A 144179-nucleotide genomic window follows, 5' to 3' on the forward strand; every position below is an offset into this window, starting at 1 on the left:
TTTTGAGATAACTTGCAGCACAAGACACAAAAACTTGGGCGACAAGATTGACACAGAAACAAATTAGAAATTCGGAAAAGAATAGACTCCGATGAAGAACGACTGATGAAGAACAAAATAAGAAGAACAGATATAGATGAAGATAGATACTTACTTGATTCAAAACCTTGGCTTTGATAGCAAATGATATGAATTCTTAATGTATGGAAGGCAAAAACGATTATATTAAAATCGTACCCTCAATCCAATAACAAAAAAAAATCAATAAATTTTCCCAATCTTGAAAACAAGTAAAATTTTGGATTATTCCCCTCTAGTTACTTGAAACTAGCAACAAACAATAACGAAGAAAAAAAATTGATCACAACGGGACCTTCAAAAAACCTGTTTCTGACAACTCACGAGGATAATCAATCGACAAACGCCACAAAGTTGAAGAACTTTGATAAGTTTGATTTTGAATAAAGCACAAAGCTTCAATAAAATTCTAGAGAGAATTTTATGTATTGAGTAATCAATAATCTGAAAATCTTAATTGTTATTCAATAATGAATGTTTGTTGTATTTATAATACAACTGCAAAATAATAAAAGATATCGCGAAATAATTCAAAATATATCTAAAGATATCAAAGATATCTCCTAAAAGTTTCCTAGTAGGAATAAAAGACTCAAAATAAGAAAATCATGCCAAAAATATCAAAAAGTCTCGCACACACACAAACACGCCGAACTATGTGTAAAACAACGGGGCGCGGGTGCGCAAGACAGACGCGCGGGCGTGCATGAAGATGGCGCGGGCGCGCACAAGGTTCTGTCAAACAGTCGCTGGCGCGTGAGAACGAGGCGCGGGCACGGACAGCGTTCTGCCTCAAAGTATTCAAATCCGCAAAGACGCGCGGGCGCTCGTGGAACAAGGTGCGGGTGCGCATGCGTCTCGGGCTGTGTCACCTATTTTTGTGTTCTCTTTGACATTTTCTCCACTTTATTGGCTTCTTTGGACTTCAATAATATTGTAACATCCTTCAATGTGATCTTCAAGCATTCCAATGCCTTCTTGACAATTCATCATCAACGATTGAAGCGCATCTTTGAATTTCTTAGCTCGACCTCTCGTAATTGGTCCTCTTGCATCTCCAACGGATCCTTAGCCATGTGATCAACATGCGAGCTATCCATGATCGCATCAGGTTAGAACTTACTCCCTTCTTTGAACTGTTATCCTTCATTTGTACCGATAACCCAGGCCTTACATTACAAGCCAATTAAGTACTATTGACCGGGTCACAGTTGCCCAATATACTAGCGGAGAGGGGTTGCGAGAATTTAGCCTATGGATGATTGATTGACACATTTAATGAATATGAATTTTTGGCCGAAACACGCACACACTATTCTATGAAATAACCTGATTGTGAGTGTTTCCTTTCGTTGTTTGAATATCCTTAAAATTTTGATTCTTTGTTAACCTGAAAAAGAGCTCATGATCTATGAATGTGTGATTTGGACTTGGATAAAAGAGATTTGAAACATGAGTTGTGGAGTTGTTGAGCTTACAAGATTAACCAGTTACTTGAGTTGTTTTTAATGGTTGAAGGAGCATATGAGCTGATTTTAATAATTCTTCAAAGTAATTCTGAGGCCAGTTGATCCATAGTATTTCATGACTTTTTATTGATAATAGGAGTTGTTTTTTGTGAGACCCCGTTTTAAATCTTCTAATCTCGGATAATTAACCATAATCGAATACAAAGAGCCGAGGGAAAACGAATCAAAATTTTATTTTATTTTTTTAAATGTCTCGCGCCCGCGCGAGCTATCGCCTCGCACGCGCAGACAAAGAGGCCAGAGGACTCGTGAGTTGCCCACGCCTGCGCAATTGGAGTGCTCGCGCGCGCGCGGGTAAAAATTTCCGAGCCCTCCAGGCTTGCTCGCGCGCGCGTGGTCAAGCCTCGCCCATGCGCAGACCAAATGGGCAGAGAGAGCAGAAGCCTGGAAAAATCAATTCAAAGGAAAATCCAATAAATTCTAACTCAAGAACACATACAAATCAATATTTAGAACATGTCATATACAATGTTCTACTCAAAATACAATAACAAGTTCGACGATAGAGTTCGTTCGACTAATCAAAATAGTACAAGTCCAAAAGACACAACCCTACGACACACGGTGTCTCACTTCTATCATTCTCACCCCGAGCTAACCCAGACGACTCGATCCGGATCCTGATCCTCATGTTCTCAAGTACACATACAAACAAAACAACAGCCGGATAAAATCATATAAAATCCAAACTTTGTTCTTTTTTCGAACCAACTTCGAATACACTATCTATGCTAGCTCAAGAACAACATACTCGAAGATTATCAAATTCTGACGACCCAACAAAAATCAATTTTCGAGGATCGTAACAAAACTTACGTCAAAACGAAGCCTTCGTTGCGGTGATCGTGAATCTCAACTCGGAACTAAATCTGACGGTCGGATCGTGCGAATCAGACGAAAGAAAAGCTCGAAAAAGCTTCCATGGCTTCTCTAATCGGTACGCACGGATGGAGGGATAAGGAGAGGGATGGTGAAGTGATGTGAAGACTTGGTCAATTAGCCTTATAATATATAAAATTCAAGTTTTTGCACTTTAGTCCCTCAATTTCCCAAAGTTTGCAAATAACCCCTGCGAATTATCAAAACGGCCCTCAACTACTGAAAACTCTGATTATCTCAATTAAACTCAATTATAGTAAAATCAGGGCATTACAATTCTCCCCCTCTAAGATTCGATTTCGTCCTCGAAATCAGACAGATCACAACTGAAACAAGAAAGAATCATACTGAAAAAGAACTCACCTCAATCAAATAACTTTGGAAATCGCTACCTCATATCGGATTCGGTCTCCCAAGTTGCTTCTTCAACTCCGTGACGACTCCACTGAATCTTCACTAACAAAATCGACTTGTTTCTGAGCTGCTTCTCTTTTTTGTCAAGAATCTAAATCGGTCTCTCGAAGTAACTCAGAGTCTCATCTAGTTCGGCCTCATCTGGCTGAAGAACATGGGATGGATCCGGATGATATTTCCACAACATCAAAACGTGAAACACATCATGGATGCCTGAAAGAGACGGAGGAAGAGCAATCCTATAGGCAAGATTGCCTATCTTTTTCAGAATCTCATACGGACCAATGAATCTCGGCGACAACTTCCCTCTTTTCTCGAATCTGACAGTACCTTGGAACGGAGAAATCTTCAGGAACACTCGGTCTCCCTGATCAAAAAACAGTGGTCTGCGTCTGACATTCGCGTACCTGGCCTGTCGGTTTTGGGCTGTCTCCATTCTGGTTCGAATCAACTTCACCTGCTCTGCCATGTCGCGAATCATATCTGGACCCAACTCAGGTGATTCTGAAATCTCATCCCAAAACAACGGAGATCTGCATTTCTTACCGTACAAAGCTTCAAAAGGTGTCATGCCAATACTTGCTTGGAAGCTGTTATTGTACAAAAACTCCACTAGAGGCAAAGAATCATGCCATCCTGAGCCAAAATCAAGCACTACTGCTCGAAGCATATCCTCCAAAGTCTGGATCGTATGCTCGGACTGACCATCGGTCTGAGGGTGATACGCTGTGCTCAAGTGCAAACGAGTACTCAATGCCTCCTGTAAACTGTGCCAAAAGTGAGAAGTGAATCTTGGATCTCATTCTGATACTATCGACTTCGGCATGCCGTGCAATCTCACAACCTCTCTGACATACAACTCGGCCATCTGATCATGACGGTATGTCATTCGGTATGGAATGAAACAAGTAGATTTCGTCAACCGGTCAATCACAACCCAAATCGCATCGCAACCTCTGACTGAACGCGGTAGCTTCGTGACAAAATCCATCGAGATGTGATCCCATTTCCATTCCGGAACTGGCAAACTGTGCAATAATCCACCTGGTTTTTCCTCTCGGCTTTCACTTGTTGACAATTCAGACAAAGGGACACAAATCTCGTGACGTCTCCTTTCAACTTCTTCCAGCAGAACTGAGTCTTCAAGTCATTATACATCTTCCTACCTCCCGGATGAACAGTGAACCGACTGCAATGCGCCTCTAGAAGAATATGCTGTCTCAATTCAGAAACATGGGGCACAACAATACGGTTATTCACAAATAGAACATCATCCCTGACCTGAAACTCTGACTGGTGACCTGATCTGACCTTCTCTGTCGAACTCTGACTACTCGGATCGGATCTCTGAGCCTCTCTAATCAACTGAAACAACTCTGGCTCGGCCTGAATTGCAAAAACTCTGATGGATCTCCTATCGGTCTCAAACTCCAAACCAGAAGTACAACAATCTTCAATCAATTGAGAGACACCAATCGTAGTAAGATATAAGGAACAAAGCTTCCGACTAAGAGTGTCTGCAGCTGCATTCAACTTTCCAGGATAATACTTGATCTCACGGTCGAAGTCCTTAAGCAAATCCATCCATCTCCTCTGTCTCATGTTCAGCTCGAACTGGGAAACAACTATTTTAGGCTCTTGTGGTCAGAAAATATCTCAAACGACTCACCATAAAGGTAATGGCGCCAGATCTTCAAAGCAAAAACGATCGCAGCAAGTTCAAGATCATGGATCGGATAACGAGTCTCGTGCGGCTTCATCTGCCTCGAAGCATAAGCTATGACATGCTTCCTCTGCATAAGAATGCATCCAAGACCATGGTGAGAAGCATCACAGTAAACGGAAAAACCTCCCGTACCTGATGGAATAGACAAGATCGGAGCGTTGGTCAACCTCTTCTTCAGCTCAATGAAATTGGCCTCGCACTCCTCGGACCAAACAAACGGTGCATTCTTCTGGGTCAACTGGGTAATCGGATTTGCAATGGAAGAGAAACCCTCGATAAATCGGGGATAATACCCTGCTAAACCCATAAAACTTCGGATTTCTGGCACTGATATCGGTCTCGGCCAATTCATAACTGCCTCGATCTTACTGGGGTCAACAAAAATTCCATCTCCCGAGATAATGTGGCCTATAAAAACAACTCGGTCCAACCAGAACTCGCACTTCGATAGCTTAGCATACAAATTTTCGGCTCGCAAAATCTGCAATACAATCCTCAAATGTTCTGCATGATCTGAACGGTTCTTCGAATAGATCATAATATCGTCAATGAAGATAATGACAAACTCATCTAAATACCGCTGAAAATACGATTCATCAGATCCATAAAAAATGCTGGAGCATTGGTCAAACCAAACGGCATGACTATAAACTCGAAATGCCCATATCTAGTTCTGAAAGCTGTCTTAGGCACATCCTCGTCGCGAACTCTCAACTGATGATACCCTGATCTCAGATCTATCTTTGAATACACTGAAAACCCTGCAGTTGATCAAAAGGTCGTCAATCCTAGGTAGAGGATACTTGTTCTTGACCGTCGCTTGATTCAACTGGCGGTAGTCGATGTAGAGTCGCATAAAACCGTCTTTCTTCCTCACAAAAAGCACTGGAGAACCCCAAGGAAATATGATAGGTCGGATGTATCCCTTGGCAATCAAATCTTCTAACTGCTCCTTCAACTCCTTCAACTCTAACGGAGCCATTCGATAAGGCGCTTTCGAAATAGGCTGAGTACCTGGTGCAAGTTCGATGTTAAATTCGATCTCTCGAATAGGCGGCAAACCAGGAATCTCGTCTGGAAATACATCAGGAAACTCGCTAACCACCGATATCTCAGTCAACTCAGAACTAGACCTCTAAACATCTACTGCATAAATCAAGAATCCCTATGCTCCTCTCTGTAGGAAACGAGACATGGATAACACAGAAATCAAAAGAATTCTGGATCGAGAACCCTTACCGAAAAACTTCCAATCATTTGCCATCTTAGGTCTGAATTGAACCACTTTCTGAAAGCAATCTACTGTCGCCCTATACTTTGTCAGAGCATCAATCCCGACAATACAGTCAAAATCAGATAATCCAACACTACAAAAAAATGCACAATCACAACACTTAAAAGACAACGCTTTTAGTGAAAAATGTTGTTTTTTTTAAAAGACAATGCTTTTAGTGAAAAGCGTTGTGGTTATATGTTTTTTATTAATCAAAGACAACGCTTTTTTTTAAAAAGCGTTGTCATTCAGCGTTTTTTTGGGGTCAAAGACAACGCTTTTAAAAGTGTTGTCTATTAGCGTTTTTTTCTCCATGTAGCACAACACTTTTTAAAAAGTTTTGTAGAAAATATATTATTTTTATTTAAAATAAAACATAAAAAAATAATATTACCCAAATCCCCAAATCAGACCCCTAGCTTCTCGATTACTTCTCCCCCTTCTCGATTTCTTCTCTGTCCGATCCCTTTCTCTCCTTCTTTCAACGCCGACGCTCCCCAACATCGACACTCCCCAACACCGCCTATCCGGCAGCTCCTGTAGCTCCATCCGATCCCTTTCTCTCCTTCTTCTCTCTTTCAGTATTTTTTCTCCTATAGCTCCGTACTGATTTCAACTTTAAAATATAACGTATGGCAGGAGGAAGAAGGCGGTGAAGTACAAGATCAAACACAAACCCACCTCGAAACTGCTATTCTCACTCAAGCCGTCGGGAAGCCCACCTCGCATCTGCTGCTACGCTCTCATCGAACGACACTACAGGTGAATACCGGGAAAATATTGACTTCCTGTAGCTCTTGTAGTTGCCTGTCACGATTGAAAAAATAAACTTAAAAGGATTTGCGACAAGTTCTTTACAGTTTTCAGTGGGTGTTTACAGTCCACCAGTAACAGCAAGGGAGACAATTTGGTACCATTATTTTATTTATATGTTTGGTAGTGAAATTTAAGCTTTTCTGAGTTCAAGTTATCATTACCAGAGCAAATCAATTTACTTGGCCGTTATATTGAGCATAAAAAAATTAATGAATTGATTATTGAAATAAATGCAGAGCTTCTCCATTTTCAACTCGGTAGTTTGGAAAATGTGCTTGAATAAAAACTTTTGTTCAAATCAACGTTTTGGTCGATATATAATTAATATTTTTGAGTTCACAAATTAAATATTAATTTATATTTGTGATGTATATAGTAATATATAATTTTTAATTATGTATGTAGTTGCAACTTCCAGGGTAATGTGATATACTTGCTTCAATTGTTGAAATGAAATTAGCCCATTATTTTCATTGCGTGGTTGTGCAGAATGAAGAAGATGGTAAAAGGTTGAAGGCAGAGGTCGTTTCGAATGGAAATGGCGAAAATAAAGCTCGAATGGATGCATCACCTTTCTATTTAAGTAGTAACATTTAAAAGATTTAACATCATTTTTGTAGTTCTATGCTATTGATTGTTACCAATTATTGGTCAAGTTAGGGTGGATAAGAAGCTAGACGATGCCTATTAGTCAAGACGTCTATTATACTATTTAGTTAATATAAGCAGATTTTTTGGTAACAATTTTCTCCTGTATTATTATCATTCAGGTTTCATTTTTGTAATATTACCTTATCTCTGTTTTCTCTTTATAGATAATTAGAGTATTAGACATATTTATACTATTTTTGTCCCAGTACACAAAATCAAACCTGGGTTTTGGTATTTCGTATATGAATTTCTACTTTTATTTTATCAATGATATGTATATTAAGCAAACCATCTGGCTGGCTATGTTAATTCTGATCAATGGGAGCTACGTGTTATTTGTGTCATTTTGCATCTATGTGCATCTGGATTGCCTACTCTATTTCATGCTTTGTCTATGTGATTTGGTCGTCGAAGAATAACTTTTTATATGTTTTTTAATGCTACTGATTTGGAAATATATTTGACAATAATTTTTAATGTGGAAAAAAATCTTTTACAGAGAGATTTTTAATTTGGTTGATTGTTCACAAGATCGATGTTTTAATATTGATTGGATCTGTCAAAACTTTGGTCATTGAATTTCTCCTCTTTTTTGGCCTTTGGCCAAGCATATGGGACGAACCACTTGGCTTTTATTTTCAACATAAAACTATATATAGATGTCCCAATTTTTACAAGCTTGAGTTCAATCGGTTCGTGGATCTTAGTTAACTGTAGCCTTCTGTTTGTTCCAGCCAAATTCGGGACGTGTGGATGGAGGAACCGACATCAAGTACATGAATATGTTTGATGCATAGGTCATTAACTAGTACTATTTTATGCTTACATGTTATTTATAAGTTCTTACATAATCTTCGTCTTCTCGATTTCTTCTTTATTAGGACTGGATAATATACATCTGGGGTTACTCATGCCGCTTCCAGAGCCTTCTGTATCTCCATCTGTAACAAATGGTAAATATGAACAAAATTTAGATTTCAACTACATAACTAAGCAATTGATGCATAATTCCCCATCGAAAATGATCTGTCACTTGTTGTATTGCAGAGTCGAAGCAAGAATTATTTTAGCTCTATTTGAAAAGGAGAAGTTTTTGATGCGTATCGTTTGAAAATAAGCTACTGGCCAATTCCAAACCACATCCATTCCCTCTAAATTCCGTTGTTCCACCCTTCAAGTTCAATCGTTCTTTCCCCAAACTATCTCCTCCTGCTTGGTATGCTTTTATTCCTCCTACGGTGAAAGAATTAAGCTTTATTGATTTATGTTTGATAGTTTTTTTTGGGTTTTTTTGTTATTTGATTGGTTGTTCTTAGTCCTGTTCAACAATTTAAAGCATTGAGCTATATTTTTATGTGAATCCAGTGTTTTTCTTGGTTTATCTTTGCATTCTTGACTGTTGTCGGTTCAGTTCTGAAGTTGGATTTGTACAGCCGCTTTAGTTTGATTGTGTTTAAGGTTAACCCATTTACCATGCTAATTCTTGCTGAGTTTTAAGTAATTTTTCAGTAGGTTTTGAGGTTAAGAGGGATTTAATGATTTCCAGTATGTAAATTGTTCTTCTGATTGTATAAATGATTAACCTTACAAATAAAGGGAAATCACCGTCAGTTTTAAAACAACTTCTTCTGAAAAATGAGACCAGATTTTAGATTCCAATTTCATTGTCTGCTTTCTTTAAGTTTGAAAACAACTTCTGAAAAATTAAAATTTTTTTTTCGTATTATTAATTTACGTTACTTGTGTATTATATTGGTTTTATTGCAAATGATTCTCAAAGAAGCTGATCGAACAAGTAACAAGAAAGCACGAGCTAGTGATCAGTTCTTAATGACAGTAATCTTGTAGATAGATCCATGTGGTTCATTCACACTTTAGATCAGCACGATTTTATTGAAAATCATTTCATTTTTTTTTCTGTCTAGCTACTCTTTGATTGATTAATGTTGGTATATATGAAATAATTCTTACTTGTGTGATCTAGGAACCATAACACATTGTTACAGATGAAAATATGTAACTTTCTTTCCAGGTTTTGGAACTGCGTGCAGCCTCATTTTACATTGTTTACAGGAGACTTGATAGAAGGTTCGTATAAATAATTTTGGTTTCCTTATTTTATTCATAAGGTATTAATTCAGATAATTTTTTTACTGTGTCTTCCTTGCTTTAAAAACAAGTCTAGCTCTAGCTTATGTGTTTAGTAGTTCAAGGATCCAGTATTCCTCAGTGATCACTGATTGGTAAATGCGTTGTGCATAGTTTTCTCAAAGCATGGATAATGTTAAATGATTTCCACAAAGTTAAAATTTTTATGTTCAAGTTTCGAGGCTGGTCATTGTATATTATTTAATGGTTTGCTTGGATTTAATAGAGAATATGCTCGATATACATTACTTTACCAGCTGTGAGTTGTCAAGATGTCGATTAGTAGAAATCACTAACAAGTATCACTCCCAAAGTTATCTTTATTTTTTATTTTCTGTCCATTTCAGGATGATAGCTGTATTGAATCAGTTCTTAAATTTGTTAGAAACGTGTAGGCTATAAATTGTAATCTTGTTTCCAAATGATTGACAGAGCCTTGATTTATTCTACTTGTAGTAACCTATGCAATTATTTGTTTTCTATTTAAATGAATATGCTGCTCAATTAGTGAAATAGAAGATGGATTATTTGTTGTGCGTTCCTTGAAATTGCCAATGATATGTATAAAAATCAGAATCAGAAAGTACTAAAGCTCTTTAAGATGTTTTAAAGAGTACTAAAATGTTTTTCTTTTGTGCATAATCAAATATCGATGTTGATTATCATCAGCTTGAAAATATACATATTAACATTATATATTTTAGTCTCTATAGTGTTACATACTAAAAGAATGGACAGAGAATGGATGTCAAAGTCTTGGTTATCATCAGCTTGAAAATATACATATTAACATTATATATTTTATTCTCTATAGTGTTACTTACTAAAAGAATGGACAAAGAATGGATGTCAAAGTCTCGGTTATCAAGTGTGTTGGAAAAACTGGCGGTCAGATCAATCACGATTGATACCCGGTGCAGCGGAAGTTTAAAAATTTTGTTATGGAACAATTCCATAGTGTGGGTATCAACCGTTCAACGATTAAATTATTGTGTGTGTAAAATTTAAATAACAGTTATTAAATTTTACCTCCAATCTCGCAACGAGATTAATGGACACCAACAGATTTGATCTGCTCTTGTTGTCTCTCCCTGGAACCGATGAACTCCTTCAATCAGGTCCACGAACAGAGGTTTAATCCCTCTGATAGATTGCACTAGAAAATCTATCAGAAGTTTTCTGCGAAGAGAATAAACGAATCTGATTCGTTATTCCTTACTGCGATTCAAAATCACAGACCGGAAAATCTCGGGCAGAGTATGGGGAGGGTTCGGCCGAAACAATCTTTGAGAGGAACTAGGGTTTTCGATTTTTGCTCTCAAAAATTATGACCTGTTGTGTGTAATTTCTGTACTGAAATAACTTATTTATAATGCAGGCCACTAACACCTTAGGGCCCATTAGTCATAAGCTGGGGCCCGACAAGCAAAGCCCGCTCGTTCAGAAATTAATATAAAATTCATCGTGACTCCGATTGATGAACTGATTTCACCAATGTGCACAGAAACCATTTCTGCACATTTTAAAGTCAAAATAAATTTTCCTGAATCCGAATTCAGTGGTTTCCAAAAATGTCCATCCCTATGTCATTTTAGGAAATCCTACTCCCTTACTCTTATTTAAGAAGTCCAACTCCTTAGTTCATTAAATTTAACTCTTTAAATTTAACTATCTCAACGGGGATTAAAACTCCATTACACTGTGTGACCCTCAATGGTTCAGGGATACAGCTAGCCGTGGGCTCACAACTCCTTGTGACTCGGAACAACACTTTCCGACTTGCCCAACGAATCATGGTAAAGCGCCTAGCAACATCGCCCCATGATTCCCTAGGTATCACTGATAGTGCCTACAAGAACCAGTAGATTTTGGTTAGCGTACAGTACGGTCCCTTCATCCATATATCCCGATCGAATCAACAACCATTGGTATATCGAGAGTCGCTCAAGATTCGATAACTATGCAATACATCTTGAAGATCAAATTAGTGACATCGCATGTGCTACTAAGAAACCATTTCTTAAATCACATCAATTACTCTGGCCAGAGATTTATCACACTAATATCTCCTCAGATCGCATAGGATATCCACACTCGCAAGTATGTGGTGAATCCTTGACAACAATGCATTGACTCCTATATGTGTCGTAACTGTACCCAATCTCGACACCTGATGACCCCCATAGAGTCGGTAAACGAGTCAAAGCACAGCACTAGCATATAGAGTCTCCATGATGTTTCAAGTCGTAAGGACTAATGGTGTACAACCAAAATCGCGGACTTAATCCACTCGATAAGTGATAACCACTTGGAAAGTCCGGATAGGGTAGTTCGATTATTCATCCTATGAATATCCATTTGCATGCTTCGAACATCTCCATGTTCCCTACCAATGAAACGTGGTACTCCGCATCGCAAATGCTAGTCTCAAACTCGAGCGATCCTTATCCTTATTATCGGACGGCTCAATCGACTAGGAACGGTTTTTAGAATATACAGTGACTATAAGATGTATTTCATGATAGGCATCTCCATGTTCTACCACATCTTACATACACTATAGTATATTCAAGATCTTTATCAAAACAACAATAGTATATCACAATATAACAATATGAAGTAATATAAAGTCATTGCCATAAAAGTGTAAATAATATTAAACAAAAGATTGTTTATACAAAGAGTCATCAAAGCCCATAGCCACACAGTTGGCTCACTGGGCACCCACTCTTACAATCTCCCACTTGCCCTATAGCCAACTAGTCATACTACGTAGACCCATTGCTTCGCGATGTTTGTCAAACAATGGTCCTGGCAAGGGCTTAGTAAGCGGATCAGCGATATTGTCTGCAGAGGCCACTCGTTCGACAATGATGTCTCCTCTTTCCACAATCTCCCGGATTATGTGGTATTTCCTCAGTACGTGTTTGGATCTTTGATGAGACCTTGGTTCCTTTGCTTGAGCAACGGCACCCGTGTTGTCACAGTACACCGGGACTGGACCAACAAATTCAGGAATGACGCCCAACTCTTGGACGAACTTCCTCATCCAAACGGCCTCTTTAGCAGCAGCTGATGCTGCAATGTATTCAGCCTCAGTGGTGGAATCCGCTGTGGTGTCCTGCTTGGAACTCTTCCAAGAGACAGCACCGCCATTGAGCATGAACACAAATCCAGAGGTTGACTTCGAGTCATCCACATCACTTTGGAAGCTAGAGTCGGTATAGCCTTCCAATTTGAGTTCTCGTCCTCCATAAACCATGAACATATTCTTAGTCCTTCGCAAGTACTTAAGAATGTCCTTCACGGCTTTCCAATGCATTTGACCAGGATTAGACTGATATCTGCTCGTGACACTCAGAGCAAATGCTACATCCGGTCTGGTAGATATCATCCCATACATGATACTACCTATAGCTGACGCATATGGTACATGTGTCATATTCTCTATCTCTTCATCAGTCTTGGGACACATAGACTTGGATAGAGAAACTCCATGACACATGGGTAGATGTCCTCTTTTGGACCCATCCATTGAAAACCGTTTCAATATGGTATCGATGTAGGTTGATTGAGTGAGTCCTATCATTCTCTTAGACCTATCTCTATAGATCTGTATCCCAAGAATGTAGGATGCCTCTCCCAAATCCTTCATCGAAAATCTACCTGATAACCATATCTTTGTTGACTGCAACATCCCTACATCATTCCCAATGAGTAGGATGTCATCAACATAAAGTACTAAGAATGTCACAGCATCCTTAACTACTTTCTTGTACACGCACGGTTCCTCCGGGTTCTTGATGAAACCAAAATCTTTTATTGTTTCATCAAATTTCTGGTTCCAACTTCTTGATGCTTGTTTTAGACCATAAATTGATCTCTGAAGCTTGCATACCTTATGCTCGCTTCCCATGGATGTGAACCCCTCAGGCTGCTTCATATAGATTTCCTCCTTAATGTCTCCATTAAGAAAAGCAGTCTTCACATCCATTTGCCATATCTCATAGTCATACCATGCAGCTATGGCAATTAGGATTCTTATGGACTTGAACATTGCAACTGGTTCTTTTGTAGATCCATTTACACCCTATCGGAACAATTCCATCGGGAGGATCTACTAAAGACCAAACTTGGTTTGTATGCATCGAATCCAATTCAGACTGCATAGCTTCAAGCCATAAATTCGAATCCGCATCAGAAATTGCTTCCTTGAAGTTTCTTGGATCACATCCAATGTCGGGTTCATCTTGATCCTCTTCAAGAAGAAGACCATATCGAACTGGAGGTCTAGAAGTCCTTTCGGATCTTCTAGGTGCAGGCGTGTCCAGCAATGGTTCCTGGGGTGTAGGATCGTTATTTTTTATTTCGGGTTCTTCTCGAACTTCTTCGAGTTCCATCATCTCGCCTTTCTTATCCAATAAGAACTCCTTCTCCAAGAAGGTGGCATTCCTAGAAACAAACACCTTTGTTTCAGCAGGATAATAGAAATAATATCCGATTGAATTCTTCGGATACCCTACAAAATAACATAAGCTGGATCGACTATCCAACTTATCTCCCACTGTTCGCTTCACGTAAGCAGGACATCCCCAAATCCTCAAGTACGAATACTTAGGAGTTTTGCCATTCCATAACTCGTATGGTGTTTTGTCCACTGCTTTAGTGTGGACGTTGTTCAACAACAATACCGCCGTTTCAAGCGCATAGCCCCAAAACGAAGGTGGAAGCTCAGTGAAGCTCATCATAGATCGAACCATGTCCAACAAAGTTCGATTACGACGCTCCGATACACCATTAAGCTGTGGTGTCATAGGAGGAGTCCACTGAGAGAGAATCCCATTCTCTTTTAGATAGTCCAAAAACTCGGTACTCAAGTATTCTCCACCTCGATCCGATCGAAGTGCTTTAATACTTTTACCTAGCTTGTTTTCTACTTCAGCCTTGAATTCTTTGAACTTTTCAAATGCTTCAGACTTATATTTCATTAAATATAAATACCCATACCTTGAATAATCATCAGTAAAGGTAATGAAGTAGGTGTGGCCATGTTGAGTCCCTACTCTAAATGGACCACAAACATCTGTGTGGATCAAATCCAACAGATTCTGACTACGCTCAGGTTTCCCCTTAAAAGGAGATTTAGTCATTTTTCCTTTTAGACAAGATTCACAAGTAGGTAGAGAGTTAATATCAGACATATCAAACATGCCCTCTCCCACTAGCTTGTTCATCCTTCTTGAGAAAATATGACCTAGCCTAGCGTGCCAAAGGTTTGCCGGGTTTTGACCATCGTTTTTCCTTTTGTTTGTTGTAGCCGGTTTATCAACATAATTCATTGGAACGTCTTTTAGTTTTAAGTTGTATAGATCTTTTTCAAATTGTCCATTTCCAATTAAACATTCATTCTTGTAAATATTGCAAATCTCATTCACAAAATTGCAAGAATAACCATCTCTATCTAGCATAGAAACAGAAATAATGTTTTAATTAAATCTGGAACAAATAAAACATCTATCAAAAGTAACTTAAAACCGTTCTGCAAAAAATAAATATTTCCCATAGCTATGGATTTAACTCTGGAACCATTCCCGAGCCTTGACTGGGTCTCACCCATCCTTATCCTATTACTTCTTGTTATCATTTGCAACTCATTGCAAATATGAGATCTACATCTGGTATCCAATACCCAAGAAGTAGTATTAAGAAAAATATTTATTTCAATGTAAAACATACCCTTTGCAGTTCGCAACTGCTTGGGGTATTCCTTGCAGTTACGTTTCCAATTACCGGGTTTCTTGCAGTGATGGCAAACTTGTTTAGACTTGTCCAATTTTGCATGTAACATATGGCCTTGAGATCATGGTCCAACCATTTCTCTAATTCGGCCAACCTTTCGGCAGTTACATCAGCCGGGGCTGTTTTCGGAGAAGCCTTTTCTAACACTTAGAAAATCTTTTTCCGAACTTAGGACAATCTTAACTTATGGAATCATTCTGTATTGTTTGCGTCAATAAGTTTGTTTTGTTGGAGAACAGAAACATGTGGATTACTGAGATAAAACAGACAATTATCGATGATTGTTTAAATAATTTACTAAGACATAAAATAGGCGAATTTAATTTTATGAATCTCACTCCCACTATTTTAACGATTTCACCACCCTCTAGTGAAAACGGGAAACTTTTTCCTTAGTGAGAACATGGAGTCCAATTGACAAACTTATGGTCCCGAATAATATCAGCCAACCATAATTCTCAAAAGGTAGAGCCCAATTGCTTCCAAAGCAACCCCCATGTATTTACCTCATGTCCAATAAGGGCCCAATAATATGACGCCGTTTAAAGTGACATGTCAAGATGACCCATCAATATTAAGTTGTGATGGACGGTCGCCATGTGGATCCCCCAATAATATGAGCCGATCCCATGGGAGTTCCACCCAACTTACAACATTTGTCGATCCAATGTACAGCTTTCCGACGGACGGGCCCCCCCAATAATATGAGCCGGACCGTATCCGCGGGTAGCATCACATACATTGACCGTTGATGGAAGGTAGGAACATTTAAACAATATTTAAATTTCCTTTATTTATCTTGATATAAATTTTAAATCATATTTAAAATGAGGGATTTTATTTATAAAAATATTTGTCTCATCATATTTAATTTATTGCATGCATTGCCGGATTCACGCAATTTATGTCTAAACATGCATACAATCATAATATCACATATTATATAGGATGATCGATTCCATTTCTAATTGACCCGTGGTTGCCAATCACGGGTCTTAGTCCAATCCTAGGTAATATGCAGTATGCAAATGCAATCCTATTACATATGCTTCCAATTTACATTTCTTCAGTCTTCATTGTCTGCTGGGCCCACCATCTTCAAATCTTGATCTCCCACTAAATCTAATGTATTTACAATAAATAACAATGACAAGTAGGGGATACATTTTTAGGGGGTGGAAACGGGCTATAAACCAAGCCCACTTTTATTACATATGACATTCATATCGGGCCATAAACCAGGCCCATTAATAAAACCAACAATAATAAAGACAAAATGTAAATTCCTAACATACACCTACAAAATTGGTCATGGCAATCGATCATCCTTATCCAATAACATTTAATTCAAAATTAATTTATTGGATAACATGCTGTGGCAATTCAAATTTAAACAAGATAAAATCATATTTTATATATAAAATCTCATTTCACATATAAAATCATATTTTATCTCTATATCAAATAAAATCATATTTTATCTATAAAATCCAATTTTACAAATAAAATCATATTTTACTTAATATATCATAAGATCATATCTTATCATCAATTGTACCAAAATAATTGATTTCAAAATTCAATTTACGGATAAAATATTAAAATTTTCCAAAAATTCAAATTTATCCAAAATCAATTTTAAAATTTACGGACTCGAACAATTCGATCCGAAATCTCGTGAACCAATCAAAAACAATTTTTGACCGGACCAAAAATAAAATTTTAAATATTAAAATTAATTTTTAAATAAAAATATAATTTTTTCCGCGGGCCGCCCGGGACACTCCCGGGCCGGCCCGCACCCGGGGCGCGGGCCGGGGGCAGCCCGGCTGCCCCCTTAGGGCAGCGCCTGGCGCCGCCCCTGGGCGGCGCCGTGCGCTGCCCTGGGCGGCGCCGAGCGCCGCCCCTGGGCAGCGCCGAGCGCTGCCCTGCGCAGCGCCCAGCGCTGCGCTGGGCAGCGCACAGCGCTGCGCTGGGCAGCGCACAGCGCTGCCCTGGGCGGCGCCGTGCGCCGCCCTGGGCGGCGACGGTCGCCGCCTTGGGCGGCGCCGTGCGCCCCCTTTGGGCGGCGCCGTGCGCCGCCCGGGGCAGCAACAATTGCTGCCCCACCGGGCAGCGATCCAATCGCTGCCCGGGTTTTGCCCCGAAAAATTTTTTTTTATTTAAAAATATTTATTTTGTTTCAAAAACCGAGACTCAAAAATTTTGTACAATTGATTAATTTAATCGTTTGATCTGAGCAACCTGGCTCTGATACCACTGTTGGAAAAACTGGCGGTCAGATCAATCACGATTGATACCCGGTGCAGCGGAAGTTTAAAAATTTTGTTATGGAACAATTCCATAGTGTGGGTATCAACCGTTCAACGATTAAATTATTGTGTGTGTAAAATTTAAATAACAGTTATTAAATTTTACCTCCAATCTCGCAACGAGATTAATGGACACCAACAGATTTGATCTGCTCTTGTTGTCTCTCCCTGGAACCGATGAACTCCTTCAATCAGGTCCACGAACAGAGGTTTAATCCCTCTGATAGATTGCACTAGAAAATCTATCAGAAGTTTTCTGCGAAGAGAATAAACGAATCTGATTCGTTATTCCTTACTGCGATTCAAAATCACAGACCGGAAAATCTCGGGCAGAGTATGGGGAGGGTTTCGGCCGAAACAATCTTTGAGAGGAACTAGGGTTTTCGATTTTTGCTCTCAAAAATTATGACCTGTTGTGTGTAATTTCTGTACTGAAATAACTTATTTATAATGCAGGCCACTAACACCTTAGGGCCCATTAGTCATAAGCTGGGGCCCGACAAGCAAAGCCCGCTCGTTCAGAAATTAATATAAAATTCATCGTGACTCCGATTGATGAACTGATTTCACCAATGTGCACAGAAACCATTTCTGCACATTTTAAAGTCAAAATAAATTTTCCTGAATCCGAATTCAGTGGTTTCCAAAAATGTCCATCCCTATGTCATTTTAGGAAATCCTACTCCCTTACTCTTATTTAAGAAGTCCAACTCCTTAGTTCATTAAATTTAACTCTTTAAATTTAACTATCTCAACGGGGATTAAAACTCCATTACACTGTGTGACCCTCAATGGTTCAGGGATACAGCTAGCCGTGGGCTCACAACTCCTTGTGACTCGGAACAACACTTTCCGACTTGCCCAACGAATCATGGTAAAGCGCCTAGCAACATCGCCCCATGATTTCCTAGGTATCACTGATAGTGCCTACAAGAACCAGTAGATTTTGGTTAGCGTACAGTACGGTCCCTTCATCCATATATCCCGATCGAATCAACAACCATTGGTATATCGAGAGTCGCTCAAGATTCGATAACTATGCAATACATCTTGAAGATCAAATTAGTGACATCGCATGTGCTACTAAGAAACCATTTCTTAAATCACATCAATTACTCTGGCCAGAGATTTATCACACTAATATCTCCTCAGATCGCATAGGATATCCACACTCGCAAGTATGTGGTGAATCCTTGACAACAATGCATTGACTCCTATATGTGTCGTAACTGTACCCAATCTCGACACCTGATGACCCCCATAGAGTCGGTAAACGAGTCAAAGCACAGCACTAGCATATAGAGTCTCCATGATGTTTCAAGTCGTAAGGACTAATGGTGTACAACCAAAATCGCGGACTTAATCCACTCGATAAGTGATAACCACTTGGAAAGTCCGGATAGGGTAGTTCGATTATTCATCCTATGAATATCCATTTGCATGCTTCGAACATCTCCATGTTCCCTACCAATGAAACGTGGTACTCCGCATCGCAAATGCTAGTCTCAAACTCGAGCGATCCTTATCCTTATTATCGGACGGCTCAATCGACTAGGAACGGTTTTTAGAATATACAGTGACTATAAGATGTATTTCATGATAGGCATCTCCATGTTCTACCACATCTTACATACACTATAGTATATTCAAGGTCTTTATCAAAACAACAATAGTATATCACAATATAACAATATGAAGTAATATAAAGTCATTGCCATAAAAGTGTAAATAATATTAAACAAAAGATTGTTTATACAAAGAGTCATCAAAGCCCATAGCCACACAGTTGGCTCACTGGGCACCCACTCTTACAAAGTGAATATGATCATGGAGTAGAGTCTTTCTTGAAATTTGCAATAAAAAATGCCGAGGATCGGGAAGCAATATCTTGTCCATGTACAAAATGCGGTAATCTGAAGAAGAAAAAGGTACATACTATAAGGGCACACATGTATTCTAATGGTATAGATTTGACATATCATACTTGGATATGGCATGGTGAAAGGTCTGCGATGAAGAACTCAAATAATGATCGTGATCAAGAAAGGGAAGATGCACCAAAGTTTGACGCCGAGGAACCAATAGATATGGTACATGCTGCATTTGATAGTTATGCTGAGAATCCAACCACATTCAAAAATCTACTTGAAGATGCTGAGAAACCTTTATATCCTGGATGCAGTAAATTTACAAGGTTATCTGCAGTTGTAAAATTATTCAACTTGAAAGCCAAATATAGTTGGAGTGACAAAAGTTGCACCGACCTACTCAATTTGTTAGGAGAAATGCTTCCAGATGACAACGAATTGTCTTTATCTTTCTACGATGCAAAGAAAATCTTGTGTGCATTAGGGATTACTTATGAGAAAATCCATGCTTGCCCTAATGATTGCATCTTATACCGGAAGGAGTATGAGAATATGGACAGTTGTCCTACTTGTGGGATGTCAAGGTGGAAGATGGGCCAAAAAGATACGATAAAGGAAGGAGTTCCTGCAAAGGTTCTATGGTACTTCCCTCCAATTTCGAGATTTGTACGAATGTTTCGGAATAAGGAGTTTTCCAAGGAGATGACTTGGCATGCTGATAAAAGACTTAATGACGGATACTTACGCCATCCAGCTGATGCACCTTCTTGGAAATTAATAGATCACAAGTGGCCAAAATTTTCTACTGATTCAAGAAATCTTAGATTGGCCATTTCAGCTGACGGGATCAATCCCCATGGTATGATGAGTTCTATTAACTTCAATCTTGTTAAAACTTTTTGTTAGAATCACTCACTTTGCTAATGGCAGATTAAATTTTTTCCAGAATCAGATTAGTGAAGTTGGTTCTGCCTCTACAATTGCAAACAATAAATATTAGTGAAAGAAGCAAAAATGGGAAAGGGCAAAGAGAAAGTAGAATATGCTGCCACTATAGAAGACGCAAAGTTGGGCAAGGGTAAAGAGAAAGTAGAATATGCTGCCACTAGAGAGAGTTGGTGTGGTAACACTGGGTTGGATTCTGCTGACACCGACACCACTAGAACTCCTAGAGGTCGCACAAAAATGGATAGTCTTGCAATACAAAGAGTTAAAGGAATTAAAAAGGATGTTGCATTCAACAAACTGGGACAGCCAGTTGGAGAAGCTGCTATTGGAATGCAGAGTTACATTGGCATGGTTGCACGGGAAAAGGTTAAGATTTCTTACAAGACATGGAAGCAAGTTCAAATAGATGTTAAAGAATTGATATGGGATTCGGTTAATGTAAGTAATTTATCATGTATTAAAATATAGGATATATTTAATATTATTATGTTATTAAATCTTTCTAATGTATTCCCGCTTTTGTTATTTGTAGTTGTCATATAATGTTGACGCAAAGTGGAAGAAGGGTTGTTTGAGATCAACAAACAGTAAGTGGCGTCAATACAAAGCCCATCTTACTCAGACGTTTATTTTAGGCAAGCTTGATAAACCTGAGGAGTTGTATGAGCCACCTGCTGGTCATGGTATACCAAAAGATGATTGGAGTGCGTTTGTCATCAGTCGTATGTCTGGAGACTTCATTGTAAGATTCTTTATTATTTATAATTTGTACATAATCAACCAAAAGTCATTCTTTAACTATTATTCAAATTTGATTTATCACATATTTGAAATGACTAGAAACTAAGTGAGCAACAAAAAGATAGAAGAAAACAAAACGTATATCCTCATCGGCTTTCACGCAAGGGATATGCACGATTTGCGTCTGAAATAGTAAGTATTTCTTTACAAACCATCCAAATTATTCACATACAATTTATTCACATGTGTTACAGTATTTTTCTTGCTTGTAGGCGGCTGAATTAGGTGATGATGATGACATTAACAGGGCTATTATGTGGAAGAAAGGACGAGCCAACAAAGCAGGAGACTTTGAAGGGGAGGATTTGACGCAAAGAGTACAAAAGATTGTAAGTGAATTCACATTTTAGAAAATCAGCATGCTTTTTGAAATGACAATTGTTTTAGTAATTATTCTTTTAATTTGCATGACAGGATGATTATATCCAACAAAAAAGAGATGGTGTGCTGAGAATTGAAGGGACAAAAGAGGATATCCTTACAAAAGCACTTGAGACCAAAGAATATGATGGACGTGTGAGGGGGATTGGAGGTCATGTCACTCCAACCTTATATTTCAATGCTGGCAGAACATTGAAGAGCAGTGGAGTTCCCACAGATGTACTCGAGGAGCATGAAAGGAAGTTGATGGAAGCAAATAGAATAATTTCAGAACAAGGTGCACGTTTACAAAAACTTGAGGAAATGATGCATAACATGGGTGCACGCGACATTTTAATGGATGACAAAGGCAGTTGCTCAGTGAAAAATCAAGTTAACCAAGCCAAGATGGAAGACAATGATTATGAAGACGTGCTGATTTTGAGCAAACGTGCTGATTTTTAAATATCAATTTGGCTGCTTTATTTCGATTATTTATTGAATTAGAAGCACTAATTATGTTTTTTTTGCGTAGCTATCATTGGATTCTCACTGTTATTCAACCATACAAGGATGTTATTTATGTGTTGGATTCCTTACGTCACCGCATTCGTGATGATGATTGGAAATATGTAGTGGAAATGTGAGTTCATATTTATTTATTTTTATCAAATATTTATTTCACTCATACAAAAACTCACATATCAAGTATATTGAAGGGCCTTGCGATTGTTTAACTCAAACAAAGGAAGGAAGGGTAGAAAGAATGCTATGTGGGTAGCAGTACAGATATGCATAATTTATGTTTAATATATTATGTTTAAATATCTAAATTTGTCACCAAAAATTTTTCTCTACTACCATAGGGTCCTCGGCAGCCAGATGCAAAACAATGTGGTCTTTATGTGATGAGATATATGAGACAAATTATTCAAGAAGTTGAGAATATCGAGAACGTTTCACTACGATCATTAATAATATTTCTTAACTCAATTAATTACAACTAAATTGTTTTAAATTAGCAAAGTTATTGTTATATGATTTTTTATTAACATAATATATGTGACAGTTCTCAAAAGGTGAGTACTCGTTAGAAAAAATTAAAGAGGTGCTTTCAGAGTTGACAGAATGTATACAAGAACACGTTTATGAATAGGTATGCACATGTATTTTGTGTCTTGAATAATGCAACAACTATCATAATGCATGGATGCATTGAATTAATTAATGCAACTGCATATCCCCATATTTCCACAGAATCCAAAAACTTGACACTGATCACTCACAGCAGCCCACCTCATAGTTGAAGTTCCACTACCTGTTAGAAGCATTTGTTGCCAACTTGCCATGATTTTTGGTTCCACGATTAGTTCTAGACTTGGGAAGTTTCAGTCTTCCTTCTCTTTTTCCACGGAGAAAGGAATTACAAAGAGACCATGATGGATACTGAGATTTAAAGGCTGAACTACCCCATTAATTATAAAAGTCTTAATTTTTCTAACATAAATTGAAATGGATAATGTGTGATGAACTGTAAATTGTATGTTACCGTTTCTCGCCACATAAAGTTACTGTTAAAAAAATATATGTACAAGAATTTGGTATCCTAGGAAATAAAGGGAATTAGCTTTTTCAAATCAATCTGTGTGTAGGCTTAAGGTCAAAAAGTATATGTACAAGTGTTTATACACAGAAAGAAGAGACCGGGAGACATCATAATTTGAACTCGAATAACGATTTAATCTATAGTTTCAAGATATAACCAAAATTTATATGTTTATATATGTATCCTTGTTCGATCATGCTCGAGTATATATGTGCATGTGGAGTGGCTAGCTCTGAAATATAGAGAATTAATAATCATGAGTTGCTGCGCATGCATGATATACATATGATATATGATATATATGAACGGATGAATATGGGATATATGTGCTTTGCAAAGATTTATAATATTTGTTTGCAAAGGAAGTTAACATCATTAACAGCGTGAAAAACTTCATGTGACTTTGCTATAATTAATGTTCTAGCACCGGTTTTATATGTATATTTATATATTTGTGTATGATTTGAAGAACATGGTCTCTTTGGACAGGCTTGCAGCAGGCTTATCTTTTGAATCATCATTGAGTTTCTTTTTGTTCTTGGTCATGATTGACTAAAGGGTCCAATAATATTCCCAATAATAAAATGTAAAAATCTTATTAATGTGTGATGAACTGTAAATTTACATAAAAATGAAAGCAGCCCATGTTATGAGGTTTACATTTGTTAGTCTATTTTCTGTTTCATGATGTTTGATATGCTTCCACTGTGTTGTCATTTATAAATTTATGGTTAGATTTATATGGTTTGATATGATGTGTTATATTTAACATGTGTTATCTAATGTTGTATTTCAGAAGTCTGGTTCTTACTGGTGGCGGAGATCGTCTGGTTCTTACTGGTGGCGGAGATCGTCGCTAACTGTGGTCGCATTCAGAAAAATTGCATTGTTAGGAACAATTTTCTTTCAATATTGCAGCACCATCTTTGTGGGGATAGCTAGCGTTAAATGCTTGTTGATACCTTGCAATTTCAATATATTGTAGCACAATGACTCTATACTTTTATATGAGAATATTTTGCCACATATTTGCAATTTCATGTATTTTAATAGTGTTATAAAGAAATTTAAATTTGAAAAAAAAATCGAAAACACTGTTCTTAACGACAACGTTTTTTATTGGTTATTTTGGCACAAATTAACAACAAAGCACAATGATTTTTTAAGCAACCTCTGCCAAGCACAACGCTTTTTTACACGGAGAAAGCATTGTCGTAGCTTCAATCTACAATTCTTTTTATGCGTAGTCATTTCTACAAACAACAACGCTTTTGCAGCGTTGTCTTTTATACAATCTACAACGCTTTTAACTGTTGTGGTATACTAGAAAATACAACGCTTAAAAGCATTGTAGATTGTATAAAAGACAACGCTGCAAAAGCATTGTTGTTTGTAGAAATCACAACGCATATATAGCGTTGTGGATTGAAGCTACGACAACGCTTCCTCAGTGTACTAAAGCGTTGTAATTTAAAAATACCACAACACTTTTAATAGATACGACAACGCTTTTTAAGCGTTGTCTTTTCCAAAAACCACAACGCTTTTTTCGCGTTGTCCTTGAGCGTGGTCTTTTACAACACTGGCTACGACAACGCTTTTTCGGGGACATTAACAACGTGGAAAAAGCGTTGTATTTTGCCGTTTTTCTTTTAGTGCAAGTACAATGCAGTCAATCTCAATCGAATTCCCTTCGGACTCTAACACACAATTACGGACCAATCTCACCGAAACAGTTTCCCCACCCAAAGGTGAAGTGATAAAAACGACATCAGATAATAGCTCAGCAAATAAATCATGCATCACAACAAATCTTTTAGAAATAAAACAGTGAGAAGAACCCGTAACAATCAAAACATACGCAGGATAACCAAAATTCGAACATTTACCTGCTATCACGTCATTCGGAGATGCATTGGCCTGATCCTCTGTCAGGGCAAACACCCTCGCCTACTATCGAGGAGGTTGGTTCTGATTCTGATTACCTCCATGACGTGACTGCTGCTGGGGCTGAAAAGAATGGACTGCAGAAGCTGATCTCTCGGGCTGAGCTGGCGGTCGAGAAGAACTGCCGCTCTGAGCTCTATCGGATCCTCGCTGATGACAAACTCTAGCAAAGTGACCCGGCTACAGGCAGATATTGCAACTACCAAACACGCCTTGACACTGATCACTTGGGTGACGTCCTCCACACTTATTGCACGATGCTCCTGAAAACCCTGAATTCTGCCCAGAACTGAACTGTCTAGAGCCACTGGAACTCGATGAATTGCTCCCAGACTTCTTAAATTGCTTCCCCTTCGGTCTATACTGATCTCGCCTGTTTTTGCCAGTGTTGCCTCCCTCAACCCTCTGAGACTGATTAGACTGCTGAGAAGGTTGGTACTGATACTGGGACTGCTGAGGCTGAAACTGAACAGTCTGATTCTGAAAATATCTCTGCTGCTGCTGAGGAGCTATCTGATTTCCTCGCTGCATCAAAAGTCCAGCTTCGGCTCCCTTAGCCTGATCCATGGCATCTGCGAAGTTATTGGGTCTCCCGGTATTGACCAAAGTATAGATCTCAGGATTCAAGCCGTTGATGAAATGATCGGCTTTGGCTTCCTCGTGATCTGCGATGTGAGGTGCAAACCTCAAGAGACTATCAAACTTGCTTACATATTCCTCGATACTCAAATTCCCTTGCTTCAAATTTGCAAATTCGGCACCCTTTTCCTTACGATACGAGACAGGAAAGAACCTCTTGTAGAACTCAGTCTTGAATAAGCTCCAAGTGACAACGGTGCCTCGATTCTCATTTTCCCTCTTGGTTGCAGTCCACCAATTCTTAGCAACTCCCTGTAGCTGGTGAATGAATAACTTGATTCTGCGGTCATCAGTATAGTCGAGAAAATCAAAGAGTTGATCAATGTCCTATAGACAACTTTCACAGTCAACGAAGTTCTCAGTACCAGTCAAGGTAGGCGGTCGGAACAATTAAAATCTCTTCAATAGAGTCTCCATAGGGGTCGCGGTTCCATCAAAATGATCCACTCCAGTACTACCCTGATCATTCGGAGGAGTTACTACTGGCTGCGGATTCTCAGTAGAAGGAGGTACCAAAGGTGCTGGATTCCTTCTCACAGATCGTCGAGGTGCCATCTGATATCAAAGGGTTAGGACACAATATCTCAAACTCAATCTCAATCTCATAACCTCGGTGTCCAAAACTCTGCTCTGAGTACTCATAAATCTCAATGATATACGAGAACAGATAATAGCACAAGGTAGATATATATCACATAATTCATGCTTTATAAATTAAATCACAACTCATGTAATTAAATTAATTCACGAATCAATAAAGAATGCTCGCACGAATTTAAAATAATCATTTAAATAATTCAATCACATGCGAGAATTCAATTCATGCGGACTCGATCTACCCCGCTCTCTCTAGTTCAATTCCAAGAATCTTATCTTTCTGATACCACTTAATGTGAGACCCCGTTTCAAATCTTCTAATCTCGAATAATTAACCATAATCGAACACAAAGAGCCGAGGGAAAACAAATCAAATTTTTTTTAAATGCCTCGCGCGAGCTATCGCCTCGCGCGGGCAGGCAAAGAGCCCAGAGGCCTCGCGAGTTGCTCGCGCCCGCGCACGGGCAAAAATTCCCGAGCCCTCCAGGCATGTCAGCGTGCGCGCGAGCTCAATCCTTGCCCGCGCGCAGGCCAAACGGGCTGAGAGAGAGAGAGAGAGAGAGAGAGAGAGAGAGAGAGAGAGAGAGAGAGAGAGAGAAAGAGAGAGAGAGAGCAGAAGCCTGGAAAAATCAATTCAAAGGCAAATCCAATAAATTCTAACTCAAGAACACATACAAATCAATATTTAGAACATGCCATAAACAATGTTCTACTCAAAATACAATAACAAGTTCGACAATAGGGTTCGTTTGAATAATCAAAATAGTACAATTCTAAGAGTGTAGTAACCCGCATTTCTGATTAGTGATTAAATGAGTAATTAATTACATGATCATATTTAGATTAAGTAAAACATGATTAAGTAAGTTCCTGATTGAGATAACGGACTTCAGAAATGGATTCAGAGCACTCGAATTAGTTGAATTGGTTCAGCAGGATCGGACGGTCCGAAGAGGAGTTCGAACGATCCGAAGTGGATCGGAGGCTCCGATCGAGATCGAAAGCTCCGTCGGCAAGATCAAAAGCTCCGATCTGGACCAGGGCACACGTCATTGCTTACGTCAGCAAGGTGACGTCATGGCTGACGTAATATTGAGCGATCGGACGCTCCGAAGGTGCGATCGGAGGTTCCGATCGTGATCGGATGTTCCGATCAGGGATCGGAGGTTCCGAACGCCGTCTATAAATAAGGGATCCGAGCCCTCATTCTGTGCACCGATTTTCCCTCCTTTCCTCTGGTTTTTGAACCTTCTTACTTAGATCTACGGAGTTCTAGGCATCCTATTGGGAATCCGGGAGTTGCCTAGCGATCCCGGCATCGTAGCAGAGGTGTGCCTAAGTTTTGAGGCGATTCTACACCAGCGGGCTGACGACAGACGAAGGTATAATTTGGCTTCCTAAAAATATTTAGGAGTATGCAATAGATTAGTTAAGGCTTTTAGAGATTAAATGTTGATGCATGGATATTTGCATTGTAGTAGCTAGTAGACTGGACTAGTAGGCTTGGAGTCTAGACCAGCAGAGCTAGGTTTGACCAGCAGTGTTAGAGGTACGTAAGTACTGACCGAGATAGCCGGCAAGATATATTTGCTTATATGTTGCATGAGTATGTGCTATATGTTTTATCATGTTTAGCATGTTTTACCGCCTTAGCACATACATGATTTTACGTGTGACTGCATCCGGAGAAATGTGAGTCATTGACAGTCTCCATAGGTAACGATGATCACATTCTGGACTCGAGTTAGGTATGACAGTTCCATGTGAGGCTTCTATCCTGTTTACGATTCGGGTCAGGATGGGGTTGGCTCAGTCCTGATATGGAATATACGAGTACCCCACGGAGTAGCTCTCTAGCCGGTACTGTATATTCTTGGCGCCATGAGCAAGTGTTTTCACTTGAGTTTTAAATAATTTGTGTGCGCATATTTGTATTTATATCATTGCTTCGTATTGAGCGTTCTAGCTCACGCCCCTGTGGTTGGGTATTGTGTACCTTGTGGTGGGGCAGGTTTGAGGCTGGACGGTTCAGGCGGCTCCCAGCAGGATTGAGCTTTGGAGAGTTCAAGGTAGTAGAGGGTAGGGATTTATTTCCCCTGAACCTTCGATTTTGTTGTATAAATGTATTTATACTTGTGACAGCGTCGGTTGTATTCTGCCGATTGGATTTGTTGTATTTTAATTATCCTCTCTTTATGCTTTAAGCTTTTATTGCGTGCGCTTTTACTATAACTCTGATTAGATAGTGGATCCGGGTTGGGTCACTACATTTTTGGTATCAGAGCGACGCATTGCACTGGGAATATCGTAAAGCGGATTAAGTAATTATCTGTTCTTATGTAACAGATGACAGATTACGACGAAAGTCAAGATAGCGTAGAAGGCGGTCGCTGGGGTGATCCAGATGATCGTAGATGTCGGGGACATCACGAGGAGCGCAGGCGAGTCAGCATGAATAGGTTTAAGGAAGTTAGCCCGAAGCCTTTGACGGGTGGTGAGACAGCTGAGGAGGCGGAGGATTGGATGGAGAGGATGTAGCAGTGCTTCCAGGAATTCCGTTGCACGGCTGAGGATAGGATGGAGATTCTTGCCTTTATGCTTGAGGGCAGAGCGAGGAAGTGGTGGAGATCTACTTCCGCACCGTTCATAGAAGCTAGAGGTGCAGCTACTTGGGTTGAGTTCCGTACTGCTTATCAGAGATTTTATTTTCCTCCAGCTCTTCGTCAGGCGAAAGCCAGTGAGTTGTTGAGTTTGCGGCAGGGGACGATGACGATCGAGGAGTACCAGCAGAAGTTCTTTGATCTGCTACCCTTTTTTCCTCATATTGCCGATAGTTCTATGGCGAAGTTTGATCATTTCCTTCAGGGTTTGAATCCTGACATTCATCGTATGGTTGCTGTGGGCGGCGATGGGACTTACGAGGATTTGGTGGACCGTTGTCGCCAGGCCGAGGACAGTATTCGGAGGAACAGGGGACTTTATTCTTCTTCCAGGCCAGCGAGCTCTAGTCCTATGGGTCCGAGAGGATAGTCCTTCAAGAAGCCAGGAGGTACTTCTTCTTCTTCCTCTGGATCTGGTGGAGTGCATAACTTTGGTGGCCAAAGGCCGAACCGTTGCCGTCAGTGCCGACGCAGACATCCGCCAGGGCAGTGTGCTCGGTCGACCACTGCATGTTTCCAGTGTGGCCAGGAGGGTCACATGAAGAGAGATTTTCCTATGATGATTGGGGCAGCGAGTGGTTCTGGAGGTTCTCAGGCATCTGTTCAGCCACCTCAGTACCAGCAGCCACCTTTCCAGCAGCAGTATTCGCAGCAGCGCCAACATCCGCAGCAGTCTCAGAGACAGCCTACTCAGACTCCTTCTCGGGGTCATTCTTCTTTGAGGCCACGTGCCCAGGGTCAGGTCTTTGCGCTTAACCAGGAGCAGGCAGAGGCTGACAGCGATCGGATGATTGCAGGTATCTGTAGTTTATGTGGTTTTCCTGCATATGTTTTAATTGATACCGGTGCATCGCATTCTTTTGTCTCAGCACGTTTTGCTAAGAAGTATAAGTTGCCATATACTCATCTAGACGTGTTATTAGTGGTTTCTACTCCTATGGGTAGCGAGGTTTTAGCCAAGCGTCTAGTTGTGGGTTGTGTTTTGGATTTCGAGGGACATCAGCTTAGTGCTAACCTAATGATTCTAACGATGGAGGATTTCGATTGCATCATTGGGATAGATCTATTGACTACCTACCGAGCGATAGTGGATTGCTATCAGAGGTTTGTTCAGTTTCGTCCAGAGGATGACGAGTCATGGTATTTCTATGGTGAGGGAGCGCGACCCCCGATGCCAGTGGTTTCAGCTTTGAAGGCCCGGCGTGCTTTAGAGTCTGGCGGGGAAGGCTACCTTATCTACGCCATTGACGCATCCTTAGGAGAGCCAGATATCCAAGAGATACCAGTGGTTCGTGAATTTCCAGATGTGTTTCCGGAGGAGATTCCAGGTTTGCCACCAGTAAGGGAGATTGAGTTTGGCATTGAGTTAGTGCAAGGAACTACACCGATTTCCAGGACTCCTTACCGATTGGCACCATCAGAAATGAAAGAGCTGCAGAAGCAATTGCAAGATCTTCTTGATAAGGGTTATATTCGACCTAGTGTTTCGCCATGGGGAGCCCCAGTACTGTTTGTCAAGAAGAAGGATGGTTCGATGCGATTGTGTATTGACTACCGTCAATTGAATCAAGCGACAGTGAAGAATAAGTATCCTCTTCCGCGGATAGATGATCTCTTTGATCAGTTGCAGGGTACTTCTGTCTATTCGAAGATTGATCTTCGGTCTGGGTATCATCAGTTGCGAGTTCGACAAGAGGACATTCCTAAGACAGCATTTCGTATGCGGTATGGACACTATGAGTTTCTAGTGATGCCATTTGGTTTGACGAATGCTCCAGCTGTTTTTATGGATCTGATGAACCGAGTTTTCCGTGACTTTCTGGATAAGTTCGTGGTGGTGTTCATCGATGACATTTTGGTGTATTCTCATAGCATGGATGAGCATGCCTACCATCTCTATACTATACTGCAGGTCTTGAGGGAGAGACAGTTGTACGCGAAGCTGAGTAAGTGTGACTTCTGGATTGACCGAGTTGTATTCCTTGGTCATGTCATTTCTCAGGAGGGCGTATCTGTGGATCCTAGCAAGACAGAAGCTATTTTGAATTGGACACGACCGACTACAGCTTCAGAGATTCGTAGTTTCCTTGGTTTAGCAGGATACTATCGTCGTTTTGTGGATAATTTCTCTCAGATAGCTAAGCCATTGACTCAGTTGACGAAGAAAGACGTTTCTTTCGTTTGGTCTGATGCTTGTGAAGATAGTTTTTGTGAGTTGAGACGTTGTCTGACGACAGCTCCAGTTCTTGCTTTACCGTCTAGATTAGGTGGTTTTGTAGTCTTCACTGATGCTTCTCTCCAGGTTTTGGGGTGTGTGTTGACTCAGAATGGCCACGTGATCGCTTATGCCTCCAGACAGTTGAAGATTCACAAGGAGAACTATCCCGTACATGATTTAGAGCTTGCAGCCATTGTCTTTGCTCTTAAGATATGGCGTCACTATTTGTACGGAGAACGATTCGAGATCTTCACCGATCATAAGAGTTTGAAGTATCTATTCACTCAGGCTGAGTTGAACATGCGGCAGCGTTGTTGGATGGATCTGTTGAAGGATTACGACTGTGAGATCAAGTATCATCCAGGTTCTTCAAATCCCGTTGCTGATGCGCTTAGTCGCAAGGTGTATGTGAGTTCCCTTCGTACCAGTTCAATTTCGAAGGCAGTGGAGGAGTGTTGTTCTTTGGGATTTACATTCCGTCATAAGAAAGAACAGCAAGGGATTCGTGTCTCTTCTGTGCTTGCAGAGCCAGCGCTATACAGACGAATCCGGGAAGCTCAGAATTCTGATCTGAAGACTCAGAAGTTGGCCCGGCTGGCTGAAGGTGATAATACTTCTGGTTTTTATCTGCAAGGAGACGGTCTGTTGTGTCTTTCTGGTCGAGTTGTGGTACCCGAGGATTCTACTTTGAGGGATGAGATCTTATCGCAAGCTCACCGAAGTCAATTTTCTGTACATCCAGACAGCATGAAGATGTATAAGGATCTTCGCACTCGATTTTGGTGGAAAGGGATGAAGCGCAGCGTTTATCAGTTCGTATCCCGATGCCTTGTGTGTCAACAAGTCAAGGCAGAGTTTAGACGACCCGGAGGGTTACTTCACAGCTTAGAGATTCCTGAATGGAAGTGGGAGCATGTGACGATGGACTTTGTCACCCACTTGCCTATGTCTTCCAGGAATTGTGATGCTATTTGGGTTGTCGTGGATCGGTTGTCGAAGTCAGCGCATTTTCTTCCCTATAATCGCGATTACACCTTTGATAGGATGGCACAGTTGTATGTGCGAGAGATTGTGCGATTGCATGGGATTCCATTGAGCATTGTCAGCGATAGAGATCCGAGATTCACCTCGAGATTTTGGGGTAGTTTCCAGCGAGCCCTTGGTACTACTTTGAGCCTGAGTACGGCTTATCATTCAGAGACGGACGGACAGTCGGAGCGTACTATTCGCACTCTAGAGGATATGCTTCGCGCGGCGGTGATAGATTTTGGTCCAGCATGGCATGACCATTTACCCTTGGTGGAGTTCGCCTACAACAATAGTTACCATCGCAGCATTGGCATGGCACCATTTGAGGCTCTTTATGGACGCCGTTGTCGTACACCTTTGTTTTGGGACGAGGTTGGCGAGCGTCAGGTTGAGGGTCCTCAGATGATTCAGTAGATGATTGATGCAATAGAGTTGATCCGACGCAGGGTTAAGGCAGCCCAGGATCGACAGGCTAGCTACGCAAACACTCACCACAGACCACTTCATTTTGAGGTAGAAAAGTATGTTTTCTTGCGTGTGTCTCCTTTCCGGAAGGTGATGAGGTTTGGTCGCAAGGGAGAGCTGACACCTAGATTTATTGGTCCTTTCACGATTCTCGAGAAGGTTGGGGATGTTGCTTATTGTCTGGCCTTGCCCCCCGATCTTTCGGAGATCCACAATGTGTTCCACGTATCCTTGTTAAGACAGTATGTGGCAGACGAGTCGCATATTTTGCATCCGACCGAGGTAAAGGTGGATCGGGATCTATCGTATGTGGAGAAACCCCTACGGATTTTTGACAAGAAGGACAAGGTACTTCGTAACAAGCGTATACCGTTGGTGATGGTATAGTGGCAACGCAGAGGTACAGAGGAAGCTACTTGGGAGTTTGAGAGCCGGATGTTAGCCGAGCACCCCGAGTTATTTTGAGATTTTGTACTTCTTTGTATCAAGTTTATACTTGTTCAGTTGTAATAAAGAACATTGGTTAGCTATTTATGTTTTCCTCTAAGACTTAAATTTCGAGGACGAAATTTCTTAAGTGGGGGAGAATGTAGTAACCCGCATTTCTAATTAGTGATTAAATGAGTAATTAATTACGTGATCATGTTTAGATTAAGTAAAACATGATTAAGTAAGTTCCTGATTGAGATAACGGACTTCAGAAATGGATTCAGAGCACTCGAATTAGTTGAATTGGTTCAGCAGGATCGGACGGTCCGAAGAGGAGTTCGGACGATCCGAAGTGGATCGGAAGCTCCGTGCCAGGATCGGAGGCTCCGATCGAGATCGGAAGCTCCGTCGGCAAGATCGAAAGCTCCGATCTGGACCAGGGCACACGTCATTGCTTACGTCAGCAAGGTGACGTCATGGCTGACGTAATATTGAGCGATCGGACGCTCCGAAGGTGCGATCGGAGGTTCCGATCGTGATCGGACGTTCCGATCAGGGATCGGAGGTTCCGAACGCCGTCTATAAATAAGGGGTCCGAGCCCTCACTGTGCACCGATTTTCCCTCCTTTCCTCTGGTTTTCGAACCTTCTTACTTAGATCTACGGAGTTCTAGGCATCCTATTGGGAATCCGGAAGTTGCCTAGCGATCCCGGCGTCGTAGCGGAGGTGTGCATAAGTTTTGAGGCGATTCTACACCAGCGGGCTGACGACGGACAAAGGTATAATTTGGCTTCCTAAAAATATTTAGGAGTATGCAATAGCTTAGTTAAGGCTTTTAGAGCTTAATTGTTGATGCATGAATATTTGCATTGTAGTAGCTAGTAGACTGGACTAGTAGGCTTGGAGTCTAGACCAGCAGAGCTAGGTTTGACCAGCAGTGTTAGAGGTACGTAAGTACTGACCGAGATAGCCGGCATGATATATTTGCTTATATGTTGCATGAGTATATGCTATATGTTTTATCATGTTTAGCATGTTTTACTGCCTTAGCACATACATGATTTTACGTGTGACTGCATCCGAAGAGATGTGAGTCATTGACAGTCTCCATAGGGAACGATGATCTCATTCTGGACTCGAGTCAGGTATGACAGTTCCATGTGAGGCTTGTATCCTGTTTACTATTCGGGTCAGGATGGGGTTGGCTCAGCCCTGATATGGAATATACGAGTACCCCGCGGAGTAGCTCTCTAGTCGGTACTGTATATTCTCGGCGCCATGAGCAAGTGTTTTCACTTGAGTTTTAAATAATTTGTGTGCGCATATTTGTATTTATATCATTGCTTCGTATTGAGCGTTCTAGCTCACGCCCCTGTGGTTGGGTATTTTGTACCTTGTGGCGGGGCAGGTTTGAGGCTGGACGGTTCAGGCGGCTCCCAGCAGGATTGAGCTTTGGAGAATTCAAGGTAGTAGAGGGTAGGGATTTATTTCTCCTGAACCTTCGATTTGGTTGTATAACAGTATTTATACTTGTGACAGCGTCGGTTGTATTCTGCCAATTGGATTTGTTGTATTTTAATTATCCGCTCTTTACGCTTTAAGCTTTTATTGCGTGCGCTTTTACTATAACTCTGATTAGATAGTGGATCCGGGTTGGGTCACTACAAAGAGACACAACCCTACGACACACGGTGTCTCACTTCTATCATTCTCACCCCGAGCTAACCCAGACGACTCGGTCCGACTCCTGATCCTCCTGTTGTCAAGTAAACATACAAACAAAACAACAGCCGGATAACCCGGTTAGAAATATAATTTCTAAGTAAAAGAGACAGGCATACAATATCAAATAAACACTTCATATTGAAATGTAGTAATCATCACTAAATCCAAAGAGGGTGGATGTATGCATGACTTCAAAAACTCGGGATTATCAAATCAGATAATCGAAACATCGTTCGGTACTCGATTGGGATCCCGGGGCCAAGTCATTACAACAACCCACCTACACTCCCTTTCGGGGTGGATGTCGCACAACTCAAACCTCTAGACTTCAGAGCAACTATAAGAAGTATTCTGGCACTTGAAAAAACTCGAAATCCAAAGCCACTTCAATATAGCTCCCTAAATCGTTTAATTTCAAAACGAAATCGAATATTCGGCTCAATATGAATGCAAGTGTAAACAACATAATCAATCAAGTTCACACCAACAATTAAACATGCAGTATGTGATTTTAGGGACTCGAGAATCAATCGAACTCGAGTGTTTAACCCCAATCAATTCAATGTGTCTTTTACTTTTCAAGTTCGTCGAGGATTCAAATCTGAAAATAACAACGAATTCAAATCAATAATCAATCGAATCAAAACGAATCGAAACGGAGAAGCTCAACAGTATATCGTCTTCAATTCTCAAATTGATTCAACTCCCAAGTTCGATCCAAACCCGAAACTCCAATCCAAATCTGAAAATGAAGATTATAAGGATTCGATATCAATCTACTAATTCCAACCAAACCCGGAAATCAAACCGAAATAATACAACCGATAATTCAAAACTCGATTTCGACGGCATAACGGCTATAAACGGTCAAACCAAAAATCTCCAACAGCATCAAACAACTCCAAACAACCCATATCATCTTCTAAACCAACAAAACAATCAAAATCCAACCAAAATCTAAAACCCCATTTTCGAAATAGGCTCCAAAAATCATATAAAATCCAAACTTCGTTCTTTTTTTGAACCGACTTCGAATACACTATCTATGCTAGCTCAAGAACAACATACTCGAAGATTATCAAATTCTGACGACTCAACAAAAATCAAAGTTCGAGGATCGTAGCAAAACTTACCTCAAAACGAAGCCTTCGTTGCAGTGATCGTGAATCTCAACTCGGAACTAAAATCTGACGGTCGGATCGTGCGAATCAGACGGAAGAAAAGCTCAAAAAAGCTTCCATGGCTTCTCTGATCGGTACGTACGGATGGAGGGAGAAGGAGAGGGATGGTGAAGTGATGTGAAGACTTGGTCAATTAGCCTTATAATATATAAAATTCAAGTTTTTGCACTTTAGTCCCTCAATTTCCCAAAGTTTGCAAAATAACCCCTGCGAATTATCAAAACGGCCCACAACTACTGAAAACTCTGATTATCTCAATTAAACTCAATTATAGTAAAATCGGGGCATTACATTTTTAATGGTTGATTGAGTAAGTTTTGAGTTGTTTTGTTCGGGACGAAAAAGATTCAAGTTTGGGGGAATTTGATAAGTGTATTTTATGCACTTAATTTATTCTTGATTTTAATTGAGTTTTGATGTGTTTGAAGCAGATTTATGTGTTTTCGTTGTTGTTTATGTTTATGTATGAGAGTTGTAATTTGTTGGAGAAAAGAAGAAATTGTGAGGAATTTTTAATAAAGAAGCAGAGTTGTAAAAAAATCAAGGAAGTGAATGGCGCAGCTGCTCAGTTCCAAGCGCCTCTGCGTAAAATTCCAAAGATTTGAAGAGTTAAATGGCGCAGCTCCATCGTAAGGAAGGGAAGTCTGCGTGAAAAAACAAAGAATTGGAATTGCATCCGCGCATCTGCGCTAAGGAAGAAGCGCAACTGCGCCGTTGAAGAAATACGCGTGAAGCGCAACTGCGGAGAAGGACAGCGCATTTGCGCTTGTTCTGAGTTTTCAAAGGAAAGAACACGCGCATCTGCGCGTGATAATGAGCGCATCTGCGCCTGTTCATGTATGGGAAAATATTATAATTTTGGAATGTTTGGAGTCTACATCGTAGGGTTAATTGGTTGGCTTCTAAGGATGATATAAAAAAGTAATTCAAGGCATCGAAAAATCTATCAGCCGTCACATACACACAATATTTTTGAGAGAACACTTTGTGAGATTTTTTTGAGAGCTCGAGAATTGAAGATTTCTTGGAACAAAGACGGAGCTTTTCAACTGGACACGGAAGAAAGTTTACGGATTTGTTATCTCTTCTTTATTTATTTAGTTTGATTGTTGAATTATGTTTTACATCTTAAACATGATTTGGTTGTGTTTGAATTTTGCTATGAACTAAACTTTTTAAGTCTAGAGGTTGATGTTGCCTGGTCAAGACATGTTTATGAATATTTGATTTTATTGAATTTAGTTTTTCTAAATTAATCGTGATTCTAGTTTTGAAAGTTTTTTCAATTTACTGGCCATAAATTGATTTATCATATTTATTTAGAATCCGGCACTCGGAGAGGGGATTTAGAATAGGATCAATAGAATTCACACTATTAATTGTTTATATGTCTCGGGAGAGTTTATAACTTTAATAGAGCCTAGAAAGAACATCGTTTTACACATATCATTACAAGTTGATTCTCAATAGGGATATTAGAATTGATATGTAATTGATACATTCTATTTGATACTCGGGAAAGGAAAATAGTATAATATATGTGTTTTTGGTTATTAATTGAAATAAACTCATGAAAATATGTTAATTAGGAATGAATATTGTCGAGACCAGGTGAAATCAAAAAATCTAGACCATTTCTCCCTACTTGATAATCTCTTAAGGATTGTGTGTGCGTGTGCTTTACAAACTTCATTTTTAATTTAATTTGTCTGCAAATCTCTAAAGTTTAAATTTTTAAATAAAATTAGGACTATTTTAATTACAAGTATTGAATATTTTTATATTACTCTTCGTGGGATCGACACTTTACTCATTTTTTACTAAAACTTGACCACCGTGCGCTTGCGAGCGTAAATTTCGCAACAAGGAGACTGATGAAGACGCCAATGATTGAACCATAGGAGTTTTAGTTTTTCAGTTTCATTTTGTTTTCTTTGTTCGTCTTGCATATGTTTCTTTGTTTGTGCATTTTGTTTGTGTTTCTGAAGCATTGAGGGCAATGTTTTAGATAATTATGGGGGTAGCTTCGTTTTGCATTGTTTGTGTTGCATTCATTTTGTTTCTTGTTTCGTGCATGTAGTCCATTTCATATGTCATCGTGTTGCATTTGTTGTTGTGTTTGTCTTGCATGAGTAGTGTAGTACCTAAAATCCAATCTACTAATTCGCATATATTAAATTAAATAAATATTATGATTATTATTTTTTTAAGTTTAATTGATTTAAATTCTTTATTTGAATTATGTGTTAATAGAATATCATTTATTTATTCAAATGATTTTATTGTGCAACTTATTTATTTTAAATATTTTAAAGGTATAAGTTTGCTTATTTAAATGATTTTCAATGTCTAGCTTATTTAGTTAAATTCTTTTATCTGTTTAAATTATTTTAAAGGTTTTTATACTGCTTGTGTATTTATTTAGATTACTTTTAAACGTTCGTCCAGTTTGTTTAAATTATTTTAATCGATCTGTTTATTATTTAAAAATCTTAATTATCGTTGCGACATTAAAATATTTAAAGTGTTGATTTTAATTCCTAAGATAGTGCCTAAATTCATTTTCAATAATTATGATTTTAATTGCTTGGAATTAATTGTTTAAGTTTTATTTAAAGTTTAAGTGCTCAAATATTTTATGTTATTTATTATTGAGATTTTTGAGGCAGTGACTTCCGGTTCCGGTGTTCGGCGATGTTGGATTTCGGCGGTAAACTTCAAGATTTTATATTAAAAGTTTAGTAGGGAGGTAGGAGGATTTTAGATGAGAGTTTGAAAGTTAGAAGTTTCCGGATATCAGAAAGCATTTTTCTTATTATTGCAATATTAGGCTTATTCTTTAGCTTTTTCAAAAGTTAGATTTTTCGTAAACCCAGATTAGTAAAACCCGATTTAATATTTTTAATTTGGGTTTTTAAACTTAGGAATTTTATTAGTGTAAGTTAGTAGGTAAAAGTTGTAGTACTTTAAAGTTGTACTATTAAAACAACACTTACACCTACTTTTACATGCTTACACATATACATATACACACTTGTACACCTCACACACACCCCTTTTAAACACAAAATAAAACATTTAGCAAATCCTACCCCCCATTTCCCTTAGAAGCCGCCCCCTCTCTCCCATTTTTTCTCAAAATAAATTGGCCACCTCCTCCTCCTTGCTCCAGCCGCCGCCGCCGCCCTCCACCACCACCGCCGTTGCCGAAAAGTTGTCTAGGGAGGTTTAGTTAGGGTGTGTTCAAGTGTTCCAGCCCTTTCCCCTCTTCATTTTCGTTTTTTTTTTTGTTTATTTACAACTCAAAGGCAAGTATAAACATTTCCTTGGGCATTATAGCAAGTTATTTATGTTCTTGTGCTAAACCTTTATTTAAATTTCGAAATGCCTATGTTTTTGACATGTATGGTTTCGGTTTTAAGCATTTTTCAGTGGGGGTTATGTTTAAATTTCGGATTTTTAGCTATGCATGAAGTTTAAAGTGTTGTATTGGTAAATTGTGACTTGAGACATGAAAGGTTTGATGCATATAGCAAATTTTTGAATTTTCCAGAAGTGTGTATGCCCAAATTTCGAGTTTCATATGATGTTTGGGCTGTTTTTGAAGTATATAAGTGTATTTTATTGGTTGGAAATTGGTCTTGATTGATTATTCATGAGTTGGAGGCTTTTTGATGCATAATCTTGATATTTTGAATTGTGGTGTTGAAGTGTGGTAAGGGGCTGCCTAGGTGTTTGTGATAAGTCCTAGGAGATGGTATGGAGTGTGTTTACTTGTTTGGAAGAAAGTGGGGGTAAGGAAATAGGTCTTGGTGGTGTTTTCTCAAGGTAGAGGTGTTGTAGAGTGAGTTTGGTTTGGACAGGGCAGTTCGGTTTTGGGGCAGGGGAGCATCTGGACGAGGTCTGGGTATGGCTAGGGCTGGTCCTAGGTTAATTTCATGACGTTGTAGTCGCATCGGTATAAAATGGGCTCGTTTCGGGTAATATTTCATCAAGTTATGGATTTTTGAAGTTAAGGTGTCGGTGCAGAATTTTGAGGGCAAAAGTGGGCTGTCCGGATTGGGTTTTTGTTCAGGTTGTATACGCTGTCAAATGAGGTTGAAAACAGGTCATATGGTTAGTTTGTAGTGTTTGGAGAGTGTCGGTTTGAGCGGTGTTGAATTTGGCTAAGGGATGATAGAGTTAAGGGATTTACGGTTTGGTTGCTCGGTTTAAGGCAAGGTTGAGGAAAGTAAAGAATAGTTGGGCTTGTAGCTTAGGGGAAGCCACTCACCCACTTTGCACCAATATTTTTGAGTTGAGTTCCATTTCTTAAGTTGCATATTCGTGTGCGTGAGTTTCATCTTTGAGCCAAACAATATTTTCAAAGGAAGTCGTTACAAGTTCTTGCATGCTACGTATTTTGAGTCGAGTCAAGGAAGGAAAGAAAATATTTTTAAACAAAGTGAGTTGTTTGTGACTGGTCAGGGCAATGTGGGTTGAGGGATGCCTCACCCACTTGACATAGACGTGTAGTAAGCGGCTGGGAGACATCCCAGCTCCCCTACCAAAAGAGACGTGCAGTAAGCGGCCGGGTTCATCTCGGCTCCCCTACCAAAAAGGGAAGTAAAGGGGCAAATCGCGTCGGGAGAAATCTTGACGTCTTGCCGGCATAGTGCACTGCAGCCATGATCATGATCGAAACTTGAGTCACAATTTGAGGATCTAAGTTCTAAAGCAAAAAACAAAGTTAAAGTTTCAAGTATCAGTCGACTCGTCTCAATTTATTCAGTTTTATATTATGCATGCGTTTTAGTTAAGTCAAGAAAGTTCAAAAGTTTCATAGCGTGAGTTGGCGTGAGTTCATACTTGCATGTTGTCTCATTTCCCATTTTTCACGCATGTTTTCAGTTTAAGTTTCAAAGTATATTATGTATAGTAGTTTGAGTATTGCTTGGAGTATTTTAAAACCCTTGTTATATCACTGTTTATACTAGCTGGGTCATTAGACTCACTATGCTTGTTTGTTTGCCAGGTGAGGAGGAGTTTGTATGGACCGAGGGGCAGGGTCGTTTAGGGGAGGTCTCCAGCGGAGCGAGGCCCTACGACCATTGCTATTTCATGTTTCCACACTAGTTTATGATTGTAATAAAGAGTTTAAACTTATGTACTTTTGGTAATAGCCAGGATGTGTTTTCCCTGTGCTTAAATTTTTAAGTCTTGAAACTGTTTTCGCCATCATTTTCGCAACCGTGTGGGGTTGCTTTTACTTTAAAAGTTATGATTATCGCAGTGGTTATCTTTTTGCCGCATTTATTGCGTCTGTTTAGATTTGTTGTCTGTGACAAGGAGGTTTTGCTTACTTTCAAACAAGTCATGGCAAAATTTTTTAAAAAATACATAACTTCTTTTATTATTTATTTAAGTATAGAGGTTAGGGTTGTTTCAGTTGGTATCAGAGCACGGTCTTGGTTTGGGCTGAGCCTACTGCCGGTTGCCAAAACTCAAGGGATCTCGCCTCAAGGTCTGTAAGTTTTAATGAATTTTATATGGTAGTCGTAATTGATTTATTGCTTTAAATGTTTTGATGTCATATTTTTAAGAATTTTTTTATAATAGCTATTTAAATCCTTTAAATGTGTAATTTCAGTGTTTAATTTTGTATAAAAATTTCTTTTAGTAGTTTAAAGTGTGCCATTAAAATGTGTATTTTTTTTTAGCATGCGACTTCAATTTAAACGGAGTTGGTGTACCAATATTCCTTCCAGTTTTGGACAGTACAGGACAATTGTTTGAGTTATTAGGCAGTTTTAACAATTCTTGATGAGATTGTAGGAGTTGGTTGAAAACATTAAACTTGCGCAATAGGAAATATTAATTGATGTGTCCTTGTAGTAATTTATTTTCTTATGGATAGAATTTAGTCGGATAAACTAAGTGTATAGTTTGCTTAGAAATTTATAGATGTATGTTTTTTCAGTTAAGTTGTGAATCGAACTGGTGTGAAGACTTGAGGTATATATTTTGTTTATATTATTATGGATAGTTTGAGTTTTTCTTTTTTTTATATGGGCAAATATGATTTTGAAAATAGTGAGTCGGTTACTATGAGCCTTTCAATTATATGAACTATTATTCCGATCATTAATTCCTTTTTCATCTTTTGTGTTCATATCCATTGCAACGAATACTTTTGAGTATCCGAAATTTCTTTGCACATCCTTTGTTCATTTATGAATTCGTATGCCATCAGTCAATGTTGTATTCTGCTACTTTGACATAGGTTTAACTTTTAATAAGAATTTATTCTTATCTTACACTTCTTGAAATTTTTCTTCGGTTCTAGAGTCACATGTTGATGTGAGTGAGATTCATTTTGTCCTTATTTTTGGTGATCTACTTATTTTGTGGTTGACATTCGAATATGTCTTGGGACCGTTGTTTCCCCTGATTATTGACTTGTGTGGACTTCTCTCGACTAAAGTCACATCGATTGCTCTTAATCATGCTTCGATTGTTTGAGCATGATTTCATTGCTCATGGACGAATGATCATGAGATTTATATCTTGTTGGCTCATATTCATTATTCTTGGAGCCTCCATTATTATTCACCCATCCCTAGAATTTAATTATTATTTGGTTGTTTTCACTTATCTAGATTTTCATTTTCAGCTCGTTTTGTTTGTAATGTTTGCATCATTTCATTTCACATTAAGCAGCATTACTTGTATGTCTATTTCTTTTCATGATCCATCATGATGAGGATTTGGGTGGATCATAATTTCAATTATTATTTCAAATTCTTGTGTAGAGAATTGGCTCGTAGCCGCTTAGTGAACGTTTAGACTGTTGGAATTTAGCATTCATACTAGATAAAATCCTAAGTTATTGTTGTGATCCTAGGAGTGGCGACTATCAATTGTATCTAGTTCTAGTGAGTAGGTTGCTAGGTAGTAAATTATTTGAATGGGTTGTTTTAATTTTAAATAGGATCGTTAAGAGTAAACAGATTATTTTTGGTAAGCTGAATGGGTGAACAGTTGCGAGATAGGAAATAGAGTTGTCCCTAGAGACTTTTGGGTACTTTATATTAGCATTCTAAGGTTTTGTGAATGTCAACCAGTAGGACTATTGCACCAACTATGGGAAAATGACGAATAGAATTCAAGCGGTTTACCGGATAAGCTGTAGATGTAATTACCGGTGAAATACTAAGGTACTAGGAAAATACTGAGGAAGCATATACAATCGGGTTACAAACTCTTCAAGGTGCCTAATTGGGTACTCAGTTCTTGAAATATAAATTCAGGTTGTAGATATAATAATTTGGGAATTTTGTATTTTCGAACTTGCTGTCGAATTGAACTAGGTATTTGAGAAATGTCTTCAGTCGATATGTAAGAATTGTTTGGTACTTAAAGGCTATCTAATCCAATAATTGGATAATAACTCGTGGTATAATTTGACTTGAGGTGTAAATATAGATCTCCTAGTCGTTGCATCTGGGGTAGAAAAGGTGGATTAATCCGTTGTAAGATTTTAACTAAGAATTAAACTTTCGGTAGAATCAAGAATGCCTAAGAGACGAATGTATAAATTGGTGAATGGATAATTGGGATCTGTGTAGTTGCCTATTTGGATTCTTTATATTATTGGACAACATCTTGGAGCTGAGCAACAATGGATTATATGGTTATATTTTCTTATCAAGGATTAATTTAGATTTATTTAGAGAAATGGGTCAATCAATCCTAAGTTGAGGAGAGTCATTTGTTCCACTTAAAGGTTAGCTAAACTATAGTCGTTGCTTAAAGGAATTTTAATCATCCATAGAGGCGTTGTGGGATGTAGTAAATTATAAAGGGATTGAGCATAGTCCAAGAGTATTAAGCAAATCATTGCTAATAAGTGGCGTAGATCTTTAGAATTTCAAAATGGTTGTTAGGTTGTTTTTGAAGGTATCATTGTTCGATTGTACTATTGACTTGGGTATATAAGAAAATTAACTCGATTTGTCAGTCCTTATGCAATTGATTGAGGAGATAGGTAATTTGTTTTATCATTCGAGCTGGCACAGAGTTGTTAGTGATACATGATGGGTTTCCTGTATCGATGTTGGGGAAATATGGGTCAGATTCATATCTTATTTCGAGGTCTAACGAGGTAGAATTGTATAGTCCCTTAGTTATCCTATTTAGAAAAGTTTAGTGTTTAGTTGCTAAGTATCCTGGGAACTTGTGGATTTCTCAAGAGTTCAAGTTCTGGATTATATGAGTTAAGTTTAACTGGTGAATAGACATTAAGCGTAGTTTCGTGGTTATAAAGCTTCTAATTTATGATAAAGATCGACATAAATTCTTTATTGGATATACAGAACTTTAATGCTTAGAATTTGCGATCCAGGATTTAAGGTTATCAAACTAAGGCTGGTATAAGATATTTTAGGACTTTAGGTGACGAATTAAAACTTTTAAAGTCACAAGAGAGCAGTGATTTGAAATCTCTCTTAGGAAGCAATCATTTGGGAACAAATAAGAATTGTGAATATGAATTGCAGTAAGAATTAGTCCGATTCTTGATGATACAAACACTAATAAGTATCAGAGTGTACATCGTAAGATATTTAGCATCAACTCATGTGGGTGGTCGGTAAGAAAAGTTAGTGCCAACCGGGTCTAATGTATCTGGACCTAGTTAGTAAATCCTGAATTTCGAGGACGAAATTCCATTTAAGGGGGGAAGAAATTGTAGTACCTAAAATCCAATCTACTAATTCGCATATATTAAATTAAATAAATATTATGATTATTATTTTTTTAAGTTTAATTGATTTAAATTCTTTATTTGAATTATGTGTTAATAGAATATCATTCATTTATTCAAATGATTTTATTGTGCAACTTATTTATTTTAAATATTTTAAAGGTATAAGCTTGCTTATTTAAATGGTTTTCAATGTCTAGCTTATTTAGTTAAATTCTTTTATCTGTCCAAATCATTTTAAAGGTTTTTATACTTCTTGTGTATTTATTTAGATTACTTTTAAACGTTCGTCCAGTTTGTTTAAATTATTTTAATCGCTCTGTTTATTATTTAAAAATTTTCATTATCGTTGCGACATCAAAATATTTAAAGTGTTGATTTTAATTCCTAAGATAGTGCCTAAATTCATTTTCAATAATTATGATTTTAATTGCTTGGAATTAATTGTTTAAGTTTCCTTTAAAGTTTAAGTTCTCAAATATTTTAAGTTATTTATTATTGAGATTTTTGAGGCAGTGACTTCCAGTTCCGGTGTTCGGCGATGTTGGATTTAGGCGGTAAACTTCAAGAGTTTATTTTAAATGTTTAGTAGGGAGGTAGGAGGATTTTAGATGAGAGTTTGAAAGTTGGAAGTTTCCGGATACTAGAAAGCATTTTCTTATTATTACAATATTAGGCTTATTCTTTAGCTTTTTCAAAAGTTAGAATTTTCGTAAACCGGATTAGTAAAACCCGATTTAATATTTTTAATTTGGGGTTTTTAAACATAGAAATTTTATTAGTGTAAGTTAGTAGGTAAAAGTTGTAGTACTTTAAAGTTGTACTATTAAAACAACACTCACACCTACTTTTACATGCTTACACCTATACATATACACACTTGTACACATCACACACACACCTTTTAAACACAAAATAAAACATTTAGCAAACCCTAGCCCCCATTTCCCTTAGAATCCGCCCCCTCTCTCCCATTTTTTCTCAAAATAAATCGGCCAACTCCTCCTCCTTGCTCCAGACGCCGCCGCCGCCCACCACCACCGCCGCCGTTGCCGGGAAGTTGTCTAGGGAGGTTTAGCTAGGGTGTGTTCAAGTGTTCCAGCCCTTTCCCCTCTTCATTTTCGTTTTTTTTGGTTATTTACAACTCAAAGGCAAGTATAAACATTTCCTAGGGCATTCTAGCAGGCTATTTATGTTCTTGTGCTAAACCTTTATTTAAATTTTGAAATGCCTATGTTTTTGACATGTATGGTTTCGGTTTTAAGCATTTTTCAGTGAGGGTTATGTTTAAATTTCGGATTTTTAGCTATGCATGAAGTTTAAAGTGTTGTATTGGTAAATTCTGACTTGAGACATGAAAGGTTTGATGCATATAGCAAATTTTCGAATTTTCCAGAAGTGTGTATGCCCAAATTTCGAGTTTCATATGATGTTTGGGCTGTTTTTGAAGTATATAAGTGTATTTTATTGGTTGGCAATTGATCTTGATTGATTACTCATGAGTTGGAGGCTTTTTGATGCATAATCTTGATATTTTGAATTGTGGTGTTGAAGTGTGGTAAGGGGCTGCCTAGGTGTTTGTGATAAGTCCTCGGAGATGGTATGGAGTGTGTTTAGTTGTTTGGAAGAAAGTGGAGGTAAGGAAATAGGTCTTGGTGGTGTTTTCTCAAGGTAGAGGTATTGTAGAGTGAGTTTGGCTTGGACAGGGCAGTTCGGTTTTGGGGCAGAGGAGCATCTGGACGAGGTCTGGGCATGGCTAGGGCTGGTCCTAGGTTAATTTCATGACGTTGTGGTCGCGTCGGTATAAAATGGGCTCGTTTTGGGTAATATTTCATTAAGTTATGGATTTTTGAAGTTAAGGTGTCGGTGCAGAATTTTGAGGGCAAAAGTGGGCTGTCCGGATTGGGTTTTTATTCAGGTTGTATAGGCTGTCAAATGAGGTTGAAAATAGGTCATATGGTTAGTTTGTAGTGTTTGGAGAGTGTTGGTTTGAGCGGTGTCGAATTTGGCTAAGGGATGATAGAGTTAAGGGCTTTACGGTTTGGTTGCTCGGTTTAAGGCAAGGTTGAGGAAAGTAAAGAATAGTTGGGCTTGTAGCTTAGGGGCAGCCACTCACCCACCTTGCACCCATATTTTTGAATTGAGTTCCATTTTTTAAGTTGCATATTCGTGTGCGTGCGTTTCGTCTTTGAGCCAAAAAATATTTTCAAAGGTAGTCGTTACAAGTTCTTGCATGCTAAGTATTTTGAGTCGAGTCAAGGAAGGAAAGAAAATATTTTTGAACAAAGTGAAATGTTTGTGACTGGTTAGGGAAATGTGGGTTGAGGGATGCCTCACCCACTTGCCATAGATGTGTAGTAAGCGGATGGGAGACATCCCAGCTCCCATACCAAAAGAGACGTGTAGTAAGCGGTTGGATTCATCTCGGCTCCCCTACAAAAAAGGAAAGTAAAGGGGCAAATCGCGTCGGGAGAAATCTCGGCGTCTTGCCGGCATAGTGCACTACAGCCAGCATGTGTTTCAGTTAAGTCAAGAAAGTTCAAAAGTTTCATAGCGTGAGTTGGCGTGAGTTCATACTTGCATGTTGTCTCATTTCCCTTTTTTCATGCATGTTTACAGTTTATGTTTCAAAGTATATTTTGTATAGTAGTTTGAGTATTTCTTGGAGTATTTTAAAACCCTTGTTATATCACTGTTTATACTTGCTGGGTCATTAGACTCATTATGCTTGTTTGTTTGCCAGGTGAGGAGGAGTTTGTAGGGGCCGAGGGGCAGGGTCCTTGAGGGGAGGTCTTCGGCGGAGCAAGGCCCTACGACCGTTGCTATTTCATGTTTCCGCACTAGTTTATGATTGTAATAAAGAGTTTAAACTTATGTACTTTTGGTAATAGCCAGGATGTGTTTTTCCTGTGCTTAAATTTTTAAGTCTTGAAACTGTTATCGCCATCATTTCCGCAGCCATGTGGGGTTGCTTTTACTTTGAAAGTTATGATTATCGCAGTGGTTATCTTTTTGCCACATTTATTGCGTTTGTTTAGATTTGTTGTCTGTGACAAGGAGGTTTTGCTTACTTTCAAACAAGTCATGGCAAAATTTTTAAAAAAATCCGTAACTTCTTTTATTATTTATTTAAGTATAGAGGTTAGAGTTGTTTCAAGTAGTATGAGGAATGGAAGACGACGATGATGAAGTTCATGAGAAAATTAATTTTTGTGATACTTTTTGCTCTTGATTGGATATGAGAAATCGTAGGTTTTGTAGTGGATATTTTTAAGCACACGTGTTAGACCGGTGAAATGTAGCGATATCATTGATAATGTTTGTATCTGTTTGATCATTGCACGATAATAGGTGTTTGTTGATCTTGATTGTGTCTTTTGAGTTCCAATGATTTCATGACATTGTACTTATGATCTTGGCGCACCTAATAAAGTTTTTATAAACAAAATTTTGTGAAAAAAAATTTAACTCCATCCGGGTTATGAGCAAGAGATTGAAATCCTAATCACCTTGTTCTTGACTAAGTATGCAAATTAAATGGGGTTTCAAACTTTAAAAAAATCTAAATTTTTTAAATAAAATCAATAGCAATTCCATCCGGACCTGGAAAGGGATTGAAATACTAATCACCGATCCATGGATAAGTGCGGGTTCAATGGGACAGTAGCTCCATCTGAGATATAGACGAGAGGATTGAAATTCGAATCATATCCTAGTTATAGCTAAGTTTGCGGGTAATTATTGGGGCTTAAGAAAACCGTATGTAAAATCTGGAGGTGTGTAAACTATCACAAGCGAGGTGTTAGAAATTGATGGGAGAATGTGACACTTGATTGTGAAACTTTGCACTGATTTGGCATAGGTTGATAAGCAATTGTAGAACAGATTATTTTTAAGTTTCATGTAACTGGAATAACATGGCACACACACACGTTCATGATAAACCGATGGTGTATTATGAAAGTTAGAGAGCATTTGTGATTTTGTTTTATTTGGTGTTGAAACTTCTCTGAGGTTGTGTCTTCCATGATTCGTCCTTGCTTTTGTTTGTGTTCGCATATTGTTTTTGTTGGTCTTGCTTGAGAGAGAGCAAGATCTAAGTATGAAAAAAATAATAACTGTGTTTTGTATGCATATTTTCGGTGTCGTTTTGTTGTTAATTTTCATGCATTTGTGTTGTGTTACTTATGTTTTTGTAAGTCTTAATCATATTTCATGAATTGTGTCTACATAACATTCCCCGTGGTTTATTTGTAGAAAATTTGGAAGAAAGCAAGAAAATCGAGACAGAAAAAGTCTCGATCGAGTGCATGTTCATGTTCCAGAGCGAGCGCAGCTTATGGAAAAAGAAAGAATGGCAGAAAAAGTCTCGCTCGAGCGCGCATTCATGCTCCTGAGAGATAAATAAGTGCAGAGTTTTATTTTTGGAAAATTCTTTGTTCGAGAAGGATAAAATCTTTGGAAGATTTGGGGCATTTAAATAGGTCTTTTATCATCTGATGAAGGGTTCCAGACGCGTTCTAGCATAGAGACGGCGGCTACAACAATCGGAGTGAAGATTTTCTTCATTCTTCTTCTTTTCTTATTTTTGATTTTTTATTCATGTTTTGGGTTGAACACTCTGAGTTTTAAACTATGTTTGATTTAGAGTAGTCGTTTTCTTTCGATCAAGGCCACGTGATTGGGCTGAAAAAATTTATGTTGAAGACTTGAATGTTTGTTTGTGATTTTTTAGATTTTAATTTTATATTATTGGTTTTTGGATTTAAATTTGTCTTGTGAATGATCAGGATAATTGTTTGCTTGCATGTTAATCAATTTCAAGTCGACAGGTTAGGAATTTATTTTGATCACTCTAATAATCAACACAAGGTTAAATTGACTAGATATAGTATTTGATTTCATTGTGCGGCTTTAGGTGAAAACTGAATTTTCACAATTCCTTAATGTGTTTGAATTTGATTAGAATTAATTAGAAATAATTAATCCGTCAATATTTGAATAGGTTGAACTATTCTAGAAATAGACTGTTAAATAATTTAGGAGAATTCGCCGAAAGATAAGATTTAATCGGGATCCTGAATTTACTACTTGTTGCATGATTTGTTCGGTACCTACGTGTGTTCTTCATCGAATTTCTCTTCATTGAATTAAACCTAAAATTCTTGCTGCGTTTTTATTTTAATTTATTTCATTGATAATTTTAATTTTTATTATTATTCAAAACTCACTTTTATTGCTTAGTCTAGATTAAATTAAAATAATTATATTTTGATAGTTACAACATATCAGTCTCTGGGAGTTCGATACTTGGACTTAAATTCACTTATTATTATTTGATCTAGTATACTTGCTAATAGACATCGAATTGAACGGTCACTGATATATACCTGACAATTGACATTTAAGCATGAAAAATAATTATTTATTGATATCAATCAGCAAATAAAAAATGGCATAAACTGTCCATAATTATGATTTATTAATGACTTTGAACATATTGTTTATATATATAAAAATAATATTGTAAACAAATTAAAATACAACAGAAAACCCCAACTTCCATGAGTCTGATTTATTTATTTACTTACATGACAAGGACAAGATTCATTTGCATTCCGGCGGCGATGCACCGCACAAGCATCTGTTGTGGAAGTAAAAAGTGTAATCCAATTCCTGCAGCTGCCCGCCCACCGGAATCTTTCCGCAAAGCCGATTGTAGCTCACGTTAAAAAACAGCCGATCCAAATTTACCAAATCCTCCAGCAGACTCCCGTAAATCTTGTTGTGGTTCAAATCCAGAGTGCCCAAATCATTTGGGAACTGCAAGTTGGAGAAATCGAACCCCAACCATCATCAAAACACCAATATAAAATACCAAAAAAAAAAGCTCAAAACTCATATCTATGGCAGCCTCTAATCACCAATGCATCAAAATTAAAAAATGAGCCAAAATCCCAACGAGACACCAACTGAAAATTTTGGATTGGACAAGCCCTTGCAAGAATCATTCAACACACATCAAAACTCATTTCAACACCATAAACACATATAAATTTCAAAATCTCAGCATGTCCCTACTGATTTTAATAGAAATACACTTCAATAATGCATAAAAGTCATTTTTTAATAAATTTAATGCATAGCTCTTCCAAGTCTCAACTCAAGTACAACACATAACTCATTCTAACGCCAAATATACATGACATTTCTTGAATTAAAGCAAGAACACTACTGAATTTCGAATAAAACCCAAAACCCTAGCTTGAAATTTAGGGAAAAATCGAAATAACAACAAGAACAATGCATAAAACAATATATCTTCGCTTGGTGGTCAAAATAAAATTTATACTTGCCTTAGAGGAAGAGAGCTTCCTTAACCTTCCTAGGCTCGAGCTCTGGCCGGTGGAGGTGGTGGACGGCGGTGGCGGAGGCAACTAGCTTGAAGGATAAGAGGCCGATGGTTTTGAGGTGAGAGAGGTGAAGAGGCGGCTATAAAGTGTTTGGGGAGGGGCTAGGGTTTTAATTCTATTTTTTTTTAGGGATGGGAACATATGTATGTATATGTGTGTGTAATGGTAGTTGTTAGTGTAGGCTTTAATAAAGTTGCTACTTTACTTATAAAAGTGCTACTACAAATATTACAACTCTTGAACTACTTATACCAATCTCCTTAAAATTCCTATGTTTGAAGAGTAGAAAATTGAAAGAAATAATTTAATTCTCACTTGCCCCGGGCTTTAAAACGATAAGTTCGAAATTTTTTAAGATTAACTCTAAAATTTCGTAAAATAATTATGATAACCCAGAAAATCTTAAAAATAGAATTTTTATCTATTTCCCTCACTTTCTCATAAATTCCAATTCTGTTAAAATAAAGGTTACCGCCAAGAATTCACCATCTCTTCGCGCCGGACCCGGAACCACTGAACTTAAAAACTCAAAAATTCTTTTAAATAAATAATTAATTGCTTTGATGTCACAAAAATAATAAAATATTTAAATAATAAATTAAGCGATTAAAATAATTTAAATAAACTAGATGAACTTTTAAAAGTCATTTAAATAAATACACCAGCGGAATTAAAAATCTTTTTAAAACAAATTGGGCAATAAAAAGCATTTAAATAAATAATCTAGACATTTAAAATAATTTAAATAACTAACCGATAAACTTAAGTTATTTTAAATAAATAAGCTGGATAATTAAAATTATTTAATTAAACAAGCTTAAACCTAAAAAAATCATTAAAGCAAATAAGTTGTACAATAAAATTATTTAGATAAATGAATAAACATTTTAATAACACATAAATCAAATTTAAATCAATTAAACTTAGAAATAGTATTCATAATATTTATTTAATTTAATGCATGCGATTTTGTAGATTGAATTTAGGCGCTACAGTATACTCTTGCCTCGATAGTCCAGATTATGTTCTCATCCAGGAAAGTTGATATCGTTAACAACAAACAACAATTGCAAAAAAAATTCTGTTTGTTTTGAAACATATCAACTGTGTTGTTCACTCCGCTGGCTTCCGCTCCTGTACATGGTGAAAAACCACCGAAATTTTCTGATGCCGACTTCAAAAGTTGGCAACAGAAGATGTTGTTTTATTTGACTTATTCAAACGTTGGCAACAGAAGATGTTGTTCTATTTGAATACATTAAGTGTATCCAAATTCCTGAAAGAAGATCCTCCTATTGTTGCAAAAGGCGACGCTGATACACAACGAAGGACTGCAGTTGATGCTTGGAATCACAACGACTTTCTATGTAGAAATTACATACTGAATGGACTAGATGACACACTTTATAGAGTCTATAGTTATGTCAAAACTTCAAGAGAATTGTGGGAGCCTTTGGAGAATAAATACAAGACAGAGGATGCAGGTGTTAAGAAGTTCGTTGTTGGAAAGTTCCTTGACTTCAAAATGATTGATACCAAAATGGTGATGAGTCGGGTTGAAGAAATTCAAATTATTATTCATGACTTATTAGCCGAAGTAATGGAAGTCAATGAATCCTTACAAGTTACATCCATTATTGAAAAGCTACCGCCGTCATGGAAAGACTTAAAAAATATCTCAAGCACTATTGCAAGAAGGTAAAACTCGAAGAACTCATTGTGAGACTTTGAATTGAGGAAGACAACCGCAAAACAGAATCCGTAATATTTGAGGCCAACTTGGTGGATAATCAAAGAGAGTGGTGGATCAATACTAGCTCTACAAGCCACATTTGTGCAGAAAGAGAAATGTTTTCCACCTGCCCACTGTTGGTGATAGGAAACTGTTTATGGGAAATTCCGCAACCTCTGATGTCATCGGGGTAGGGAATGTGGTGCTGAGAATGACTTCCGGAAAGGAAATAACGCTGAAGAATGTTCTGAATGTACCAGACATTCGCAAGAATTTAGTCTCTGGTTCCCTATTGAGTAAGGCAGGTTTTAAACTTGTATTTGAGTTAGATAAGTTTATTTTAACAAAATTTTTTGTATTCATTGGTAAAGAGTACCAAGATAGTGGTATCTTTAAACTAAATGTAATGAATGTTATCCGTGAAGAGACGAAGAATATAGTTAATAATTCTTCTTACTTGATTGAAAGTTCTAGTTTATGGCATGAAAGACTGGAACATGTTAACTTCAACACTTTGCAAAGACTTGTCAATTTAAATGTAATACCTCCATTTAAAAGAAATCCACAACATAAGTGTGAGATTTTTTTTGAAGCAAAAATGACTAAAGCAACATTCCAATATGTGACAAGAAGTACTACGCCACTTGAGTTGATACACAATGATGTATGTGATTTAAAATATGCGCAAAATCGAGGTGGAAACAAATATTTCATAACATTTATTGATGACTGCACAAGATACTATAAGGTATACTTATTAAAAGGCAAAGATGAAGATTTTGAATCTTTCAAAACATATAATAATTAGATCAAGAATCCATTAAGTTCAAAGATCAAGATGATTCAAAGTGATCGAGGTGGAGAGTATGTTGCTCCGTTTGAAGAATTCTTCTTAAATTCTAACCTAATTCATCAATTTAAAGCCCCATACTCACCTCAATCCAATGAAATTTCTTTAACGCAAGAATCGTACTTTAAAGGAAATGATGAATGCGTTGTTACTTAATTCTGGCTAAACTCAAAATATGTGGGGCGAAGCGATACTCTCAGCAAATCACATTCTTAATAAGATACCACAGAAAGGAAGATATAAAAGTTCATATGAACCATGGAAAGATCATAAACCACCTTATAAATACCTCAAAGTATTTGGGGCGTCTGAATAAAGTGGTAGTACCAAAACCTAAACAAATAAAAATTGGGCCTAAGAGGTTGACTGCATATTTATTGGATATGCATATAATAGTAGTGCATATCGATTCTTAGTGCATAAGTCAAATATTCCTGAATTAAATGAAGGAACGATCATAGAGTCAAGGAATGTTGTATTCTTTGAATATGTTTTTCCTTGTAAAGAAAGGAAAGAAGTAAGTTCGAACAAACGAACATATGAAAGCACAAATGAAAGTCTACCAAACAATGAAGAGAAAAGATGTAGCAAGAGAGCAAGAGTTGAAAAGTCATTTGGTCATGATTTTCTAACATACATGTTAGATAATGAACCAAGAACCGTTCAAGAAGCTCTCTCCAATCCAGAAGCTCCTTTCTGGAAAGAAGCTATACAAAATGAAATGGATTCCATCATGCATAATCATACTTGAGAGTTGGTTGATCTCCCTTCAGGTTGTAAACCTTTAGGATGCAAGTGGATCCTGAAAAGGAAATACAAAAAAGATGGATCTATAGATAAATACAAAGCTCGTTTGGTAGCTAAGGGTTTTAGACAAAAAAAAAAGGATATGATTTCTTTGATACTTACTCTCCAGTTACAAGGAACACATCCATTTGTGTTCTCAAAGTCATTGCTGCATTTCATAGTCTAGAGATTCACCAAATGGATGTAAAAATTGCCTTCTTGAATGGAAAACTAAAAAAGAAAATATACATGGATCAACCAGAAGGGTTTGTCGTACCCGAACAAGAGCGAAAGTTGTGTAAACTTGTAAAGTCACTGTATGGACTCAAATAAGCACCTAAGCAATGACATGAAAAATTTGGCACTACAATGTTGTAAAATGATTTTAAAATAAATGAATGTGACAAGTGTGTCTACATTAAAGGTAATTCAAATGCATATGTAATTGTCTGCCTATATGTAGATGACATGTTAATTATGGAAAATGATCATAAATTGATCATAAATACTAAGAAAATGTTGCAACAAAATTTTGACATGAAATATTTGGGAATATGCAATGTCATATTTGGGATTAAAATATCTAGAACATCTGACGGAATTATCCTATCCCAAACTCAATATGTCGAAAAGATTCTTGACAGACTCTGACGGAATTATCCTATCCCAAACTCAATATGTCGAAAAGATTCTTGACAGATTCAATGCCAAAAATCGCCTCCGGCAAGAACACCTATAGACTTAGGTGCAAATTTGGCCAAAAATCGAGGAGAACCTGTCTCACAGTTGGAATATGAAATAATAATCAGAAGTTTGATGTATCTAACCAATTGTACTCGTCATGAACTTGCATATACAGTAAATAAGCTGAGTAGATTCACAAGTAATCTAGGTAAGGATCATTGGACAACATTAATGAGAGTGCTTGGATATTTAAATTACACATCAAATTATGGATTGATATATATAAAATATCATGCGGTCCTTGATGGATACTGTGATGCAAATTAGATATCGAACACAAAAAACTCCAAGTCCACTAGAGGATACGTGTTCACAATCAGTGAAGGAGCAGTGTCATGACGATCTTCTAAGCAAACATGTATATCTCGGTCAACTATGGAATCCGAGTTTATTGCTCTGGATAAAGCTGGAGAAGAAGTTGAATGACTTAGAAATTTTTTAGAAGATATTTCTTGTTGGAATAAGCTAGTGTCTTCTATTATTGTTCACTGGGACAGTCAGTCATTAATAAGAAGAGTACAAAGTATTATGTACAATGGTATGTCTCGACACATTCGTTGGAGACATAATACCATAATACAATTGATCTCAAATGGGGTTATTTCTGTTGAATATGTTAAGTCAAAGGAAAACCTGACGGATCCGTTTACTAAAGGTATAAATAGACAAACATGTGGTGAGGTTAATAGATCGGAAACATGTGGTGAGTTTAAGTTATAAATATTAGTCTGAATACTTGGACATTACGATTGCTCATTCCTAGAACGTCCAAGTATAATAGACCGGAAACATGTGATGAGGTTAAGTTATCTTTTAATGATTCTTATACCTATAAGATAGAGTAAAGCGGGTTACTCTAGATAAGAGATCACCAATATAAGTGCAAAGTGATGACCTCTTTGATAGGAACACATATGAATATAAGATATGATCCAGGGCCGAAACAGACACAACATGAGAACTAAATATGTTAGAATTATTATTATGTAAATAATGTTGACATGGTTTACATAAAAGTTGACTAGTTCAAGACATCAAGTCACTATGCAACAAGTAAATCCTACAGTATTTTACTACGGTGGGTTTAAAGCCACAAGTTACCTATCCTGATGTAATAATAATTCATAATAATTTTCAAGTGAGTCTGTATACAAGCATAAGTTTCATTCATGTGGAGGATTGTTTGAAATATTGAATGAAAAAGGGTTGTTTTAGAGTTGGAAAAAGACTCGGGCAGAAAAGCTGCGTGCTCAAGCCCGCAGATTTGGTCGCTCGAGAGCGTCTGCCGCTAATTTATATAAGCAAGGCATAGCACAAGTGCGATCGAGCGCACGATTTCCCACTCGAGCATGTTCCTGGCCCAAATGAAGAGGCCGGGCAGAAACGCTGCGCGCTCGAGCACACGTTTTTCGCGCTCGAGTGCGTAGTCTAGTTTTTCCAAATAATTGTGACTTTTTGGGCCTTTTTCGCATTGGGTTGTGTCTTTAGACAAAAATACTTGTTCCTTGGACCCAAACCTGTGGTTGTATATATATACACAATCCTCTGTCTAATAAAAAAAATATGTAAGAGAGAGATTCAGAAACAAAAACATAAAAACATACATATTCCTGTATTCTTTTCTTTATTTCTTCACTTGAAAGTTCTGCATATCAGAGTTCGCAGATATCAAATAATTTGGTGTGCTGCTATTACTTGATACAAGTCGTTGCATCTTAGAGACGATTGTCTATACCGTTGAAGCACTTAGATACGGAGCAATTTCGTCTTGCGGATAAAGAGTATACTCTTGTCTCGACAGTTCAGATTGTGTTCTTATCCAGGAAAGTTGATATCGTAAACAACAAATAACAAAATAGGTCACAAGGGTGCTGTGAGAAAATTTTTAAAAAGTCGAGGAGATATTAGCCTATTAAAATTTTATAGGAGATTTTATGACAATTAAAATTTTCATAGGAGGACCCGATGCCCCGATGCCATTAGCCCAACACATGATTCGTGAACTTTTCATTTTACTTCAAATAGAAAATTCAGAATAGTTTCTTTGAGGGCAAAGAAATACATACAAAAAACAAACTCAAATTCTAACATAGGAATTTGCACAAAAAGCAAACCCATATTCTGAAAATTGATCGAGAATATGGAAAGAACTTTTTTGAAATGGGCACCTCATATATTATCCAAAACAGGATTGAAGCATCGTAGTTATCACAAATAGAACCGTCAATTTGGATTAGACTCGCAGAGTCGGTCCGTATCGCCACACAATTTAAGTGGATTGGTTGAAATTTTTTCAACCCAACTAAAGGCGGTCCTAGGCAGGCTTGAATAAAAAAAATTAATTTTTTTTAATTTATGGTGATATATGTATTTTTTTAATGAAAGTTGTGATTTTTTTTATTAATTACATCATATAAAATTTACACTTGTGAAATCAATAATTAGAAATTTTATTAATGTGTTTCTATTAATATTTATTTATGAACTAAATTTATAATGATTTTTATTTCATTTATTTATTTTTATTTGTAGTGAGCCAACCCGCGGGCCAGTCCATCTAACTTTCAATACCCAATGGGGTTGGGTTGTGTTGAGGATTTTCAGTTCTTCGGGATGGTGGGCCGGCCCATCATCAACCCGCAAACGGTGGGTTTTTGGTGAGTCGACCCGCCCCACCATGGATTTTCCAGTCCGACAGCAGCTCTAATCACAAACTTCAACGCAAAAATTCAGAGGAGATTTTACATAAAATTAATGTAATAAAATTTAAATACTATTAAAATATTAATTAATTATATATATGGTAAATTGAATTATAAATAAAAACAAGTGAATTGACACTAGAACCCAAACATATACATGTTTATTGAGTAAAAATTTCTAAATTTGTGCCAAAATTGGTTTTTTCTTTCTCAATGGCATTTAATATATCTTTCCAAAATGGTATTACAATTTACATCTAGTATAAAATATAAAATATTTGTCGATATGTGAAAAATGTAATATAAAAAATATGATTTTAAGGGATATATTTTGATAGGTGCTTCAAATATGAGGTTACACAGCACATCAAGAGCAATTATTGTTCACATAATATAACGATCTTGTTCACATATATTCGTAACAATCAATGAAATAAACAGAGAAATCGGTTATAATGTCATTTAAATAAAATTAAAAATTATAACAAAATGACTTAAATATTTTAAATCATAACAAATTCAAACAAAACAATTTGACTAGATATATAAATCCAATCTCAAAATTAGATCAAATTCTATGTCAATATTATATATTATATGAGTGGAGAAAGCACTAGGGGAAGTGGGATGTGTTTATTAATGTTGACTAAGAAATACAAAGAGACAACTGGAATTTTTTGATCAAATGCGTGGCTCTAATCTATATGCGGCAGTCTGTTTTGGGAAGCAAATTCATTGACATCTGAATTTCCATAATTATATCCAATTACTGATTCTAGTATTAGAATATATCTTGTGCATGTCTTTCTATATTTGTTTTTTTTTTATCCTTATCTTTTTAGGTTGTATAAATATACAATGTATCATTCATTTGTGAAATATATCAGAATATATTTTTTCATTCACTTCTATATGGTATCAAAGCTTAAGGCTTACGCCACTAACCCTAGCTCCTAGCCGCGGCCGCCGCCCCACCTTTACCAATTTTTTTTTGCGACGGCCACATATATGGCTACAAACACCAATCCGGCTGCCGCCTTAAACACTCCCGTCTACTTCAATGTTGTTGTCATGCGCCCTTGAAGCTGACATCTTCTAACTACCTCTCTTGGCGTATCCAGTTCACGGCTCTCCTCACTGGTCATGATCTTCTTGGTTTCATTGATGGCTCCCACCCATTTCCTGATCGCATCATTACAGTCTCCAATGCTCAGGTTCCCAATCCTGCCTATCATGCCTAGATACGACAGGACCAACTTTTCGGAACATCATTATTGGATCGTTGTCTCCATCTCTGATCCCGTTTATTGTCACTGCACGCACTACCTATGATGCATGGACCACTCTTGCTAACACCTATGGCAAACCATCCTGTGGTCGCATCACTCAACTGAAAACACAGCTTCGCAATCCGGTGAAAGGCTTTCAATCTATCAGTGAGTTCATGCAGTTTATCAAATAAAAGGCTGATGAACTGGCTCACATGAACGCTCCTCTTGACATTGAGGATCTCACTATCAACGTTCTCCATGGCCTTGATGATGACTACAAGGAACTGGCCCATGCCATTCAAGCCCGGGACTCTGCCATCTCCTTTGAGGAACTACATGAAAAGATTCTTAACCTTGAGACTCATCTCCTTCCCTGAACGGCGTCTCAGATCGCTCTTCCAGCCACAACTCATGTCGTGCACCGCTCGGCCCCCACAACTGTTGGCCCCAGCCTGGTTCTACGACCGATCATTCTCCGGCCCCTTCACGTCACGGCGACGCCTGGACTTCTCGCCCCCAGCACCTACCGTCCCCTCAGGCCCCGGGCTCGTGTCCCTCGCGCCATTATTTGGGCCGCTGCCAGCTTTGCAGTTGCCAGGGACACTCTGCTCGGCGCTGTCCTGATTTTCAGTGTGCACTCACTACTACTACTGCTCCTCTTACTGATCAGTCTCGCAATGTCTCTGGCTTCCCTGGTCCGTCGGCTACTACCTACATTGCGTCTCCTACTTCGTCCGACTGGATTCTCGACTCTGGAACCACTCATCATGTGACGTCTGATCTTTCAAATTTATCCTTACATGCTCCGCATGTTGGCTCCGATGGCATTTTTGTTTGTGATGGCACTGGGCTTCCCATTACTCACACAGGTTGTCTCTTACCACCCTTCCGTTCTTCTGACCTCTTATTCCCACATGCTCTCTGTGTTCCCTCAATTAATAAAAATCTGTTATCTGTCTCTCAACTGTGCACAACTAATGATGTCATTGTTGTTTTCTCCTCTCATGATTTTCAGGTGAAGGATCGTCGCACGGGGGCTACTCTTCATAAGGGACCACTTAAGAGCGGTGCCTACTCATGGTCTGCGTCCTCTCCTACCCTACCACTGGCTCTATCTGCGTTTGTCGAGTCTCTGCCTGTCTGGAATAGTCGTTTGGGTCATCCATCTACTATGGTGTTGCGCCATTTAGTTGTGTCAAAGTCATTGTCCTGTTCTTCTTCCGTTCGTAATTTTCATTATAACTCATGTTTATGCAATAAAAGTCACAAACTTCCTTTACATGATTCCTCGCTCACTTCACAATTTCCCCTTGATTTAATTTTTTCTGATTTCTGGACTTCTCCGGTTATTTCCTATGATGGCTATAAATACTATGTTATATTCGTTGACCAGTACAGAAAATATATCTGGTTCTATCCACTAAAACTTAAATTGGATGTCCTATCTGTGTTCCAATGCTTTAAGTATCTTGTTGAGAAACGGTTTAATCGTTCTATTCTCACCCTATATATACTGACAATGGTGGGGAATTTCTTGCTCTCAGAAGTTTTCTTTGTCTGCATGGAATTTCTCACCTTACCGCCCCACCTCACTGTTGGAAAACGTGTTCAGATCAATTAAGAATTGATACCCGGTGCAGCGGAAGTTTAAAATTTTTTATTTTTCGATATATGGAACGATTCCATATCATGGATATCAAAACTTTACGATTAAATTATGCAAGTAAAATAATAATAATCATAATTAATAATATTTTACCTATTCAAGCAACGGCTTGATTATGGACACCAACAGAATTTAATCTGCTCTTCTTGTATATCCCGGGAACCGATGGCTTCACGATCAATCTGTTGGAAAACGGTGTTCAGATCAATTAGAATTGATACCCGGTGCAGCGGAAGTTTAAAAATTTATTTTTATTAATATGGAACGATTCCATATCTGGGTATCAAAACTTTTACGATTACATTCATACAAGTAAAACAAATAATCACAATTAATGTTTTACCTTAAATCTCGAAACGAGATTATGGACTCCAACAGAATTTAATCTGCTCTTCTTGTAAATCCCGGGAACTGATGGCGTCACGATCAATCACCGGAATAAGGTTCACAAACAGAAAACAGAAACCCTCTGATTGACTGCACTAGAAATCAATCAGAAGTTTTGCGTAGAGAATAAACAGATATGATCTGTTAATTCAGAATTGTAATTTTTCACAAAAATCACAATCCGAATTTTCTCAAAAAGGAGCAAGGAACTTTTGAAAAATCCCTTAAAATTATTTATGCAGTGTTCGAAAATTATAAGACACAACGTAGTTGATTTTCGAACCCAACACTTCTATTTATAGATAATTTCTAGTTATAATTGTATCAGGACTCTAACTCCTTAAAGCCCACAATCCATAACTTAAGCCCAACAAGACAAGCCCGTTGTTATAGAAATTAATATAAAATTCATCGTGACTCCGATTGATAAACTGATTTCACCAATGTGCACAGAAACCATTTCTGCATCTTTTAGAGTCAAGATAATATTTCTGAATCCGAATTCAGTGATTTCCAAAAATGTTCATCCCTATGTCATTTTAGGAAATCTCACTCCCTTTAGTTAAGAAGTCCAACTTCTCTTTCATTAAATTTAACTCTTTAAATTTAACTATCTCTACGGGGTTTTAGTAATCCATTACTTGTGTAACCCTCAATGGTTCAGGAATACAGCTAGTCGTGGGCTCACAACTCCTTGTGACTCGGAACAACAATTTTCAACTTACCCATCGAATCATGGTAAGAGCGCCTAGCAACATCGCCCCATGATTCCCTAGGTATTACTGATAGTGCCTGCAAGAACCAGTAGATTTTGGTTAGCGTACAGTACGGTCCCTTCATCCATATATCCCGATCGAATCAACAACCATTGGTATATCGAGAGTCGTTCGAGATTCGATAACTATGCATTACATCTTGGAGATCAAATAGTGACATCGCATGTGTTACTAGGATAACCAATTAACCTAAAACACATCATGTACTCTGGCCAGAGATTCGTCATACTAATATCTCCTCAGATCGCATAGGATATCCACACTCACAAGTATGTGGTGAATCCTTGACAACAAAGCATCGACTCCTATATATATCGTAACTGTACCCAATCCCGACAACTGATGACCCCAATAGAGTCGGTAAACGAGTCAAAGTACAGTACTAGCATATAGAGTCTCAATGATGTTTCAAGTAATAAGGACTAATGGTGTACAACCAAAACCGCGGACTTTATCCACTCGATAAGTGATAACCACTTGGAAAGTTCGAATAGGGTAGTTCGATCATTCATCATATGAATATCCATTTGCATGCTTTGAACATCTCTATGTTTCATACCAATGAAACGTGGTACTCGGCATCGCAAATGCTAGTCTCAATCTCGAGCGATCCTTATCCCTTTTTTTTGCGGACGGCTCAATTGACTAGGAACATTTTAGAATATACAGTGACTATAAGATGTGTTTCATGATAGCCATCCCCATGTGCTACCACATCGTACATACACTATAGTATATTCAAGATCTTTATCAAAAACAACAATATTATATCATAATATAACAATATGAAGAAAGATAAAGTCAATACCATTATAAAAGTGTAAATTATATTAAACAAAAGATTGTTTTACATAGAGTCATAAAAGCCCTTAGCCACAAGTTGGCTAACCGGGCACCCACTCTTTCAATCTCCCACTTGCCCTAAAGCAACTAGTCATACTACGTAATCCCATTTCTTCGCGATATTTGTCAAACAATGGTCCTGGCAAGGGCTTAGTAAGCGGATCAGCGATATTGTCTGTAGAGGCCACTCTCTCGACACTGATGTCTCCTCTTTACACAATCTCCCGGATGATGTGGTATTTCCTCAGTACGTGTTTGGACTTCTGATGAGACCTTGGCTCCTTTGCCTGAGCAACGGCACCCGTGTTGTCACAGTACACCGGGACTGGACCAACAGCTTCAGGAATTACACCCAACTCTTGGATGAATTTCCTTATCCAAACCGCCTCTTTAGCAGCAGCTGATGCTGCAATGTATTCTGCCTCAGTGGTGGGATCCGCTGTGGTGTCTTGCTTGGAACTCTTCCAAGAGACAGCACCGCCATTGAGCACGAATACAAATCCAGAGGTTGATTTCGAGTCATCCACGTCACATTGGAAGCTAGAGTCGGTGTAGCCTTCCAACTTCAATTCTCTTCCTCCATAAACCATGAACACATTCTTAGTCCTTCACAAGTACTTAAGAATATCATTCACGGCTTTCCAATGCATTTGACCGGGATTGGCTTGATATCTGCTCGTGACACTCAGAGCATAGGCCACATCCGGTCTGGTAGATATCATCCCATACATGATACTACCAATGGCTGACGCATATGGTATGTGTGTCATCTTCTCTATCTCTTCGTCAGTCTTGGGACACATAGACTTGGATAAAGAAACTCCATGACACATAGGTAGATGTCCTCTCTTGGACCCATCCATTGAAAACCTTTTCAATATGGTTTCGATGTAGGTTGATTGAGTAAGTCCTATCATTCTCTTAGATCTATCTCTATAGATCTGTATCCCAAGAATATAGGAGGCCTCACCCAAATCCTTCATCGAGAATCTACTTGATAACCATATCTTTGTTGACTGCAACATCCCTACGTCATTCCCCATGAGTAGAATGCCATCAACATAAAGTACTAAGAATGTTACCGCATCCTTAACTACTTTCTTGTACACGCATGGTTCCTTCGGGTTTTTGATGAAACCAAAATCCTTTATTGTTTCATCAAATTTCTGGTTCCAACTTCTTGATACTTGTTTGAGACCATAGATTGATCTCTGAAGCTTGCATACCTTATGCTCGCTTCCCATGGATGTGTATCCCTCAGGCTGCGTCATATAGATCTCTTCCTTAATGTTTCCATTAAGAAATGCAGTCTTTACATCCATTTGCCATATCTCATAGTCATACCATGCTGCTACGACAATAAGGATTCTTATGGACTTGAACATTGCGACTGGTGAAAAGGTTTCATCATAAGCAACTCCTTGTCTTTGAGTATAACCTTTTGCCACCAATCGTGCCTTGTAGGTCAATACCTTTCCATCAGGCCCAAGCTTTCTCTTGTAGATCCATTTTCACCCAATTGGAACAATTCCATCGGGAGGATCTACTAAAGACCAAACTTGGTTAGAATGCATCGAATCTATTTCCGATTGCATAGCTTCAAGCCATAAATTTGAATCCGCATCAGAAATTGCTTCTTTGAAGTTTCTTGGATCACATCCATTGTCGGGTTCACTTTGATCCCCTTCAAGAAGAAGACCATATCTAATAGGAGGCCTAGAAGTCCTCTCGGATCTCCTAGTAGTAGGCGTGTCTTGTGATGATTCTTGACATGTAGGATCGCTATTTTGTATCTCGGGTTCTTCTCGAATTTCTTCGAGTTCCATCATCTTGCCTTTCTTATCCAATAAGAACTCCTTCTCCAAGAAGGTGGCATTCCTTGAAACAAACACTTTTGTTTCATTAGGATGATAGAAATAATATCCGATTGAATTCTTCGGATACCCCACAAAATAACATAAGGAGGATCGACTATCCAACTTATCTCCCACTGTCTGCTTCACGTATGCAGGACATCCCCAAATCATTAAGTACGAATACTTAGGAGCTTTGCCATTCCATAACTCGTATGGTATTTTATTTACTGCTTTAGTGTGGACGTTGTTTAACAACAATAGCGTCGTTTCAAGCGCGTAGCCCCAAAACGAAGGTGGGAGCTCAGTGAAGCTCATCATGGATCGAACCATGTCCAACAAAGTTCGATTGCGACGCTCCGAAACACCATTAAGCTGAGGTGTCATAGGAGGAGTCCACTGAGAGAGAATCCCATTCTCTTTTAGATAGTCCAAAAACTCGGTACTTAAGTATTCTCCACCTCGATCCGATCGAAGTGCCTTAATACTTTTACCTAGTTTGTTTTCTACTTCAGCCTTGAATTCTTTGAACCTTTCAAATGCTTCAGACTTATATTTCATTAAATATAAATACTCATACCTAGAATGATCATCAGTAAAGGTAATGAAGTAGGTGTTGCCACATTTAGTACCAATCCTAAATGGACCGCAAACATCTGTATGGATCAAATCCAACATATTTTGACTACGCTCAGGTTTCCCTTTGAAAGGAGATTTAGTCATTTTTCCCTTTAGGCAGGAATCACAAGTAGGTAGAGAGTTAATATCAGACATATCAAACATGCCCTCTCCCACTAGCTTGTTCATCCTCTTTGAGGAAATATGACCTAGCCTAGCATGCCAAAGGTTTGCCGGGTTTTGACTATCGTCCTTCCTTTTAATTGTTGTTACCGGTTTATCAACAAAATTAATTGGAACGTCTTTTAATTTTAAGCTATATAGATCGTTTTCAAGTTGTCCATTTCCAATCAAACATTCATTCTTGTAAATATTGCAAATCCCATTTACAAAATTGCAAGAAAAACCATCTCTATCAAGCATAGAAATATATATAATGTTTTTGACCAAATCCGGAACATATAAAACATCTCTCAAAAATAACTTAAAATTGTTCTGCAAAACTAAATAAATGTCTCCTATAGCTTTGGATTCGACTCTAGAACCATTCCCGAGCCTTAGCTGGGTCTCACCCATCCTTAGCTTATTACTTCCTGTCATCATTTGCAACTCATTGTAAATGTGAGATCTATATCTGGTATCCAATACCCAAGAAGTAGTATAAAGTAAAACATTTATTTCAATGTAAAACATACCCTTTGCAGTTCTCAACTGCTCGAGGTATTCCTTGCAGTTACGTTTCCAATGACCGGGTTTCTTGCAGTAATGGCAAACTTGTTTAGACTTGTCGAATTTTGCATGTAACATTTGGCCTTGAGATCATGGTCCAACCATTTCTCTAATTCGGCCAACCTTTCGGCAGTTACATCAGCCGAGGCTGTTTTCGGAGAAGCCTTTTCTAACACTTAGAAAATCTTTTCCGAACTCAGGACAATCTTAACTTATGGAACCATCCTGTATAGATTGCGCCAGAAAATTTGTTTTGTTCGAGAATTGAAACATGTGGATTACGAATTCATTGTCATGAAATACTGAGATGAAACAGACAATAATCGATGATTTGTTTAATAATTTACTAAAACATAAAATATGGCGAATTTTATTTTATGAATCACACTCCCACTATTTTGACGATTTCACCACCCTCTAGTGAAAACGAAAAACATTTTCTTTAGTGGGAACATGGAGTCCAATTGACAAACTATAGTCCCGAATAATATCAGCCAACCATAATTTTCAAAAGGTAGAGCACAATTGCTTCCAAAGCAACCTCCATATTTTTACCTCATGTCCAATAAGGGCCCAATAATATGACGCCGTTTATTGTGACATGTCAAGATGACCCATCAATATTAAGTTGTGATGGACGGTCGCCATGTGGATCCCCAATAATATGAGCCAATCCCATGGGAGTTCCACCCAACTTACAACATGTGTCGATCCAATGTACAGCTTTCCGACGAACGGGCCCCCCCAATAATATGAGCCGGACCGTATCCGCGGGTAGCATCACATACATTGATCGTTGATGGAAGGTAGGAATATTTAAACAATATTTAAAATTCCCTTTTGTTTATCTTGATATCAATTTTAAATCATATTTAAAATGAGGGATTTTATTTTTGAAAATTTGTCTCATCATGCAAATATATGTATGCTTGCGGGATTCATAAAATTTAGTCTAAACATGCATACATCAATAATATCATATATTATTAAAGGATGATCGATCCCATTAACTATTCGACCCGTGGTTGCCAATCACGAGTCTAAGTCCAATCCTAGGTGTTATGCAAGTATGCAATGCAATCCTATTACATTGTGCTTCCAATTTACATTTCTTCGGTCTTCATTGTCTACTGGGCCCACCATTTCTTCAAATCTTTGTCTCCCACTAAGTCTAATAAATTTCGATGACAAATATGGGATACATTTTTAGGGGTGGGAACGGGCCATAAACCAGGCCCACTTTTATTACATATGACAATCATATTGGGCTATAAACCAAGCCCATTAATAAACACCGACAACAATAAGACAAATGTAAATCACCTAACATACACCTTAAAAATTTTGTACAATCGATTAATTTAATCGTTTGATCTGAGCAACCTGACTCTGATACCACTGTTGGAAAACGGTGTTCAGATCAATTAGAATTGATACCCGGTGCAGCGGAAGTTTAAAAATTTATTTTTATTAATATGAAACGATTCCATATCTGGGTATCAAAACTTTTACGATTACATTCATACAAGTAAAACAAATAATCACAATTAATGTTTTACCTTAAATCTCGAAACGAGATTATGGACTCCAACAGAATTTAATCTGCTCTTCTTGTAAATCCCGGGAACTGATGGCGTCACGATCAATCACCGGAATAAGGTCCACGAACAGAAAACAGAAACCCTCTGATTGACTGCACTAGAAATCAATCAGAAGTTTTGCGTAGAGAATAAACAGATATGATCTGTTAATTCAGAATTGTAATTTTTCACAAAAATCACAATCCGAATTTTCTCAAAAAGGAGCAAGGAATTTTCGAAAAATCCATTAAAATTATTTATGCAGTGTTCGAAAATTATAAGACACAACGTAGTTGATTTTCGAACCCAACACCTCTATTTATAGATAATTTCTAGTTATAATTGTATCAGGACTCTAACTCCTTAAAGCCCACAATCCATAACTTAAGCCCAACAAGCCAAGCCCGTTGTTATAGAAATTAATATAAAATTCATCGTGACTCCGATTGATAAACTGATTTCACCAATGTGCACAGAAACCATTTCTGCATCTTTTAGAGTCAAGATAATTTTTCTGAATCCGAATTCAGTGATTTCCAAAAATGCTCATCCCTATGTCATTTTAGGAAATCTCACTCCCTTTAGTTAAGAAGTCCAACTTCTCTTTCATTAAATTTAACTCTTTAAATTTAACTATCTCTACGGGGTTTTAGTAATCCATTACTTGTGTAACCCTCAATGGTTCAGGAATACAGCTAGTCGTGGGCTCACAACTCCTTGTGACTCGGAACAACAATTTTCGACTTACCCATCGAATCATGGTAAGAGCGCCTAGCAACATCGCCCCATGATTCCCTAGGTATTACTGATAGTGCCTGCAAGAACCAGTAGATTTTGGTTAGCGTACAGTACGGTCCCTTCATCTATATATCCCGATCGAATTAACAACCATTGGTATATCGAGAGCCGTTCGAAATTTGATAACTATGCATTACATCTTGGAGATCAAATAGTGACATCGCATGTGTTACTAGGATAACCAATTAACCTAAAACACATCATGTACTCTGGCCAGAGATTCGTCACACTAATATCTCCTCAGATCGCATAGGATATCCACACTCACAAGTATGTGGTGAATCCTTGACAACAAAGCATCGACTCCTATGTGTGTCGTAACTGTACCCAATCCCGACACCTGATGACCCCAAAAGAGTCGGTAAACGAGTCAAAGTACAGTACTAGCATATAGAGTCTCAATGATGTTTCAAGTAATAAGGACTAATGGTGTACAACCAAAACCGCGGACTTTATCCACTCGATAAGTGATAACCACTTGGAAAGTCCGAATAGGGTAGTTCGATCATTCATCATATAAATATCCATTTGCATGCTTTGAACATCTCTATGTTCCATACCAATGAAACGTGCTACTCGGCATCGCAAATGCTAGTCTCAATCTCGAGCGATCCTTATCCCTTTTTTTTGCGGACGGCTCAATTGACTAGGAACAGTTTAGAATATACAGTGACTATAAGATGTGTTTCATGATAGCCATCCCCATGTGCTACCACATCGTACATACACTATAGTATATTCAAGGTCTTTATCAAAAACAACAATATTATATCATAATATAACAATATGAAGAAAGATAAAGTCAATACCATTATAAAAGTGTAAATTATATTAAACAAAAGATTGTTTTACATAGAGTCATAAAAGCCCTTAGCCACAAGTTGGAATGTAAGGTCCACGAACAGAAAACAGAAACCCTCTGATTGATTGCACTAGAAATCAATCATATATTTATCGAAGAGAATAAACAGATTTGATCTGTTAATTTGGAATGTAATTTTTCACAAAAATCACAGACCGAATTTTCTCAAAAAGGGATAGAGGATTTTCGAAAATCCCCTTGAATTATTTTATGTGAATTTTGAAAATTGCTAGAATTAATTGTGTCAATTTTCGAACACTACACATGTATTTATAGATAATTTCTAGACTAGATTAAGTTATAATTGTATTAGGACTCTAACTCCTTAGGGCCCACAATCCATAACTTAAGCCCAACAAGCCAAGCCCGTTATAGAAATTAATATAAAATTCATCATGACTCCGATTGATAAACCGATTTCATCAATGTGCACAGAAACCATTTCTGCACCTTTTAAAGTCAAGATAATTTTTCTGAATCCGAATTCAGTGATTTCCAAAAATGCCCATCCCTATGTCATTTTAGGAAATTCCACTCCTTTTATTTAAGAAGTCCAACTTCTCTTTCATTAAATTTAACTCTTTAAATTTAACTATCTCAACGGGGTTTAGTAATCCATTACTTGTGTGACCCTCAATGGTTCAGGGATACAGCTAGCCGTGGGCTCACAACTCCATGTGACTCGGAACAACAATTTCTGACTTGCCCAATGAATCAAGGTAAGAGCGTCTAGCAACATCGCCCCATGATTCCCTAGGTATCACTGATAGTGCCTGCAAGAACCAGTAGATTTTGGTTAGCGTACAGTACGGTCCCTTCATCCATATATCCCGATCGAATCAACAACCATTGGTGTATCGAGAGTTGTTCGAGATTCGATAACTATGCATTACATCTTGGAGATCAAATAGTGACATCGCATGTGTTACTAGCAAAACCGAGTAACCTAAAACACATCATGTACTCTGGCCAGAGATTCGTCACACTAATATCTCCTCAGATCGCATAGGATATCCACACTCGCAAGTATGTGGTGAATCCTTGACAACAAAGCATCGACTCCTATATGTGTCATAACTGTACCCAATCCCGAAACCTGATGACCCCAATAGAGTCGGTAAACGAGTCAAAGTACAGTACTAGCATCGACTCCTATATGTGTCGTAACTGTACCCAATCCCGAAATAACATCTAAAGACAAATCAAGATAACAATATGAAACATCAAACCATGTCTTATTACAATAACGGTAATTACATCTTACATGGTAATCAAAAATACAAAGCAAACAACTCAGGATATTCTGCTCGCATACGACTCTTAGTTTCCCAAGTTGCTTCTTCAACGCCTCGGCGCTGCCACTGTACCATCACAAGTGGTATAGTCTTGTTCCTAAGAACTTTCTCCTTCCTGTCTAGGATACAGATTGGTCGTTCAACAAAAGACAGATCTGGCTCTAACTGAATAGCAGTAGACTGAATCACATGAGATTCATCAGCTATGTACTATCGAAGCAACGACACATGAAAAACATTGTGTATACTGGAAAGAGATGGCGGTAAAGCCAAACGATAAGCAACATCTCCGATCTTCTCCAGTATCTGGAAAGGCCCAATGTAACGAGGAGACAACTTGCCTTTCACACCGAATCTCATCACCTTCCTGAAAGGTGATACTCGCAGAAAAACATATTTACCAGGCTCAAACTGAAGTGGCCTACGGCGAATATTCGCATAACTGGCTTGTCTATCTTGAGAAACTTTGATCCTATGCTTGATCAAATCTACCTTGTCAACAATCTGCTGCACCAATTCAGGACCCTCGACTTGCCGTTCCCCGACTTCATCCCAGAATAACGGAGTACGACACCGTCGACCATACAATGCCTCGAAAGGTGCCATATCAATACTACGATGATAACTGTTATTGTAGGCAAATTCAATCAAAGGTAACTGATCCTGCCAAGATAAGCCAAAATCCATGACAGAAGAACGTAACATATCCTCCAGCGTACGAATAGTGCGCTCTGACTGCCCGTCAGTCTCCGGATGATACGCCGTGCTCAAACTCAGAGTGGTACCCAACGCCTGCTGAAAACTACCCCAAAAACGTGAAGTAAATCGTGGATCTCTATCACTGACGATACTCACTGGAATCCCATGTAATCGCACAATCTCCTGGATATATAAGCGTGTCATGCGATCATAAGAATACTCCCGGTTATAAGGAATGAAATGTGCTGATTTTGTCAAACGGTCAATGACAACCCAGATAGCATCACACTGACGTGAAGTCATAGGCAAGTGGGTAAGAAAATCCATAGTCATGTGCTCCCACTTCCATTCGGGAATCTCAAGATTTTGCAGTAATCCACCTGGTCGTCGATGTTCAGCCTTGACCTGTTGACAAACCAAACATCTCGAAACAAATTGATACACACTTCGCTTCATCCCCTTCCACCAGAATCTAGTTCGCAAGTCCTTATACATTTTCATACTTCCAGGATGAACTGATAATCGACTCCTGTGAGCTTGAGATAGAATATCATTCCTGAGCTCCGCAACATTAGGTACAACCACTCTATTGGATAGGCACAATAAACCATCTGCCTGAAAATGGAATCCAGATGTATTAACTCCATTGGCTAGACGTGCCAATTGCTGAGTCTTAACATCAGATATCTGAGCATCTCTGATCCGAGAATACAATGTTGGCTCAGATAGAATAGTATACAAACGAATCCCATTCCTCCCTTTCTTGTGCTTGAGCGTAAAACTCAATGAACATCACTCTTGAATCATATGAGATATTTCATTAGTCTGAAGTGCAGACAGTCTCACCTGCCGACTCAAGGCATTAGCAGTAAGATTAGCAGAACCTGGATGATATTTGATTTCACAATCATAATCCTTCAGGAGATCCATCCAGCGTCTCTGTCGCATATTCAACTCTGCCTGAGTGAATAAATACTTCAAACTCTTGTGATCCGTAAATATCTCAAATTTCTCGCCATAAAGATAATGTCTCCAAATCTTGAGCGCAAATACAATGGCGGCTAACTCGAGATCATGCACTGGATAATTACTCTCATGCGACTTCAACTGTCGAGAAGCATAGGCAATAACATGTCCATGCTGTGTCAAAACACATCCTAACCCCTGATCAGAGGCATCAGTATAGACAACATAACCTCCTGATCCAGAAGGTAGAGCTAGCACAGGTGCAGCAGTAAGATATCTACGCAGCTCGTGAAATGACTCCTCACAATCCGAGGACCAAATGAAGGCAACATCTTTCCGTGTAAGCTGAGTCAAAGGCCTTGCCAACTGTGCAAAATTCTCGATGAACCGACGGTAATATCCAGCTAGACCCAAGAAACTACGAATCTCAACAACTGTCATCGGTCGAGACCAGTTCAGCACTGCCTCTATCTTACTAGGATCAACAGATATTACTTCATTAGAAATCACATGACCGAGAAACACTACCCGATCAAGCCAGAATTCACACTTGCTCAATTTCGCATACAGCTGCTTTTCTCGTAACGTCTGTAAAACAATCCTTAGATGTTGTGCATGCTCATCCTTGTCATGAGAATAGACAAGAATATCATCAATGAAGACGATGACAAATCTATCCAGATACTCTCGAAATATCTGATTCATCAGATTCATGAAGACTGCCGGTGCATTCGTCAAACCGAATGGCATCACAAGAAACTCATAATGCCCGTATCTGGTCCTGAAAGCAGTCGTAGATATATCTGATTCTCGTACCCGCATCTGATGGTATCCAGATCTCAGATCTATCTTCGAATAAACAGAAGTACCCTGTAATTGATCGAACAGATCATCAATCCGCGGCAAAGGATACTTATTCTTGATGGTGACACGATTCAACTGCCTGTAATCAATACATAATCGCATCGATCCATCCTTTTTCTTGACAAACAAAACAGGTGCTCCCCACGGAGAAACACTCGGACGAATATATCCCTTATCAAGCAGATCTTGCAACTACTGTTTCAATTCCCTCATCTCGGACGGTGCCAGACGATAAGGTGCTCGGGATATAGGCGCAGTTCCTGGTACTAGATCAATACCAATTTCAACCTCTCGAACCGGAGGAAAACCAGGAATCTCATCAGGGAATACGTCAGGAAACTCGCTGACAACCGATAGCTGATCAATACCCGTACTCCTCATGGACATATCAACTGCATAGATGAGGTAGCCCTCCCCACCTGACTCCAAGACATGACATGCCTTCAGAGCCGAAACAAGTGGCATCGGAGGTCGCGCACCCTCACCATAAAAGTACCAGCTATCACCCTCAACGGGATGAAACTGTACCAGACGCTGATAACAATCCACAGTAGCGTGATACAAAGTCAGCATATCTATTCCCAAGATACAATCAAAATCCGTCATTGCTAATATCATCAAATTAGCCGATAACACATTACCCTCAAATTCCAGAAGGCAACCCATCACTAGACGCTTAGTTACTACCTCCTGCTCCAACGGAGTAGATACAACTAAATCCATATCTAATGATACGCAAGGTAATCTATGTCTCTTAACGAAGCGACTAGAAATAAAGGAATGCGAGGCTCCAGTATCAATTAATACAAGTGCAGGAATACCACATAACAAGAAGTTACCTGCCAACATGCGATCGCTTCCCTCAGTAGCCTGCTCCTGAGACAGAGCAAACACCTGCTCTTGAGTCTGGGGACGATAACCAGAAGAACTCTGTGGTGCTGGCTGCTGACGTGGAAAAGTAGAAGCCTGAGATCCAACCTGGGATCCCGATCCACTAGCAGAACCCATACGCTGAGGACAATCTCTCCGCAGATGTCCCTGCTGACCACAAATATAACAAGCCCCAGTAGCTCTCCGACATGAAGCTGCAGGATGCTTCCCACCACAGTGGCTACAAAAATCCTCCTTCATCTTCTTCTTCCCAAAGCGGAAAGTACCTCGTGAACCACGAGAACCAGACGAAGTAGTAGGAGTAGAAGAAGACGTAGGTATAGATGGCACAACAGATTGAGCTCGAGGCTCAATAAATCCACTAGGCTGTGCTGGCATCATCAACTGTCCACGCCTGTTGCTGGTCTCCATAAGACGGCAACGGTTCACCAAAGTCTCAAAAGATACCGGGTCATCACAGACGACAACCTGAGAGTAGATATCTTGGTTCAAACCTTGTAGAAAGATATCATACTTCGATGCATCACTCTCATTAATATGAGGACTGAAAGGTAGCAGATCAAGAAATCGCTGCTGATACTGATCAATAGTCATTGATCCTTGCCTCAAAGTAAGAAACTCCATAGATCGTGCTTGGCGAACAGCCGGAGGAAAATACAATTTCTGAAACTCCCGACAGAAATCCCCCCAAGTCACCTGTCCTCTCTCAGTACGTGCCTGAGCAACCTTGGCATCCCACCAAAAACATGCTCTATCCTCTAGAACGAATTCTAGAACTTCCAGTTTCTGCTCCTCAGTACACTCGAAAGCTCGGAACGTGCTCTCAAGTTTAGACATCCAGCTTCTAGCTTGTTCAGGATTCTCGCCTCCCACTAAGGGTTTCGGTCCTACCTGCATGAACTTATTAATAGTATAGCGACGTCGACCCTCATGAGGACGATGTTGATCATCCTGATGATGATGGCGACGATGATGATGACCACCTCCCTGGCCAACACTACCGTGATTCTCGTCAGCCATATCCTGAAAAGAATTGCACATTAAAATCCCAAATGCGCAAGAATTACTCAAGACTAAACTAAATCCCAAGTACTAATCCAAAAATCTAAGCATGCTCTGATACCAAAAATGTAGTGACCCCGCATGGTATCACCTACTAACTGGCAACTAATAGCATGCATTAAACTTAATACAGCAAAATAACTTAACAGAGTAAGACATGCGGAAACAAAACCATAATTTACATATCAGCTTAGTAATATAATTCAGGCTTAATACTGTAATGATACAACCAAATCGAAATCTTAAACAGTAAACATTATACAGCTATATCGAATCCTGCTGTATAATAAAATCCTCAAGGCTCCTGCTCCCTAGTCCTGCCTTGAACTACCAGCTCCGTCCATCCTGCGACCTGCCCCATGGAATAGGGTGTCCAAGATAATAACTAGGACGTGAGCGCTAACACCCAATACATAGACATGAGTAAACATATGTATATAATGCATGCAACATGATGACTGGTACAGGGTCATCTGAAAAATCATGCTCAGAACCGGCGCCATATGAGTGCTGCCACCGCACGGATCAACCTCTGGGTGCAACCACACTCGTCCAGTACACCAGAGTAGACAGACATAAATGCCCCCGCCGTCGCGGTACTCTCAGTGACAGACTATCGAGTATAGAGCTGAGCGGCTCTATAGTCAAGTATAACAAGGAATAGGCTCAACGTGTATATGCACATGACATATGAGTATAGAAAACGGTAAATCATACATCATGCCATATAATAATGCCAAATAAATGCAACATATAAACATGTATACTCGCTGGCAATCTCAGTCAATGTGTACGTACCTCTAGGCTAGTTCAAGTATAATAGGATCCTAGGTTCCAAGCCTATATTCAAAAGTTCACCGTATCACTACATAAATTCTATAAGCCTTAACTAAGCTAATAAGTACTCCCAAAACTTAAATAGATTCCCGAACCATACCTTCGTCCGTAGTTAGCCCTTTGAAGTCGCTAGTCCCGGATGACTATAACCACAACTTGGTTATTCCAGAACTTTGATTATAACCGATAGGGCCCTCAAGTGTATATCTCACACTATATAACTGAAGAAGGAAACTCGGGAATTCGTAATTGAAAATGAACTCTGAACGGCCCTATTTATAGCCAAATTTCTCGGCCAGGATCGGAACTTCCGATTTCAGGATCGGAGCTTCCGATCCAGCTCATTGCGTGCATGTCTGCCACGCCAGGATCGGAACTTCCGATCTACGATCGGAGCTTCCGATCTGCTCTATGATCGACACTTGTCAAAACTCGCGAATGAGTCATCGATCATTTCTGGCAGCTGGGGATCGGAACTTCCGTTCCAGGATCGGAGCTTCCGTTCCGATCGGAGCTTACTATCCAGGATCGAAACTTACTATCCGGCCCAAAATTAAAAAGCTCAAATTTTACTTCTGAAGTCCAATAACACTCCGAAATTGGTTAAATACCAACCCTTAATCATGTTTAACATATTATTATCTTAAAATGGTATCTAGGTTACTACAGGATGGCTATCATGAAACACATCTTATAGTCATTGTATATTCTAAACTGTTCCTAGTCAATTGAGCCGTCCGCAAATAAGGATAAGGATCGCTCGAGATTGAGACTAGCATTTGCGATGCCGAGTACCACGTTTCATTGGTATGGAACATAGAGATGTTCAAAGCATGCAAATTGATATTCATATGATGAATGATCGAACTATCCTATTCGGACTTTCCAAGTGGTTATCACTTATCGAGTGGATAAAGTCCGCGGTTTTGGTTGTACACCATTAGTCCTTATTACTTGAAACATCATTGAGACTCTATATGCTAGTATTGTACTTTGACTCGTTTACCGACTCTATTGGGGTCATCAGGTGTCGGGATTGGGTACAGTTACGACACATATAGGAGTCGATGCTTTGTTGTCAAGGATTCACCACATACTTGCGAGTGTGGATATCCTATGCGATCTGAGGAGATATTAGTGTGACGAATCTCTGGCCAGAGTACATGATATGTTTTAGGTTAATGGGTTATCCTAGTAACACATGCGATGTCACTAATAGATCTCCAAGATGTTATGCATAGTTATCGAATCTCGAACAACTCTCGATATACCAATGGTTGTTGATTCGATCGGGATATATGGATGAAGGGACCGTACTGTACGCTAACCAGAATCTACTGGTTCTTGCTGGCACTATCAGTAATACCTAGGGAATCATGGGGCGATGTTGCTAGGCGCTCTTACCATGATTCGATGGGTAAGTCGGAAATTGTTGTTCCGAGTCACAAGGAGTTGTGAGCCCACAGCTAGCTGTATTCCTGAACCATTGAGGGTTACACAAGTAATGGATTACTAAAATCCCGTAGAGATAGTTAAATTTAAAGAGTTAAATTTAATGAAAAAAAGTTGGACTTCTTAACTAAAGGGAGTGAGATTTCCTAAAATGACATAGGGATGGGCATTTTTGGAAATCACTGAATTCGGTTTCAGAAAAATTATTTTGACTCTAAAAGATGCAGAAATGGTTTCTGTGCATATTGGTGAAATCAGTTTATCAATCGGAGTCACGATGAATTTTATATTAATTTCTATAACAACAGGCTTGGCTTGTTGGGCTTAAGTTATGGATTGTGGGCTTTAAGGAGTTAGAGTCCTGATACAATTATAACTAGAAATTATCTATAAATATATGTGCAGTGTTCGAAAATTGCATGCAATTCATTCATCAAATTTTCGAAAACACACATATTATTTTCTAAGGGTTTTGTTTTCTATTCGTGGACCTGATTGAAGAAACGTTCGTTCATCAGTTTCGGGGATATACAACAAGAGCAGATTATATTCTGTTGGTGTCAATAATCTCGCTTCAAGATTTTAAGGTAAAATATTTAATTGTGATTATTTATTTTACTTACACAAATTTAATCGTAAAAGTTTTGATACCCAGATATGGAATCGTTCCATATTAATAAAATAAAATTTTTAAACTTTCTCTGCACCGGGTATCAATTCTAATTGATCTGAACACCCGTTTTTCAACAGTGGTATCAAAGCCAGGTTGCGCAGATCAAACGATTAAATTAATCGATTGTACAAAATTTTTAAACCTCGGTTTTTGAAACAAAACAAATTTTTTTAAAATCAAAATTTTGACGGGCAAAACACGGGCATCAATCGGATCGCTGCTCAAGGGCAGCGACGGGCTGCCCAGCCCGAGCCCCGGTCGGGGCACGGGCTGCCCGGGATTGTCCCGGGCAGCCCGGAAAATTAAAATTTTATTTTTAAAAAAATTTTGAATTTTTGAAATTCTAGTGTTTGATCCGATCGAAAATTGGTTTTGATTAGATCACGAGGCATCGGATCGAATTGTTCGAGTTCGAAATTTTTAAAATTGATTTTTGGATAAATTTGAATTTTCGGAAAATTTATAAATTTTATCCGTTAAATTAGATTTTATAAAATTAATTATTTTGGTACAATTGATGATAAGATATGATCTTATGGATGGATAAGATAAAATATGATTTTATCTTTTAATTATGATGCCTTTGCATGTTTATCCAATTATTTAATTATTAAATTAATTAATGGATAAAGGATGATCGATTGTCATGACCAATGTTTTAGGTGTATGTTAAGAGATTTACATTTGTCTTATTGTTGTTGGTGTTTATTAATGGGCTTGGTTTATAGCCCAATATGATTTTCATATGTAATAAAAGTGGGCTTGGTTTATGGCCCGTTCCCACCCCTAAAAATGTATCCCATATTTGTCATCGAAATTTATTGTAAATTTATTAGACATAGTGGGAGACAAAGATTTGAAGAAATGGTGGGCTCAGCAGACAATGAAGACCGAAGAAATGTAAATTGGAAGCACAATGTAATAGGATTGCATTGCATACTTGCATATCACCTAGGATTGGACTTAGACTCGTGATTGGCAACCACGGGTCGATTAGTTAATGGGATCGATCATCCTTAAATAATATATGATATTATTGATGTATGCATGTTTAGACTAAATTTATGAATCCCGCAAGCATACATAAAATGCATGATGAGACAAATTTTCAAAATTAAAATCTCTCATTTTAAATATGATTTAAAATTGATATCAAGATTAATAAAAAGGGAATTTAAATATTGTTTAAATATTCCTACCTTCCATCAACGATCAATGTATGAGATGCTACCCGCGGATATGGTCCGGCTCATATTATTGGGGGGGCCCGTTCGTCGAAAAGCTGTACATTGGATCGACACATGTTGTAAGTTGGGTGGAACTCCCATGGGATTGGCTCATATTATTGGGGGATCCACATGGCGACCGTCCATCACAACTTAATATTGATGGGTTATCTTGACGTGTCACAATAAACGACGTCATATTATTGGGCCCTTATTGGACATGAGGTAAAAAACATGGGGGTTACTTTGGAAGTAATTGGGCTCTACCTTTTGAAAATTATGGTTGGCTGATATTATTCGGGACTAAAGTTTGTCAATTGGACTCCATGTTCCCACTAAAGAAAATGTTTCTCGTTTTCACTAGAGGGTGGTGAAATCGTCAAAACAGTGGGAGTGTGATTCATAAAATAAAATTTGCCATATTTTATGTTTTAGTAAATTATTAAACAAATCATCGATTATTGTCTGTTTCATCTCAGTATTTCATTACAATGAATTCGTAATCCACATGTTTCAATTCTCGAACAAAACAAATTTTCTGGCGCAATCTATACAGGATGGTTCCATAAGTTAAGATTGTCATGAGTTCGGAAAAGATTTTCTAAGTGTTAGAAAAGGCTTCTCCGAAAAATAGCCTCGGCTGATGTAACTGCCGAAAGGTTGGCCGAACTAGAGAAATGGTTGGACCATGATCTCAAGGCCAAATGTTACATGCAAAATTCGACAAGTCTAAACAAGTTTGCCATTACTGCAAGAAACCCGGTCATTGGAAACGTAACTGCAAGAAATACCTCGAGCAGTTGAGAACTGCAAAGGGTATGTTTTACATTGAAATAAATGTTTTACTTAATACTACTTCTTGGGTATTGGATACCAGATATAGATCTCACATTTACAATAAGTTGCAAATGATGACAAGAAGTAATAAGCTAAGGATGGGTGAGACCCAGCTAAGGCTCGGGAATGGTTCTAGTGTCGAAGCCAAAGCTATAGGAGACATTTATTTAGTTTTGCAGAACAATTTTAAGTTATTTTTTAGAGATGTTTTATATGTTCCGGATTTGGTCAAAAACATTATATCTATTTCTATGCTTGATAGAGATGGTTTTTCTTGCAATTTTGTAAATGGGATTTGCAATATTTACAAGAATGAATGTTTGATTGGAAATGGACAACTTGAAAACGATCTATATAGCTTAAAATTAAAAGACGCTCCAATTAATTACGTTGATAAACCGGTAACAACAATTAAAAGGAAGGACGATAGTCAAAACCCGGCAAACCTATTGGATAAGAAAGGCAAGATGATGGAACTCGAAGAGATTCGAGAAGAACCCAGATACAAAATAGTGATCCTACACCTCAAGAATCATCACAAGACACGCCTATTACTAGGAGATCCGAGAGGACTTCTAGGCCTCCTATTAGATATGGTCTTCTTCTTGAAGGGGATCAAAGTGAACCCGACATTGGATGTGATCCAAGAAACTTCAAGGAAGCAATTTCTGATGCGGATTCGAATTTATGGCTTGAAGCTATGCAATCAGAAATAGACTCGATGCATTCTAACCAAGTTTGGTCTTTAGTAGATCCTCCCGATGGAATTGTTCCAATTGGGTGCAAATGGATCTATAAGAGAAAGCTTGGGCCTGATGGAAAGGTATTGACCTACAAGACACGATTGGTGGCAAAAGGTTATACTCAAAGACAAGGAGTTGACTATGATGAAACCTTTTCACCAGTCGCAATGTTCAAGTCCATAAGAATCCTTATTGCCATAGCAGCATGGTATGACTATGAGATATGGCAAATGGATGTAAAGACTGCATTTCTTAATGGAAACATTAAGGAAGAGATCTATATGACGCAGCCTGAGGGATACACATCCATGGGAAGCGAGCATAAGGTATGCAAGCTTCAGAGATCAATCTATGGTCTCAAAGAAGTTGGAACCAGAAATTTGATGAAATAATAAAGGATTTTGGTTTCATCAAGAACCCGGAGGAACCATGCGTGTACAAGAAAGTAGTTAAGAATGCGGTAACATTCCTAGTACTTTATGTTGATGACATCCTACTCATGGGGAATGATGTAGGGATGTTGCAATCAACAAAGATATGGTTATCAGGTAGATTCTCGATGAAGGATTTAGGTGAGGCATCCTATATTCTAGGAATTCAGATCTATAGAGATAGATCTAAAAGAATGATAGGACTCACTCAATCAACCTACATCGACACCATATTGAAAAGGTTTTCTATGGATGATTCCAAGAGAGGACATCTACCTATGTGTCATGGAGTTTCTCTATCCAAGTCTATGTGTCCCAAGACTGACGAAGAGATAGAGAAGATGACGCACGTGTGGGATGATATCTACCAGACCGGATGTGGCCTATGCTCTGAGCGTCACGAGCAGATACCAAGCCAATCCCGGTCAAATGCATTGGAAAGCCGTGAAGGATATTCTTAAGTACTTGCAAAGGACTAAGAATTTATTCATGGTTTATGGAGGGAGAGAATTGAAGTTGGAAGGTTATACCGACTCTAGCTTCCAATGTGACGTGGATGACTCGAAATCAATCTCTGGATTTGTATTCGTGCTCAATGGCGGTGCTGTCTCTTGGAAGAGTTCCAAGCAGGACACCACAGCAGATTCCACCACTGAGGCAGAATACATTGCAGCATCAGCTGCTGCTAAAGAGGCGGTTTGGATAAGGAAATTCATCCAAGAGTTGGGTGTAATTCCTGAAGCTGTTGGTCCAGTCCCGGTGTACTGTGACAACACGGGTGCCGTTGCTCAGGCAAAGGAGCCAAGGTCTCATCAGAAGTCCAAACACGTACTGAGGAAATACCACATAGTATGACTAGTTGGCTTTAGGGCAAGTGGGAGATTGAAAGAGTGGGTGCCCGGTTAGCCAACTTGTGGCTAAGGGCTTTTATGACTCTATGTAAAATAATCTTTTGTTTAATATAATTTACACTTTTATAATGGCATTGACTTTATCTTTCTTTATATTGTTATATTATGATATACTATTGTTGTTTTGATAAAGACCTTGAATATACTATAGTGTATGTAAGATGTGGTAGTACATGGGGATGGCTATCATGAAACACATCTTATAGTCACTGTATATTCTAAACTGTTCCTAGTCAATTGAGCCGTCCGCAAATAAGGATAAGGATCGCTCGAGATTGAGACTAGCATTTGCGATGCCGAGTACCACGTTTCATTGGTATGGAACATAGAGATGTTCAAAGCATGCAAATGGATATTCATATGATGAATGATCGAACTACCCTATTTGGACTTTCCAAGTGGTTATCACTTATCGAGTGGATAAAGTCCGCGGTTTTGGTTGTACACCATTAGTCCTTATTACTTGAAAAATCATTGAGACTCTATATGCTAGTACTGTACTTTGACTCATTTACCGACTCTATTGGGGTCATCAGGTGTCGGGATTGGATACAGTTACGACACATATAGGAGTCGATGCTTTGTTGTCAAGGATTCACCACATACTTGCGAGTGTGGATATCCTATGCGATCTGAGGAGATATTAGTGTGACGAATCTCTGGCCAGAGTACATGATATGTTTTAGGTTAATGGGTTATCCTAGTAACACATGCGATGTCACTAATAGATCTCCAAGATGTTATGCATAGTTATCGAATCTCGAACAACTCTCGATATACCAATGGTTGTTGATTCGATCAGGATATAGGGATGAAGGGACCGTACTGTACGCTAACCAGAATCTACTGGTTCTTGCATGCACTATCAGTAATACCTAAGGAATCATGGGGCGATGTTGCTAGGCGCTCTTACCATGATTCGATGGATAAGTCGGAAATTGTTGTTCCGAGTCACAAGGAGTTGTGAGCCCACGGCTAGCTGTATTCCTGAACCATTGAGGGTTACACAAGTAATGGATTACTAAAATCCCGTAGATATAGTTAAATTTAAAGAGTTAAATTTAATGAAAAGAAGTTGGACTTCTTAACTAAAGGGAGTGAGATTTCCTAAAATGACATAGGGATGGGCATTTTTGGAAATCACTGAATTTGGATTCAAAAAAATTATCTTGACTCTAAAAGATGCAGAAATGGTTTCTGTGCATATTGGTGAAATCAGTTTATCAATCGGAGTCACGATGAATTTTATATTAATTTCTATAACAACAGGTTTGGCTTGTTGGGCTTAAGTTATGGATTATGGGCTTTAAGGAGTTAGAGTCCTGATACAATTATAACTAGAAATTATCTATAAATATATGTGCAGTGTTCGAAAATTGCATGCAATTCATTCATCAAATTTTCGAAAACACACATATTATTTTCTAAGGTTTTTGTTTTCTATTCGTGGACCTGATTGAAAAAACGTTCGTTCATCAGTTCCGGGGATATACAACAAGAGCAGATTATATTCTGTTGGTGTCCATAATCTCGCTTCGAGATTTTAAGGTAAAATATTTAATTGTGATTATTTATTTTACTTACACAAATTTCATCGTAAAAGTTTTGATACCCAAATATGGAATCGTTCCATATTAATAAAATAAAATTTTTAAACTTCCGCTGCACCGGATATCAATTCTAATTGATCTGAACACCCGTTTTCCAACACAATTGACTAGGAACTGTTTAGAATATACAGTGACTATAAGATGTGTTTCATAATAGTGATCTCTCTTTATTCACTATCTCTTCTTACTTACACTATAGTATATTCAAGGTCTTTATCAAAACAACAATAGTATATCACAATATTACAATATGAAGAAAGACAAAGAAAATGCCATTAATGAATGTAAATTAAATTAAACAAAGATTGTTTATACATAGAGTCATAAAAGCCCTTAGCCACAAGTTGGCTAACTGGGCACTCACTCTTTCAAACTCCCACTTGCCCTAAAGCCAACTAGTCATACAACGTAATCCCATTGCTTCACGATGTTTGTCAAACAATGGTCCTGGCAAGGGCTTAGTAAGTAGATCAGCGATATTGTTTGTAGAGGCCACTCTCTCGACAGTGATGTCTCCTCTTTCCACAATCTCCCGGATGATGTGGTATTTCTTTAGTACGTGTTTGGATCTTTGATGAGACCTTGGTTCCTTTGCCTGAGCAATGGCACCAGTGTTGTCGCAGTACACCGAAACTGGACCAACAGCTTCAGGAATTACGCCCAACTCTTGGACGAAATTCCTCATCCAAACGGCCTCTTTAGCAGCAGCTGATGCTGCAATGTATTCTGTCTCAGTGGTGGAATCCGCTGTGGTGTCTTGCTTGGAACTCTTCCAAGATACAGCACCGCCATTGAGCATGAATACAAATCCAGAGGTTGACTTCGAGTCATCCACGTCGCTTTGGAAGCTAGAGTCGGTATAGCCTTCCAATTTCAATTCTCTTCCTCCATAAACCATGAATATATTCTTAGTCCTTCTCAAGTACTTAAGAATATCCTTCACGGCTTTCCAATGCATTTGACCGGGGTTGGCCTGATATCTGCTCGTGACACTCAGAGCAAAGGCTATATCCGGTCTGGTAGATATCATCCCATACATAATACTACCTATGGCTGACGCATATGGTATGTGTGTCATTTTCTCTATCTCTTCGTCAGTCTTGGGACACATAGACTTGGATAGAGAAACTCCATGACACATAGGTAAATGTCCTCTCTTGGACTCATCCATATAAAACCTTTTCAATATGGTGTCGATGTAGGTTGCTTGAGTAAGTCCTATCATTCTCTTAGATCTATCTCTATAGATCTGTATCCCTAGAATATAGGAGGCCTCACCCAAATCCTTCATCGAGAATCTACCTGATAATCATATCTTTGTTGACTGCAACATCCCTTCGTCATTCCCAATGAGTAGGATGTCATCAACATAAAGCACTAAGAATGTCACCGCATCCTTAACTACTTTCTTGTACACGCACGGTTCCTCCGGGTTTTTGATGAAACCAAAGTCCTTTATTGTTTCATCAAATTTCTGGTTCCAACTTCTTGATGCTTGTTTGAGACCATAAATTGATCTCTGAAGCTTGCATACCTTATGCTCGCTTCCCATGGATGTGAATCCCTCGGGATGCATCATATAGATTTCTTCCTTAATGTTTCCATTAAGAAATGCAGTCTTCACATCCATTTGCTATATCTCATAGTCATACCATGCTGCTATGGCAATAAGGATTCTTATGGACTTGAACATTGCGACTGGTGAAAAGGTTTCATCATAGTCAACTCCTTGTCTTTGAGTATAACCTTTTGCTACCAATCGTGCCTTGTAGGTTAGTACCTTGCCATCAGGCCCAAGTTTTCTCTTGTAGATCCATTTACACCCTATTGGAACAATTCCATCGGGAGGATCTACTAAAGACCAAACTTGGTTTGTATGCATCGAGTCTATTTCCGACTGCATAGCATCAAGCCATAAATTCGAATCCGCATCAGAAATTGCTTCCTTGAAGTTTCTTGGATCACATCCAATGTCGGGTTCACTTTGATCCCCTTCAAGAAGAAGACTATATCGAATAGGAGGTCTAGAAGTCCTCTCGGATCTCCTAGATGTAGGCGTGTCCACTGAAGGTTCTTGAGGTGTGGGATCGTTATTTTGTATCTCAGGTTCTTCTCGAATTTCTTCGAGTTCCATCATCTTGCCTTTCTTATCTAATAAAAACTCCTTCTCCATGAAGGTGGCATTCCTCGAAACAAACACTTTTGTTTCAGTAGGATGATAGAAATAATATCTGATTGAATTCTTCGGATATCCTATAAAATAACATAAGGTGGATTGACTATCCAACTTATCTCCCACTGTCTGCTTCACGTAAGCAGGACATCCCCAAATCCTCAAGTACGAATACTTGGGAGCTTTGCCATTCCATAACTCGTATGGAGTTTTATTCACTGCTTTGGTGTGAACATTGTTCAACAACAACACCGCCGTTTCAAGTGCATAGCCCCAAAACGAAGGAGGGAGCTCAGTGAAGCTCATCATAGATCGAACCATGTCCAACAAAGTTCGATTGCGACGTTCCGAGACACCATTTAGCTGAGGTGTCATAGGAGGAGTGCACTGAGAGAGAATCCCATTCTCTTTTAGATAGCTCAAAAACTCGGTACTTAAGTATTCTCCACCTCGATCCGATCGAAGTGCTTTAATACTTCTACCTTGTTTGTTTTCTACTTCAGCCTTGAATTCTTTGAACTTTTTAAATGATTCAGACTTATATTTCATTAAATATAAATACCCATACCTAGAATAATAATCAGTAAAGGTAATGAAGTAGGTGTGACCAAATTTAGTACCGATACTAAATGGTCCGCAAACATCTGTATGGATCAAATCCAACAGATTTTGACTACGCTCAGGCTTTCCTTTGAAAGGAGATTTAGTCATTTTTCCTTTTAGGCAGAACTCACAAGTAGGTAGAGAGTTAATATCAGACATATCAAACATGCCCTCTCCCACTAGCTTGTTCATCCTCCTTGAGGAAATATGACCTAGCCTAGCATGCCAAAGGTTTGCCGGGTTTTGGCTATCGTTTTTCCTTTTATTTGTTGTTACCGGTTTATCAACATAATTAATTGAAACGTCTTTTAATTTTAAGTTATATAGATCGTTTTCAAGTTGTCCATTTCCAATCAAACATTCATTCTTGTAAATATTGCAAATCTCATTTATAAAATTACAAGAAAAACCATCTCTATCAAGCATAGAAACAAAAATAATGTTTTTAATGAAATCTTGGTACAAATAAAAACATCTCTCTCAAAATATAGCTTAAAATTGTTTTTGCTAAATTAAACAAATGTTTCCCATAGCTTTTGGATTCAACTCTGGAACCATTCCCGAGCCTTAACTGGGTCTCACCCATCCTAAGCTTACGACTTCTTGTCATCATATGCAACTCATTGCAAATGTGAGATTTACATCTGGTATCCAATACCCAAGAAATAGTATTAAGTGAAACATTTATAAAATATATCCTTTGTAGTTCGTAACTACTCGATATACATTCTTTGCAGTTGCGCTTCCAGTAACCGGGTTTCTTGCAGTGATGGCAAACTTATTTAGACTTGTCCATCTTTGCATGTAACATATGGCCTTGAGATCATGGTCCAACCATTTCTCTAGTTTGGCCAACCTTTCCGAAGTTACATCAGCCGGGGCTGTTTTTCAGAGGAGCCTTTTCTAACACTTAGAAAATCTTTTCCGAGCTCAGGACAATCTTAACTTATGGAACCTTTCCGTATAGTTTGCGCCAAAAAGTTTATTTTGTTCGAGAATTGAAACATGTGGATTACGAAGATTCATCATAATGATATACTGATATGAAACAGACAATAACCGATGATTGTTTAATTAATTTACTAAGACATAAAATATGGCAAAATTTATTTTATGAATTTCACTCCCACTATTTTAACGATTTCACTACCCTCTAGTGAAAACGGGAAAATTGTTTCCTTAGTGGGAACATGGAGTCCAATTGACAAACTATAGTCCCGAATAATATCAGCCAACCATAATTTTCAAAAGGTAGAGCCCAATTGCTTCCAAAGCAACCCCCATGTTTTTACCTCATGTCCAATAAGGGCCCAATAATATGACGCCGTTTAATGTGACATGTCAAGATGACCCATCAATATTAAGTTGTGATGGACGGTCGCCATTGAAAGAGTGGGTGCCCGGTTAGACAACTTGTGGCTAAGGGCTTTGATGACTCTATGTAAAACAATCTTTTGTTTAATATAATTTACACATTTATAATGGCATTGACTTTATCTTTCTTCATATTGTTATATTATGATATACTATTGTTGTTTTGATAAAGACCTTGAATATACTATAGTGTATGTAAGATGTGGTAGCACATGGGGATGGCTATCATGAAACACATCTTATAGTCACTGTATATTCTAAACTGTTCCTAGTCAATTGAGCCGTCCGCAAATAAGGATAAGGATCGCTCGAAATTGAGACTAGCATTTGCGATGCCGAGTACCACGTTTCATTGGTATGGAACATAGAGATGTTCAAAGCATGCAAATGGATATTCATATGATGAATGATCGAACTACCCTATTCGGACTTTCCAAGTGGTTATCACTTATCGAGTGGATAAAGTCCGCGGTTTTGGTTGTACACCATTAGTCCTTATTACTTGAAACATCATTGAGACTCTATATGCTAGTACTGTGCTTTGACTCGTTTACCGACTCTATTGGGGTCATCAGGTGTCGGGATTGGGTACAGTTACGACACATATAGGAGTCGATGCTTTGTTGTCAAGGATTCACCACATACTTGCGAGTGTGGATATCCTATGCGATCTGAGGAGATATTAGTGTGACAAATCTCTGGCCAGAGTACATGATGTGTTTTAGGTTAATTGGTTATCCTAGTAACACATGCGATGTCACAATTTGATCTCCAAGATGTAATGCATAGTTATCGAATCTCGAACAACTCTCGATATACCAATGGTTGTTGATTCGATCGGGATATATGGATGAAGGGACCGTACTATACGCTAACCAAAATCTACTGGTTCTTGCAGGCACTGTCAGTAATACCTAGGGAATCATGGGGCGATGTTGCTAGGCGCTCTTACCATGATTCGATGGGTAAGTCGGAAATTGTTGTTTCGAGTCACAAGGATTTGTGAGCCCACGGCTAGCTTTATTCCTGAACCATTGAGGGTTACACAAGTAATGGATTACTAAAACCCCGTAGAGATAGTTAAATTTAAAGAGTTAAATTTAATGAAAGAGAAGTTGGACTTCTTAACTAAAGGGAGTGGAATTTCCTAAAATGACATAGAGATGGGCATTTTTGGAAATCACTGAATTCGGATTCAGAAAAATTATCTCGACTCTAAAAGATGCAGAAATGGTTTCTGTGCACATTGGTAAAATCAGTTTATCTATCGGAGTCACGATGAATTTTATATTAATTTTTAGAACAATTGGTTTGGCTTGTTGGGCTTAAGTTATGGATTGTGGGCTTTAAGAAGTTAGAGTCCTAACACAATTATAACTTAACCTAGTCTAAAAATTATCTATAAATACATGTAGTGGGTTAGAAAATTACAAATAATTCAGTCTTCAAATTTTCGAACACTGCATAATTATTTTAAGAGGATTTTCGAAAATTCCTCTGTCCCTTCGGAGAAAATTCGGCTTGTGATTTTTATGAAAAAATTACAATCTGAATTAACAGATCATATCTGTTTATTCTCTACGAAAAACTTCTGATTGATTTCTAGTGCAGTCAATCAGAGGGTTTCTGTTTTCTGTTCGTGGACCTTATTCCGGTGATTGATTGTGACGCCATCAGTTCCCGGGATTTACAAGAAGAACAGATTAAATTCTGTTGGAGTCCATAATCTCGTTTCGAGATTTAAGGTAAAACATTAATTGTGATTATTTGTTTTACTTGTATGAATTTAATCGTAAAAGTTTTGATACCCAGATATGGAATCGTTCCATATTAATAAAAATAAATTTTTTAAACTTCCGCTGCACCGGGTATCAATTCTAATTGATCTGAACACCGTTTTTCAACAGTGGTATCAAAGCCAGGTTGCTCAGATCAAACGATTAAATTAATCGATTGTACAAAATTTTTAAGCCTCGGTTTTTGAAACAAAAAAAATTTTTAAAATTAAATTTTTGACGGGCAAAACACGGGCAGCGATCGTCGCTGCCCATTACGGGCTGCCCGGGATTGTCCCGGGCAGCCCGAAAAATTAAAATTTTAATTTTTTAAAAATTTTGAATTTTTGAAATTCGAGTGTTTGATCCGATCGAAAATTGTTTTTGATTAGATCACGAGGCATCGGATCGAATTGTTCGAGTCCGAAATTTTTAAAATTGATTTTTGGATAAATTTGAATTTTTTGGAAAATTTATAAATTTTATCCGTTAAATTAAATTTTATAAAATTAATTAATTTGGTACAATTGATGATAAGATATGATCTTATGGATGGATAAGATAAAATATGATTTTATCTTTTAATTATGATGTCATTGCATGTTTATCCAATTATTTTAATTATTGAATTAATTATTGGATAAAAGGATGATCGATTGCCATGACCAATATTTTAGGTGTATATTAGGTGATTTACATTTGTCCTATTGTTGTTGGTGTTTATTAATGGGCTTGGTTTATAGCCAATATGATTGTCATATGTAATAAAAATGGGTCTGGTTTATGGCCCGTTCCCACCCCTAAAATGTATCCCATTTTTGTCATCGAAATTTATTGTAAATTTATTAGACTTAGTGGGAGATAATGTTTTGAAGAAATGGTGGGCCCAGCAGACAATGAAGACGAAGAAATGTAAATTGGAAGCTCAATGTAATAGGATTGCATTGCATACTTGCATATCACCTAGGATTGGACTTAGACTCGTGATTGGCAACCACGGGTCGATTAGTAAATGGGATCGATCATCCTTAAATAATATATGATATTATTGATGTATGCATGTTTAGACATAAATTGTATAAATCCTGCAAGCATACATAAATTACATGATGAGACAAATTTTCAAAATAAAATCCCTCATTTTAAATATGATTTAAAATTGATATCAAGATAAACAAAAGGGAATTTTAAATATTGTTTAAATATTCCTACCTTCCATCAACGATCAATGTATGTGATGCTACCCGCGGATATGGTCCGGCTCATATTATTGGGGGGGCCCGTTCGTCGGAAAGCTGTACATTGGATCGACACATGTTGTAAGTTGGGTGAAACTCCCATGGGATTGGCTCATATTATTGGGGATCCACATGGCGACCGTCCATCACAACTTAATATTGATGGGTCATCTTGACATGTCACAATAAACGGCGTCATATTATTGGGCCCTTATTGGACATGAGGTAAAAACATGGAGGTTGCTTTGGAAGCAATTGGGCTCTACCTTTTGAAAATTATGGTTGGCTGATATTATTCGGGACCATAGTTTGTCAATTGGACTCCATGTTCCCACTAAAGAAAATGTTTCTCGTTTTCACTAGAGGGTAGTGAAATCGTCAAAATAGTGGGAGTGTAATTCATAAAATGAAATTCGCCATATTTTATGTCTTAGTAAATTAATTGAACAAATCACTGATTATTGTCTGTTTCCTTTTCAGTATTTCATTACTATGAATTCGCGTAATCCACTACTCTCAATTCTCGATCAAAACAAGTTGACTGGCGCTAACTTTACGGAATGGTTCCGTAAGTTAAAAATCATTCTAAATTCGGAGAAGGCTTTCTACGTGTTAGAGAAGCGTCCTCCGAAGGAAGCCCCGGCTAACAGTAGTCCGGAAGAGTTGAAAAAGCTTGACGATTGGTGGGACCATGATGTCAAGGCAAAGAGTTATATGCTAGCATCAATGTCTGATGAACTCCAGAGGCGATTTGAGGATGCGGTGAATGCTGCTGACATTCACAGCGCACTCAAGGAACTTTTTGGAGCTCAGTCAAGGGCCGAGAAATTTGAGACTGTCAAAGAGCTCATGACATGCCGCATGCGAGATGGGACTTCGGTCCGTGAGCATGGGGTACACATGATTGGGCACATTGAAAAGTTGGTAAAACTCGAACTGACATTAGAGCATGAACTAAATGTGGACTTGTTACTTCTTTCACTTCCTTCGTCGTTTGACGGTTTTGTGATGAACTTCAATATGAACAAGATAGAGGCCACCCTTGAAGAGATGGTCAATATGCTTGTGACTTATGAAGCCACACTAAAGAAGGATAAACCGGTACTCTTGGTTGGCTCCTCTTCTAACTCTAAGAAAGGACCAAGTGGAAAGGGTAAGAAACGTTCTGGCCCGCCCAAGAAGATTGTACCAAATAAGAAGGGAAAGGCCAAGGCTTCAATTGAGATAAAAGATGAAAACGTTTGCCATTACTGCAAGAAACCCGGTCATTGGAAACGTAACTGCAAGGAATACCTCGAACAGTTGCGAACTGCATAGGGTATGTTTTACATTGAAATAAATGTTTCGCTTAATACTTCTTCTTGGGTATTGGATACCGGATGTGGATCTCATATTTGCAATGATTTGCAGGTAATGACAAGAAGTCGTAAGCTAAGGATGTGTGAGACCCAGCTAAGGCTCGGGAATGGTTCTAGAGTCGAAGCCAAAGCTATAGGAGACATTTATTTAATTTTGCAGAAAAATTTTAAGTTATTTTTGAGAGATGTTTTATATGTTCCGGATTTGGTCAAAAACATTATATCTATTTCTATGCTTGATAGAGATGGTTTTTCTTGCAATTTTGTAAATGGGATTTGCAATATTTACAAGAATGAATGTTTGATTGGAAATGGACAACTTGAAAACGATCTATTTAGCTTAAAATTAAAAGACGTTCCAATTAATTATGTTGATAAACCGGTAACAACAATTAAAAGGAAGGACGATAGTCAAAACCCGGCAAACCTTTGGCATGCTAGGCTAGGTCATATTTCCTCAAGGAGGATGAACAAGCTAGTGGGAGAGGGCATGTTTGATATGTCTGATATTAACTCTCTACCTACTTGTGAGTCCTGCCTAAAGGGAAAAATGACTAAATCTCCTTTCAAAGGGAAACCTGAGCGTAGTCAAAATCTGTTGGATTTGATCCATACAGATGTTTGCGGTCCATTTAGGATTGGTACTAAATGTGGCAACTCCTACTTCATTACCTATACTGATGATCATTCTAGGTACGGGTATTTATATTTAATGAAATATAAGTCTGAAGCATTTGAAAGGTTCAAAGAATTCAAGGCTGAAGTAGAAAACAAACTAGGTAAAAGTATTAAGGCACTTTGATCGGATCGAGGTGGAGAATACTTAAGTACCGAGTTTTTGGACTATCTAAAAGAGAATGGGATTCTCTCTCAGTGGACTCCTCCTATGACACCTCAGCTTAATGGTGTTTCGGAGCATCGCAATCGAACTTTGTTGGACATGGTTTGATCCATGATGAGCTTCACTGAGCTCCCACCTTCGTTTTGGGGCTACGCGCTTGAAATGGCGCTATTGTTGTTAAACAACGTCCACACAAAAGCAGTAAATAAAACACCATACGAGTTATGGAATGGCAAAGCTCCTAAGTATTCGTACTTGAGGATTTGGGGATGTCCTGCTTACGTGAAGCAGACAGTGGGAGATAAATTGGATAGTCGATCCACTTTATGTTATTTTGTAGGGTATCCGAAGAATTCAATCGGATATTATTTCTATCGTCCTGCTGAAACAAAAGTGTTTGTTTCAAGGAATGCCACCTTCTTGGAGAAGGAGTTCTTATTGGATAAGAAAGGCGAGATGATGGAACTCGAAGAAATTCGAGAAGAACCCGAGATACAAAATAGCAATCCTACACCTCAAGAATCATCACAAGACACGCCTATTGCTAGAAGAATCGAAAGGACTTCTAGACATCCTATTAGATATGGTCTTCTTCTTGAAGGGGATCAAAGTGAACCCGATATTGGATGTGATCCAAGAAACTTCAAGGAAGCAATTTCTGATGCGGATTCAAATTTATGGCTTGAAGCTATGCAATCGGAAATAGACTCGATGCATTCTAACCAAGTTTGGTCTTTAGTAGATCCTCCCGATGGAATTGTTCCAATTGGATGCAAATGGATCTACAAGAGAAATCTTGGGCCTGATGGAAAGGTATTGACCTACAAGGCACGATTGGTGGCAAAAGGTTATACTCAAAGACAAGGAGTTGACTATGATGAAACCTTTTCACCAGTCGCAATGTTCAAGTCCATAAGAATCCTTATTACCATAGCAGCATGGTATGACTATGAGATATGGCAAATGGATGTAAAGACTGCATTTCTTAATGGAAACATTAAGGAAGAGATCTATATGACGCAGCCTGAGGGATACACATCCATGGGAAGCGAGCATAAGGTATGCAAGCTTCAGAGATCAATCTATGGTCTCAAACAAGCATCAAGAAGTTGGAACCAGAAATTTGATGAAACAATAAAGGATTTTGGTTTCATCAAGAACCCGAAGGAACCATGCATGTACAAGAAAGTAGTTAAGGATGCGGTAACATTCTTAGTACTTTATATTGATGACATCCTACTCATGGGGAATGACGTAGGGATGTTGCAGTCAACAAAGATATGGTTATCAGGTAGATTCTCGATGAAGGATTTGGGTGAGGCCTCCTATATTCTAGGGATACAGATCTATAGAGATAGATCTAAGAGAATGATAGGACTTACTCAATCAACCTACATCGACACCATATTGAAACGGTTTTCAATGGATGGGTCCAAGAGAGGACATCTACCTATGTGTCATGGAGTTTCTCTATCCAAGTCTATGTGTCCTAAAACTGATGAAGAGATAGAGAAGATGACACACATACCTTATGCGTCAGCCATTGGTAGTATCATGTATGGGATGATATCTACCAGACCGGATGTGGCCTATGCTCTGAGCGTCACGAGCAGATATCAAGCCAATCCCGGTCAAATGCATTGGAAAGCCATGAAGGATATTCTTAAGTACTTGCGAAGGACTAAGAATATATTCATGGTTTATGGAGGAAGAGAATTGAAGTTGGAAGGCTACACCGACTCTAGCTTCCAATGTGACGTGGATGACTCGAAAGCAACCTCTGGATTTGTATTCTGCTCAATGGCGGTGTTGTCTCTTGGAAGAGTTCCAAGCAAGACACCACAGCGGATTCCACCACTGAGGAAGAATACATAGCAGCATCAGCTGCTGCTAAAGAGGCGGTTTGGATAAGGAAATTCATCCAAGAGTTGGGTGTAATTCCTGAAGCTGTTGGTCCAGTCCCGGTGTACTGCGTCGTAATCGAACTTTGTTGGACATGGTTCGATCCATGATGAGCTTCACTGAGCTTCCACCTTCGTTTTGGGGTTACGCGCTTGAAACGGCGGTGTTGTTGTTGAACAACGTCCACACCAAAGTAGTGGACAAAACACCATACGAGTTATGGAATGGCAAAGCTCCTAAGTATTCGTACTTGAGGATTTGGGGATGTCCTGCTTACGTGAAGCAGACAGTGGGAGATAAGTTGGATAGTCGATCCACCTTATGTTATTTTGTAGGGTATCCGAAGAATTCAATCGGATATTATTTCTATCATCCTGCTGAAACAAAGGTGTTTGTTTCAAGGAATGCCACCTTCTTGGAGAAGGATTTCTTATTGGATAAGAAAGGCGAGATGATGGAACTCGAAGAAATTCGAGAAGAACCCGAAATACAAAATAATGATCCTACACCTCAGGAACCAATGATGGACACGCCTATACCTAGAAGATCCGAGAGGACTTCTAGACCTCCTATTCGATATGGTCTTCTTCTTGAAGGGGATCAAGATGAACCCGATGTTGGATGTGATCCAAGAAACTTCAAAGAAGCAATTTCTGATGCGGATTCAAATTTATGGCTTGAAGCTATGCAGTCGGAAATAGATTCGATGCATAAAAACCAAGTTTGGTCTTTAGTAGATCCTCCCGATGGAATTGTTCCAATAGGGTGTAAATGGATCTACAAGAGAAATCTTGGGCCTGATGGTAAGGTATTGACCTACAAGGCACGATTGGTGGCGAAAGGTTATACTCAAAGACAAGGAGTTGACTATGATGAAACCTTTTCACCAGTTGCAATGTTCAAGTCCATAAGAATCCTTATTGCCATAGCTGCTTGGTATGACTATGAGATATGGCAAATGGATGTGAAGACTGCATTTCTTAATGGAAACATTAAGTAAGAGATCTATATGACGCAGCCTGAGGGATACACATTCATGGGAAGCGAGCATAAGGTATGCAAGCTTCAGAGATCAATCTATGGTCTCAAACAAGCATCAAGAAGTTGGAACCAGAAATTTGATGAAACAATAAAAGATTTTGGTTTCATCAAGAACCCGGAGGAACCGTGCGTGTACAAGAAAGTAGTTAAGGATGCTGTGACATTCTTAGTACTTTATGTTGATGACATCCTACTCATTGAGAATGATGTAGGGATGTTGCAGTCAACAAAGATATGGTTATCAGGTAGATTCTCGATGAAGGATTTGGGTGAGGCATCCTATATTCTAGGGATACAGATCTATAGAGATAGATCTAAGAGAATGATAGGACTCACTCAAGCAACCTACATCGACACCATATTGAAAAGGTTTTCAATGGATGGGTGCAAGAGAGGACATCTACCTATGTGTCATGGAGTTTCTCTATCTAAGTCTATGTGTCCCAAGACTGATGAAGAGATAGAGAAAATGACACATATACCATATGCGTCAGCCATAGGTAGTATCATGTATGGGATGATATCTACCAGACCGGATGTAGAATTTGCTCTGAGTGTCACGAGCAGATATCAAGCTAATCCCGGTCAAATGCATTGGAAAACCGTGAAGGACATTCTTAAGTACTTACGAAGGACTAAGAATATGTTCATGGTATATGGAGGAAGAGAACTGAAATTGGAAGGCTATACCGACTCTAGCTTATAAATAAGTTATTGCAGTACAGAAATTATACAACAGAGGTCACAAAATAATTTTTGAAAACCCTGTTTTTCTTAAGTGTGGCCGCCGCCTCCTCCCCTCTGCTCGGGAAAAATTCAGCCTGTGAATTTTGAATTTGCAGTCTGGTTTAACGGATCATATTCGTTAATTCTCTTCGTAGAAACTTCTGATAGATTTTCTAGTGCAATCTATCAGAGGGATTAAATCTCTGTTCGTGGACCTGATTGAAGAACAGTTCGTCCATCAGTTCCAGGGAGATACAACAAGAGCAGAGCAATATGTTGGTGTCAATAATCTCGATTCGAGATTGGAGGTAAAAATTTATAATTGTTATTTAATTTTTACACACACAATTTAATCGTAAAAGTTTTGATACCCATTATGTTTATGAGGTCATATAGACCTTTGATGTAGGTGTTCGGTATTTCTACATGCGCGCTATTGGGATCTACATATTGCGAACCTTCTCCATGATAATGTAATGGTATTTCAAAACCTAGATCATTGGGAGTATTGAAGAATTTGCTTCATCGTAAATATTAAAACTGTTAGTAAAATGTATGTGCTCAGTCCCCGTACTCCGGTTAGGATCCCTCGAAGAAGATGGAACATCTTGATTTGTATTTGGAAAATTTGGACGTGGATGAATCGAAGTCAACCTCTGGATTTGTGTTCATGCTCAATGGCGGTGCTGTCTCTTGGAAGAGTTCCAAGTAGGACACCACAGCGGATTCCACCACTGAGGCAGAATACATTGCGGCATCAGCTGCTGCTAAAGAGGCCGTTTGGATGAGGAATTTCGTCCAAGAGTTGGGCGTCATTCCTGAAGTTGTTGGTCCAGTCCCGGTGTACTGTGACAACACGGGTGCCGTTGCTCAGGCAAAGGAACCAAGGTCTCATCAAAGATCCAAACACGTACTGAGGAAATACCACATCATCCGGGAGATTGTGGAAAGAGGAGACATCACTGTCGAAAGAGTGGCCTCTGCAGACAATATCGCTGATCCACTTACTAAGCCCTTGCCAGGACCATTATTTGACAAACATCGCGAAGCAATGGGTCTACGTAGTATGACTAGTTGGCTTTAGGGCAAGTGGGAGATTGAAAGAGTGGGTGCCCGGTGAGCCAACTTGTGGCTAAGGGCTTTGATGACTCTTTGTATAAACAATCTTTTGTTTAATATAATTTACACTTTTATTAATGGCAATGACTTTATCTTTCTTCATATTGTTATATTGTGATATACTATTATTGTTTTGATAAAGACCTTGAATATACTATAGTGTATGTAAGATGTGGTAGTACATGGGGATGTCTATCATGAAACACATCTTATAGTCACTGTATATTCTAAATGGTTCCTAGTCGATTGAGCCGTCCGATAATAAGGATAAGGATCGCTCGAGTTTGAGACTAGCATTTGCGATGCAGAGTACCACGTTTCATTGGTAAGGAACATAGAGATGTTCAAAGCATGCAAATGGATATTCATACGATGAATGATCGAACTACCCTATCCGGACTTTCCAAGTGGTTATCACTTATCGAGTGGAAAAAGTCCGCGGTTTTGGTTGTACACCATTAGTCCTTACTACTTGAAACATCATTGAGACTCTATATGCTAGTACTGTGCTTTGACTCGTTTACCGACTCTATTGGGGTCATCAGGTGTCGGGATTGGGTACAGTTACAACACATATAGGAGTCAATGCTTTGTTGTCAAGGATTCACCACATACTTGCGAGTGTGGATATCCTATGCGACCTGAGGAGATATTAGTGTGACGAATCTCTGGCCAGAGTACATGATGTGTTTTAAGAAATGGTTTCTTAGTAGCACATGCGATGTCACTATTTGATCTTCAAGATGTATTGCTTAGTTATCGAATCTCGAACGACTCTCGATTTACCAATGGTTGTTGATTCGATCGGGATATATGGATGAAGGGACCGTACTGTACGCTAACCAAAATCTATTGGTTTTTGCAGGCACTATCAGTGATACCTAGGGAATCATGGGGCGATGTTGCTAGGCGCTCTTACCATGATTCAATGGGCAAGTCGAAAATTGTTGTTCTGAGTCACAAGGAGTTGTGAGCCCACGGCTAGCTGTATCCCTGAACCATTGAGGGTCACACAGAGTAATGGATTTTTAATCCCCGTTGAGATAGTTAAATTTAAAGAGTTAAATTTAATGAACAAAGAAGTGGGACTTCTTATTTAAGAGTAGAGGAGTAAGATTTCCTAAAATGACATAGGGATGGGCATTTTTGGAAATCACTGAATTTGGATTCAGAAAAATTTATCTTGACTTTAAAAGGTGCAGAAATGGTTTCTGTGAACATTGGTAAAATTGGTTTATCAATCTGAGTCACGATGAATTTTATATTAATTTCTGAACATGCGGGCTTTGCTTGTCAGGCTTGAACTTATGACTAATGGGCCCTAAGCTGTTAGCAGCCCACATTATAAATAAGTTATTGCAGTACAGAAATTACACAACAGAGGCTCACAATTTTTGAAAAAACCCTAGCTGTGTTTTAAATAAGTGGCCGCCCCCTTCCCTCTCTACTCGGGAAAATCCAGCCTGTGAATTTTGAATTTTCAGTCTGGTTTAACGGATCAAATTCGTTAATTATCTTCGTAGAAACTTCTGATAGATTTTCTAGTGCAATCTATTAGAGGGATTAAATCTCTGTTCGTGGACCTGATTGAAGAACAGTTCGTCCATCAGTTCCTGGGAGATACAACAAGAGCAGAGTAATCTGTTGGTGTCCATAATCTCGATTCGAGATTGGAGGTAAAAATTTATAATTGTTATTTAATTTTTACACACACAATTTAATCGTAAAGTTTTGATACCCATGATATGGAATCGTTCCATATAAAATTTTTAAACTTCCGCTGCACCGGGTATCAATTCTGATTGATCTGATCGCCGTTCTCCAACACTCATTTGGTGCGAATTCTGAGTTCCTCTCCTTTGCCCACGTGGATCTATTTTAGGGCTTTGGGCACTCTTATTTTAGAGTTGGAGTAGGGAAAAATATTATAGCATAGTCAGACAGTGTCTGACATAGTAGCGGAGCAGTGCTCGTGTAGTGGAGCCGTGCTCGAGGCTGTGGAGCTGCAGCAGGGGTGTGCCCCTAGTTGCGAGATAGTCGCCATCAGTGGGCTGACAATGGACGCAGGTATAGCTATAGTCTCCTTAAATTATTTAGGGGTATACAATAGTTTAGTTAAGGCTTTTAGAGCTTAATGAATGATGCATGGGTATTTGCATTGTAGAGTTGATGATAGACTTGGAACCTAGAGTTGGACTACTAGGACTGCCTTAGAAAGGTACGTAAGTACTGACTGAGATTGTCAGCGGATATGCATGCTTATATGTTGCATTTATATGTTTGCATGTTATTGTTATTGATATATGGCATGTACATATCATCTTGTGCCTGTACATCTGTAAATCATTTGAGATGAGACAGTTAGGGTTACTCAGCCTTGTTTGGACATTTGATATCGAGTACCCTTAGGTACTGATACCTAGAGGACTCCGTGGTCCGTGTTCGAGATTCGGGAGTGAGTGGTCGCACACAGTGGTTAGCTACCCCGATGTGACGAGCTCATATTCCAGGCGCCAGTCTGAGAAGTTGTATACAATTATCTCAGATATGGATACCCTGTCATTTTCATGCATCATATTTGTATGTTTATCCGTGCTTTCGTATTGAGCTTAGCGCTCACGTTCAGTCTTTTCTGTGTATCTGGACAGCCCATTCTACGGGGCAGGTTTAGGTGCAAGATTGAGCACCAGGAGCTTGGAGAGGCCAGTAATCCTTGAAGACAGCAAGATTAGCTGTAGGTTTATTTAAGTTATTCGATTGTGTTGTATAAACGAATTTGTTTAACCGTTTGTATTCTGCCGGTCCTTTTTATTTAAGTCTTCCGCAGCAATTTATTTAATGCATGCTTAATTATGCTCTTATCTTTGATTAGGTAGCGGATCCGGTATGGGTCGCTACACATAATGACATCGCTAGAGCGATAAATAAATAAAGGCGTATCAGCGAGGGAGACCGAGAAGCCAAAACTGAGTAAGAACCGATGGAGGGCCGTGTACCAAGCCCTGAGTGCCTACTTAAGACCATATATTGCTTTATTCAACTTGAAAACATGAGAAGGAAAATCAGAATTAGCAAATCCAGGTGGCTGAGTCATATAAATGCAGTCCTCCAGCTGACCCTGGAGAAAAGCATTATTCACATCCATCTGAAAAAGAGACCAACCATTGGTGACAGCAAGCGATAGAAGTATACGAACAATGGTGGGTTTGGCCACAGGACTAAATGTATCTGTATAATCAAGACCCGGGCGTTGATGAAACCCCTTGGCGACTAGACGAGCCTTGTATCGATCAATAGAGCCATCAGGCTTCCGCTTGATCCGAAAGACCCACTTGCAGCCAACAACATTCTGAGACATAGTAGACGGAACAAGATCCCACGTAATGTTACGAATGAGCACATCAAACTCCTCAGACATGGCGGCACGCCATCGAGGATCCTTAAGAGCAAGAGTATGTGAGGTAGGTTTCAGAAGGAGCAGTGTCAGTGATAACAGTGAGACTGTAGCGGGGATTGGGTCGAGAAATATTATTTTTAGAGAGAGTGACCATGGGATGAGTGGAGCGAGTCGAGGGAAGGGGAGCGATGGGAGGGGGCTCGGTGACGGGGACGGACGGGGTGGGGGATGGCTCTGGGGTGGTCGGGTTTGGGACGGGGGTTAGGGGAGGTACAAGACACGGTTCAGCCGAACAAACAGGTGAAGGATCAGCAACACAAGGGTCCTCGACAGGGGAAACAGAGAGAGCATCGGAGCATAGTCCAGTACCATTACTACCACTAGAAAAAGGAAACGTAGACTCAAAAAAAACAACATGATGAGAAACGAAGACTCGACCGGAGGAAGGCTCATGATAGAGATAGGCACTCTGCGTAAGAGAGTAGCCAAGGAAGACACATGGGGAAGACTTCTGAGTGAGTTTATGCTGGGAGTAGGGACGGAGCCAAGGATAACAAAGACAGCAAAAAATACGAAGTTTTGAGAGATTTGGCGCTGTGTGGAAGATGGACTCGAAGGAAAATTTATATGAGATATTGCATTTGGGTAGGCGATTAATCAGATAAGTAGCAGTGGCAAATGCAAAGGGCCAGAAGCGAGTGGGAACAGACGCATAATGAAGGAGGGCGAGGCCGGTTTCAAAAATATGACGATGACGACGTTCAGAGTATCCATTGTGTTCAAGGGTGTGAATTTCAAAAATTTAAAATTTTAATTTTTCCCTGGCTACCCGGGACAATCCCGGGCAGCCCGCGCCCCAAAATGAGGGCCGGGCAGGGCAGCCCGTCGCTGCCCCTTGGGCAGCGATAAGGGGCAGCGATCAAATCGCTGCCCTGGGCAGCGATCCAATCGCTGCCATCGGGCAGCGACTCGTTCCATATATCGAAAAATAAAAATTTTTAAACTTCCGCTGCACCGGATATCAACTCTTAATTGATCTGAACACGTTTTCCAACAGTGGTATCAGAGACAGGTCGTAATCTTTGATCAAACGATTAAAATTAATCGATTGTACAAAATTTTTAGCCTCGATTTTTTTGAAACAAAACGAAAATTTTTAATATTAAATTTGAAACAAGGGCAATCGGGCAGCGATTGTCGCTGCCCCTGCCCACCTCCACGTGGACAGCCCTATCCCACGTGGAGGAGGGGCTACCCGGGAATGTCCCGGGCAGTCCGGAAATTTAAAAAAGTTTGATTTTTTGAATTTTTGAAATTTTTGAAATTTTAGTTTTTGGTCCGATCGAAAATTGTTTTTGATTGGTCCACGAGGCATCGGATCGAATTGTTCGAGTCCGAAATTTTTAAAATTGATTTTTGTATAAATTTGAATTTTTGGAAAATTTATAAATTTTATCCGTTAAATTAGATTTTATAAAATTAATTATTTTGGTACAATTGATGATAAGATATGATCTTATGTATGTATTAGATAAAATATGATTTTATCTTTTAATTATGATGTCATTGCATGTTATCCAATTATTTAATTATTGAATTAATTATTGGATAAAAGGATGATCGATTGCCATGACCAATTTTGTAGGTGTATGTTAGGACATTTACATTTGTTTTTATTGTTGTTGGTTTTTATTAATGGGCTTGGTTTATGGCCCAATTTGAATTGTCATTTGTAATAAAAAGTGGGCCTGGTTTATGACCCGTTCCCACCCTTAAATATGTATCCCCTACTTGTCATCGAAATTTATTAGACTTAGTGGGAGATAAAGATTTGAAGACAAAGGTGGGCCCAGCAGACAATAAAGACCGAAGAAATGTAAATTGGAAGATCAATGTAATAGGATTGCTTTGCATACTTGCATATCACCTAGGATTGGACTTAGAATCGTGATTGGCAACCACGGGTCGATTAGTGATTGGGATCGATCATCCTTTAAATAATATATGATACTCCCCGGGGGTGGACCCCATCCCCCTCATGATGTATTGTTGTATGCATGTTTAGATTAAATTGTATGAATCCCGCAAGCATACAAATATTGCATGATGAGACAGTTTTCAAAATTAAAAATCCCTCATTTTAAATATGATTTAAAATTGATATCAAGATAAACAAAAGGGAATTTAAATATTTTTTAAATGTTCCTACCTTCCATCAACGATCAATGTATGAGATGCTACCCGCGGGCACGGTCCGGCTCATATTATTGGGGGGGCCCGTTCGTCGGAAAGCTGTACATTGGATCGACACATGTTGTAATTGGGTAGAACTCCCATGGGATTGGCTCATATTATTGGGGATCCACATGGCTGTTGGAAAACGGTGTTCAGATCAATTAGAATTGATACCCGGTGCAGCGAAAGTTTAAAAAATTTATTTTTATTAATATGGAACGATTCCATATCTGGGTATCAAAACTTTTACGATTAAATTCATACAAGTAAAACAAATAATCACAATTAATGTTTTACCTTAAATCTCGAAACGAGATTATGGACTCCAACAAAATTTAATCTGCTCTTCTTGTAAATCCCGGGAACTGATGGCGTCACGATCAATCACCGGAATAAGGTCCACGAACAGAAAACAGAAACCCTCTGATTAAATGCACTAGAAATCAATCAGAAGTTTTTCGTAGAGAATAAACAGATATGATCTGTTAATTCAGATTGTAATTTTTTCATAAAAATCACAAGCCGAATTTTCTCCGAAGGGACAGAGGAATTTTCGAAAATCCTCTTAAAATAATTATGCAGTGTTCGAAAATTTGAAGACTGAATTATTTGTAATTTTCGAACCCACTACATGTATTTATAGATAATTTCTAGACTAGGTTAAGTTATAATTGTGTTAGGACTCTAACTCCTTAAAGCCCACAATCCATAACTTAAGCCCAACAAGCCAAGCCCGTTGTTCTAAAAATTAATATCAAATTCATCGTGACTCCGATTGATAAACTGATTTTACCAATGTGCACAGAAACCATTTCTGCATCTTTTAGAGTCGAGATAATTTTTCTGAATCCAAATTCAGTGATTTCCAAAAATGCCCATTCCTATGTCATTTTAGGAAATTCCACTCCCTTTAGTTAAGAAGTCCAACTTCTCTTTCATTAAATTTAACTATTTAAATTTAACTATCTCTACGGGGTTTTAGTAATCCATTACTTGTGTAACCCTCAATGGTTTAGGAATACAGCTAGCCGTGGGCTCACAACTCCTTGTGACTCGGAACAACAATTTCCGACTTACCCATCGAATCATGGTAAGAGCGCCTAGCAACATCGCCCCATGATTCCCTAGGTATTATTGATAGTGCCTGCAAGAACCAGTAGATTTTGATTAGCGTACAGTACGGTCCCTTCATCTATATATCCCGATCGAATCAACAACCATTGGTATATCGAGAGTTATTCGAGATTCGATAACTATGCATTACATCTTGGAGATCAAATAGTGACATCGCATGTGTTGCTAGGATAACCAATTAACCTAAAACACATCATGTACTCTGGCCAGAGATTCGTCACACTAATATATCCTCAGATCGCATAGGATATCCACACTCGCAAGTATGTGGTGAATCCTTGACAACAAAGCATCGACTCCTATATGTGTCGTAACTGTACCCAATCCCGACACCTGATGACCCCAATAGAGTCGGTAAACGAGTCAAAGCACTGTACTAGCATATAGAGTCTCAATGATGTTTCAAGTAATAAGGACTAATGGTGTACAACCAAAACCGCGGACTTTATCCACTCGATAAGTGATAACCACTTGGAAAGTCCGAATAGGGTAGTTCGATCATTCATCATATGAATATCCATTTGCATGCTTTGAACATCTCTATGTTCCATACCAATGAAACATGGTACTCGGCATCGCAAATGCTAGTCTCAATCTCAAGCGATCCTTATCCTTATTTGCGGATGGCTCAATTGACTAGGAACAGTTTAGAATATACAATGACTATAAGATGTGTTTCATGATAGCCATCCCCATGTGCTACCACATCTTACATACACTATAGTATATTCAAGGTCTTTATCAAAACAACAATAGTATATCATAATATAACAATATGAAGAAAGATAAAGTCAATGCCATTATAAAAGTGTAAATTATATTAAACAAAAGATTGTTTTACATAGAGTCATCAAAGCCCTTAGCCACAAGTTGGCTAACCGGGCACCCACTCTTTCAATCTCCCACTTGCCCTAAAGCCAACTAGTCATACTACGTAATCTCATTGCTTCGCGATGTTTGTCAAACAATGGTCCTGGCAAGGGCTTAGTAAGCGGATCAGCGATATTGTCTGCAGAGGCCACTCTCTCGACACTGATGTCTCCTCTTTCCACAATCTCCCGGATGTTCCAAAATTATTAATTTTATAAAATCTAATTTAATGGATAAAATTTATAAATTTTCCAAAAATTCAAATTTATCCTTTATCGAGAATCTACCTGATAACCATATCTTTGTTAACTTCAACATCCCTACGTCATTCCCAATGAGTAGGATGTCATCAACATAAAGCACTAAGAACGTCACCGCATCCTTAACTATTTTCTTGTACACGCACGGTTCCTCCGGGTTTTCGATGAAACCAAAGTCCTTTATTGTTTCATCAAATTTATGGTTCCAACTTCTTGATACTTGTTTGAGACCATAAATTGATCTCTGAAGCTTGCATACCTTATGCTCGCTTCCCATGGATGTGAATCCCTCGGGCTGCATCATATAGATTTCTTCCTTAATGTTTCCATTAAGAAATGCAGTCTTCACATCCATTTGCCATAACTCATAGTCATACCATGCTGCTATGGCAATAAGGATTCTTATGGACTTGAACATTGCGACTGGTGAAAAAGTTTCATCATAGTCAACTCCTTGTCTTTGAATATAACCTTTTGCTACCAATCATGCCTTGTAGGTAAGTACCTTACCATCAGGCCCAAGTTTTCTCTTGTAGATCCATTTACACCCTATTGAAATAATTCCATCGGGAGGATCCACTAAAGACCAAACTTGGTTCGTATGCATTGATTCTATTTCCGACTGCATAGCTTTAAGCCATAAATTAGAATCCGCATCGGAAATTGCTTCCTTGAAGTTTCTTGGATCACATCCAATGTCGGGTTCACTTTGATCCCCTTCAAGAATAATACCATATCCGAGAGGACTGATCCTATCAGTCCTCTCGGATCTCCTAGATATAGGCGTGTCAATCAATGGTTCCTGAGGTGTAGGATCGTTATTTTGTATCTCGGGTTCTTCTCGAATTTCTTCGAGTTCCATCATCTTGCCTTTCTTATCTAATAAGAACTCCTTCTCCATGAAGGTGGCATTCCTTGAAACAAACACTTTTGTTTCAGTAGGATGATAGAAATAATATCCGATTGAATTCTTCGGATATCCTACAAAATAACATAAGGTGGATCGACTATCCAACTTATCTCCCACTGTCTGCTTCACGTAAGCAGGACATCCCCAAATCCTTAAGTACGAATACTTAGGAGCTTTGCCATTCCATAACTCATATGGAGTTTTATCTACTGCTTTAGTGTTGACATTGTTCAACAACAATACCGCTGTTTCAAGCGCATAGCCCCAAAACGAAGGTGGGAGCTCAGTGAAGCTCATCATAGATCGAACCATGTCCAACAAAGTTCGATTGCGACGCTCCGAGACACCATTCAGTTGAGGTGTCATAGGAGGAGTCCACTGAGAGAGAATCTCATTCTCTTTTAGATAGCTCAAAAACTCGGTACTTAAGTATTCTCCACCTCGATCCGATCGAAGTGCTTTAATACTTCTACATTGTTTGTTTTCTACTTCAGCCTTGAATTTTTTGAACTTTTCAAATGATTCAGACTTATATTTCATTAAATATAAATACCCATACCTCGAATAATCATCAGTAAAGGTAATGAAGTAGGTGTGACCAAATTTCGTACCGATACTAAATGGTCCGCAAACATCTGTATGGATCAAATCCAACAGATTTTGACTACGCTCAGGCTTCCCTTTGAAAGGAGATTTAGTCATTTTTCCTTTTAGGCAGAACTCACAAGTAGGTAGAGAGTTAATATCAGACATATCAAACATGCCCTCTCCCACTAGCTTGTTCATCCTCCTTAAGGAAATATGACCTAGCCTAGCATGCCAAAGGTTTGCCGGGTTTGACTATGGCTTTTCCTTTTATTTGTTGTTACCGGTTTATCAACATAATTAATTGGAATGTCTTTTAATTTTAAGTTATATAGATCGTTTTCAAGTTGTCCATTTACAATCAAACATTCATTCTTGTAAATATTGCAAATCTCATTCACAAAATTACAAGAAAAACCATGTCTATTAAGCATAGAAACAGAAATAATGTTTTTAACTAAATCTGGCACAAATAAAACATCTCTCAAAAATAACTTAAAATTGTTCTGCAAAACTAAATAAACGTCTCCCACTGCTTTGGCTATAACTCTGGAACCATTTCCGAGCCTCAGCTGGGTCTCACCCATCCTAAGCTTACGACTTCTTGTCATTGCAAATGTGAGATCCACATCCGGTATCCAATAACCAAGAAGTAGCATTAAGTGAAACATTTATTTCAATGTAAAACATACCCTTTGCAGTTCGTAACTGCTCGAGGTATTCCTTGCAGTTACGTTTCCAATGACCGGGTTTCTTGCAGTGATGGCAAACATCTCCGGATATGTTCACGTTTGAAGCATTTGTCTTGGCCTTCTTTTGTGGTACAATTTTCTTGGGTGGGGCAGAACGCTTCTTACCCTTTTCACTTGGCCCCTTCTTGGAGTAAGAAGAGGAGCCAACCAAGAGTATCGGTTTATCCTTCTTTAATGTGGCCTCATAAGACACAAGCATATTGACCATCTCTTCAAGGGTGGCCTCTATCTTGTTCATATTGAAGTTCACCACAAATCCGTCAAATGACGAAGGAAGTCAAAGAAGTAACAAGTCCGCGTTTAGCTCATGCTCCAATGTCAAATCGAGTGTTACCAACTTTTCAATGAGCCCAATCATGTGTACCCCATGCTCACGGACCAAAGTTCCATCTTGCATACGGCATGTCATGAGCTCTTTGACGGTGGCATACCTCTCCGACCATGACTGAGCTTCAAAAAGTTCCTTGAGGTGCATGTGTATGTCAGCAGCATTCACGGCATCCTCAAATCGCCTCTGGAGTTCATCAGACATTGAAGCTTGCATATAGCATTTAGCCTTGATATCATGATCCCACCATTGATCAAGTTTTGCCAATTCTTCCGGACTTATATTAGCCGATGCTTCCTTTGGAGGATTCTTTTCTAACACGTAGAAAATTTTCTCCGAGTTTAGAACAATCTTTAATTTACGGAACCATTTCGTATAGTTTGCGCCAGTCAATTTGTTTTGTTCGAGAATTGAGTATAGTGGATTTCGCGAATTCATTGAATGAAATACTGAAAAGAAACAGACAATAATCAGTGATTGTTTAATTAATTTACTAAGACATAAAATATGGCAAAATTTAATTTTAAGAATTTCACTCCCACTATTTTAACGATTTCACTACCCTCTAGTGAAAATGGGAATCTCCTTTCCTTAGTGGGAACATGGAGTCCAATTGACAAATCATAGTCCCGAATAATATCATCCAACCATAATTTTCAAAAGGTAGAGCCAAATTACTTCCAAAGTAACCCCCATATTTTTACCTCATGTCCAATAAGGGCCCAATAATATGACGCCGTTTATTGTGACATGTCAAGATAACACATCAATATTAAGTTGTGATGGACGGTCGCCATGTGGATCCCCCAATAATATGAGCCAATCCCATGGGAGTTCCACCCAACTTACAACATGTGTTGATCCAATGTACAGCTTTCCGATGAACGGGCCCCCCCAATAATATGAGCCGGACCGTATCCGCGGGTAGCATCTCATACATTGATCGTTGATGGAAGGTAGGAACATTTAAACAATATTTAAATTCCCTTTTATAAATCTTGATATCAATTTTAAATCATATTTAAAATGAGGGATTTTAATTTTTGAAAATTTGTCTCATCATGCAATTTATGTATGCTTGCGGGATTCATACAATTTAGTCTAAACATGCATACATCAATAATATCATATATTATTTAAGGATGATCGATCCCATTATCTAATCGACCCGTGGTTGCCAATCACGAATCTAAGTCCAATCCAAGGTGATATGCAAGTATGCAATGCAATCCTATTACATTGAGCTTCCATTTACATTTCTTTGGTCTTTATCGTCTGCTGGGCCCACCATTATCTTCAAATCTTTATCTCCTACTAAGTCTAACAAATTTACAATAAATTTTGATGATAAGTAGGGGATACATATTTAAGGGGTGGGAACGGGCCATAAACCAAGCACACTTTTTATTACAAATGACAATTCAAATTGGGCTATAAACCAAGCCCATTAATAAAACCCAACAACAATAAAACCAAATGTAAATTACCTAACATACACCTAAAACATTGGTCATGGCAATCGATCATCCTTTTATCCAATAATTAATTCAATAATTAAAACATTGGATAACATGCAATGACATCATAATTAAAAGATAAAATCATATTTTATCTAATACATACATAAGATCATATCTTATCATCAATTGTACCAAAATAATTAATTTTATAAAATCTAATTTAACGGATAAAATTTATAAATTTTCCAAAAATTCAAATTTATACAAAAATCAATTTTAAAAATTTCGGACTCGAACAATTCGATCCGATGCCTCGTGGACCAATCAAAAAATATTTTCGATCGGACCAAAAACTAAAATTCCAAAATATTAAAATTTTAATTAAAAATTAATTTTAATTTTTCCCGGGCTACCCGGGACAATCCCAGGAAGCCCGCGCCCAAAAAAAAAAAAGGGGCCCGGGCAGGCAGCGATGGGCAGCGCCCAGCACTGCACTGGGAAGCAACGATCGTTGCCCTGGGCAGCGACGTTCGCTGCCCGATGTGCCCATTAAATTTTAATTTAAAATTTTCGTTTTTGTTTCAAAAACCCGAGGCCAAAAATTTTGTACAATTGATTAATTTAATCGTTTGATCTGAGCAACCTGGCTCTGATACCACTGCTGGAAAACGTGTTCAGATCAATTAAGAATTGATACCCGGTGCAGCGGAAGTTTAAAAAATTTTATTTTTCTATATGGAACGATTCCATATCATGGGTATCAAAACTTTACGATTAAATTATGCAAGTAAAAATAAAATCACAATTAAATTTTTACCTCTTCAAGCAACGGCTTGATTATGGACACCAACAGAATTTAATCTGCTCTTCTTGTATATCCCGGAAACCGATGGCTTCACGATCAATCTCCGAAATAAGGTCCACGAACAGAAAACAGAAACCCTCTGATTGATTGCACTAAAAATCAATCAGAAGTTTATCGTAGAGAATAAACAGATTTGATCTATTAATTCGGAATGTAATTTTTCACAAAAATCACAGACCGAATTTTTTCAAAAGGGACAGAGGAATTTTCAAAAATTCCCCTTTAAAATATATGTGTGATTTCGAAAATTGCAAGAATGAATTGTGTCAATTTTCGAACACTACACATGTATTTATAGATAATTTCTAGACTAGATTAAGTTATAATTGTATGAGGACTCTAACTCCTTAGGGCCCACAATCCATAACTTAAGCCCAACAAGCCAAGCCCGTTGTTATAGAAATTAATATAAAATTCATCATGACTCCGATTGATAAACCGATTTTACCAATGTGCACAGAAACCATTTCTGCACCTTTTAAAGTCAAGATAATTTTTCTGAATCCGAATTCAGTGATTTCCAAAAAATGTCCATCCCTATGTCATTTTAGAAAATTCCACTCCCTTTTATTTAAGAAGTCCAACTTCTCTTTCATTAAAATTAACTCTTTAAATTTAACTATCTCAACGGGGTTTAGTAATCCATTACTTGTGTGACCCTCAATGGTTCAGGGATACAGCTAGCCGTGGGCTCACAACTCCTTGTGACTCGGAACAACAATTTCCGACTTGCCCAACGAATCATGGTAAGAGCGTCTAGCAACATCGCCCCATGATTCCCTAGGTATCACTGATAGTGCCTGCAAGAACCAGTAAATTTTGGTTAGCGTACAGTACGGTCCCTTCATCCAAATATCCCGATCGAATCAACAACCATTGGTGCATCGAGAGTCGTTCGAGATTCGATAACTATGCATTACATCTTGGAGATCAAATAGTGACATCGCATGTGTTACTAGGAAAACCGAGTAACCTAAAACACATCATGTACTCTGGCCAGAGATTCGTCACACTAATATCTCCTCAGATCGCATAGGATATCCACACTCGCAAGTATGTGGTGAATCCTTAACAACAAAGCATCGACTCCTATATGCGTCGTAACTGTACCCAATCTCGACACCTGATGACCCCAATAGAGTCGGTAAACGAGTCAAAGTACAGTACTAGCATATATAGTCTCAATGATGTTTCAAGTAGTAAGGACTAATGGTGTACAACCAAAACCGCGGACTTTATCCACTCGATAAGTGATAACCACTTGGAATGTCCGAATAGGGTAGTTCGATCATTCATCATATGAATATCCATTTGCATGTTTTGAAAATCTCCATGTCCATTACCAATGAAACGTGGTACTTGGCATCACAAATGTTAGTCTCAATCTCGAGCGATCCTTATCCTTATTAGCGGACGGATCAATTGACTAGGAACTGTTTAGAATATACAGTGACTATAAGATGTGTTTCATAATAGTGATCTCTCTTTATTCACTATATCATCTTACTTACACTATAGTATATTCAAGGTCTTTATCAAAACATCAATAGTATATCACAATATAACAATATTGTAACGCCCCGTTTTTATCTTAAATGACTTTATTTGAGTTAATCAGAGATTGCAGAATTCACGAGCCGACTTGATTTTGATCAGGGTCCTTTTTGCAAATTTTGGAAATTTTAGGGACTAAAACGCAAATATTGATTTTTATATATTTGGGAAAAGTCTTCTTCTCCTCCCCCCTTACCGAGATCCTCCATTGAAATGCATCCAACGTTTCTTCAAGCTTTCAAAATCCAGTCCAAGCTCGATCCGTCCGTTAGAAATTATTTCTGAAGGCAGATTAGCGATCACTGCAGCGAGAGCTCTGTTATACCGTAAGTATTTCTCCGATTGGATATGTTTTGTTTTTCGGAGGTTGTTAGAATCGATTTAGATTCTAGTATGTTGTTCTCGACAGAGTTCTGATCGTTTATTATTTGTCGGTTTTGAAATAGAGCAACGTTCGGATTTGTTATGATTTTTGGAAGCTATTTTCGAAAGTTTGAGTTTTTAGATTTGTTGGGTTTGCCTTGTTGTTGTTGATTGGGCATTGATATGAGATTATATCGGTATTGAACTGCTGTCTGCATTTCCGGTTTGTTCAGTTTATAGCCGTTATGCCGTCGGTTTTAGTTTTGGGAATTTCGAACCGTTTTTGAGTTGTGATCTTGGCTTTTAAGTTGATCGTGGTTATTGATCATTTATGTAGTGACCCTTACCCAGATCACCTACTAAACAGAACTTAGGCATGCAATTAACTTAATTAAACAGATATCAGAATAAAACTGCGGAATCCAATAACATTATACAATCCCAAGTAAAGGAATCTGTAATTATCCAATAATATACAACCAAATCGAATAGCTGTATAAACCCAAACAACAGTAATAAAACCTAGACGAAGCTCCAGCTGGCCAACCACTGACTAGCCCCTCCTGGATCCACCCTCCTCGTCCAATCGCAAACCTGCCCCATGGAATAGGGTGTCCAAAAAATACAGAGTACGAGACGTGAGCATAAAACGCTCAGTGCGAGAGTATGAGTATACATGCATGCAAAGTGAACTCCCTATAGACTCGAGGTCAAGGATCAGATAACAGAGACAGACCGGGCCCTGGTATGTAGCACGCTGTGCCGTCGCTTCAGGAGGTGGCTCCCATACCGAGATAACCGTGGAAACGCCGGACCCAAATCGATGGAAGTCCATCCACTAACAGGATAGGGTACAACCCTACTAACAGACATCTCGAAGGAGATACAGCAAGATGCAAATGAATGCAGCATAATATCATGGCATATAAATCATGCAGTCATATAATACATGCATACTCAGTCAGGATATCTCGAACAGTACTTTCGTACCTCAATACAGTGCAAGCTCTACCAACTCTAGGTCCACGCCTATAGTCTGCTCTACACTGCCAAATGATACTACTATCATTAAAGTGCTCTAAAAGCCTTAACTAAGCTATTGCATACGCCTAAATATTTATAGGGAGCAAAAGCTATACCTTCGTCCGTCGTTAGCCCTTTGATGTCGATGCCTCCAGAACTTGGGCACAACTCCGCTACGACTACCGAACGCCTCTCCGACCTTCGGACCAAGCCTAAGAAGACTAGAACAACTCCAAAATGACTAGAAAGGAAAGGAGAACTCGGAATTGGCAAATGAAAGTGAAGTCTCGGCCTTCTATTTATAGACAACGATCGGAACTTCCGATCCTTGATCGGAACGTCCGAACCTCGATCGGAACGTCCGATCCTGTCATCGGAGCTTCCAAAGATCCTGATCTGCCACGTGTCAAAATATCACTTGATGACTCCGGATAGGGGTGATCGGAGCTTCCGGTCTTGATCGGAGCTTCCGATCCAACCACACGTCATGCCTGACGTAATAACATCGGTGCCTCCGATCGTTCATCGGAGCTTCCGATCCTGTTCGGAGCTTCCGATCGTGCCTTCGGAGCTTCCGATCCGTCCGATGCCTAATTCAATTAATTAGCATTAATCCTTTAATTACTCAATTAGGGCACGGGCTACTACATTCTCCCCCACTTAAGATATTTCGTCCTCGAAATCAGATCTTAAGTACCGAATGCAAATACAGAAATCAGAAACATTCTTTATTCAAATCAAACGTTTACAGAGTTTGCAACTGAATACAACATAAAGAATGAAATCAAAACAACTCAGGATGGTCTTTACGCATCCTGTCCTCAAGCTCCCAAGTGGCTTCCTCAGTGCCTCGGCGCTGCCACTGGACTAAAACCAAAGGAATGACTTTGTTCCGTAAAACCTTATCCTTATAATCCAGGATACGAAGAGGTTTCTCAACATAAGTCAAATCCTTGTCTACCTGAACCTCAGACTGCTGCAGAATATGAGATTCATCCGCCACATACCGTCGCAACAGAGATACGTGGAACACGTCGTGAATGCTGGATAGATGCGGTGGCAAAGCTAGTCGATAAGCCAAATCGCCAATGCTCTCTAAGATCTCAAACGGACCGATAAATCTGGGAGACAACTTGCCCTTAAGGCCAAATCTGAGAATCTTGCGGAAAGGTGACACTCTCAGAAACACTTTCTCCCCGACCTCGAACTGCAAAGGCCTACGCTTAATATTAACATAGCTGGCCTGACGATCCTGTGCAGTCTTAATCCGTTTCTTGATCTGATCAACAATGTCTATCGCCTGCTGGATAAACTCCGGTCCTTCAGCCTGTCTCTCCCCCACTTCTTCCCAGAAGAGTGGAGTACGACAACGTCGCCCATACAACGCCTCAAAAGGTGCCATCCCAATACTAGTATGATAGCTGTTGTTGTAAGCGAACTCGATCAACGGCAAATGATCCTGCCAGGCTGAACCAAAATCCATGACGCACGCTCTTAGCATATCCTCTAACGTACGGATAGTGCGCTCTGACTGACCATCAGTCTCTGGATGATAGGCTGTACTCAAACTGAGAGTAGTACCCATTGCACGCTGAACACTCCCCCAGAATCTAGAAGTAAACCTGGGGTCCCGATTGCTGACAATGCTCACTGGCACTCCATGAAGTCGGACGATCTCCTGAATGTACATCCGAGCCATGCGATCCACAGAGTACTCTCAGCTATAGGCAATGAAATGCGCTGACTTGGTGAGTCGGTCCACCACCACCCAGATAGCATCACAGTTCCTCAGGGATACCGGCAAATGGGTCACAAAATCCATAGTGATAAACTCCCATTTCCATTCAGGAATAGGCAGACTGTGAAGCAATCCTCCAGGTCGTCGGTGCTCTGCCTTGACCTGTTGACACACCAAACATCTCGAAACAAACTGATAAACACTGCGTTTCATTCCCTTCCACCAGAAACGAGTACGTAGATCCTTGTACATCTTGTTGCTCCCAGGATGAATACTCAACTTAGTGCGATGTGCCTGAGATAAAATCTCCTCTCGCAACTCTTCATCCTGTGGAATCACAAGCCTACCAGACAAACACAGAAAGCCATCTGACTGATAATGAAATCCAGACGAGCTACCCTCGTTAGCTAGACGAGCTAAACGCTGGGTCTTTGAATCAGACATCTGAGCATCTCGGATCCGCGAATACAAGGCTGGCTCAGATAATATCGCAAACATCTGGATACTCTGCATACCTTTCTTATGCTTGAAGGTATAACCTGAAGTACAACAGTCACTGATCGCACTAGACATCGAACAAGTCTGAAGTGCGGATAATCGCACCTTGCGACTCAAAGCATCAGCGGTGAGATTAGCAGCTCCCGGATGGTACTTAATCTCGCAATCATAGTCCTTAAGCAAGTCCATCCAACGTCTCTGTCTCATGTTCAATTCTGCCTGAGTGAACAAATACTTGAGACTCTTATGGTCGGTGAAGATCTCAAATTTCTCGCCATAAAGATAATGACGCCAGATCTTCAAAGCGAACACAATGGCTGCCAATTCCAAATCATGGACTGGGTAGTTGTCCTCGTGAAGCTTCAGCTGTCTAGAAGCGTATGCGATCACATGCCCATTCTGAGTCAGGACACAACCTAACCCCTGAAGAGAAGCATCCGTGTAAACTACATACCCTCCAGATCCTGACGGTAATGCTAACACCGGCGCAGAAGTCAACCACCGTCGAAGCTCACGGAAATTCTCCTCACACTCGGAGGACCACTCAAAATCCACACCCTTGCGGGTAAGCTGCGTCAACGGTCGAGCTAACTGAGAGAAGTTCAGAATGAAGCAACGATAATACCCTGCTAGACCCAAAAAACTACGGATCTCAGCAACCGTCGTCGGACGCGACCAATTAAGTACCGCTTCAATCTTGCTTGGATCAACAGAAATCCCCTCCCTGGATATGATATGGCCAAGAAAGACCACTCTATCCATCCAGAACTCACACTTGCTCAGCTTGGCGTACAACTGCTCATCTCGAAGAGTCTGTAGTACCAACCGCAAGTGAGAAACATGCTCTTCCGTATTACGCGAATAAACCAGGATGTCGTCAATGAAGACCACGACAAACTTGTCCAAATACTCCCTGAAGACACGGTTCATCAGATCCATGAATATAGCCGGCGCATTAGTCAAACCAAATGGCATCACTAGGAACTCGTAATGCCCATAGCGAGTACGGAAAGCAGTCTTGGCTACGTCCTGATCACGGACTCTCAACTGATGATACCCAGATCTCAAGTCAATCTTGGAGTAAATTGATGTGCCCTGCAGCTGGTCAAACAAGTCATCAACACGAGGCAACGGATACTTGTTCTTCACAGTCACTCGATTCAGCTGCCGATAGTCAATGCACAGCCGCATCGACCCATCCTTCTTCTTTACGAAGAGAACAGGAGCTCCCCAAGGAGATATACTAGGACGAATGTACCCCTTGTCTAAAAGATCCTGTAGCTGTTTCTTTAACTCACGCATCTCTGACGGAGCCAGACTATACGGTGCTCTAGAAATAGGCGAAGTACCCGGCATCAACTCTATGCCAAACTCGACTTCCCTAGCAGGAGGAAAACCCGGAATCTCATCAGGAAACACATCTGGAAATTCATCTACAACAGGAATGCTCTCTATCCCAATACTCTCAGCGGACAAATCAACTGCATAGATAAGGTAGCCTTCCCCGCTAGACTCCAGAGCTCGACAGGCTCTCAAAGCTGATACCAAAGGCATCGGGGGTCGCGCTCCCTCACCATAGAAAAACCAACTCTCACTCCCTTCCGGATGAAAGCGTACTAATCTCTGATAGCAGTCCACTGAAGCTCGTTAGGTAGTCAGCACATCTATTCCCAGAATGCAATCAAAGTCGTCCATCGCCAGGACCATGAGATTCGCCAACAGAACGTTCCCTTCGAACTCTAAAGGGCAACCCATCACTAGACGCTTAGCCAAAGCAGATTGGCCCGTCGGAGTAGAAACAGACATCACTACGTCTAGTGCAATGCATGGTAACTTATGCCTCTTAACAAAACGTGCAGAAATGAAGGAATGAGATGCACCAGTGTCAATAAGTACAAGAGCAGGTATACCATAAAGCATAAATGTACCTGCGATGACTTTCTCATTCTTCTCCACAGCCTGATCATGTCTCAGGGAAAACACCTGGCCAAAAGCTCGTGGCCTCAAATGAGAACTCCCAGCAGACTGTCCCTGCGACCTCTGCTGAACGGTGGCCTGAGAACCCGATCCTGAACCAGAACCAGAACCACCTCCCCCAGACTGTGGACAATCCCTCCGGATATGACCAGTCTCTCCACAACGGAAACAAGCTCCAGAAGCTCTACGGCACTTGTCGGATGGATGGTTCTTCCCACAGTGATCACACTTGTCCTTCTTACCGAAACGGACAATACCTCCAGAACCAGAGGAAGAAGAAGATCCAGACTTCTTGAAAGCTTGGGCACGGGGACCCAAAGAACTAGCAGGCCTCGACTGAGGGAAAGACCTGTTCCGCCGAATGCTGTCCTCTGCCTGATGACAACGGCTCACCAAACCCTCGTAGGACATGCCATCGCCAACCGCCACACGGTCATGGATCTCAGGGTTAAGGCCCTGAAGGAACAGATTATACTTCATCTCTGAGCTATCATCAATCTCGGGGCAATAGGATAGCAGATCAAAGAACCTCTGCTGATACTCATCGATAGACATGGTTCCCTGTCGCAGACTCAGTAGCTCGCCTGCCTTCGACTGTCGGAGTGCAGGAGGAAAATACCGCTTTTGGAAAGCTGTGCGAAACTCGGCCCAGGTGGCCACTCCTCTCGCCGCAACAAAAGGTGCAGAAGTAAACCTCCACCACCTGCGCGCACGCCCATCCAGAAGATAGCCAAGGGTCTCCACCTTCTGCTCATCGGTGCATTGGAAAGTCTGAAAAGTCGTCTCCATGCAGTCTAACCAGTTCTCCGCATCCTCCGGAGACTCACCTCCAACTAAGGGCTTAGGACCCATAGCTAAGAATCGACGCACAGTGAAACGCTCGTCGTCATGGTGACGATGATGCCGTTCTCGACGAGGCTCCCGATCGGCATCACCCCAACGCCCACCAACACTGCCATGAGAACTCTGGTCGTCACGATTTGACATCTACAAAAATACCTCAAGATGAGACTAAATCCCAAGAAATCTTTTGCATGCTCTGATACCATAAATGTAGTGACCCTTACCCGGATAACCTACTAAACAGAACTTAGGCATGCAATTAACTTAATTAAACAGATATCAGAATAAAACTGCGGAATCCATAACATTATACAATCCCAAGTAAAGGAATCTGTAATTATCCAATAATATACAACCAAATCGAATAGCTGTATAAACCCAAACAACAGTAATAAAACCTAGACGAAGCTCCAGCTGGCCAACCACAGACTAGCCCCTCCTGGATCCACCCTCCTCGTCCAATCGCAAACCTGCCCCATGGAATAGGGTGTCCAGAAAATACAGAGTACGAGACGTGAGCATAAAACGCTCAGTGCGAGAGTATGAGTATACATGCATGCAAAGTGAACTCCCTATAGACTCGAGGTCAAGGATCAGATAACAGAGACAGACCGGGCCCTGGTATGTAGCACGCTGTGCCGTCGCTTCAGGAGGTGGCTCCCATACCGAGATAACTGTGGATACGCCGGACCCAAATCGATGGAAGTCCATCCACTAACAGGATAGGGTAAAACCCTAATAATAGACATCTCGAAAGAGATACAGCAAGATGCAAATGAATGCAGCATAATATCATGGCATATAAATCATGCAGTCACGTAATACATGCATACTCAGTCAGGATATCTCGAACAGTACTTTCGTACCTCAATACAGTGCAAGCTCTACCAACTCTAGGTCCACGCCTATAGTCTGCTCTACACTGCCAAATGATACTACTATCATTAAAGTGCTCTAAAAGCCTTAACTAAGCTATTGCATACTCCTAAATATTTATAGGAAGCAAAAGCTATACCTTCGTCCGTCGTTAGCCCTTTGATGTCAATGCCTCCAGAACTTGGGCACAACTCCGCTACGACTACCGAACGCCTCTCTGACCTCCGGACCAAGCCTAAGAAGACTAGAACAGCTCCAAAAGGACTAGAAAGGAAAGGAGAACTCGGAATTGGCAAATGAAAGTGAAGTCTCGGCCTTCTATTTATAGACAACGATCGGAACTTCCGATCCTTGATCGGAACGTCCGAACCTCGATCGGAACGTCCGATCCTGTCATCGGAGCTTCCGAAGATCCTGATCTGCCACGTGTCAAAATATCACTTGTTGACTCCGGATAGGGGTGATCGGAGCCTCCGGTCCTGATCGGAGCTTCCGATCCAACCACACGTCATGCCTGACGTAATAACATCGGTGCCTCCGATCGCTCATCGGAGCTTCCGATCCTGTTCGGAGCTTCCGATCGTGCCTTCGGAGCTTCCGATCCGTCCGATGCCTAATTCAATTAATTAGCATTAATCCTTTAATTACTCAATTAGGGCACGGGCTACTACATATTGTCTGCTGGGCCCACCTCCGTCTTCAAATCTTCATCTCCCACTAAATCTAATGTATTTACAATAAATAACAATGACAAGTAGGGGATACATTTTAATGGGTGGGAACGGGCCATAAACCAGGCCCACTTTTATTACATATGACAATTCATATTGAGCCATAAACCAGGCCCATTAATAAATCCAACAACAATAAAAACAAATATAAATTCCTAACATACACCTACAAAATTGGTCATGGCAATCGATCATCCTTATCCAATAACATTTAATTCAAAATTAATTTATTGGATAACATGCAATGACAATTTAAATTTAAAAGGATAAAATCATATTCCATATATAAAATCTTATTTTACATAAAAAATCATATTTTATCTTTTTATCAAATAAAATCATATTTTACATATAAAATCCAATTTTATACATAAAATCATATTTTACTCAATATTTCCATAAGATCATATCTTATCATCAATTGTACCAAAAATAATTAATTTCATAAAATCTGATTTAACGGATAAAATCTATAAATTTTCCAAAAATTCAAATTTATCTAAAAATCAATTTTAAAATTTTCGGACTCGAACAATTCGATCCGACGCCTCGTGAACCAATCAAAAACACTTTTCGATCGGACCAAAAATAGAATTTTAACATATTAAAATTTTAATTTAAAAATTAAAAATTAATTTTTCCGCGGGCCGCCCGGGACGCTCCCGGGCTGCCCGCGCCCCAAAGGGGCTCGGGCCGGGCAGCCCGACTGCCCCTAGGGCAGCGACGATCGCTGCCCTGGGCAGCTCCGTGCGCCGCCCTGCGCAGCGCCCAGCGCTACGCTGGGCAGCGCCATGCGCTGCCCGGGGCAATGACTCTCGCTGCCCCCCGGGCAGCGATCCAATCGCTGCCCGTGTTTTTTCCCGAAAAATTTTTAATTTAAAAAAATTTATTTTGTTTCAAAAACCGAGGCTTAAAAATTTTTGTACAATCGATTAATTTAATCGCTTGATCTGAGCAACCTAGCTCTGATACCACTGTTGGAGAACGGCGATCAGATCAATCAGAATTGATACCCGGTGCAGCGGAAGTTTAAAATTTTTTATATGGAACGATTCCATAATGGGTATCAAAACTTTTACGATTAAATTATGTATGTAAAAATTAAATAAAAATTATAAATTTTTACCTCCAATCTCGAATTGAGATTATTGACACCAACAGATTGCTATGCTCTTGTTGTATCTCCCAGGAACTGATGGACGAACTGTTCTTCAATCAGGTCCACGAACAGAGATTTAATCCCTCTGATAGATTGCACTAGAAAATCTATCAGAAGTTTCTATGAAGAGAATTAACGAATATGATCCGTTAAACCAGACTGCAAATTCAAAATTCACAGGCTGAATTTTTCCCGAGCAGAGGGGAGGGGGCGGCGGCCACACTTAAGAAAAACAGGGTTTTCGAAAATTATTTTGTGACCTCTGTTGTATAATTTATGTACTGCAATAACTTATTTATAATGTGGGCTGCTAACAGCTTAGGGCCCATTAGTCATAAGTTCAAGCCTGACAAGTAAAGCCCGCATGTTCAGAAATTAATATAAAATTCATCGTGACTCAGATTGATAAACCGATTTTACCAATGTTCACAGAAACCATTTCTGCACCTTTTAAAGTCAAGATAAATTTTTCTGAATCCGAATTCAGTGATTTCCAAAAAATTCCCATCCCTATGTCATTTTAGGAAATCTTACTCCTCTACTCTTAAATAAGAAGTCCAACTTCTTTGTTCATTAAATTTAACTCTTTAAATTTAACTATCTCAATGGGGATTAAAAATTCATTACTCTGTGTGACCCTCAATGGTTCAGGGATACAGCTAGCCGTGGGCTCACAACTCCTTGTAACTCGGAACAACAATTTCCGACTTGCCCATCGAATTATGGTAAGAGCGCCTAGCAACATCGCCCCATGATTCCATAGGTATCACTGATAGTGCCTACAAGAACCAATAGATTTTGGTTAGCGTACAGTACGGTCCCTTCATCCATATATCCCGATCGAATCAACAACCATTGGTAAATCGAGAGTCGTTCGAGATTCGATAACTATGCAACGCATCTTGAAGATCAAATAGTGACATCGCATGTGCTACTAAGAAACCATTTCTTAAAACACATCATGTACTCTGGCCAAAGATTCGTCACACTAATATCTCCTCAGATTGCATAGGATATCCACACTCGCAAGTATGTGGTGAATCCTTGACAACAAAGCATCGACTCCTATATGTGTCGTAACTGTACCCAATCCCGACACCTGATGACCCCAATAGAGTCGGTAAACGAGTCAAAGCACAGTACTAGCATATAGAGTCTCAATGATGTTTCAAGTAGTAAGGACTAATGGTGTACAACCAAAACCGCGGACTTTATCCACTCGATAAGTGATAACCACTTGGAAAGTCCGGATAGGGTAGTTCGATCATTCATCATATGAATATCCATTTGCATGCTTCGAACATCTCTATGTTCCCTACCAATGAAACGTGGTACTCTGCATCGCAAATGCTAGTCTCAAACTCGAGCGATCCTTATCCTTATTATCGGACGGCTCAATCGACTAGGAACTGTTTAGAATATACAGTAACTATAAGATGTGTTTCATGATAGACATCCCCATGTTCTACCACATCTTACATACACTATAGTATATTCAAGGTCTTTATCAAAACAACAATAGTATATCACAATATAACAATATGAAGAAAGATAAAGTCATTGCCATTAATAAAAGTGTAAATTATATTAAACAAAAGATTGTTTATACAAAGAGTCATCAAAGCCCTTAGCCACAAGTTGGCTCACCGGGCACCCACTCTTTCAGGTAGACTAGTATATTGCATTGTTTGTTATGTTTGTGTTGCATCTGTCATGTTTTGTGTTTGTTTGCATTTAGTTTTTTTTTCTGTTGTTGTTTTCATTTTTATGAGTAGGATGAGTCATAATAGCCAATGATGATGAAGTTTATTTTAAAAAATGGATTTTTGAAAAAAATTTGCTCTTGACTTGACATGAGAAACTGTAGGTTGAACCGTGAATATTTTTAAGCACTAATGTTAGACTAGTGAATTGTAGCAAAAGATTTGATGAAGTTTCTGTCTATTTGACCATTGAACGACAATAGGTGGTTTGTGGATCTTGATTGTGTTCTATGAATTTTGATGAGGCTCTAGTTTACACTTATGATCTTGGGCGCACCTAGAAAAAAAAAATTCAATTCCATCCGGGCCTTGAAAGGATTAAAATCCTATAAAAGACTAAATTTAAGGCTAAGTATGCGGATTAAATGGGATTGATGCTCCATCCGGGCTATAGACGAGGGGATTAGAAAGAAAAAATAGAATGATTTTTCGTATCCTATGCCACGCGCACGCGCCTGTGTTCTAGGGTCATATGTGTTCCGAAAAATCCTTGTTTTGAGAGGAAATTAACTGGTAGGCGTTCCGGACCATATATATACAAGATATAACATATTTTCCGAAGCTCCAGACGACAGACAGAGGAGGCGGCTACAAGGCTTGGGAGAGAAGATTTCTTCTTTTCTTTTCTTCTTCTTATTTTTATGTTTGAATTATTATTTTTAATTATTGAGTAGTTTATTTTCAACCAAGACAGCGTGATTGGGCCGAACAAATTTATGTAGAAAACTTGGATGTTTGTTTGGGATTTTTCAGAGTTGATTTTATTTTATTGATTGTCAGATTTATATTTGTCTTGTGAATAGTCTGATCAACTGTTTGCTTGCATGTTAATCGATTCCAAGTCGACAGAGGAGGTATTGATTTTGATCACTCTGATAATCAACATATTGTAAAAACTGACTAGAAATAGAATTCGGTTTCAGTGTGCGGTTTGGGTGTAAACTGAATTTTCACAAATATTTAATGCATTCAAATTTGATTAGAATTACGAAAGATTAGTTCATCAATATTGAATAGGTTTAATTGTTTCAAAAATAGTCCTTTGAACAAATTAGGAGACTTCCCGTGAATTAAGATTAAATCTGAGTCCTGAATGGACTACATGTTACATGATTTGTTCGTTACCTACGTGTGTCTTGGTTGTTTTTGTTTTAATTATTTTTATCTTCAGTTATTTTTATTCTTATTTCTTAAGCAATTTTTATTTTATTTTCTTATTTTATTTAAATCAAATTGATTTTTATTATTTTGTCTAGTTTAAGTAAAATAATTAATTCTTGAGAATTGACAACAGTCCCCGTGGGATCGATACTTGGACTCTCAGTCCACTTTACTATTACTTGACCTGGTACACTTGCCAGTAGATTTATATCACACCGAGTTAGCCGGTCAGTAACCGCGGATGAAATTTCTTGTGAAAATAAGATTTATACTAATTTCGTAGGCTAGCTATAAGACCACGGAAAAACAAGAATTCGAAGAAAATTATCCGGAGCAAACAAAGAACAACTCGGTCGAAACAGGGGTGATGGATTGAACTTAGATGCACTTTTCAGAATAGTACCCTCAGAGATATTGTCTCACTATTAATAATTCATTACGAGAGATCCAAATCCAAAGCATATTTTTGAGATTCTTTAACTAGTGAGACCTAAAAAATAAAGCAAGACGGCTTTCATAAGCACGCAAAGGGGTCAGCACTTGAATAAAGCTCAATAATATATGTCCTACAGAACAATATAAGAAGACAAGCTCCATTTTGTTTCTCGATAAGATATAATAAACATTAAAATTCCAACTGTCACTGAACTCTTCAGTCTTTGAAACCATAAATTGTTCTATAAAAATTCAATGAACTGGTAGCTGTTAAATAAACTCTGCACTCAACTCATAAACAAATGTCCCAAGAACAAAATATTGAAATAAATAAAAGAACTTGAGATATAATGTCCTCTAGAGACAAGAAAATGGACAACTTTGTTAAAATCAAAAAAAAAACCATCCCAAAACTTGAAATAACAAATGTCAATGAGCGCATATAGGTACATTACCGGAGTGGTTATCTTGTTTCATTTTCAGAAACCCCAACAGCAAAAGGCAAACCACAATTAATTGAATCCAAAATAAAATTGGCAAAAAAAGATGATAAATAACAAGACATACACATAATCAATTGAGAACATGAAATAAACCGTAGAAATATTATCGAAATACCTGAAACTTTGTTAACGACTGAGAGAAAAAAGGGAGATCGAAGCCGCGGGAAAATGAGAACTTCACGTGCGCAGGAAAGAAACAAAGGTCGATAAAATTGCTATCGAATTCCATCCTAAGCTCGAAATGAAGCAACTCAACCTGAAATCCAAGAAGAAGTAATTGGAATTCGCAAATCGAATATCGCATTTTCAGTTTGCGACAAATTTTTGATCATGCAGTTCTTTACCTCTGAAGCTCAATTCAAGCTATGGTTGAGGTCATCTATGGCTGGGATACATGTCACATACATTGTTTCCCCTTTTCAGACGACGTACGGACGAAGATGATGGCGAAATCGGGATGGGGCTAGGGTTTGAACTTTGACGGGAAGAAGATTGGGGATTTGGGTTTCCTTTTCTGTTTGAGATAATGCGTAAAAACACATGTATTACACAAATATTTATTTATTTTAAAAAAATCATCTACCCAAAATTTTAAAAAAAAAATCTCAAAGACAACGGTTTTTAAAAACCATTGCCTATGAGCGGTTTTTTTAAACCAAAGACAATGGTTTTAAAAAACCGATGTCTTTGACCATAAAAATTAGCTAATAGACAACGGATTTTCAAAAAACGTTGTCTTTGGTTTTAAAAAACCGCTCATAGACAACGGTTTTATGAAAAACCGTTGTTTTTTAGGAAAAGACAACGGTTTTTCATAAAACCGTTGTGTTATAGGTGTTGTCTATTACCATTATTCTTGTAGTGCTTGCAAGTTGCATCAGATACATATTCTTGATACACTAAGAACTGATCCTGGTTTGTTTATTTTATTTCAGGGAATAATATGGACTCATCTACTAAATCTGTTTTATGTGCAACCCATTATCCCTTACAAGTGGCATCAGAGACATATTCTTGATACACTAAGAACTGATCCTGGTTTGTTTATTTTATTTCAGGAATAATATGGACTAGTCTACTACTGCAAACTCTTTTTTGAAACATCCGGTCCTTGAAGGCATGAATTATGCTTTGTGGAAGACAATGATGCGATTTACGATCAAAGCTATGGATGAACATGCATGGTAGAGTATATTTACAGGTTGGACTGCACCAAAGATCGTGGAAAATGATGGTGACTAAATCATTAAGCCAGAAACCACATGAACAACCCAAGAGGCACAAATCTCAAGCTTTAATGCTAAAGCAATCAACGCCATATTTTCCAGTGTGGAAACGAGAATGTTCAGGCTTATTGCTGACTGTGTTACTGCCAAGGATGCATGGGATACCCTACAAGAGCACTTTGAAGGGTCTGAAAGTTTCAAGAGAACAAGGATGATGCTGCTGAATTCAAAGTTCGAAAATATTCGTGTGAGTGATGAAGAAACATTCTATGAATATGATCAAAGACTTTGAGAGTTAGTTATTGAAGCATTCAATCTAAGAGAACCGATTGCCAATGAGAGACTTGTGAATAAAGTCCTTCAGTCACTGCCTGAGAGATTCAATGGTAAGATTTGGGCACTTGAAGAAGTGAAGGACATTTCAAATATGAATTTGATAGAATTTATGAGTATACTTCAAGTGTTTGAGATGAATACTACTGCACAGAAGAAGGACAAAGGAAAATCAATAGCCTTTCAAGCTTCAAATGACTCATATGAGGAGTATGTTCAGTTTCATAAAGAAGTTCTTTAATCTGATCTTGAGGATGATTCGATCTCACTCATCACCAAAAAGTTCAATGATTATCTAAAAAGGATAAATGAGGTTAAGAAATTTGATCAGAAACATAAGACTCCAATGTTTTCTAATAAGCCCTTAAGAATTACTGGACCAGATCAATCACCAAAAATGGTTCCTGATCCTCATAATCCTCGACTGATGTTGGAAGGGAAAAAGAAGCCTGCTTCAAAGAAGTTAGATATTGTTCATTGTCATGCATGTCAAGGCTTTGGACATTATGCCAATGAGTGTGCTAATATTCTTCGAAAGGGGATGAACACATCATTGAGTGATGAATATGAAGAAGATGAAGAACATGAAGATGAATAAAGTCACACAGTTCTTACAGCTTTACTGGAAAGCAAGAAGTTTTTTCAAGTCAATCCTTTAGGTGGTGCCGAAGATGTTGACACACCTGGCCGCAACATCTCCCAAAGGTTAGTTTGTTTAACTTCTTCTACTGCTAATTATAAGTGTATTCCTGATGCAGGTGATGGATCAATGTCTATGGAAGAGGTTCGTATGATGTATGAAGAGTTGTATGCTGACTGGGTTGAAAGGAACAAGTCGAATAAGATTCTTGTGAAAGAAAATACTGATTTGAAGGATGCTGTTTCAAAACTTGAGGTTGTGCTGAGTAAGAAAGACCTGGAATTATGTCAGGTGAAGGAAGAACTTGTGAAAGCCAAGAGTACACTGGCCAAGTTTAATTCAAGCACAACAATGTTGATTCTTTGCTCTTGATTGGAAGAGATGGTAAGGCAGGTTTGGATTTTGAGAACAGTAAATTTGAAGTTGGTGAATGTTCGAAAGGCCCTGTGTTTGTCAAAGAAAGTAGCTGTACAGGAAACTCAACCAAAAAGTTCACATCCACCGATCCTCCAAAACCAAAACCACAGCCTACTGCTCCTTCAAAGTCTAGAAGAAAATGTAAGTTTATTTGTCACTACTGTCATAGACCTGGTCATATCAAACCATAATGTTTTAAGTTGCAGGAAGTCTACAGACAAAAATCTGCAACAAAGATGTTGCCTAAGGTGTTGTACAACACCTCCCACAACATCTCCAAGAACAGATCTACTGTAAGAAAGGTTTGAGTTTCAAAAGCTGATATTCACTGTTATATGATTTATACTGCTTTAAAAACTAATGTTTCAGGTTCTTGGTACTTTGATAGCGATAGCTCACGTCATATGACAAGTTCCAAAAAGTTTCACACTGATTATGTTGAACAAAAAAGTGGAAAAGTAACCTATGAAGGAGGTTCGAAGGGAAACATTGTAGGAAAAGGCACACTGAATGATGCTGGTTTGCCTAAACTTCGCACGTGCTTCATGTAGAAGGGCTTAAAACAAATCTAATAAGCATATCCAGCTTTGTGATGATAACTTGCATTTTCAATTTGATAAAAAAATTATGCAAAGTGTTTGATAGCTCTAATTTGTGTGTAATGACAGGTACATGGTCATCTTATAACTATTATCAACTTGGAGAAGAGATGGCTTGTAGAAAACAAAAGTGATAGAATTTGAACTATGGCATCAAAAGTTGGGTCACGCAAATTTCAAGACCTTAAAGAACCTAAGTAAGCTTGATGATGTTAGAGGTGTGCCTAATTTGAAATCTGGTATTCCATTTGTGTGTGAAGCATGTCAAAAGGGGAATCAGACTAGGGTGTCATACCAGATGTTACCAACATCTGAGACAACACGCTGTCTTGAGCTTATACATATGGACTTGATGGGTCCAATGGATGTTGAAAGCTTGGGAGGTAAGAAATACTCTTTTGTTTGTGTTGATGATTTTTCAAGATATACTTGGGTAAATTTTTTGAGAGAAAAATCATACACATTTGATGCCTTCAAGAAATTTCTCACTAAGATTGTGAATCTACACAACCTGAAGGTAATCAAAATTCGCACTGATCATGGTAAGGAGTTCAAAAACTCTTTTTTTGCAAGTTTGTATGATAAGAAAGGTATTTCTCATGAATTTTCTGCTCCTAAAACTCCACAATAGAATGGAATTGCTGAAAGAAAGAATAGAACTTTGCAAGAGATGACAAGAGTAATGTTAAGTTCAAAGAACATTTCAAAACGTTTTTGGGCAGAAGCCTTGAACACTGCATGTCATATTTCAAATAGAGTATATTTGAGGAATGATACTACTATGACATCCTATGAAATCCTCATGGGAAAGTGGCCAAACCTTAAGTATTTTCATGTTTTTGGAGTATGTCACGTTTTGAATGATAGAGATCATCTTTTTAAGATTGATGCAAAGAGTGATAAGTATTTGTTCTTAGGATATTCATTAAATAGCCGAGCCTATAGGATGTTTAACTTGAGAACTAGGACTATTTTTGAGTCTATTAATGTTGTGTTTGATGATTTTGCAGATCTAAATAAGAAAACAACTGAGGATGAGGTTGATGATCTGCTTGAAAATTCTGGAAAATCAAATGTTGTCCAAGGTGTTATAACACCTGTGACAACACCTTCTGCAGAAATCCCAGAAAAGAAAGTTGAACAGCTCATTGATGAGAATGGTGATGAAGACAGTGAGGTAAATGAATATTCCTAGGAAAATTCAGAAGAACCTTCCAACTTCATAGGTAATTGGATATGTATATGGAGACATGCAGACCCGAAACAAAGAAAAGGTGGACTACAAAAAGATGGCTGGACAGATTTGCATGAGCTCTACGGATTCTTAGGTAAGATTTTCATGATTTTTGTAGCGCCCCTACCCGGATCCACTACCTAATCAGAGTTAAGAGCATAATTAAACATGCATTAAATAAATCACTGCGGAAGACTTAAATAAAATCAGACCGACATAATACAATCGGTTAAAAAAATTCGATTATACAACCCAATCAAATAAATAAGCCTAAAAGGCAAAAAACCTACAGCTAATCCTGTTGTCTTCACTGGTCAGTGGCTACTCCAAGCTCCTGGTGCTCAATCCTGCACCTACACCTGCCCCGTCGAATGGGATGTTCAGATACACAGAAAAGACTAGACGTGAGCTCTAAGCTCAATACAAAAGCACGGGTAAAACATACAAATATGATGCATGCAAATGACAGGGTTTCCATATCTGGGATAACTGTATACAACTGCTCAATAATGGCGCCTAGGACATGAGTGGTACAACCCGGGGAGAAAACCCTGCGTACACTGCTCATTCCTAACGGACGTAGACCGTGTCTTCCAGATTCCAGTGCCGGCTAACCCGTCGGTCGTGGGGCGCTCGACATCTACCGTCCAAACAGGGCTAAGCGGCCCTATGTAACTCATCTCAAAATATGGACAGACACAATATGATATGCACATGCTGCATAATAATATGACACACAAATGCAACATATAAGCATGCAAAACCCGCTGGCTATCTCAGTCAGTACTTACGTACCTTATTACAGGCAGTACTAGCAGTCGCACTCTAGGTTCCAAGCCTATCATCAACTCTACAATGCAATTACCCATGCATCATTAATTAAGCTCTAAAAGCCTTAACTAAACCATTGCATACTCCTAAATATTTTTAGGAAACCATAGCTATACATGCGTCCGTCGTTAGCCCTTTGCTGTCGCTTGCCTCAAAACTAGGCCACAGATCCACTACGACGCCTGGATCGCTATGCCACTTTCGGATTCTCCATAGGACACCTAGATCTCCCTAGATATGAGTTAGAAGGCTAAGGAATTAAGAGAGAAAAAGAAGAGGTGCGAGTTGAAAATGAAATTTCGGACCCCTATTAATAGAGAAGTTCGGAGCCTCCGAACTCGACTTCGGACCCTCCGAACTGGTTCGGATCCTCCATTTCTGACTTCGGAGCCTCCGTTCCTGTTCGGAGCCTCCGATCATGACTTCGGATCCCTCGAAGTTCCATCAATGACGTATTATTTTCAGACAGCTGGCCATGCAGTTCAGAGCCTCCGATCTCAGGTTCGGATCCTCCGAACCCTCCGAACCCTCGGAACCTTCCCGACCATTTTTGACTATCTTGAATTCATTTCTAGACTCCGTTAACCCATTTGAAATTTTCTTAATCATGTTTTACTTAATCTAACATGATTACACATTTAATTACTCATTAATCATTAATTCTGGATACGGGTTACTACATTTTCCCCCCCTTATAAGATTTCGTCCTCGAAATTTAGGATAAACCTCGAAAACATACTAAAGACCCTTGCTCGAGTGTCTGGTCGAAATAGCTTCCGACACACTCAGACTCTTTTCAAATTCCCTGTAAGCTCCATTAATGCTGAACCACATTAACATTAGCCCAGCTGAAGATTACTGCGCTACTGGTCGACAGTCGAACTCCTCTGGCACTAGCATATCACAACACTGATACATCTTCCATTCGGACCACGATCTCCTTGATCACGAAGGATACAAACACCTGCTCAATCGAGATCATCGTCCCAAGGTAAATCATAGACTGACAAAGACCAAGTCATAACCTGACTAGCTTACGACATTCGTCGAATCACTAATCGAATATAACCATCTAATGATTCCAAAAGTTCTCTGTGCTTAACACCTCTAGTCAGGAAACACCATTCCCAACACTGTGCTGTCACAGCAAATTCCAAATTTCTCCCCAAGAGAATCTAGTTGACACAAAGCTAAACACCAACGTAACTACTTAAAAATATTCCCTAGACTGTTCATCCTCCCCATGCTCCTTCGAATCAAAACAAGCTTCCCAAAGGCAATTACTGGGAACTCAGACCATCCAATCTTGTACTAATCACAGTTCATGTTTCTTAGTATAACTTAATCATTGTGTCCTGATGAAATCTATCATTAGCTTCCAACATGACGCTACGAAACCACTCAAAATCCGCAATGGAGATCATCGCGCCTCCGATGAGCTTCATCGTCTCTACAACTGAATATTCACCCAAGTCTCAATCAATGAGCTGGTCAAATCCCTCTACGGGACTTGGCCATCCTAGACATCCTCCTGATAGTTATACCCACTTGCAGATACTGTACACATATCAAGACTCAGATTGATAAACCAATTTTACCAATGTTCACAGAAACCATTTCTGCACCTTTTAAAGTCAAGATAAATTTTTCTGAATCCGAATTCAGTGATTTCCAAAAATGCCCATCCCTATGTCATTTTAGGAAATCTTACTCCTCTACTCTTAAATAAGAAGTCCCACTTCTTTGTTCATTAAATTTAACTCTTTAAATTTAACTATCTCAACGGGGATTAAAAATCCATTATTCTGTGTGACCCTCAATGGTTCAGGGATACAGCTAGCCGTGGGCTCACAACTCCTTGTGACTCGGAACAACAATTTCCGACTTGCCCATCGAATCATGGTAAGAGCGCCTAGCAACATCGCCCCATGATTCCCTAGGTATCACTGATAGTGCCTGCAAGAACCAATAGATTTTGGTTAGCGTACAGTACGGTCCCTTCATCCATATATCCCGATCGAATCAACAACCATTGGTAAATCGAGAGTCGTTCGAGATTCGATAACTATGCAATACATCTTGAAGATCAAATAGTGATATCGCATGTGCTACTAAGAAACCATTTCTTAAAACACATCATGTACTCTGGCCAGAGATTCGTTACACTAATATCTCCTCAGATCGCATAGGATATCCACACTCGCAAGTATGTGGTGAATCCTTGACAACAAAGCATCGACTCCTATATGTGTTGTAACTGTACCCAATCCCGACACCTGATGACCCCAATAGAGTCGGTAAATGAGTCAAAGCACAGTACTAGCATATAGAGTCTCAATGATGTTTCAAGTAGTAAGGACTAATGGTGTACAACCAAAACCGCGGACTTTTTCCACTCGATAAGTGATAACCACTTGGAAAGTCCGGATAGGGTAGTTCGATCATTCATCGTATGAATATCCATTTGCATGCTTTGAACATCTCTATGTTCCTTACCAATGAAACGTGGTACTCTGCATCGCAAATGCTAGTCTCAAACTCGAGCGATCCTTATCCTTATTATCGGACGGCTCATTCGACTAGAAACCATTTAGAATATACAGTGACTATAAGATGTGTTTCATGATAGACATCCCCATGTACTACCACATCTTACATACACTATAGTATATTCAAGGTCTTTATCAAAACAACAATAGTATATCACAATATAACAATATGAAGAAAGATAAAGTCATTGCCATTAATAAAAGTGTAAATTATATTAAACAAAAGATTGTTTATACAAAGAGTCATCAAAGCCCTTAGCCACAAGTTGGCTCACCGGGCACCCACTCTTTCAATGAGGAGCTCGGACCTCATATTTATAGAGCACGTTCGGATCGTCCGATCCTAACTTCGGATTGTCCGAACTGCTTCGGGCCGTTCGATCGCCTCATCGGATCGTCCGATCTCCGTCACGCGTCCAACCAATCGCATGCAACCATACACCTGTCCAATACACTGTTCGGGCCGTCCGAACTGGCTCTTCGGATCGTCTGAACATCTCCCCGATGACGTCACCAATGACGTATTATTTTGGGACAGCTGGCCGCATGAGTTTGGATCATCCGAACCCACTTCGGACCGTCCGAAGTCTTCAGAGCCTCCGTAGCCTGGCTCCGTCAATGTTCGGATCCTTCGAACTCAAGTTCGGGTCGTCCGATCGTCCCGAACCTTTCCCACCCTTTCGAGTGTCCTGGATTCGTTTTCGGACTCCGTTAATCCCTTGGGAATTTCCTAAATCATGTTTTTCTTAATCTAACCATGATCATACGATTAAGTACTCATTAATCATTAATTTTGGATACGGGCTACTACATTCTCCCCCTCTTAAAAGGATTTCGTCCTCGAAATCTAGGGTAAACCCCGAGAACGTAACATAGACCACTTGCCCAATCCACCAATAGTTCCAGTTTGAAACATCTGGTCGAATAACTTTGACAACCCCAAACCTCGCTAAACCTGCAGGGTCTTGTTCAATCATATCAGAACATATACTCGATTTAGAATCCGCACTGATTCCAAACTCTCGCGCCTTTAACAATTATCCTGACAATCACTGCCTTCTTATCAGTAATCCTGCGAAAATTTGAGTAACACTACTGACTACCGTCAGTTTTCCTTCGTTAACCGCAAACAACACGGCACCTTTGATCCAAACTGCTGACTGTATCAGCCGTACTAACTACAGATCTTAGTGATGACACTCTTGTTAATATCGTAATTAGTCCTTAGCTATCTCTAGACACTCACGAATTCCATCGCTGCCCATGGAGAAAACAAGATACAATACATTGTATCTCACTGGTCTAACGATAACATTGCATCCCTCGATGTTATCGTAAGGCGCTAAACAATCGATCTAGATTCAACTTTCGGTCAAATCTTAGATATCCCTTTCCAAGAAATCGTCCGAGTTATTCCTTATCACTAAGGATAAAATATTTATTCCCAAAACAATACCTTATGCGAAAAGAAATGACAACTACCGGCCACCAGCTCGCAAAGCAATCGCATCGCTGCACATCACTCTAACCATCTGAAATCCTCATACTAATTGCGATCAACCTTGATCCGAATCTCGCTATCGTAGATAGCATCTACTTGATCACATTAGTCATCCTGTCATGGATAAGAACCAAATCCTGACAATTCCTGGCATCATAGTACGTACTTTCAGAACTTACCCTGTCTGATGCTGACGGATGTTCCCAAGAACACCAACTAAGTAAACAGATGACAAAATCTCTGTCTACTAAACCCAATTGTGACAAAATCATTGTACACAATTTCTTGTCTTAATGCACTCTTCAAGGTCATCGCCTCGAAATATACTACAATCCTGCTGAAACTCTCGGATGTACTAACACCGTCCTCAGCATTAGTAGTCTATATCGAACGCTTACCTCCATCTCGTCACTAGAGATAGTATCGACGAAAACGATTTCAGTTATCTTGTCCTAGATAATGAAAAACCCTTGACTCGCTAACTGGAATAACCAAACTGGTTCACCTTGAACTCACACCGAATCTATCAATACTAGCGGCAATCCCGCTATCTCAACCTCTCAATGACACAACATAACAGAACGGACAGGGATATCAGCGACAATACTCATGCCAGACTTAGAAACACAAGTCTCAGCTGTTGTCTCATCCCATGAAGAAACTAATTCTAACCTACAAATTCTCGTTGAAATCCATAAGCACTTGTCGAATCGTCCCTCAAGAACAACTCTTGAGAACTATGCTGGAAGCACCCAAGCAAAACACTCCGACTAACAGTCCCCAAAATTTTGTCCGCTGACAATCCTGGAACAATCACTAAATCATATTTCCTCAAACTGGATCAATCGTTGCTAGCACCAAGCTATGCTCAGATCAAAATCCGCCCTTGGTAATCTCAGCAACGCTATCAACGAACTATGATCACAAGAGTCAACCTAAGACCACTTTCGTGATTTGCAGAATCCAAAAGCCCCGATTCCCGCATTCATGGGGATTCCTAACGACTGAAGAATTCCCTAAATGCACCTGAATCGCTGTATCTATGCATGCCATACTTCTAGTATTGTCCCTAGTACTTCCTGATTCACTATATCCCAATCTGCACCAATTGGAATAATCTGATTGATTCTAGTCGATCTACTGTGGCTCTCGATCTGCCTGACGATATCAATCCTAATCAAGCAATTACTTATCAAGAAAAACTCTCATGGCTTGATCATTATCGATGATCTCACTGCCACACGTCCGCAGATCCTAAATACATGAAATCAAAAGAATCACACCTGATTCAATCCTCTATCTCTGACAAAGTTAAACAATAAATACAAGTAGTCACTAGTGCCAAGCCTGCACCCTTCTAGACATACTATCCACTGTATATATTCATTCAAGATTATCATTAGGACTTGCCAAACCCAAAACGCACTACCAGTCCTGAAAGATTCCAACTATCGCTGAACATTCTCCTGATAATTATATACATAGCTAAGACTGTAACAAATCAAGACTGAGGTAACTTACCACGATGTCCCACTTGGAGTCACCATCAAGTGTACTTGACATAGTCACACTTTCCTCACGCCTCAAATAATCCTGTACAATCCTTAGAATCGGATATAATCTATTACCGAAGAAAACCATCATTGTTGGAAAATACTCATCCCCGAGTCAATGTGCTAGACAGTTTACAACTCATGTCTTAGATAACCCCTATCACAAGAGGACCCAATCACCGACTAGATCCACTAGTCTAGCAGTATCCCATAGACTAAAACTATCGGCTCAGAGTACACGCTCGTCAAGTAAATCTCTCCAAGTCTGGTCCTATCGGCAGAACTCCAAACCAATATCTCTGACATCAGTCAGACGATGTCTAAACCACTGATACCTCCAGGCATCTAATCCAAGTTCATATCTCGTCGTGACTGTTACCAAGACTCTATACTGAGAAGCCTTCCCACCGCCGATCCTGAAGCACAAAGGCTTCTAGGCAACCTCCGAAGTACAAAGACTCCCAGAGTAACATCGGCATAGGGTCGCGCCCCATCACGTCTAGTCATGATCATAGTCCACAACTCGGCATATACTCGACCTGGTTCCTGATGAAATCCCATCATCGCAATTCCCAACCTTACGAAGGTCAAACAGACTACCGTTCTAAGGAAACAACCTAGAACAAAGCCCAAAGTTCCTAACCGAACAATATTTACATACCTCCAAATGAATCACCTCAGTCATTCACAAATTCCTGGATAATTAATACATGTATCATTACTTCAAGTTATGTAAAACTTCTTTATACAATCTCATGTAATACATACAGTATTCAAAATACAACGAAATGTACAACCAATAACTTGAAATGATACAACCGGATTCTGATGATTCATTACAACTGAAATACTGTTTACAACTACAACAATACAGTATTTAAAATCATCGTACTCGTCTTCGTTTCTTGATCATGAAGCCTCTAATCGACACATGCATCGATACAAGCATACTCCCATCCAAGTCTCTCTACATGTCCCCCTGCGAAGAACTTCGGAGAAATGGTACGTGATAGCTAACCAGCTATGCTATGCGTCAGTGCATGTCAGTTGACCTCCTTTGATCACGATCTACCATCAGCGTTCTTCTTGTAACCAAATCATGCTTTTGAACATGAAGTTTTCCGTATGCCTACCAAAAGCATCGATACAAGTATACTGGCAAAACCATGTTCTGCATGAGTTTAATGACCTTACACTCAAAACCCGTCATGACTTTAGCACTCGAGGCATTTCCTGGTGAAGGTCTATATGACAGTCTCTCCAACTATGAGTGGAGAATCTCTTCGGACTGAAACCACATGGGTTATTATACACCATTCGTTCCAAAAAGTCCTCAAAGGTATTTGACACGATATACTCGTTTTTCTCTTCCAGTCTTTCCCGGCTGGAATCCATATGTTCTTCGATCAGCATCCCAATGCATCGAATGATGATCCGTACACAGCAGTCAATCTATCTATCGATATGCTACTACTGGTGTTCTCATCAATGTTGCATTCCTTATAGTAAAGACTTCTGCCGCAAACCTCGGCAATGAAGAACCAAATCTTCTTTCGTTAGGTCTCCTCAATCCTTCAAGGATAATCCAACGTCTCAGTACTATTTCCCAAGTATCTTGCATGCAGCTCTGATACCATAAATGTAGCGACCCATACCGGATCCGCTACCTCATAAGAGATAAGAGCATAATTAAGCATGCATTAAATAAATCGCTGCGGAAGACTTAAATAAAAAGGACCGGCAGAATACAACCGGTTAAACAAATTCGTTTATACAACACAATCGAATAACTTAAATAAACCTACAGCTAATCCTACTGTCTTCAAGGATTACTGGCCTCTCCAAGCTCCTGGTGCTCAATCCTGCACCTAACCCTGCCCCGTCGAATGGGGTGTCCAGATACACAGAAAATACTGGACGTGAGCGCTAAGCTCAATACAAAAGCACGGATAAACATACAAATATGATGCATGCAAATGACAGGGTATCCATATCTGGGATAACTGTATACAAACTGCTCAGACTGGCGCCTGGAATATGAGCTCGTCACATCGGAGTAGCTAACCACTGTGTGCGACCACTCACTCCTGAATCTCGGATGCGGACCACGGAGTCCTCTAGGTATCAGTACCTAAGGGTACTCGATATCAAACGTCCAAACAGGGCTGAGTAACCCTAACTAGCTCATCTCAAAAGATGTACAGACGTACAGGCACAAGATGATATGTACATGCCATATATCAATAACAATAACATGCAAACACATAAATGCAACATATAAGCATGAATATCCGCTGGAAATCTCAGTCAGTACTTACGTACTTTTCTAAGGCAGTCCTAGTAGTCCAACTCTAGGTTCCAAGCCTATCATCAACTCTACAATGCAAATACTCATGCATCATTCATTAAGCTCTAAAAGCCTTAACTAAGCTATTGCATACTCCTAAATAATTTAAGGAGACTATAGTTATACATGCGTCCGTCGTCAGCCCACTGATGGCGACTATCTTGCAACTAGGGGCACAACCGTGCTGCAGCTCCACAGCCTCGAGCACGGCTCCACTACACGAGCACTGCTCCGCTACTATGTCAGACACTGTCTGACTATGCTATAATATTTTTCCCTACTCCAACTCTAAAATAAAATTATCCAAAGCCCTAAAATAGATCCATGTGGGCGAAGGAGAGGAACTCGGAATTCGCACCAAATGAGGAGCTCGGACCTCATATTTATAGAGCACGTTCGGATCGTCCGATCCTGAATTCGGATTGTCTGAACTGCTTCGAGCCGTCCGATCGCCTCATCGGATCGTCCGATCTCCGTCACGCGTCCAACCAATCGCATGCAACCATACACCTGTCCAATACACTGTTCGGGCCGTCCGAACTGGCTCTTCGGATCGTCCGAACATCTCCCTGTTGATGTGACCAATGACGTATTATTTTGGGACAGCTGGCCGCATGAGTTTGGATCGTCCGAACCCACTTCGGACCGTCCGAAGTCTTCAGAGCCTCCGTAGCCTGGCTCCGTCCATGTTCGGATCCTCCGAACTCAAGTTTGGGTCGTCCCATCATCCCGAACCTTTCCCACCCTTTCAAGTATCCTGGATTCGTTTCCGAACTTCGTTAATCCCTTGGGAATTTCCTAAATCATGTTTTTCTTAATCTAACCATGAATATACGATTAAGTACTCATTAATCATTAATTTTGGATACGGGCTACTACATTATGTATCTACTTGTATATGTGGATGATTTAATCCTTACAAGAAACGATGCTCGTGCTCTTTAGACCTTCATTGACCAATTGGATGTTTGCTTCTCTATCAAAGATCTGGGTTCCTTATCTTATTTTTTGGGTGTTGAGGTTGTCTCTTCTTCAGGAGGCCTTTGTCCGTCTCAACGGAAGTATCTTCTTGATATTATCACCAAGACCAACATGGCTGAATCTAAACCTGTCTCCACTCCACTTGCCTTGTCGACCACGTTGCAGCTCTTGGTGTTGGAAAACTGTTTTCAGATCAATTGAATTGATACCCGGTGCAGCGGAAGTTTAAAAATTTTATTTTTCTTTGATATGAAACAATTTCATATCATGGGTATCAAAACGTTCAACGATTAAATCACACAAGTAAAATAAATAATAATTAATTAAATATTTTACCTCCAATCTCGAAGCGAGATTATGGACACCAACAGAATTTAATCTGCTCTTCTAGTATATCCCGGGAACCGATGGCGTCACGATCAATCACCGGAATAAGGTCCACGAACAGAAAATAGAAACCCTCTGATTGACTGCACTAGAAATCAATCAGAAGTTTTGCGTAGAGAATAAACAGATATGATCTGTTAATTCAGAATTGTAATTTTTCACAAAAATCAAAAGTCTGAATTTTCTCCGGGAGGGACAAGGATTTCGAAAAACCCTTAGAATATTTAGAGTGTAATTTCGAAAATTATAAGACACAAATGTATTTGATTTTCGAACCCAACACCTCTATTTATAGATAATTTCTAGTTATAATTGTATCAGGACTCTAACTCCTTAAAGCCCACAATCCATAACTTAAGCCCAACAAGCCAAGCCCGTTGTTATAGAAATTAATATAAAATTCATCGTGACTCCGATTGATAAACTGATTTCACCAATGTGCACATAAACCATTTCTGCATTTTTTAGAGTCAAGATAATTTTTCTGAATCCGAATTCAGTGATTTCCAAAAATGCCCATCACTATGTCATTTTAGGAAATTTCACTCCCTTTAGTTGAGAAATCCAATTTCTCTTTCATTAAATTTAACTCTTTAAATTTAACTATCTCTACGGGGTTTTAGTAATCCATTACTTGTGTAACCCTCAATGGTTTAGGAATACAGCTAGCCGTGGGCTCACAACTCCTTGTGACTCGGAACAACAATTTCCGACTTACCCATCGAATCATGGTAAGAGCGCCTAGCAACATCGCCCCATGATTCCCTAGGTATTATTGATAGTGCCTGCAAGAACCAGTAGATTTTGATTAGCGTACAGTACGGTCCCTTCATCTATATATCCCGATCGAATCAACAACCATTGGTATATCGAGAGTTATTCGAGATTCGATAACTATGCATTACATCTTGGAGATCAAATAGTGACATCGCATGTGTTGCTAGGATAACCAATTAACCTAAAACACATCATGTACTCTGGCCAGAGATTCGTCACACTAATATATCCTCAGATCGCATAGGATATCCACACTCGCAAGTATGTGGTGAATCCTTGACAACAAAGCATTGACTCCTATAGGCGTCGTAACTGTACCCAATCCCGACACCTGATGACCCTCATAGAGTCGGTAAACGAGTCAAAGCACAGTACTAGCATATAGAGTCTCAATGATGTTTCAAGTAATAAGGACTAATGGTGTACAACCAAAACCGCGGACTTTATCCACTCGATAAGTGATAACCACTTGGAAAGTCCGAATAGGGTAGTTCGATCATTCATCATATGAATATCCATTTGCATGCTTCAAACATCTCTATGTTCTCTACCAATGAAACGTGATACTCTGCATTGCAAATGCTAGTCTCAAACTCGAGCGATCCTTATCCTTATTTTCGGAAGGCTCAATCGACTAGGAACTGTTTAGAATATACAGTGACTATAAGATGTGTTTCATGATAGTCATCCCCATGTACTACCACATCTTACATACACTATAGTATATTCAAGGTCTTTATCAAAACAACAATAGTATATCACAATATAACAATATGAAGAAAGATAAAGTCATTGCCATTAATAAAAGTGTAAATTATATTAAACAAAAGATTGTTTTACATAGAGTCATCAAAGCCCTTAGCCACAAGTTGGCTAACCGGGCACCCATTCTTTCAATCTCCCACTTGCCCTAAAGCCAACTAGTCATACTACGTAATCTCATTGCTTCGCGATGTTTGTCAAACAATGGTCCTGGCAAGGGCTTAGTAAGCGGATCAGCGATATTGTCTGCAGAGGCCACTCTCTCGATAGTGATGTCTCCTCTTTCCACAATCTCCCGGATGATGTGGTATTTCCTCAGTACGTGTTTGGACTTCTGATGAGACCTTGGTTCCTTTGCCTGAGCAACGGCACCCGTGTTGTCACAGTACACCGGGACTGGACCAACAGCTTCAGGAATTACACCCAACTCTTGGATGAATTTCCTTATCCAAACCGCCTCTTTAGCAGCAGCTGATGCTGCAATGTATTCTGCCTCAGTGGTGGAATCCGCTGTGGTGTCTTGCTTTGAACTCTTCCAAGAGACAGCACCGCCATTGAGCACGAATACAAATCCAGAGGTTGATTTCGAGTCATCCACGTCACATTGGAATCTAGAGTCGGTGTAGCCTTCCAACTTCAATTCTCTTCCTCCATAAATCATGAATATATTCTTAGTCCTTCGCAAGTACTTAAGAATATCCTTCACGGCTTTCCAATGCATTTGACCGGGATTGGCTTGATATCTGCTCGTGACGCTCAGAGCATAGGTCACATCCGGTCTGGTAGATATCATCCCATACATGATACTACCAATGGTTGACGCATATGGTATGTGTGTCATCTTCTCTATCTCTTCATCAGTCTTAGGACACATAGACTTGGATAGAGAAACTCCATGACACATAGGTAGATGTCCTCTCTTGGACCCATCCATTGAAAACTTTTTCAATATGGTGTCGATGTAGGTTGATTGAGTAAGTCCTATCATTCTCTTAGATCTATCTCTATAGATCTGTATCCCTAGAATATAGGAGGCCTCACCCAAATCCTTCATCGAGAATCTACCTGATAACCATATCTTTGTTGACTGCAACATCCCTATGTCATTTCCCATGAGTAGGATGTCATCAACATAAAGTACTAAGAATGTTACCGCATCCTTAACTACTTTCTTGTACACGCATGGTTCCTCCGGGTTCTTGATGAAACCAAAATCCTTTATTGTTTCATCAAATTTCTGGTTCCAACTTCTTGGTGCTTATTTGAGACCATAAATTGATCTCTGAAGCTTGCATACCTTATGTTCGCTTCCCATGGATGTGTATCCCTCAGGCTGCATCATATAGATCTCTTCTTTAATGTTTCCATTAAGAAAAGCAGTCTTTACATCCATTTGCCATATCTCATAGTCATACCATGCTGCTATGGCAATAAAGATTCTTATGGACTTGAACATTGTGACTGGTGAAAAGGTTTCATCATAGTCAACTCCTTGTCTTTGAGTATAACCTTTTGCCACCAATCGTGCCTTGTAGGTCAATACCTTTCCGTCAGGCCCAAGCTTTCTCTTGTAGATCCATTTGCACCCTATTGGAACAATTCCATCGGGAGGATCTACTAAAGACCAAACTTGGTTAGTATGCATCGAGTCTATTTCCGATTGCATATATTCAAGCCATAAATTTGAATCCGCATCAGAAATTGCTTCCTTGAAGTTTCTTGGATCACATCCAATATCGGGTTCACTTTGATCCCCTTCAAGAAGAAGACCATATCTAATAGGAGGTCTAGAAGTCCTTTCGGATCTTCTAGCAATAGGCGTGTCTTGTGATGATTCTTGAGGTGTAGGATCGTTATTTTGTATCTCGGGTTCTTCTCGAATTTCTTTGAGTTCCATCATCTTGCCTTTCTTATCCAATAAGAACTCCTTCTCCAAGAAGGTGGCATTCCTTGAAACAAACACTTTTGTTTCATTAGGATGATAGAAATAATATCCGATTGAATTTTTCGGATACCCCACAAAATAACATAAGGAGGATCTACTATCCAACTTATCTCCCACTGTCTGCTTCACGTAAGCAGGACATCCCCAAATCCTCAAGTACAAATACTTAGGAGCTTTGCCATTCCATAACTCGTATGGTGTTTTATCTACTGCTTTAGTGTGGACGTTGTTTAACAACAATACCGCCGTTTCAAGCGCGTAGCCCCAAAACGAAGGTGGAAGCTCAGTGAAGCTCATCATGGATCTAACCATGTCCAACAAAGTTCGATTGCGACGCTCCGAAACACCATTCAGCTGAGGTGTCATAGGAGGAGTCCACTGAGAGAGAATCACATTTTCTTTTAGATAGTTCAAAAACTCGGTACTTAAGTATTCTCCACCTCGATCCGATCGAAGTGCTTTAATACTTTTCCCTTGCATGTTTTCTACTTCAGCCTTGAATTCTTTGAACCTTTCAAATGCTTCAGACTTATATTTCATTAAATATAAATATCCATACCTTGAATAATCATCAGTAAA

The sequence above is a fragment of the Henckelia pumila genome, chromosome 1 (genome assembly GCF_033568475.1).
Source record: "Henckelia pumila isolate YLH828 chromosome 1, ASM3356847v2, whole genome shotgun sequence".
Classification (NCBI taxonomy): domain Eukaryota; kingdom Viridiplantae; phylum Streptophyta; class Magnoliopsida; order Lamiales; family Gesneriaceae; genus Henckelia; species Henckelia pumila.